Here is a 144,179-nt window from a genome sequence, read left to right as displayed (position 1 = left end):
ACAAAAATCCAACTTGGCTTCCTTCTGTTGAATATATACAAATCTCACCATAATTAACTGAATTGTAATTTATTATTCCAAATGGCCGGATCTTAATGGAGTGCAATAGGGGACTTCTTCCCATGAAAAAAAATCTAGCTTGGATGTGGATTGCAGTTCTACACATTTTAACCCAGACCTTCTGATCATGCTTTGAAAATAAAGTAGCAGAAGTTAAATCTAAATCAATATATTGCAAGTCAGTGTTGTTAATTTTATCCTGAATCTTAAAAGTACCAGAGAAGCCATAACTGTAGATAACTGTTTTCTTGAGTCTAGAGCTCACGGGTGTCAAACTCACCGTGTCACGTGACGTGTCGCAACGTATTGTGACTTTTTTCGCATAGCTGGAGCTGGGGTGGGCGCGACTTCTGCATGATGCAACCGGACAGCAGTTTGACACCCCTAGTCTAGCTTATTCAAATGTGTTATATCAGTGTTTGCTAATTGGGAGTGGCAAATAAATAGCATATAAACAGTTGCCATGCCGCTCCTATGATTTAAATTTTTGATTCAAGCAAACATTTATCAAGGAAGGTTTTCCTGGCACAGAAGAAGATTGATAGAAAAGTCTTCAAAGTGTTTCTATATACAAGATCACAATTGAGCCCAAAGTTTCCATTGCTAAGCAAGACAGTTGTTAAGTTTTGCCCCATTTTACAACCTTTCTTGCCACAATCATTAAGTAAATCACTGCAGTTGTTAAGCTATTAACACAATTATTAAGTGAATCTGGCTTTCCCATTGACTTTGCTTGTGAGAAGTTTACAAAAGGTGATCACATGATCCTGGGACACTGCAACCATCATAAATATGAACCAGTTGCCCAGCGCACAAATTTTGACCATGTAATTCTGGAGATGCTGCAATGGTAATAAGTGTGAAAAAACAGCCATAAGTTACTTTTTTCAGTGCTGCTATAACTTCAAATGGTCACTAAACAAATGGTTGTAAGTCAAGGGCTACCTGTATGTTAGGTTAAATTTATAGAAGGAAATTCAGAGAAGGAAATGTCAGGGGAAACTCTTGATCCAAATCCAAAATGTCAAAAGCTTTATTTTTATTTTTTGAGGGGAGGGACAGGAAGTAATTAAGAAGAATACCTTGGTAATAACAGGGTTTTTCAACCTTTTCACCCATTGTACCACTTTTAGGATATGGCAATATCCAAGTACCACCAGTCGCCTAGCAAGGTGTCAAAAACTTGATGACCAAAAAAAAAAAAAGGAAAAAAGTGATAAAGTACAGATAATCCTCAACTTACAACAGTTTGCTTAGTGATTGTTCGAAGTTACAATGGCACTGAAAAAAGTGCCCGCCAAGCCCGCCCGGCGGCGCTCTTCCTCCTGTCCAAAGTTTTCATTGTTGTGAGCATTTCTGTTGAGGATTGGCAGCAGGGGTAGGGTGGGGTGTGTTTGGTTTTTATTCCCCCCATCTGCTGGGTGGTTGCAGCAGGTTTTGGTCACTTCACATTTATTTATTTATTTATGAGACTTATATACCGCTTTAAGTGCAAGCACTCTCTAAGTGGTGTACACCAGTAAGCAATGTATATATATATTTACATTGCCCCCAACAATCTGGGTCCTCATTTTACCTACCCCGGAAGGATGGAAGGCTGAGTCAACCTTGAGCCGGTGAGATCTGAACCGCTGACCTGCTGAACACAGTCAGCTAAAGTGGCCTGCAGTACTGCACTCTAACTGCTGAGCCACCTCGGCTGTGTGATGGCCACTGTGACCATCATAAATATGAATCAGTTGACAAGCATCTGAATGTAAATCACAAGACCCTGGAGATGCTGCAACATTCCAGCTGATCGGTGCTTCTTCTGAGCCCTGACAGCCCTACAGCTCCAGCCATCTCTCACTCAGGTTTAGCTGCCACCGGTTCAGCTCATTCCTCTTCCCCGCTACCACTTTTCTAGGATGGTCACGTACCACCTGCCAGGTTTCAATGTACCACAGGTGGTACCCGTACCTCTGGTTGAAAAGCCCTGGGCAATAATATGTTAAGCCATAATGCCAGTTTGGTGTGTGTGTTAACCTTGATGCTTTGTAAATCATGGTTTCTGGCTAAGCCTATTTTGGGAATGTGGCAATTCTAGCTTAATCAACAAGCTGAGGTTAAAATAAGCTATGGAACTGTGTGATATGTTAATACAGTTGTAGTATCAGTCCATAGGAAAGCAGGTTTAACTAGGAATGTGCTCTCTCTCCTCCTCTACCCACCCCCATGAGTCCCAAGTGAAAGAACATCATAACCTTACCAAGGCTATTCCAGGTTACAACATCTCAGAGAAATTGGATCAGCAACCCTGTGTTGCCTTGAACTAATCGCTCTACAAACCTCAGCCTGCCAACAGGAGGGCTTAATAAGAAGCCAAAGCACACACTATCTACAAAGTAGTATTCTCAAAAATTGATGCGCTCAGGGGAGTCTCCCAACTGTTAGCATCCTTGCGCTGCTTTAAACAAAAAACTGCCCTTTGGATTATGCTTAGTACAAGAAACTCTTATGGAATAGGACTTGCGGTCCGTCTCTCTCTATCTCCAAAATAATAGAATCCACACAATCACGTGATAGGAGACTATCTAGAATTAACTCTTGAAAAGGGGCTTAACTAATGCAACTGGGGCAGGACCCACCACAAGTCTTCTCCATCCCAGAGCAGGCCTTATATTATTATCCAAACTTTGGAGAAAGGAGAAGATACCCATCTATTCTGAGCTGTCAATCTCTAGTATGAAAGCATCATTAGGATGACAAGAGGATCGGACCAATTCTTGGAATTGAGTTTTGCACAGCCAAAGAAAGTCTGAAGTCTGTGCAACAGGTAAAAGGGTCCAGATTGGCCAGATATTTCCCAAGGATAAAGGGAGCGATATCCAAAAGAGCAAGACGTGCAGAAAGGAAAGCATGGAAGGTTGGTAGGAAGGTATCAAAAATAGAGCTTGCTTTAACTCCAAAGTCCTCAAATTCTAGCAGAAATGAGCAGGCTTTGCCTTATATTTTCCTGGTAATAGAGGTTGCTTTAGAAGGCAACCAAAAAACGTTTGTTTACTTTGAAATAACCTGGAAAAGTAGAATGCTGTTTCCCTTTTTGCTTTCATCCATTTGTACTCATCTTTTCCCTGAATTGGAACCCAATATCCTATTATAAGGAGGAGAGGGACACAAGGAAAAAGACATGGGAAGCAACTAGATCTGGGACAATCTTTAATTGTATGAATATAATAATAATAATTTTTATTTTACAGTCACAGACCAAAATGCAAGTGCAACAAAAGAAAACACAAGAAAAATACAATCACAAACAGTTAACACCAGAAGCCTTGGCTAAAGGGAATTACAATGTTCTCCTCTAATCGTTACAGCTCTTAGAAATTTAGAAACCTAAGAAGTAATATAGGAGGAGTCATCCCCTAGACAATATAAGACCAAATTACTAACATTAGAACCAGAGGGATCAATTCCAGGTTGTATTAGTAGAATACAGACAGCCCTCCCTGGATCATTAGAAGGTGGAAGGGAGGTGTGTCAATAATAGGCAATAGCAAAGTAGCTTTTTAGGGAGGGCAGTATTCTCTCATACCAGGCATAAAAATATATTAGTTATCTTCCCTAGCAATTCTATTTTTTCAGAAAACAATATAACACCATTGTTTGTTCTTGTTGAGGTTTTACTCTTTCAGAAGGTGTCCATGAAGCATCTGGGGTTGTTGTATCAGATGAAGCTGTTTCTGAAATCAGGAAACTTGGGTGACTCCTTCATCATTTATCATCTTGATTATTGTTGACCTGCTTTATTTGGGCTGACCTTGAAGATTACTCAGCAGTTGCATCTGGTCCAGAAGGCAGCTGTGTAGTCGCTGATAGTCCCAGTTCAGAAGAATCATATCCATCTTGCAAGAACTTCATTGGTTGACAGTAGGTTTTCAGATACAATTCAAAAGTGCTTTTTATAGAGTTGAACAGTGTGTGAGAGAAAGAGACAGAGAGGGATGTGGATATAATTGGGAACTACTGCAAGTTTTCTGTCAGTACAAAAACAATTTAATCCAGACTGAGGAAATTTCTTGTAGTGTTTGTAGGAAAGTGCCCCCCCCCCATTTCAGTTGTGTTTTAACTGGAACTTTAAATCTCAACTACTATTACAAAATGTGGTTTCTCAATCTTCTTGCACCACCTGCTGATAAAATAATGTACTAACTCTAAAATAACACTAACTGCAGAGGTAAAAATAGGAGAAAGATTAATGTTATTTAATATAGTCTATCAAATCTAAGCTTCAAAATCAAGTTGAAAATTAGAAGGCAGCAAAGAAGTAAAAATATTTGAAAGCCAGCTGGATGACTTTGGGCCAGTCACTCTCTCTCAGCCCAATATATATAAAATGAGAAAACAATCTAATCATCATCGTCTTCTACTTAGTAATCTATTTAATTTTGCATATCTGTTAATTATCATGAAGAAAATCTTGATCCACTGAAGAGTAAAGAAGATGCTGGATGATTCCTGGCAATCTATTTGGTATGGTAGGACTGAAAAGACACCAGTATTAATTCTGGAACTTGTCCCAATAACATATGCTCTTCCCCCAAAATTATTGGCATAAAATTAGTGACTTCATTGCTAGTCACCATCCAGTCTCTGAACTTAATTGTGGTCATATCCCGAAATTTATTATTTTTACAAATAATTCAAGGCAGAGAACATGTCCAACATACCTTCCTCTTCCTATTTTTTTCCTATTTTGTTCCTAAAATAGGCATATCATTATTTAATAACAAAGCATCCCACTGCCCCACATTTGCCTCATTTCTGCTTTGCTCTTATATGATTTGGTCTCATATACTTTGCAGCTCTCATGCCCCCTGAGACGTCAATGTGATCCTTTGTCATTAATAGTAGACTTGCTTATTCTTGCTATAATGGACCTGGTAGAAGGATTCTGCATAAGTATTTTTTTTTTAAAAAAATGGAACTTTTAAGAAGTGTGAACTACAACACCCAGAATTCTCGAGCCAGCAACTTTCATTCTGGAAATTGAAGTCCCCACACTAAAAGGTGCCAAATTTGAGGAAAGAAATGATCTGGATGCTGCCAAACTACAATCTCCAGAATTTTCCAAACTTTCTAACAACTGGGAAGATATTGGAAATATTTCGGCAGCATTTGGAAGACCACAGACTCCTATAAATACCAGGAGTCACACAATACAGTAGGGAATGAAACATCCTGTTTTGCTTCAAGATTGGAATAAAATTCAAGAATTTTGGGTGATTTCTTCTAAGTTCAGAATCCTGGAAACAGCTGTTTTGAGCCTGGGACAGTTTTGTACCCTACCATCAGATCATAGAAGTTTTCCCAATGCAGACATCTCCTCCAGCTTTGGCAGGCAATGGAGACAATCAAGGAGGCCGGATATTGTAGATAATGCCTTTTTACCCATCAGGAGAGTAATTTGAATATGATTTGCTACTTCTTTCTGTCTGTATTGCAGCTGCAGAATACTTCTTCAGGATTGATTGGGATTTCTTCTGTTGAAGAATTTTGGGCAGCTTGCATATTTTTTTCTGGCCTTAAGCTGGCTTTTGTCCTGTTAAGTATCTGGGCATTTTGCTAATCAGCAACATAGTGAATTGTCCATTCTGTATTATTTCTTTAGTTCTTCACTTTTGTCTTGGGATCTATAAGACAAATGCATCCGGTAATATTATTGTGTGAGTTTTTCTTCTTCCTCCCAATTGACAGCAGAAACATTGTTAGCGCTTGGGGTAGGCCAGAGTAGGAAACAGACACCCAAGAAAAACTGGAGTTGTACTTTATTAGTCTATATAGACTCTATAATAACAGAATCCTGAAAGCTTCCTCTTATATCAGAGAGAGTCAAGACATGGCAATCTTCTTTTCCTCCCCCCCTTCTTGTTTTTCCAGGCTAAGCCCATCATTTACTAATAGTTGCCACATATTAAGGTCATCTTCATATTCTCTACACAGATACGATATAACACCATTTTTCATATTTTACATATTACAAGAGAGAGAGAGAGAAAATTAAAATAACTGCATATTTTTGGTAATGTCCATTTCAGCCCTAAAATGTTATTACTGTGTTGCATATATTTATACATTTGAATGTAAAATAAACATAATTACATGTAAAAGCTGATTAAAAACTAGTGGTACTGGGAAACAGTGATTTGTAGCATCTACGGTTTCTCTAGCAGAGTCATGGGGGTGAGAGGAAGCAAAAGCAAGCAAATGCTGAGATATCATGTAAACCAGGGGTGTCAAACTCAATTTCACTGAGGGCCGCATCAGCATTGCAGTTGCCCTTGGCGGGCCAGGTGGGTGTGGTCAGAGTAGGTGCAGCCTACTGGGTGAGTGTGGATGGAGTGGGTGTGGCCTACTGTGTGGGCATGGCCAGTTCTACATCATTCACATCAAGGGTGCCTGTGGGGGCCTGGGCAGGAGTGGGACAGATCTGAGGGTCTCTGGCAGAAGGGGGTGGGACCGGGACAAATGTCAAGGCATGGTCCACCGGGGCAAGTGCCAAGATGGCCACCACAAAATTGTACATTGGCTCCCGGCCGGCCTGGGCCAGGGCCAAGGCAGTGGGGGCCGTTCCCTCACTGTTTCCAGGATGGCTTTGAGGGCCATATGAAACCACTTCATGGGCCGCATCCGCCCCCGGCCCTTGTGTTTGATATGTCTGATGTAAACACATATTTTCATCAGACATCATGATGTAAATAGGCCATTGCAGCATCTCCATGATGATACCATTACAGACATGTGATTTTGGTTATATCATGGCTTCTAATAAATGTTGCTGAGCCCAGCTTCCCTTCCTTCTAGATCACAGTTTATATCTTAGAGATTTGGGCTGTGGCTCAGAAGCTGGAATCTTCAAGCCCAGTCTTTTTTTTTTTTTTAAAAAAAAAAAAAACCCAACCCTTGCTTATATACCAGCAGAATCAACTAGTAAAACATTTCCTGGATTATACCACTTTGGGCTGCAACTTATAAAGGAAGTGATACAGAAATGCGCACCGTTCCATGGATAATAATCAAGATTTACATACATTTAGGTCTGGCACATGCTACATTTTGAAACAGAAATGTGTGGGTACCAGGCTGATGTGACAGAGAGAGGCCTAAAGTGAAATGGAAAGGTGATCTCTCAGACCAATTGAAAAACCTGCTTCTACTTCATCCCAACTTATCTTCAAGTCATCCTCCTATTTTAAAGCATAGTTATAGAACTTATGTAGCAAACCACTATTACGGTCATTGTGATAGCTCTCTGTTGAAGCAACTGTAGCTGCTACATGTCTTTCTAAAGACGTGATTCCCAGGACAGAATACATTACTTCAAGGGTGACTTAACCAGTCCACTGTGCAATGGAATGAAAGACATTATGCAGGGTCATGTTGGATGTCATCTGCTATTCCTGGACCACTTGCATGCTGTGATCTTCAGTTGCAGTAAGCATGAATTGTTTTCCTTGTTCTGTGTAGGCTATCACTGTGGGGGAATATTTAACAGAACGGCAAGATAACAGATATGGAAGGGACTTTGGAGGCTTCCAGTTCCACTGTTCAAGGAGGAGAGCCTATATCATTGGCTGTCCAATCTCTTCTTTAAAACCTTCAGTTATGGAACACCCACAACTTCTGAAGGCAAGCCATTCCACTGAGTAATTGTTCTCATTGTCAGTAAATTTCTCCTAGCTTGGATCGCTTCTTGATAAGTTTCTAGCTGTTACTTCTTTCTCAGCCTTCAGGGCATTAGAAAATAGGTTGACCCCCTCTTCATTGTGACAGCTCTTCAAATATTGGAAAACTGCTATCATAGAACATAGAATATAGAATTACAGAGTAGGAAGGGATCTTGGAGGTCTTCTAGTCCAACCCCCTGCTCAAGCAGGAGGGTTATACTATCCCAGTCAAATGACTGTCCAATCTCTTCTTGAAAACCTCTAATGATGGAGCATCACAATTTCATGAGGCAAGCCATTCCACCGATTAATTGTTCTCACTGTCAGGAAATTTCTTCTTGGTTCTAGGTCACAGGTCGGCAACCTGCCGCTCCCGAGCCGCATGCAGCTCTTTGAGCCTTCCCCTGTGGCTCCCAGCTTCCTCTGCCTTTGCAGAGAGAGACAGAGACAGAGAAAGGCAATTACACTTTCCTGCTTCTCTCTCTCTCTCTCTCTCTCTCTCTCTGTGTGTGTGTGTGTGTGTGTTTGTGTTTTTGTGTGCGTGTGTGTGTAAAACAGAGTGCACTCACAGCGTTCTCCGAGGAGCTGAAAAGCTTACTGGGCGGAGCTCCTCCCTTTGCTGCGTCTCTGCAGGAAGCAGGAAGGGCAGGAGAGAGCTAGCTAGCCCAGCTAGGCTGACTCAGGAATTCTGGGAGTTGAAGTCCATGAGTCATAAAAGAGATGAGGTTGCTTACCCCTGAGCTTGTTGGACAACAGCTTGAAGCTTGCCAGGTGAGCAGCAGATAGGAGGAGGGGGAGAAAGAGAGAGAGAGAAAGAGAGAGGGGGGAGGGGGAGAGAGAGGGGGGGAAAGAGAGAGAGAAAGAAAGAGAGTGGGGGAAGAGGAGTGGCAGACCAAGGGCAGATAGAGAGGGAGAGAGACAGAGAGACAGAGACCCTTTTGACATCTAAAATGAAGATAACACTGCATATATCCTTTTTTTACCTATGTGTGTATGTAATTTTATTCTCTTAAAGCATTCTCTTGGTGATCATTGTTTTAATAGTATGGATATTCCCAAGAGTCATATTTTTACTTTTACACACACACACACACCTATAATAAAGGTAAAAAAGGATATATGCAGTGTTATCTTCATTTTAGATATCAAAAGGGTTTTGCGGCTCCTGGTGTTTTGTTTTTGGTGGGAAACGGGTCCAAGTGGCTCTTTGAGTGTTTTGGGTTGCCTACCCCTGTTCTAGGTGGTATCTCTCTTTAACAATCTTCAACCCATTACTTCGTGTCCTGCCTTCAGATGCTTTGGAGAATAGAATAGAACAGAATAACAGAATTGGAAGGGCCCTTGGAGGTCTTCTAATCCAACCCCCTGATTAAGCAGGAGACCCCATGCCATTACCAAATGTCTGTCCAGTCTCTTTTTAAAGGCCTCCAATGATGGAGCACCCACAACTTCTGAAGGCAAGCCCTTCCACTGATTTATTGTTCTCACCATCAGGAAATTTCTCCTTAGTTCTAGGTTGCTTCTCTTCTTGGTTAATTTCCAACCATTGCTTTTTGTCTTGCCTTCTGGTGCTTTGGAAAATAGGTTGACCCTTCTTCTTTGTGGCAGCCCCTCAAATATTGGAACACTGCTATCATGACACCCCTGATGCTTCTTTCATTAAACTAGACATACCCAGTCTCTGCAGCGGTTCATCATAGATTTTAGCTTAAAGCCCCCTAATTATCTTTGTTGCTCTTCTCTGTGCTCTTTCTAGAGACTCAACATCTTTTTTGTATCATGGTGACCAAAATTGGATACAATAATCCAGGTCTTACCAAGCAGTACCCATCTGGCTTCTGACAAGCAAAGTCAATGGGGAAAGCCGGATTCACTGAACGAATGTATGATTCACTTAACTGAGTGAACAACTGTGGCAAAAAGGTGGTAAAATCAGGCACAAGTCACTTAACAATCGCCTTGCTTAGTAATGGAAATTCTGATCCCAACTGTACTCTACTTCTGTTTATGAAAAAAATGTTCTTGTTTGTGTGCATGTCACATCTCCATGATATTAAGCCTCGGCTTATTTTTTTCCCCCAACAATAATCTCTGTACAGTAATGAGCAGGATGGTGACCTAGAGGTGGAGCTCTCACCTCACAGTCAGAAGATTACAAGTTAGATCTCTGGGCACAAAGAGAAAATATCTGCTACAAACTCCATGTAGGCTTCAGGAAGGGCATCCAGCCAGTAAATGTTCAGTTCCATTCAGTCACCCCAACTTCACCCCGATGCAAGGGATTAACATAGTCATTAAATGAAAAAAAATCTCAACTTATGACCACAATTGAGCCCAAAGTTTCTCTTGTTAAGCAAGACCATTATTAAGTGAGTTTTGCCCCATTTTATGACTTTTCTTGCCACAGTTGTTAAGTGGATCACTGCAGTTAATAATATAGTTATTAAGTGAATCTGGCTTCCCCATTGACATTGTCAGAAGGTCATAAATGATGATCACATGACCTTGGGACAGTGCAAGTAGCTTATGAACCAGTTGCCTAGAGTCCGAATGTTGATTATCTGACCATGGGGATGCTGCAACAGTTGTAAGTGCGAAAAATGGTTGTAAGTCACTTTTTTCAGTGCCATTGTAACTAAACAAATGATTTGTAGATTGAGGACTACTTATACACTATTTCGGTGCTGGAAAACAGGTATTGGCAGACATAAGAAATGGCATGTATGACTGTACTTTCCATTCTGTATGTAAACAATTCTGGTCCTGCTTTTGGAGCCACATCAGAGACTGAACGGGTTGTCATCTTGGGAACAGCAAATGCAAAGTAGCTCTACTGTTGCTATGAGTTTTCTTTCTTTAAAAATGTCCTCTTTCTTTCTATTACTATAATAAATTAAATCTTTATTACATTTAAAGACCAGCATAAGGAAGGTGAGTACAGTCAGTTAAAAAGCATAGAAAATACATCGGAGTCTAAGAACAAAAACTAAAAGATATAAAGCAGAAGACAAAAAGTCTAAAAGGAAGGGTAAGAGCATTAGATGGGTATAGAGGAGCATAGAAGTTAGTATGTGGCAAATTAAATCTATCACAGTAGAGAGGATCTAGTATGATAAACTGGATTGCTTTTTAAGACTAGTTTATGGCGCATGTCATCATCTGATGAATTGAAACACTGCTGCGCAGAACCTGGCAACATTATATGTTGAAGCTGGTTAGAATCTGAAAACAGCAAGGAGGTGTCCTGTGCACTCTGGATATTTATGTAATAATTGTGAGATGACGCTATACGTCTTGTAATACAGATGATGGAGGAGTATATGTTCCACTGTTTCTGTATAAAAATGTCCAGGGGCATTGTCTTTCTGGATAGAAAATCTCCCTGGATTATTCTTCAAGGACAGCTGAGGCCAGGGCATCACATTGTGCCAGAGTAAAGGCCCTCTAGTGTCTAGGTACTTTGAGATTAGTGAAGTATGGCATGGAGAGGCAGTCTGCCAGTTGGATCAAGGTTGGCAACTTGGCAATGTCCAATTGACGCTCTCTGTGTGCTAAGCACTATTTAATTACTTTTTTTGGCCTGATCACTATAACATTTTCCCTCTTCCAATGCCTGTTGTTGTGAGAGAGATATTAAGAAGAAAAACTATCTGATTCATTATGACAACTGTTGATGTTGCCTGGTGATGCAGCAGCCTTGGTGATGCAGCTTTTTAATGCTGCGTTTCTTATACATTCCCTACAAGGAAGGGAGCACAAAAACAAGCCAAGGATCAGAGGAGGAAGGTTACATGTTTGGTGGAGTGGAGGAAAGAGGCTGATGCCCAGGACTATTCACCCTAGACTCTTCCCACCCAATTTCTTCCCACTCTGTTCTTCCTCTCAGTGTGCCCTGTGTCAAATTACCCACATAAATGTTTTTTTGGGTTAAAGAGCTGCATGTTCAATCACTCAATTTGTACTGTTTCTTTCTAAACTAACACACATAGTAGGATCTCACCCACCTCTTCTGTCAGAGGCTGGGCAATAGGCTATGAAGTGGCTAGCTATGAGTAATACTTCCTGAAGCATCTTCCAAAAAAGAGAAGGTGGATACAGGCCTCTCATGTTCCTAAACACAACATGGAACCATCTGCTTCAGCTGGTTCTCTGCCTTGCCTCTCCACTTCCTGCTGAAACTCTGGGAAAGAAGAAAAGAAAAGAAGAGAAGAGAAAAGAAAAGAAAAGAAAAGAAAACGAATAAGAAACGGAAGACTAGCACCAATGTTATAGCATAGAAACTGTTTTCATTAAAAAAAACCTCATACAGTGTTATATACTGTAATGCAGGCCATCATTTCCAGAGCTGACTATCCAACTAAAGGGCCTATTACTAGCAAACATTCATAGATGCTTCATCCAGTAAAGCACTGTTAACTATGCCAGAGTGGCTTCCTGGCATGTCAACACAAAGACAACAGGCAGTGACTGACTTAGGAACTGAGTTCTGACAGCGTAAACAGGATCACACAGAAATATAATTGAACATGGAATTCATGTATGCGTGTTTGATTTGTACATTCATCTATTAAAGTTCAGCTGCTGCATTTCTCTTTCCATGTTTGAACTCCCATGCATTCATTTGCTCCTCCAATGACTTTCACAGTGATGCACACTCTTCATACATGCAATATATATATTCATGCCTAGTGACCAGAGGAGAGATATTGTGTATATCATTCATACAGGCTTGTTTTGGGAGAAGAAGAAAAACATTCTCCTGGTTGATGAAGCACTCAAACATCTACAGTGCCCTGTCTCTTTTATGGATCTGTGTTTGTGTTTCTGTGCATGTGTATACATCCTGTTTAGTTCCCTTATTTCTCCCTGAAGTGCAGTGCCTCCTGCAGGAGAAAGTCAGAAGAATTTTTCATCTGTTATCCACTTGGAACAAATTTGTATTAAAACTGATTGTCCCAATTTGGTGTATAGTATAAGGAAGATGATCTTGATAGAGTTATGCAGGAACTGTTATCTATGCAAAAAAAGGGCTGAAACATTTTTAAGTGAAGAACAACAAAATAAAATTCAGAAGTGACACAGGAAGTTGCCTCCCTAATTCACTAAGCTTTAAGAAAGAGAAGAGGTGAAGCACAATCAAGTTGCAAGATTATATTATAGCCAATCACAATAAAAGCAATTTTAGCTTTCCTGTGAAATTAATTTCCTAGTTTGGACTATCCAGTGGGACTGACATCTGATGACCTTCAAATGTTCTTCCTTCTCATCCAGTCAGCATAGTAGGACATCAGGTCGATGCCCAGATTGGGCAAGGCTGTGTGCTGTCTCGCTCCCTCATACACACACACACACACACACACACACACACACACACACACACACCAGTGGTTTAATGGGTTTATTAATATTTCCCAGAAATTCCCATCACCCAAAACCCAGAACTGTCCCAATTGTCCAGCCAAAAGCAGACCAATGCTAGTCCACAGAGCCATGGCCAATGAGTCCATAAGGCACTTGAAAGTTTCCCAATTATGATAAACCCACTAGGCAAACTTAAATCCACAATGCAAGAGGGTTTATGAGGCAAGAAAAGTCCAGAGTTTATAAGGCACGATCCAAGTTCAATCCAAAGCAAGGCAGGAATCACAACGACCAGGAAACACACAGCAAGGAAATAAACACATTGTTTCAGCATTGTCTCCATTGGTCTGTTGTGTTAAATATCCAGCTTCTGGTACAGCCCATCAAGAAGGACAAGGCTGCCACTTCATGAGTAATCCAGCTGACCTTCTCTGCTCCTGCCTTTTCTCTGTCCTATGTGTTCTTGGATCAGGTGCAGAAGGCAGTTCTTCTTCCTCATCACTGACCAGCTGCAGCTGCATGCTTTCCCTACCTGAAACCTCAGGGCTGTCCTGCTCCAGCTGTGCTTCAGCCAAATCTCTCTCAAATGGCTGCTCAGAGCCACCCACCAACTCCTCTCCAGACGTGCCTGGAATTGGTTCATCCTCCTTCGATCTGACATCAGGAGAGGTATCAGGGGAAGTGCCCAGGGTAGTCATCACAGGCTGTTCTAAGCTGCTTGACTACCATCATGAGCATAATGTAGCCCTGGTCTTGCCCTCAACAACACTCCATCCTTCAAAGTCTGAGCAGCAACACCAGAGGATGGTACTACTCATGAAGAGAGGAAGAAAGTCTCTTAGGTTTTGCTCTTGTTAAACTTTAGAATGCCAGATAAACTTTTGCATAAATTCATGGTCTGAGATCATTTGCACTGGCAGAACATATCTGCAAGGGTGTAACAACAAAAGAAAAAACAGCAACAACAACCGACAAACCCTGAAGTAGAGACAATTGACTCAGCCAGAGGTTGACTGAAACTATTTGGAACATATCTGCAATCTAACCTGCTTTCAGAAGTGGTCAGCCTGTGTTCAGTAGAGCTTGTAAAGGAAAATCCCCCCTCTAAGTCCCTGTTTGTTTCTTTGGGATCTTTATGGGTAACCTGAGTCAAAGAATCTGGTATGACACATGGCTAGACTTGAGGTTAAATCCAAATAAAACTACCCATAGAAAGCTAATTTTTTCCCATCATCACACAAAGTCTGTATTTTACACCATGGTTGGATGAACAATGGAATGGTTACTTAACTCATACGTCTATTGCTTTTTTAAAAAATGTGAAATGATTTTATTGTTTGTTCTCAGTGACTTTTGTAAATGAGTGTTGTGGGTAAGTTCTGTCTGGTATTTTTGTATACAAGAAGTGACTTCAAACATAAGAGTTCAGGTCTTTCACACTAAGTCCTCACTTCCTGAATCCTGTGTGGGGCTACAATTGCAGCCAACAAAGATTGGACACTATCATAACTGCCCAGTAGCTCAGCCATTCTCAGATGTTGCCGGGTCTTATTTTCAGGGAAATATAGTATATCAGTATGAACTATGATTTAAAATGTCAGGGTTAATAGAAATAATAGTTAGCCTTTTCATTCAGAACTGAATATAGCATTAAAGAGCAGCTGCAAATTTCAAATGCCTGGAGCACAGACCTACTGTAAGTTATAAAACATAATAAAACCACAACACATTGAAGGTTTTTAACAATCGGATCCTATTCTTGCAAATATTTGCCAGATGACACCCTGGCTGCTGCTGCTGCTGCTTCATACATTTGGTTTCAGACTCCTGTAATGAATGCAAAAGATGGAGCATAACTCTGAGAAGGAAGATCACAGTTAATTGAAATAAGGTTTGTTGAGTTCCAGCTTACAAATGAAGAAGGATAGAGAACAATAGAAAGGAAAAGGAAGCCATTGTATAAGAGTTCTAAATTCTAGACCTAAAGATCAGTGAACGTTACACAGCTGAGGTGGAGCATAGACAGGTGCAGAGAACAGTTTCCTAAGAACAATTTGGGCTGAGGACAATTAAGAAAATGGACTTGGAGATCCAACAAAAGCAAAACAAAAACAAAAAAACAAAAAAAACACCAAAGAAGAGAAAGAATGTTTTCGTTAGAACTATTTTGTTCATATTGTTTCCAATTGTGGCTTCTGCCTTTTTACATATCTGTGGGCTTCTTAGCTTTCAGAAATGGACAGCAACTACTTAAAACTGGCTTTTGAAGTGCAAGCTATTAGTTTCACTTCCTGTTGTCTTTCTAAATAAAATAAAATGAGAAGAAATAAGTCACTCTATTTCTACCATGTTACTCAATCCCCCAGGTTTGGCTGCATGGAAAGTCCAGTCTAGTTAATTGCTATTGTTAAATTTCAGAGCTCTTCTCAGCCTTAAATGTAATTGTCCAGGCTCTTAATACAATACCAAGATAATGCATTTTCTGATTAACAAAGCATTAAAGAAAACAAATAACAATCCAGTCCAACACCATTGCGGCATTCGAACACTCCTCTAGACAAAAATAAATAAGTAAAAATGTATTGAGAATCTCTGGAAAAATCACAAACAAGGTGACTTGCTCAATTTTTTTAGTCAATTTTATAAGGAATGCTATAATGAAGAAGGCCCTGCATCTCTAGGTTCAATGAAAGGATAGATGGTGATCTCAGAGTCATGGGGTCTATATATGAAGTGTTCTTTTAAGGCCATGAGATCCTTCATTATCCTCTCTCCCCCTTTCCCTTCCTTGAGTTCTTTCTGAAACTGACCCTGGAATGGGAGGTTGTAGTTGCAACCATGTGCCTTAAAGCAGGTCAGAGTTTGAATGTGTAGAAATATCTATGGTTTATTGGTTCCTGTTACCTCATCAGTCAATATCTCCAAGTTGTAACTGAGACACTTGTTATGTCCCGAGCCTTGCAAACGGGCTCGGGGCGTTTGCAGGCAGTCCCGGGCAGGTGCAAGCTGCCCGGGACCAGACAGGCTGTCGCCAGCACCTGTGCGCATGCGCGGGTGCTGGCGCAGGAAAAGTAACACAATTACCCGGGAACTGCCTATATAAGAGGCTAGGAGCTTTTGGGCGTTGCTGAAGCCTTCACTTGTAAGCTGAACACAGAATAAAAGGAAACCTGAGAACTACAACTGCTTCTCGCGTCTGCTTTTCGCCAAGGACTCAACAACACTGGCGACGAAGGTGGGATGCCTTACATCGCCTGGAAAGGAAGAGGTGTAAGCTTACCCAAGTGAGTCCTGAGCGGCGGAACGACAGAACGGCGTTGACTCGGCAGCTACCCGCCAATCCAGTGCGCATTCGGGGGTAGGCTGGCTGATAGACCCGTCTCCTGAAATGGCAAAGGTTGGAAGGCTTTCGGAGTTCGACGTCTCACATCCAGAGCGGTGGGAGTCCTACGTAGCCAGGGTGGAAAATTACCTCAAGGTGAACCAAGTGAGGGAAGATAGCTTGAAGGCTGCCACCCTGCTTTGTGTCTGCGGTCAAGACGCCTTCGAAATCGCAGAGAACCTTGCAGCACCTGTCCCGTTAGAGTCTGTCAGCTACGCAGATCTAAAGAAGCTATTGAAGGAGCACTTCCAGCCCAAGATGTCCGTCATCGCATGGCGCCACACCTTCAAGCAGAGGGATCAACGATCCGGAGAGTCGGCCAAAGAATACATCGCTGCATTGAGGAAGGCCGCCAAGCACTGCGAGTTCAAGGACCTCGAAGAATGACTGAGGGACCGATTTGTGTGCGGCTTAAGGCATCGAGATCTACAACAGAGGCTTTTCGCCAAAGAAGAATTGTCCTTCCAAGATGCCTTAAGAGAGGTCACCGCAGAAGAAGCAGCAGGCGGCGCCGTCAAAAACATGCGGCCGATCAGGAACAGTCCAGATGTTGCATCCGTGCACCAAGAGGACGTCCAAGGGAACTCCGAGGAGGATCCGGACGAGGAAGTCGACCGTCTCCACCCCACGAAGGAAGGGAATCAGAAAGGAAGCTCTGCAGTTCCCCTCAAGTGCATCGGCTGTGGAGGTCGCCACAGGAGAACCGACTGCAAGTTCCGCTCCGCTATCTGCCGGGCGTGCGGGAAACAAGGACATATTGCAGCTGTGTGTCTGGGCCGACGAAAGGTACAACCTCAGGAAGAACTGCGCCTGAAAGGTACCAGGGTCCCCAGCCAGAATAGGGTAGGTTTTTGCGCTTCGCGAAGAAGCATCTTCAGGACAGGCACACACAAGCCCATCAAGAAAAAGCTGTCACTCAAGGTGAAGCTACAAGGGGTTCCATTAACTATGGAACTAGACACGGGGTCTGCCCTTTCAATCATATCCTTACATACATTTAGGAAGATTTGTTCCGGCAGTGGAACTCAGGCTAAATTAAGGCCTTCTGACATTGTGTTAACAGACTTTCAAAATTCGAGAGTGTGTGTTAAGGGGGAGGCCACCCTTAACGTACAGTATAAGAATTTTGAAGGTCCACTAGACATATTAGTAGTAGGGGGTGAACGAACGAGTCTCATAGGACTCGATTGGTTTGAAGCCTTGGGGATACACGTCACGGGGCTCAACAGCTTACAAACACTCGACCTACAGGAAGTCTGCAAAGAATTTGCAGATGTCTTCAGCCCCCAGCTGGGCACATTCAAGGGACCTCCTGTGTCCTTAAAACTAGACCCCACTGTCACACCCATTAGAATTAAAGCAAGAAGGGTCCCTTTTGCTTTAAAGAGTAAAATTGACACTGAGTTAGACAAACTGATCCAACAGGGAATCCTAGAACCTGTTGATTCCAGCCCTTGGGAGACCCCCATTGTCACGCCTCTAAAGGCAAATGGGGACATTCGCATTTGTGCTGACTACAAATGCACTCTTAATAAGGCATTGCAGCAACATGCCTATCCTGTTCCTGTGGTCAGTCATATTCTGGCCTCCCTCAAGGGGGGGCGCATTTTTGCAAAGCTTGACCTAGCTCAAGCGTATCAACAGCTGCCTGTTGATGATGATGCTGCTATAGCTCAGACTATTGTGACCCACAGGGGAGCCTTTAAGGTAAAAAGGCTACAGTTTGGAGTGAATGTCGCTCCTGGGATTTTCCAAAGCGTAATGGAAAACACACTACGGGGCATACCGGGGGTTTGCCCCTACTTTGATGATGTCTTAATTGCAGGAGACTCCACACACATTCTAGCTGAAAGGCTAAGGGCTGTTCTGTTAAGGTTCAGGAAAACAGGCCTCAGGCTCAAAAGAGACAAATGCAAAATTGGGGTGCCTTCTACTGAATTTCTGGGATTCAAAATTGATGCTGCTGGGATTCACCCTGCTGAATCCAAACTAACTGCCATTTTAGAAGCACCTAGGCCAAAGTCTAAGGCCGAACTTCAGGCCTTTCTGGGCCTCCTGAATTTCTACAATTCCTTTCTTCCACATAAAGCTAGTGTAGCTGAGCCTCTTCACAGGCTATTAGACAAACAAGCAGTGTGGCAATGGTCACAAACACATGAGGCTAGTTTCAATGAGGTCAAGGCCTTACTCACTTCTAACAGTGTCCTTGCACACTTCAATGAGTCCCTTCCTGTGTGCATCGCTTGTGATGCTTCCCCTTACGGGGTAGGAGCCGTCCTGAGCCACCTCAGGTCTGATGGAACTCAGGTTCCTGTTGCATATTACTCCAGAACACTGTCTTCTGCTGAGCGCAACTACGCTCAGATAGACAGGGAGGCTCTGGCTGTTGTTGCTGGAATTAAAAAATTCCATGATTTCTTGTATGGCAGGCATTTCACGGTCTTCACTGACCATAAGCCTCTGCTGGGACTGTTTACCACACGTAAACAAACTCCCCAAATCATTTCCCCTAGAATGCTTAGGTGGTCTATTTTTCTGTCTGCATATGATTTTTCCTTACTCCACAAGCCTGGGAAAGAAATGGGCCATGCTGATGGCCTCAGTAGATTGCCCCTGCCAGTAGTAGAAGCTGACCCTGCGCCAGCTGTCAACATTCTATCCATCCAAGCCTTGCCCGAGTCCCCTCTGAATGCCAGGGATGTCGCCGCTGAAACAGGCACAGATCACACACTTTCACGTGTCCTTTCTTGGGTTTTGTCTGGATGGCCTGAGCACTGCCCTAGTCCTGAGTTTCAGAGTTTCTGGTCCAAAAGGAACGAGTTGTCCACTTCTCAGGGTTGTCTGCTTTGGGGAAACAGGGTTGTCATTCCCACCTCAATGAGAACTAGGATCTTAGAGTCCCTCCACGAGGGTCATCCTGGCATTGTTCACATGAAGGCCCTTGCGCGCAGCCACTTGTGGTGGCCTGGTTTAGATAAGGACATTGAGGCTAAGGTGCATGCATGCCACCTGTGCCAGCGCTCTCGCCCAGAGATGCCCCAAGCTCCTGTGCATAGATGGGAGGATACACAGTCCCCATGGTCTAGGGTGCACATTGACTACGCTGGGCCCTTTCAGGGCCAGTTCTTCTTGGTCCTCGTTGACAGTCATTCAAAATGGCTTGAGGTTGTACCTGTCTCATCCACCACCACTGCAAAGACTATTCAGGTACTGAGGGGGATTTTTGCTGCACACGGGCTCCCAGATGTCATTGTCTCTGACAACGGCCCTCAATTTACTTCCTCCGAATTCCAAGCTTTCTTACAGGCTAACATGATTCGTCATGCCACGTCTGCACCCTTCCACCCGTCCACCAACGGTATGACTGAACGCATGGTCCGCATCACAAAGGACGCCTTGAAAAGACTCACCTATGGGGACTGGCACCAAAGGTTGGCTGACTTTCTCCTTTCTTACTGCACCACACCGTCCACTTCTACAGGGAGAAGCCCAGCTGAACTTCGCTGGGGGCGCAAACTTACTACGAAGCTTGACCGGTTGCATCCGGACAGACTGCCTTCATCTACCTCACATCCTAGGGCACCTAGACAACTACTTGTGGGTGCCCCGGTTTGGACTCGCAATTACGGGCCTGGTCATACATGGGTCCCCGCTTCTATTTCCAGGGTCACAGGTCCTCTCTCCTACGAGGTAGCCCTGGACAACGGTCGTGTCCTGCGTCGGCACATCGACCAACTCCGCCCTAGGCGGGACCTTTCAGATGAGACTCCTGGGTCTTTTCCAGGGGGGGAGGGGGACCCTTTAGAGCAAAGGGAGGGGCACGAGCTGCTGCCCACCTCCAATCATGGAGCCACAAATGGCCCATTCCAAGATTCCGCGAGTGCCCCAAACAGGAATTCTAAGAGCCTATCCAACTACCAGGCATTCACGCCTACTCCAGCCAGGGAGTCACCCCGGGGGTACAATCACTATTCACCTGCACAGCACAGTACTCCAGTCAGGGAGGATACCCGGGAGCATCCCAATAAATCATACCCCGCAAGAGAGCTGGCACATAATCCCCAGAGTTGGCCTGACCTTACCCCAAGTCCTACAGGGGGTCAAACTTACAGGGAGGTGGTCGAGGAACCAAGTCCCGACCGCAACACCTCTAGCCCAAATCAGGGAGTAACTGAGTTTTGGGAAGGTACAGAGACCCACACGAGCCCGGACACAGAATGGGGCTTAGGGATTGGACAGCCTCCTGACAGGTCTTGGATGGACCTAGGAGGTTCTATAGAGACGCCCAGCAGTGGCTATCACTTCAAGGGGCCCGAGGGCCTACAGCTAGGCAGGTCAACCAGGTCACAAAGTGACCGAAGCCCTGGCCTGACGAGCCCGGTGGGCGAGCAAGCAGGCCAGGCATCGGGGCACAGTCCTTGGAAGGCACCAAGGCATGATAAGGAGGCTCACATCTCCCCTCAGTCAGGAAACACCTGTCAGAAACCCAGAGCTGAGAAGGTCACAGAGAGCAAGGAAATCTCCTAAATACTTAGAGGATTACATAACATTGCTGGCCAAACAAAAGCCAGTAAACAGTAGGAGCACTGGAGAGTAGAACACTGCATCAAGAAATAATTGTATGTTGGTAGTAGTCTTAGCCCGGGGGAAAGGGGTGTTATGTCCCGAGCCTTGCAAACGGGCTTGGGGCGTTTGCAGGCAGTCCCGGGCAGGTGCAAGCTGCCCGGGACCAGACAGGCTGTCGCCAGCGCCTGTGCGCATGCGCGGGTGCTGGCGCGGGAAAAGTAACACAATTACCCGGGAACTGCCTATATAAGAGGCTAGGAGCTTTTGGGTGTTGCTGAAGCCTTCACTTGTAAGCTGAACACAGAATAAAAGGAAACCTGAGAACTACAACTGCTTCTCGCGTCTGCTTTTCGCCAAGGACTCAACAACACTCTTTGTGTAATGTGGCTTATGTTCACACCATTTAATCCAGAGTGCAAAAGGGAAGGTCTGGGCAAGGCAGTTTGCCATCTGATAATGATCCAGTTACTTCAGATTTGCAGAGAACATTTCCTTTTTTGTTCCCAACCAGACTAACCAACTGTCTCAGGCTGCTGCTGGGGATGCTCATTTTTCCATGTGAAAGCCTGGAGACATGGAAAGAATTAGAAGATGCAAAAATCTTGCAGGAAATGGAAATTAAGTACAGGGAGGACAGAAACACCCACTGCTGTTTGAGGTGAAGGAACCCTTCCAGACAGAAACTGACAGACTTCTTTGCTATCCCTTCTTTTGCAAGATGGGTACAAGGGAGCAGATTGGGAAAGCAGAAGATCAATAAGCAAATCTCTCTTTCTTTGCAATTTAATTTTTACTGTTCAGATTAGCCTGCCTTTATTATTTTTATACCTCATTATAATAAAGGTGGCGAACATACCTAATACTCCTTCCTTCCATTTTCCCCACAACAGCAACCTTGTAAGGTGAGCTGGGCTGAGAGAGAGTGACTGGCCCAAGGTCACTCAGCCCACTTCCATGCCTAAGGCCAGACTAGAACTCACAGTCTCCTGCCTGGGACCTTAACCACTAGACCAAATTGGCTTGGTTTGATGCAAGATCACTATTCTACCTTTTTCCTCAGAAAAATATCAATAGTTTAACCAGATGGGTTTTTTTCTTCTTCTCTGTGGTTGTTCTATCCTGTGTGAAAGGGAGTCACAGATATAATGAAACTGACATAAACACTTAGGTCACAAGTACAGTGACACTTCCGTGTGTTGCTACTCTTTGGCAAAGTTAATATTTGCCATCTGAAATGATAGTGACTTGATACAGAAAGGGTCAAATTGTAGTTTCCTTGATGTATGTCGTGAGTACCTGTAGTGCTGCTGGACTTTATTCTGCATTGCCTGGGGCAGCCAGGAGCAACTATGCAACAGACTAAATATAGTGGAATTTTCAACCTACATGCAAAAAATGCTTAGCAATTCCTCCTTGAAACATTTAAGCATTTCCTAGGAACGTGGAATTCCAAAAAAAGAATTGATTTTTTTTTAGAATGGGTATGGGAAGGTTAGTCCAGCCTCAATATCTGAATGGATAAAGTAGTGCAAGAGAATTGGGAGAAACATAACTTAATATATTGGAGTCGCCTCAAAGAGAGATGGGCAACATACAAGTCAAATAAATAATAAAATTAAAATCAAATCAAATCAATAACTTTCCTTAATTACTCTGGAGTGGGACCACATAATAACATGATTTGACCAAGACTGGTATAATATGTGACACTGTTGTACAATGGTTTCTTAATATCTGGTTCATAATGGAATGGAATGGAATGGAATGGAATAGAATAGAATAGAATAGAATAGAATAGAATAGAAAGGGACTTTGGGGGTCTTCTAGTCCAGCCCCCTGCTCAAGCAGGAGAACTGTCCTATACCATCTCAGACAAGTTACTATCTAGTCTCTTCTTAAAAGTCTCCAGTGATGGAGTGCCCATGATTTCTGAAGGCAAGCTATTCCACTGGTTAATTGTCCTGTCTGTCAGGAAGTTTCTCCTTAATTCCAGGTTTCTTCTCTCTTTGATCAGTTTCCAACTATTGTTTCTTGTCCTGCCCTCTGGAGTTTTGGAGAATAATGTGACTCCCCCTCTTCTTTGTGGCAGCCCCCAAATATTGGAATACTGCTATCATGTCTCCCCTATTTCTTCTTTTCTTTAGACTAGCCAAGTCTAGACTAATCCTGTAGCCGTTCTTTGTATGTTTTAGTCTTCAGGCCTTTAATCATCTTAGTTACTCTTCTCTGAATTTTTTCCAAACCTTCAACATCTTTTTTGTAATATGGTAATATGGTGACCAAAATTGGTTGCAGTATTCCAGGTGTGGAAAGTTTTACAAGTACAGATAAAATAGATAAGGAATTCTTCTACCTAGGAATAATGGGACTCAGTTCACAGCAAAGTCAATGATAAAGAATAAATGGATACTGCCATCATTGCATGTGAACTGTTCTTTTCTTTAAAAAGCAAAATGATGTAGCTATTGAATTAAAAAATACATATTAATATTGTACCTTTATTAAGTTACTTCAAAATCACAAAAGAGTGCAAGATTTCAATTTCTTAAGACCTTGTAATCAGATTGTTTACAAAACTCTTCCTCACTAGCCAAAAAATGGTGAGAAAACCAGTGGTTCATTGGAAGTATTCCTTTATTACAAATACATATTAATACTCATTCCTTTATTGACAGTTGTGTAAAATAGATAATTATTTACATTGTAAAAGGGAAAAATCAAATCTTAGGGTCACATTCTATGAAAATCTCAGATCTGAGTTTCTAATCCCAGCTTCTAAAGATGAGTTATATTTTTCATCCAGGTTTCTGCTTATCAGTTTTCACTGGTTGCTCAGATCTTCACAGATGTTTGTCTTGCCTTCTCCCTATCCTCATTATTTGAATGAAACACCAGATCAGAGTAGCAAATGTCCTCCTGTAATAATTGATTATTAAAAGATGAAATGAAATAATAGTAATAATTCAGAGTCATAACAAGAAAACCACTATAGCCAAACTATACTCAGGTTGGCTTATTTCTAAGCACGCAGGTGTATTAACCATACTATTATATGTATATAAGACACCTGGAGGAGTACAAGCCATGAATTAGGGGTGCCATTTTATAAGAAGATTGCATTTTTCCTTCTCTCTCACAGCCAAAAATAAGGAATCCAGTCTGCAGATTTATTGACTTATTTATTAATTTATTATATAGTTCTTAAATATTCTTGACCCTCCCAAATAAGACATCCTTTTTTGAATATGCCACACATTAAAAGACAACAGTCATATGACTAGATCTATAGGGCTACCAGCATACTAAAAAGCAGAGACATCACCCTGCCAACAAAAGTGCGTATATAGTGGGAGACTTTAATGCAATTGTGGATGCAGTTTGAGACTACAAAAGCCATAAACAAGGGAAGAAAGGAAGTAATATTTTACCTAAATCTTGTTTAAAAATGAAAGATGAACTATGTTTGCAGGATATATGGCGAGAGATGAATCCAGGAAAGGCACAATATACCTTTTACTCTAACAGGCATAAATCTTGCTCAAGAATTGACATGATATGGGATCTCCTATGACTTGAAGACTATGATACAGGAAGTTGAAATAGAATCAAATATTTGGGCAGACCATAACCCAATTAAAATGACATGGAAAGGATCTAAGAAAATATTGAGATGGTCTCTGAATAAATCTATTTTGAAGGAAAAAGAATTTTTACAATTAGCAACAAAAGAAATGGAATTTTTTTTAAGATCAATAAAAAGGAAAATACTTCTATTCAAAATGTTTGGGATACGGCAAAAGCATATTTTAGAGGTTTAGCTATAACTTATGCTGCCAAAAGGAACAAAGAAAAGAGACTCACACAGTCCAAATTGAAAAAACAGCTTGGTATATTGGAGCTGGAGTTACAAACTGATCCACAAAAGAAAAATTTGAAGATACAAATGGACTTAATAAAACATAAATTAAATCTACTTGAGACTGATACTATGGCACAACAGGTTAAACGAGCCAAACAGAACTTTTTTGAAAATGCTAATAAATCGGGTAGATGGCTTGCATATAGATTGAAAAAAGAAAGAGAAAAAAGATCAATAAGTAAATTACTGGATGAAAAGGGTGAAATACACTGTCATAATGATGGTATTAAAAAAATCACTAAGTGGGGGGGTAGGGAGGGAGGGGATGGGTGGGATTAAGTAGGTTAGATTTATAGAAATATTAATGTATAAAATAGATAGAGTGCCGTTCGGGTATTTCCCCTGAACTGTATCCGAAAAGGGATGAGAGGGGAGGAGGAAGGGATGGAAGGAAGTTGGATGGGAGGAAGGGATGAGGGGAGAGAGGAGATGAGAGGAGAGAAGGAGTAGGGAAGTAGGAAGGAAGGTTGAGAGGATGGACGCAGTTGGGGGGAGATAGACGAGCGACACCTAAGGTCTTATTTTAAAGGTATTTTTCTTTTTTATTTTTATTATATAATGTTTTGAAAGTATTAAATATATTGAAAATTGAAATAAAAATTTTTACAAAAAAAATCGCTAAGGCCTTTTATGAGCTACTTTATAAGGCTGAGACAATTTCTGAAGAGGCAATTCAGGACTACTTAAAAAAAGCAATCTTCCAAAAATATCAGAAAACATGTGACAGAAGTTAAATGAGAAGATATCAATGATGTAGATCATAGAGGCAATTAAAAGACAAAAAAAAAAGATAAGACACTGGGGCCGGACGGACTACCTGCAGACAGACTAAGTTCCGAACTCATGGACTGAAGCTAACATTACCTTGATACCTAAAGAAGATACAGATCCTACACAAACTAAAAACTATAGGCCAATATCATTACTAAATGTGGATTATAAAATCTTTGCTGCAATTTTGGCAGAAAGAATGAAAAGTTTTTTAATAGAATTTATTCACCCAGACCAAAATGGCTTTCTTCCTAAAAGACAGATAAAGAACAACTTAAAGATTATTTTAAATATTTTGGAGTATTATGAAAATCATCCAGGGAACCAGATGGCGCTTATATTTCTTGAAGCGCAAAAAGCATTTGATAATTTAAATTGGCAATTTATGTTTCAACAACTACAGGAAATGGACTTTGGTGAAAACTTTATTAAAGCAATCCAAGCGATCTACAAGAAACAATCAGCAAGGATACTTATAAATGGAGATTATACAGAGAGCTTTGATATTAAAAAAGGTACGAGACAGGGATGTCCACTCTCCCCCCTGCTATTTATTTCTACTCTGGAGGTATTGACTAGAAACATCAGGCAAGACATAGAAATTAAAGGTCTTGAGATTAAAGACCAGAAATATAAATTACAGGCTTTCACGGATGATCTGGTCTTTATCTTAGAGGAGCCTTTGGAAACAGCCCCTAAACTCTTGCAGAAAATTGAAAAATTTGGAGAAGTGGCTGGACTGAAAATAAATAGGGAAAAAACTAAAGTGTTAAAAAATTTAACTGATAAACATGATGAAAGTTAGCCCAGAGAAGAAATATTAAAAAGGGCAGAAAAATATATTTTTCCTCAAAAGGACTTTTTTAAAACCAAACCTGGCCCCAAATCTATCTCTCTGCCCCAAGCAAGAGCTAGGCCCATACAAATGCAAATGTAAAACCATCAGAAAGTTGGAGCCAGAGCAATCAAGAAGACAAAAGAGAAGATCTGCATACCCCACCCAAACTCTAGGAATCAGCCCCATCACCTGGGAAGCAGGATATGATAATAGAATTAAACCACAGATATCAAGGCCTAGACAAACACTCAGAAACAGCCTCAAGGTTCATGCCACAGGAACAGGGAACTATTCCAAACAAGGCTAGAGGGGGTATAAAAGCCTACTGCCCCATGTGCTCAGTCTTTTTCTCTCTTCTGCTCTTTCCTGAAGAACCATCTTTCTGCAATAAACTGTAACCTTCTTCCCAAAGCAGTCACCATGTTTGCTTATTTATTCCCGGCTTGGATGAACCTGGATGAAGACTTTACTTCTAACAAACAGAAAACTCAACTCGCCAAAAAGACAAATCTTCAAATGGTTAAAAAAGTTAAATATTTAGGTATCTATCTTATGGCGAAATATACATTACTAGAAGAAGATAATTATGAGAGACTAATAAAACAAATAAAAACTGACTTAGGAAAATGGGAAAATCTCCAACTATCATTGCTAGGAAGAATAGCGACTGTTAAAATGAACATTTTACCAAAGCTAATTTTTTTATTTCAAACAGTTCCTGTAAAGCTGGGTAAGAAATTTTTTGACGATTTAAACGCAATGATATTAAGATTTATATGGCAAAGAAAGAAAGAAAGAATTAAAGGTAAACTTCTACAAGACTCGAAAGATAGAGGGGGTTTTGGACTTCTGGACTGGAGACTTTATTACCAAGCAGCTATTTTGCTTTGGCTTAAAGAATGGATTACTCTGAGAAATAAGCGAATTCTCTATTTAGAGGGATATGACCTTCAGCTAGGCTGGCATGCCTTTTTATGGTACGAGAAAGCTAAAATACATAAGTACTTTCAAAACCATGCTATAAGAAATATTTTACTTTCTGAAAGGGAGAAAGTTAGACACAAAATGTATATGAAAATTCCTGAGTGGCTTTCAACGATGGAAGCATTTGCTTACCCGAATTTGATTAATTATGATAAACTTATTAGTTATAAAAATATTTTGGACAAGGACGGAAAACTCAAAGACAGGCAAGCCCTTCAACAACAAGATATTGACTTAACATGGTGGCCCTACTTGCAAATTCAAACAAGATATGAAAAAGACATAAAAATAATGGGATTTTACGAAGAGCTGACCCCACTTGATAAAATACTTTTAAAAACAGATGAACATTTGATTAAGAAGCTTTATAAATATTTATTAAATTGGAAGATGGAAGAAGAACAAGTAAAAGAGACAACGATAGTATGGGCAAAGAACTTTGGATATTCAATAGAATTAGAAGACTGGCAAAAACTGTGGGATAAAAATATTAAACTTACTAAAGCAGTAACATACAAAGAAAACATATAAAATGTTTTATAGATGGCATATGACACCAGTTCACTTAGCGAAAATGTTTAAAAATTTATCGGATACATGTTGGAAATGTAAGCAAAAACCGGGTACTTACTATCATGCCTGGTGGATATGTTCTATTGCAAAAAAATATTGATTCATAGATGGTTAGACAAGATGATGAAAATCTAGATAGAATTTAAACCAGAATTGTTCCTGTTAAATATATTAAGACCTAACTATGGCAAAGAAAATGATTATTTAATATTACATGTATTAACAGCTGCAAGAATAGTATTTGCCCAATTTTGGAAAAATGAAAACCTACCATCAGACCAGATTATAATTTTGAAAATTCTAGATTGTGCAGAAATGGACAGATTAACGTTAGAGATAAAGGAGAAAGAAGATTCAATCTTCTATAAAACCTGGGGAAAATTTTATCAGTGGGTTGAAACACGTTAGAATAAGAAGAGATTTTAGAGTTTTACTATATTAAGTATTAAGGTTGATGATTGGAAATAGTTGTTATGCTATTAACTACGTTAATTATTTAAAGGAATATTAATCTTTTACCAAATGTCAGTTGTAATTATATCGATTTATTCTTATAAATGTCTAGTATTATATAAACAATAATACTTAATATGAAGACCCGATGACAGCTTGTTTGCTGAATTATGTATTTACTGTAGTTATTCACACCCTTTCATCCCGGTTTTCCTGTACCCGCACTGACCCTACCTTTTCCCTACCCATATAAAATCTAATAAAATATATATTTTTTAAAAAAGTGCGTAGAGTCAAGGCCATGGTTTTCCCAGTTGCATTGTATGGATGTGAAAGTTGGACCATAAGAAAGGCTGAGCAACAAAAAATTGAGGCCTTTGAACTATGGTGCTGGAGAAGACTCCTGCGAGTCCCCTGGACTGCAAGGCATTCAAACGGTCAGTCCTAGAAGAGATCAACCCCAACTGCTCTTTAGAAGGCCAGATCCTGAAGTTGAAACTCAAATACTTTGGCCACCTAATGAGAAGGAAGGACTCACTGGAGAAGGGCCTAATGCTGGGAAAGATTGAGGGCAATAGAAGAACGGGACGACAGAGAATGAGGTGGCTGGATAGAGTCACTGAAGCAGTAGGCGTGAACTTAAATGGACTCCAGAAGATGGTAGAGGACAGGAAGACCTGGAGGAATGTTGTCCATGGGGTTGCGATGGGTCAGACACGACTTCACAATTAACAACATAGGGCTACCAATAACCATTAGGAAAAGCAATAGCAAAACTTGAAATATTGTCCAAAAAGGGAAAAGTAACAAACAGACATACCTGTAATGTCTCTAAAGCTGGTGGCACTGAATCCTTGGGCTGGAAACCTTATAGGAAAAAAAGAAAACATTTTTTTTAAAAAAATGTAATTTTCTTTGCTTTTTTTCTCTTTTGTTTTAACATTTAACTGGACTTTTCTCTTGATGCCCTGGGCTCTTGAAGACTCTATCTTGTGCTTATGCCCAGAGATATTTGGTATATATAAATCAAATAAAATCAATAAACAGAATCATATTTAAGTCTTGAGATTGAACTGCAAGCAGAGCCACAGGAATGATACCATGAAAGAATTGGTATTGTCACCCTTGCTGCTGTTCATTCTCTGACTCTGTCTTTCTCTGTCTCTCTCTCTCTCTCTGTGTCTCTCTCTCTCAAAATATCTTGGTCTCTGCCCTTTTTAAAGATGTGTTTTTCTGAATCTCCTACGAAGATTATATATATCATTGGTCTTAATCAACCTACTCAGTTTTGTCAAAGAATTTCCAAGCTTCCAAGGCCACTTTTGTCTATGAAAGAGTATGGAAAAGCAATACTCCTTGCCAATGAACAGGCCATCAACCCTCAGAAGCTTTGTTGCCTGACCTTCCACCCTAAGAAGCTAGAAGATGGGCTGGGTGTTTTTTCTCCTCAACTGGAAGCTGAGGAGCATAAGCTGGATATCTTGCAAAAAAATGGCAGTCTTTGCTCAAGTCTTTTTATTTTAATTCTATTGTGATTTTATGACCTTTCTGAATTTGCTTTATTCGCACATCATTCTGAAGATCCCTGGAGGGCTGATCTTAATAATTCTTTCAATCAATCAAAAGATAATAGTGGGGAAATACCCAGAAAGGGAAATACCCAGTGATTGCAAAGGGCACATAAAAGGAGCAGGGCTTTGAACATATGGTGACAGCTGCCATCTTGACTTTTTGATCTCCATAGTTGAAGCTGGATCCCACCTTAGCTGTCATATTAAGCCTTAGCATGTGCATATTCCTATTTTCAAAGCCAGAATGTCACAATGAAATAGAATATATTTTCCTGACGTTACCTAATCTAGAAGGGCAGCATCGAATCCAAAGCCAGATCACAATTAGTAGCAGAAATGCCAGTATTCCTATGACAGACAAAGGTATTGCATAATGTTGATAGTCATTTGTATGGAAAGTTGTTTCTGTGGGAAGTGGGGAGAGAGAAAGGAGGTTGGTTTTAGTCACAATTGCTTAGTAAACTCAAATCAATTAATTCTATCTTGCTCCCCATTTTACAGATTTGGAGAAATGGAACAGAAAGAGGATCCTTCTCTGCTCATTAGCAGAGGTCTTTAGCATTGCTCACACAGATAAGTTGTTTTAAAAAACTCTGATTTATCTTGTGACTTTTATAATGGTCAAATTGGTGATCAAAGAATATTCCAGACAATATGTAGTGTCCATGGCATTAGAAAGCTGACTCACTGAAATACTACTTCAAACCTTGTGGGTGCAAAAGAACCAACGTTTTATCATAGACATAGAAAATAATTTACCTGCATACAGTGTGGTGCTCAGACTCATGGGCATGCCAGATGAATTGAATTTGACTTTGCAGATAAATTCCTCCCCACTGATGGAAGAATTTTCAGGGATGTAAAGGATGCTGACAAATGTTAAGGAACCACTGTGGTTTTTCATTAAAAGAGTCTGTCCATCTTGGAGAATGTGAGAGGCATTCCAGGATATCTGGACCCAGTTGGAAACTCCATGAACCACACAAGCCAGCTGACTGCCACTCTGTATTGCCTGGTCTTGTGCAGAAGGCTGTAAAATCATCACCCAACTGCTTGAGGTATAACTGTCTGAGGAGGAGGAGGAGATGACAACTCAATAAACAAATGACCCTTTGTAATTGTTAAAGTGAACAACTGCTTTCAGTGGATTTGCTAAACAGTATCTTAGCCCTATTAGGCTAATCTGTATTTCCATTTCAAATCCATTATTCACCTCTTACATATGGCTACTTATGTTACTTACGGTTATTTATGCTACTTATGGCATTTATGATTGCGAAACTTGGACTCTGAAAAAGACAGGTAGGAGAAGGGTGGATGCCTTTAAACTGTAGTGCTGAAAGTGACTATTATGCATCCCATGGACTGCAAAAATAACGACAAAGAAGTCCTAGACCGAACCTCACCAAAAATATCACTTGAAGTCAAGATCACCAAAGAGAGGCTGTCATAATTTGGTCATGTCAATGAGAGCTGACTCACTCAAAAAGTTGGTTATGCTGGGAGTGATCATCAATAAAAGGAGAAGAAGCCATCCTAATACCCACTGGCTGGACACTATAAAAGATGACATTGGGATGACTATGGGGGATCTGAAGGAGGCAGTGCGAGACAGAGAGGCATGGAGATGCTGGTGGAGAGTGGCCGAGGGTCAGACATGACTGAATGGTTGAAGATGACGACTTACCTCCCACAATCAAAGAAAATGCATCGACAAAGTTCAAGGAAAAGTAATTTGAGGTTTTGTCCGCATACAGATATAAGCCAGTGTCTTCTTCTTTTGTGTTAAAAATTTCTAGTGTCAGCTCCTGTGCTTCACTCTTGCAGTTAAATTTCCCATTGCTGCCATCAGGCCCACATTTATCTGTTAAAAGCCTTAGTTTATTCTCTTCTCTTTTATACCAAAGAAATTTGTCTACGTTGGTAATGTTTTCTGAAAAATTGCGCACGAGTGTTGCTTTTTCCCCAACATCCACAAATAGGAACTGATTATTCTGGACTTTGTATACTGTGAAAACAAAATAAGAATAATATATTGGGATTCTAATTTTAATTTTATGTCAGATCAGGGGCAGGGAAGTCAAAGATCACATTCACCTCAGCTACATACAGTTGATCTTGGGCCACAGGTTATGAGGATCTGTTTCCCACTGGAAGAAATATATGCTATAATGGGATAAAGTAAGTAACTTTAAAGGCAGCATTATTCCTTTGATAAAATACTGTATTTCTGTCAAGTCCAGTCTAAGAATGACATAGAACAATCCATCCAAGGATCAGTTCTCTATTTGCTTACATCCAATAGGCAGAATCTTGCCAGACTAAACCTTTGATACTCTCACTCCAACAGATATGTCCTGGGAAATTCTAAAAAATGGCTATCCTAATTCTCTTCTTCTGTTTTCTATCCACGTCTGGATGGTGTTGCCTCTTGTTTCACTCCCTCCTTAGAATGTGATTCTTCCTAGTAGTTTCCTAGGAAACTACTTCACTGTAATCCATCACAACACCTCCCCCTTTGTAGGTACCATCCCTTACATCTTGACTAGAATTAAAACAAAAAACAAAAACACCAGAATCAGAGTTGTGGAGAAAACTCTTTAAGAAATCAAGTTAGACAATTACAATGGCTTCTGTGGCATTTCAAAGACTATCAAATAAATTTTATTTGATTTCATGGAATGAAAACTGCTAAAATGTTATTAGCCTATAAGATACCACATTTTTTGCCTCCCTAACTGCCACGTGTAGAAAATCTCTTCTCAGAATCAGATCCAAAAGTGCTTGGCTAAGAGATTTCTGATAGAGCAGAATGGACTTACCGATGGAGAGCAGGATAAGGCATTTGATGAACTGCATTGCTCAAGTAAGCATCCAAAGAAGGGCTGCAATATATGTATACCAGGTGGGTGGTAACTGTTGATAGTAAGCCATCAAAAAAACATTGGTGGCATGTGATTCACCTCTTTGGTTGACACAGTGGTGCGGATTCCGCTGCCTGCATTTCACCACCTCCTGTTTGACTTGGTTCTTCACGTCTTTAGAACAGGACTGCAGGATATTTTCAGTTACTAGGTTAGTTGGGGGGGGGTGTCACAGTTCTTGATTTTTGGCCCCCTTGCTTTACAAGGTGATTTTACATACAATTATAGCATTATCTGAGCAGAATAATATTACTCAGTAATATGAACATTAGTGTGGGTGGAGAGGGGCTTGGATTTCCTCATTGCATAGCAACATGTCTTCCTAAAACCCTGCCTGCTCTCTTTTAAAAAAGGGGGAAAGTTAGCTATCAGACACAGATCTAAAGTTTTTCCAGTTGAGAATGTTTTCCTTGCCTCTCTTAATCTTCCTTCTCTTTCTCTAAGGAGTGACAGGCACTCTAAAGATGTTGCTGTGCATGGACTGAGTTTTAGATCAAACTGTTGAAAATTAACTGAAGAGGCTGGAAGCTGAAGAGAAGTCTAAGATGTTTGCCCATTGTGCTGGGATTCTTCTACTTGTCTTGCATGGTAAGTATTTTCAAAACTTAGTCTTATTCAGATTCAGAATTTACTACTTGATTTTCTTCCATAGGTTAATTATCATTAAGGAAAGGGTGCTTTCAGGTGAAGTTTTTCTCCATTAATCACTAATTTATTTCTCTCATCCATGTGCAATGCAGCCTTTTTTATTTATATTTAAATACACACACAACATAAGGAGGGAGAGGTTATTATCTTGGATCTATGACTGTCAGAATGTGACTTCAGACAGGTCATCTCAATGATCACTTAGAGCAGGGGTGTCAAACTCAATTTCATTGAGGTCTGCATCAGCATTGCGGTTGTCCTTGGGGGGCCGGGTAGGTGTGGCCAGGGTGGGCGCAGCCTACTGGGTGGGTGTGGCTGGAGTGGGTGTGGCCTGCTGAGTGGGCATGGCCAGCTCTACATCGTTTGTGTCAAGGGTGCCTGTGGGGGCCTGGACAGGAGTGGAACAGATCTGAGGGTCTCTGGCAGACGGGGGTGGGACTGGGGCAAACGCCAAGGCATGATCCACTGGAAGAGCCTCACTGTTCCTCTCAGGCCATGCGAGGGGGAGCTGGATGCTGCTGCAGGCTTTCTAGAGCCCTGGGCAGCAGAGGTCAAATGCCCAGCCCGGCCCTCAAGCACCTGCGGCACCAAGCCCAGCCCCACTACCCCAAGCTGCACTTACCTCCTCCTCAAGGCTGCTGCTGCTCTGCTTGCTTTCCTTAGCCAAGTTGCTCATAATGGGTATGAGGGCAAAGTCAGAGGGAGGCCCATTCCCTCTCCATGGGAGGAGACCTGGCTTTGTATCCAAAGCTTCCTTAGCAATAGGATGGGAGACCCCCAGGATAGGCCAGGAGGAGGGGGCAAGGGGATGGTGAAAGGGCATTAGGGCAGGACTAAGGCAGGACTTCCCTCAGGCCCTCCCTCTCCTTCCTTCCTTCCTTCCTTCCTTCCTTCCTTCCTTCCTTCCTTCCTTCCTTCCTTCCTTCCTTCCTTCCTTCCTTGAACATATTTGAGATGAGGGAGGGAGAAAAACAGGCAAGAAACACAGCTGGGGAGGTGTCACCCTTCGTGAGGAATGAAGAAATGCACCATCGCCTGGAAGTGTCCAGCACATGGCCCTCACCTACTTCACATATCTGACTTGGTGGGCTTTGGGGGAGGGGATGCCATGAGCAACGTGAGAGTTGACGTTACCTGCGCAATGCCATCCAGCCCCCAGCCTGCCTGGTTTCGTCAGGCAGCGGGGCACTCTCCTCACAGCGCCGAGAGGCTGAGTCGGCCGGTGCAAGCTCGCCAGCTTTGCACCTTGCTGCCTGCTGAAATCAGGCAGGCTGGGGGCTGAACGGCGGCGCACTTCTTTTTGAATTTGCACCACCCAGCTCAGCTCTTGGTGCTGTGAGGATAACGCCCCACTGCCTGCTGAAACCCTTCCCCCAGAGCCCATCAAGGTAGATATGTGAAGTAGGCAAGGGCCATTTGCTGGCCACTTCCAGACGATGGTGCATTTCTTCATTCCTCACAAAGGGTGACACCTCCCCAGTGCGTGCTTAGGGGGTTGGGGCCAGCGTGGCAGGGGTCGATCCCTTGCTGTTTCTAGACAGCCTTGTGGAGCTAAGACTGAATGCATTTCAGCATAGATGGCCACCACAAAATTGTACATTGGCTCCCGGGTGGCCTGGGCAGTGGGGGCCATTCCCTCACTGTTTCCAGGATGGCTTCGCAGGCCACATGCAACCATGTCGTGGGTCACATCCAGTCCCCGGGCCTTGTGTTTGACATGTCTGACTTAGAGCACATCTCTAGAAATAAGCAAAGCATTACTGTCAGCTTTCAATATTTCCTATCAGCAGAGCACAGCTTATAGCCAACAAATTATTGTTCTTATAATGACATTAGAAACAAAAAGCACTAATTTGCAAAACAAATTGAGGAATATTTTGCAGACAATATTTAAAGCTTTTTTCTGACACAAATGTTACAGAAATCCATTTTTTTTCTATGTCAAATAATTTAACACTTGAGTTGTATAGTTTCTGTGTTTTATTTCTATTCTGTTTATATGGCCTTGCATAATACCTTCATGAATAAAACAAATACAACTCAAGAACTTTCCAAATTATAACTTATTGATTGGATTGATTGATTGATTGATTGACAGTGTATTAGTTTGTTGTGTAGACTATATGCTAATTGCTCCATTCAGCAAGGTGATACTTTGGGGGTTTGTAGAGGGGGAAATCCATCTTAATGTAGACTGCAAGTTTGAATGAACTGAACCAATGAGTGAAGAATGCATATATGGAGAGAAGAGACACATTCCTATTTTCTCTCTGCTTTGTTTTGTAATAAAAGGTTTATTTGTTTTCTTACTGTAGCAGCTGATTCACAGGGTAATGAAGTAAAAACAATTGAGGTCCCTTTTGGAGGAACGGTAAATATCAGCTGTGAAATTTCAGATGAGGCTTTACCATGGGATGTGACCTGGTACAAGGAAGGACAAAACAAAAACCTTTGCAAGATTGATCAGGATGACAAGAACTTGAAAGGAGAGCAAAAGTATAATCTGATTATCAACAATGCACAAAGGAATGTCTCTGGTATTTATATCTGTGTTGTAAATCAGGAACCCAGCATACTACTCATGCACAGGACAAGAGTGATAATCACAGGTGAGAATTCGAACATATTAATAACTCCCTCAGTGACTTTGGGCCAGCTATGCTTTCTCAGTCCATCCTATTGTACAGAGTTCTTGTGAAGAAAAATGAGCAGAGTCTTATGTGTACCACCCATAGACTTGAAGGAGAAGCGGGATATATACTTTAATAAATAAATGATGTAATCAAGCTCATTTTGGGGAAGATCTGGAAAGATGATGGTTCACAGTGGAAGGTGGACATATGATGCATGCACATTTCAGTCAAAAAAAGAAATCCAGATATTTCCACCATCATAAATTGTAAAGTGTGGGCATGAAAATATGAAAATATTGAACATTTCTAATGCCCGGCCAATGTATGGGAATTCGTTGCCGTGAATAGCCCAATACATCTCATTTTGATTTTTTATTTTCATGTATTGTTCACAATTTGCTATAAAATGAATTGGTCTTTGGCTGCTATAATTTGCTTTATCACGGTCTCAGAATGTTTGCTTTGATCTGGTTGCTAGTTTTATGAATGTGGCAAGCTAACCTACTTATTAGGTTAATTGAACAATAGAGTTCAAAGGGAATTTAAAAGAATGTACCAAATTCTTTTTTTGATGGAAGGGAATATGTTTCGAATAATTCTATCCAAAAACAAACAAGTCCTTTCCTTGACAATACAAGACTTTATGAGTAGGATAAGACATAAGGTCTTTAAAAAAAAAATCTTCCTAGCATTTTCCTGCAAGCATAATTTAGAGAGCCAGTTTAGTCTAGTATTTAAGGCACCAGGCTAAAAAGCAGGAGACTGTGAGCTCAAGTCTCAACTTAGCTGTGAAAGCCATTTGGGTGACTTTGGGCCAGTCGCAAGCTCTTACAGGGTTGTTGTTGTGGGGAAAATAGGAGGAGGAAGGTGTGTTGGATCTGTTTATCATCTTGAATTTTTTGTAATAATAATAAAGTTGGGATACAAATTAAACATACAAAGAAAGAAAGAAATTCAAGGGATATATAGCTAATAATAACCATTATCGTTTTTCACCTCTTGTAGAAACTTTGAAGCCAAATCTTTCCATCCTTGTTCCATCCATCTTGCCGGATGGACCTCTGAAGCATGATATTCCTCTGCTCTGTACCCTTTTCAATGTTAACCCTAATTCAAATACTGTCATTTGGAATATTAATGAAAAAAATTATCAAGATAAAATGGATGTTGACATGATAGATGGGCAAGGAGCTTTCGGTATTTTGAGCTTGAAACTGATTCCCCCGGAGGACTGGCAGCCAGAAATGTCGTATAGTTGCTCAGACCCAGGAAACATGACCATGCTGCAATCTTCACAACAGGAAGTGTCCTCAAATAGGAAGCATCACAGGTACGGCATGGCAAAATAGTCAAATCAATTGATTTATCCAGAAATTCTAATATAATCATCTCCAACCAGCAGTCCTCCACTTGTATTGAGCCACATCTCCCATCATCTGCACTTAGAAGATGTAAGAATTTAGGTCTAAGTGGCTAAAACCACTTCCATATGGAGGGCAAAGAAAATTACATGGATGTATCCATAGAGCAGGGGCAGGCAACCCAAAACACTCAAAGAGCCACTTGGACCCGTTTCCCACCAAAAACAAAACACCGGGAGCCGCAAAATCCTTTTGATATCTAAAATTAAGATAACACTGCATATATCCTTTTTTACCTTTATTATAGGTGTGTGTGTGTGTTTGTTTGTGTGTGTATGTATGTATATATATATATGTATATATTTGTTTTCTGACCTACATATGTATGTATGTGTGTGTGTGTGTGTGTGTGTGTGTATATACACACACACACACGCACACACACACGCACACACACATACACATTAAAAATAAAAATAAAAATATGACTTTTGGGAATATCCATACTATTAAAACAATGATCACCAAGAGAATGCTTTAAGAGAATAAAATTACATAGGTAAAAAAAGGATATTTGCAGTGTTATCTTCATTTTAGATGTCAAAAGGGTCTCTGTGTGTGTGTGTGTCTCTCTCTCCCTCCCTCTCTATCTGCCCTTGGTCTGCCACTCCTCTTCCCCCACTCTCTTTCTTTCTCTCTCTCTTTCCTCTCTCTCTCTCTCTCCCTCCCTTTCTCTTTCTCCCCCCCTCCTATCTGCTGCTCACCTGGCAAGCTTCAAGCTGTTGTCCAACAACTCAGGGGTAGGCAACCTCGTCTCTTTTATGACTCATGGACTTCAACTCCCAGAATTCCTGAGTCAGCCTAACTGGGCTAGCTAGCTCTCTTCTGCCCTTCCTGCTTCCTGCAGAGACGCAGCAAAGGGAGGAGCTCCGCCCAGTAAGCTTTTCAGCTCCTCGGAGAACACTGTGAGTGCACTCTCTTTTACATATACACACACACACACACACACACACACACACACACAGTGAGTGAGAGAGAGAGAGAAAGAGAGAGAGAAAAGCAGGGAAGCGCAATTGCCTCTCTCTGTCTCTGTCTCTCTCTGCAAAGGCAGAGGAGGCTGGGAGCCACAGGGGAAGGCTCAAAGAGCCGCATGCCGCTCCGGAGCCGCAGGTTGCCGACCTGTGCCATAGAGTCACCAGGAGTTAAGCACAGCCCAAAGGAGTCTTTTCCTCTTTTATGTATGTGGAGTGTACCAGACTGTGGAAACCTGTAGCCTTATAGGTACATGAGTATAACCTGTTAGTTCATTCTTACAGGCTTCATGCTTTTGGTTCTTTGACAGCTCATCTAGTTTTTACCAGGGACATATCCTCACAACAAAGACTTCATAGTGTTGTCAGCATAGAGAGTAAGAAAGATGACCTTAATGGAAATATGCAAGAGCCATTACCTAGGTAAACATTTTTTTAAGCAAAATAATGTTTGAAAATGGCCTAGGAAGATTCACTGGAGTATAAGGAGGAGGAGGAAGTACATTGCTATCAGATATGCAAAATTCTGTTATTACAGCTAATCTCAATTAAAGTAGTTTTACCCTTTCTGCTGAGTTGATATCCTGATTTGGTCTACCTAGTGGAGATGACGCCAGGCCATTTCTAATACCATACTGAAGCTGGATCAAAGTAATCCTACATGAAATTAAATTTCCATTAGAAGATGGAAGACAGCTTCTTATTCAAGCATTCTGATTCTCACCCAGGAAAAATCTACATTGCGACTCTTTTCCATCCAGCCATTGAATTCTGTACCTCTGCAGCCATTTTTGTTTTAGCTGCTAGAGAAATCAGAACTTCATCTGGTGCACATTGCTGCCTCTGTCCCCATCATCCACAGCTAATCACCAGTTTTGGAACTATCTAAGCTATGCAGTATTACTAGAGCCAATGTTGGGACAGGTGGCAATACTTCTCAGCAAAGACTGGCAGAGAGAAATGGGCAGCAAAAGGGTGAGGAGCAGGGAAAGGAAAGACCCACATTTTACCTGGTGGAGGAAAGAGAAGAAGGCAGCTGAAAAAAAAAAGAACCATCTCCTGGCACTTTCCTCTTTCCTGCTGCTAAAGCTAATGCAATAGCTGACTGAGGCCTCCATTTAAAATCAGGGAATCTACTGGCCTTGTTCCTGATGTGTGTTAAGAGGACCTTTAAAGATGGGAGGAAAGCAGGCAGGTAGACAGTTCATTTAGTGACCATTCAAAGTTATAATACTGAAAAAAGTGACATGATCATTTTTCACACCATGCAGCATCTCCATGGTCATGTGATCAAAATTCAGATCTTGGCAACTGACTCATATTGATGACTGTTGCAGTGGCCCGGGATCATGTGATCACCTTTTGCGAACATCTGACAAGCAAAGTCAATGAGGAAGCCAGATTCACTTAACAATTGTATTGCTCACTTTACAACTGCATTGATTCACATAACAAATGTGGCAAGAAAGGTCGTAAAATGGGGTAAAATTCACTTAACAACTGTCTCGCTTAGCAACAGAAGTTTCAGGCTCAATTGTGGTCGGAGTTCAAGGACTCCCTGCATTTGTGGGTGGGTAAATACAGTATGAGGCCTCAGAGACATTGCTTGGTAAAAAGCCAGAGAACTATAGGTGAAAAAGTGGTTGAAGTGGGAAAGCAGATAAGGTTGAATACCAAGGCTGTGGATTTCTGAAACAAGAGGTTGTGGTGTAAGAAAAATTGATTATTTGAGGGGAGTGGCAGATTTCTGAGCATTTTGGCCCAGTGGCTGGTCTAACAGATTGTATTTATTGTTCCCTGCTCTCAGTTAATAATAATAATAGTAATAATAATAATAATAATAATAATAGTAAAGTTGAAAGGGACCTTGGAAGTCATCTATTCCAACCCCCTGCTCAGGCACAGTTCACACAGTCCTGCTTTCATGGGACTTTCTCTTTTGGGTTCTCCCACAATACCGTTCTCTTTCAAATTGCATTGTTGATTTATTGTTCAGAGGGTATTTTTTTCAAGTAATGCATTTGACAGTGGCTTTGCCTTGTACAAACTATTATTTGATTCCTCAGATCTTTATCATATTCCTGCTCTGCCCAGGAAATGAAGATAAGTCAGATCTTCAGGAATAAGATCCAAGAATTATTTGGCAACTTACATGATGGCATTTTGGAAAGTTCATATTGTTGAAGCATTCTGCGATCAAGATTATGTTAGAATTAATTTTTTAAAAAAGAAAGACTATATAGTGAGCGAGAATGGGAATTATATGCATTACATATGAGTTGGATATTAGGACATTTTTATGTGAATAGGTTTCCAAATTACTTCACCTTTAGAAACCTAGGATGATTGAAGATAGTTTCCAGTCCAGCAATGGCTGGGATAATGGATCAGAAAATGTGTTTCTGGAACTAATATCTTCTATTAATGTATTTTCATTTTAGCCATTTTTGTTCTCCTATTGGAGCCAAATTGTTGTATTTAAATTGTCATTTTAATTAAAATAGCCCAGGGTATAGACAATAAAAGCAGGGTTTTAAAATAGGATTAAAAATAATAACAGAGAGAGCTAAAAAAAATCTACTCAGGCAGTGTTCCAAACTTAACGATTCTAGAGTTTTAGCCCTAAATAGTTATTTAATGTTGCATCTGGGTAATGGAAGCCAGCAAAACAAAATTCAAAGTAGTTTTCTGATGCGAAGTTCAAATTGTAGGCAAATAAAAGAATGCATAATCACCGGTGAGACTGACTTTGATTTTTCTCTTTTCATCTTTAGATCAAAGAAGCAGAACTAAGTGGGAGAAGGTTAAATGTGGCTTAAAGGGTTTGAGAGTTTTGCATAATAAATAGAAAATGGAAAGACTCACAAAGAAGAAAGTGAATTTAAAGGCTCAACATGAAGAACAGAAGTGCTTATGTTAATATCCAACCTTTACTTCTAATATGTCCCTATGATTTATAGTCCACAAGTGTATATTAAAGACTCAACTGCATTTTCCATAATTCCATGAGAAGAAAAGGCACTGGCTTTACTGTAAAGTAGTTTGAGCTTTATCTTAGCAATTATCTACATGTTGGGGTGCCTGCCAGTTTTTATACTATTCAAATGTTCAAATATTTCTCCTTTATTATATCCAGCAATAGAGCGATGTGGTGGCCTAGAGGTGGAGTTCTCACCTCACAATCAGCAAGCTATGAGTTCAGTCCTAGGTAGCTATAGATATTTCTCTCTTTGGGCTCAATGAGTAATTGTCTGCTGGGAACTCCGCACAGGAAGGGCTCTGTTCAGTTGCCCCAACTCTACCCCAATGCAAGGGATTACAAGGTCATTAAAAGAAAAAAAAGTATCCAGCAATAATACTGTACTTAGGCACATTATAAAATTAGTAACATGGCTACTGTGAACACTTCCTCTATGCCACTCAAATTAGTTGTCATAAAGATCTTTATTTATTTATTTATTTATTTATTTACAAATATTTATATGCCGCCCAATCCCAAAGGACTCTTCATTTTATCTTAGCAAAATCCTTAGGAGTAGCTGTATCTAGCCTTTCTAGGTCTTTTGCTAGAAATACAAAAATTCAAAAGAAGTTCATTCCAGATCAGATCATGCAGCTTGTCAATTGTTATTTTCTCTCTCTCTCATATTTCTGGGTCTGTAGATGAATGTTCTGTTTTCTGCTTGCAAGTCTATCATTTCCCCAGCTATCCTAATACGGCACCTATTTTTTAAAAGTAAGTCCCTCACCTATATTTTGAAGTCATAAATCTTAATAGTTGTGAACCATGCCTGAAGATCCATCCTTTTGCCAAGATATTTTTTCTGTCAATGTTTGTATGGCTATTTGTGTATGCCCCCTGTGATTAAATTATACTGCAAATGTTCTGAATTTTGCGTTTTACTTTTATGCTTATCAAATCATGTTTCATCAAAATGTATATACATCACTTTCAGTATGGGATAAAAAATTTACACCGGGGGGGGGGGGAAGAGGGAAAGAAAGAGAGAGATTCATAAGAATTATTTGGTGAACTGAATGAGAACTAAGAGGCATCATCTTACAAGAGTCATTTGTTTACATAAACACACAGTTCTTATCTGAGAACTAGGAAAATAACCTTCTTGCTATTATATGCAAATATATGCCAGTTCTGTCAAGGTACTGACAGATAAAACTCAAAACAAGAGAAAAGTTTAGTTGAATTGATATATCCCAGATCAAATGTTCCATGTCAATTTAACATTGGGCATTGTCTTTAAATAGTTTATAATTTGATCCATGCCTAACCAAATTTGAGTTAGAAACATGTCAGATTTGCACATGAAAACTTATCTAGAGCACTTCTCAGTACCAAAACTTGAGGCTGGAATAAGAATCCGTCAAAGAACAGGTCAGACTGTTTTCCTTATTCTCTTTCCAGATACAGAGTGAAGATATAAGAGTCTTTTTGGATTAGATCATGGAAGTGGAACAGTTCCACAAACAAAGCTTCTTCTGCAAGGATAGAAATTAGTTGAATGGATATTTAGGAGAAAAAGTGGGAGACTTATCTCTCCCATAACAACTAAGAACATTACCATGTGTAGCTTAAACACTTATCCTCTGTGATAAAAGAGAAGAAGGGGACAGCCATATTCTTTAGGACAGCTGGATCACTTAACATGGTGCTTGTTTTTCCAAGTGTTGGGAGTCTGAGATGACTTGGAATGTGAGCATCTTGTATCCTCTTCCTGTTTTCTTCAGCCTTATGCTTTGTTTTCAGAAAGCATTTCCCAGAGGTAAGACACTGATAAATCCTAATGATCTATTTTGGTATGCAGCTGATACTGTAATACAAAAGCAAATTCTGTGACACGTTTTTCTCTTACTGTCAAAAGCGAGAAGCCAAAAATGTGAGAATGTATTCCCAGCTGGGCTTACATAGCAGCAGATCCCATCTTGGTTTGCAACAGTCTTCATGCTTTAGGCCAAAACACACATAAAAGGAATACTTCAGAACTAGAGTGTGACATAGTCAGTTTACCATCACAGTTTCCTTTCGATCCGGAGGACTTCTTTTGTGTCAAACCAAGTTTCCAGGAAATGACATAATCTATTTATTCATTATTTTATTTAATAAGCAAGTCTATATGGTTGCTGTATAATAGAACAGTTAAATGTGTAAAACAATAATTACCTAAAGCCATTATATATATATATAAATGAATATATATATATATATATATATATATATATATATATATATATATATATATATATATATATAAATGAAAAACGAACAGCAGGATAAAAATAAACAGGACTGTTTAATATAAACAAGCCTGTGAGTAAAAAAGTTACTTACTGAGCTTTCATCTCAGAAAGCTCAGTAAGTAACTTTTTTATTCAGAGGCTTGTTTATATTAAGCAGTCCTGTTTATTTTTATTCTGGTGTTCGTTTTTCTTATATTTTTATTGATATGCCCAGGATTCACATTTTAATGATATTAAGGATATATATATATATATATATATATATATATATATATATATATATATGACCTACATACAAACACCCGCGAAAACCTCAGATATATATATTCTGAGGTTTTCGCGGGTGTTTGTATGTAGGTCTTTGGTTATTCGGGTTTTCTCCTGCGTAAAATTGGAAGTGTCTTGGCAACGTTTCAACAAAGTCCCATTCGTCATCTTCAGGCTGGTGTTTTGGCTTTGTGCACGAAGCATGGAGCCAAAAACACCAGCCTGAAGATGACGAATGGGACTTCATCGAAACGTCGCCAAGACACTTCCAATTTTACATGGGAGAAAACCCGACTAACCAAAGACCTACATACAAACACCCGCGAAAACCTCAGAATATATATATATATATATATATATATATATATATATATATATATATATATATATATATAAAACAATGTTGAATACTTCACAAATTTAAGCATATAGAGAGAGATGCATGAACAGTGTGGATGGCATGTAGCATTTGTTATGAGATTATGTTTGTCTTTTATAAAATACATTATTGAATTTTTTTAAATAAAGAAATAAAAATATTTTTTAAAAAAATAAAGATAAAACTGGCACCTAAAAGACCTTACCTTCCATGGAATATCCATGATTTTGCTTTATGTGCTAGAACATTAGCTGTATCATTTCTAATTTTAATTTTTGTCAGTACATTGGAAACCATGCAATAGTCTGACTAAACATTAAAAAAGTATTGGAACAATAAGGCAAGTTCGTATGCACCTATTATATACATAAAAATATTTCAATTTTCAGTCTGTTCTATTTCAGTGGTAGTTTTCCAAGGCTAAATTGGCAATAAATTTGTAAAGTTCACTGCAACACATCAAGCTAGCATTCCAATTCATTCACCTTTGTCTTCTCCTGACAAAAACTGTAATGGAATTAACTAATCAATTACTCATGAGGAATGTCCATCAGGTAACCATCACTTGATAATACTGAGTCTTGACAATATATGAAAAATGCTTGGGAAAAATAAGTACAAAGTCTTCAGATAAGCTAGTAGGATTCACCTTGTATTAAGAAATGAGACAGAAGGAATGCAAAGAGCTATGGAATTGCAGCCTTAAAATAAGAGGTCAGTGGACAATGTTATGAGAATAGGCTTGTATAGGCTTATTTATATGATTACCTCTAATAAATGACCTCCAGATTACCAGCTTCAGAAGTTTAAACAAGAATAAAGTTCTTGAGTGTTCTATTTTAAAATTCTCAGTGTAAAGTGACTGATAAAGGAAGCTTTGAGAGAGAAGTCGGGTTTCAAATTAATGTAAATTATAGAAATGATGTATCACTCTGAATATTCATTATTCTTACCAACATAATGTAATACACTCAAAAGTCACTATCCCTCTTGAATTCAATGGATATAAGATTCTAAATTGCCATTTTAATGTAGATTACACAATATTAAATGAATAAAAGAAGGCGATTTAGACTATAAAAATTGTAATACAATTGTTGCAAATATTGGAATTTCATTAATGGAACAGAGGGAGAGTTGTTTCAAGCCCAAAGAACACTTTTTCATTTTAGAAAGAAGCATTTTGCCTTGATTTTTCAGAGATAGAAAATATAAAAATAAAACCATGTTTAGTTTTTTTCTGAAAGACTCCTGCCATTTTTCATGGCAGAAGAAGAAAAAAGATTATTCAGAATTCAGTTGCAGAAATTGAAGTATGATACAAAAGAAATGGCTAGAAGTATATGTTAAATATCTCTGTCCCTATTATAAGATCAAAAACCAGAGGGAAGAAAATAATTTCAATTTGTTAAGATGATCTACATTGCTAATTGTAAAACTTTGGTTAATACATGAAACTTAGTTTGCATTAATGTGACTCTATGCTCTATTTTTTTTAAAAAAAAATCTTCCTCTGGAGGCCTGAATGTGACCAAATGCAGTGAAAAAAGAGTATGGAAAACTTACATCAAACCCAGATGAGGAAACCAAGTCTTAAATATTAAAGGAAAATAATATAATATTATGTGGAAAGAAATATAACTTTCAGGTTGAGAAAAATATTTCTAAATTGTCTGAAAGTCCAGGGGAATTTAATTAATTTCCCTATTCAGAGAGAAAAAAAATACACAGTCAGGCAAGATGTTTAGTATAGCCAACTGATTTAATATAGGCTAGCTGTCAACCTTGAAGCAAATCCTTTGGGAAAATACTGGAAAAGAAGAGCTGGAGGTCTGGAGGAAGAGCTTCTGGTCAGAAGAGTTAAAAGAAATAAATTAATCTAGCCATAAATTAAAATATATTCAGATTTTTAGCCTTGGAAAACTACCACCAGCTTTTTGATTACCTAGTGTGCTAAAACAGGGGTCCCAAACCCCCAGTCCATGGACCAGTACCGGGCCATATCATGCCAGCAACTGGTCCGCACAAACAAGCAAAGCCCCATCCGTGGGATGCAGACAGTACACAAAACCACGCACCCTCCGATCCACAGAAAAACCTCTCTCCACAGAACCAGTCCCTGGTGCCCAAAAGGTTGGGGACCTGTGGGCTAAAAAACTTCTCAGAATCACTTTTTTAAAAAGTTAAAGGAAAGTTAGAATGGGAAGGAGAGTTCCTTTTACCCTTTAAATACTGCCCCCCCCCCAACTTTGGCAGGAAAACATTGGCAATTTATGACCTGATTTTAATACACAGATGAGAGAGAATGACTTTTGTTTCCAGGTTGAAATCCTAATTCCATTTAGGGATTGCTGAGAGTCAGCACCATGGAGAACTCTCCCAATTCAAGTTTACACTTCCAAAATAGGATTGTCTAAAAATTACCTTGTGTAAACTCATAAAATTATGTCTCTTGAAAAAACCTTGCATTCCTCTACAACATCTAATCTAATGCATCATTAGGTTATTTATATTCAAAGTGACATCATCTTTTTTCTGAGGCTGGCTTTTGGTAGTTAACTCTTAGATTTTACCTGAGTATTAAATGAATAATCTCAGGATTAAATGAAAAATAATATCTCCACAGCCATAATTTTGGTTTTTATAGGGAAGTCTTAATAAATGAAACAGGAAAATAATCCTGGAAATGAGCTATTTTGTTGAATTTACATATCTGTATAATCACTATCATTGCTGTATACCTCTATCAAAAATGGACAAGATTCTTAAAGCTGGCCAATTTTGGAGTTAAATGTGTTATATTAATAGCTTTAACTCCTACTGTACTCTATATAGTATAAAATCAAAACATCATAGGGGCTGTAACAAAAGGGATTTTATCCTATGTGGTAGATGTGTAATAAAGTAGTAGCCATCTGGCACAACATTTTTAGTGAAATTAGTATTATTACAACCAAAGATTTGAATGCTTTCAGAACCCAGTTTATTATATCCCTTTATGCAATCCAAAATAAAGAGCTGATTGTCTATTTGCTATTGGCAACAAAACCAATTATTGCTCAACGATTGGTTTGTAGATCAAAAAGCTTTCTCAAGTGATTTATTAGAAAAAAGTATACTCTATTAAAAAAGCTTATAGTGATGAATTTCCAAAGGCAAGAATCACACTTTTATCATATTTGGACAGATTATATTCATTACATCAATTGCAACAGTATAATTTTGATAACTTTTACAATATATGGTGATTAAGAACAACTTTGAGATTTTTTGGTAATTGCCTTCTATTCTTTATTCTATTTTACGTATTTGTCCTTATAATACTGTATATTCTTTGTTTAGTCATTTGTCTCTGTGTAAACTACTGTTCAATAAATAATAGTAGTAGTTTTCTTTGAAAAATACATGCTTGAGTAGTGTGGTGTATAACAGAAAAATAATCCATTCTTGAACTGAACTCTAGAAACTGGATCCTACCTGTATTATTTCTTGGGAACCTATTAGAGCAAGGTAGAGGAATTGTGGTCTTTCTTTGCAGCAGAGTGAAAGAAGTATTTAAATGAAAATAAACCTCAGAATTATCAGAAGTGATTCAATGGCACACACTGAAATCATCATTGACATATGAGACCAAACAGTTTATTGATCTTCCAGTTTTGGCCCAGCAAAATGTGGTCTGGCACTTCTTCAAAAACGCATGACACAGGAAGAAAAGGTGGGTGTTGATTTCTTTGTGGTGTTTATCAAGAATAATAACTTATTCATGATGTCAAACTGCCTAGTATATTTTTGACACTCTATTCCGGCAAGAAATATTTGTAGAACTGAAGAAATAGGAAATTTAGGTTTCTCTTTAGCACCAAAGATGCTTTTTGCTTTCATTTCTTTGTGCATCAAGGTTTCAGTCTTATGTTTACAGGTGAAATATTACTAAAGTTGGATACATTATGACTCAGAGTTTCACTGTTGGTACTGGGCAGAGAACACAACTGATGCAAGATAAGAGATTGCGTGCAGAAATTGAGAAAACCATCCCCCTTGAATGAAGAACAGCCTATATCATAAACACCAGAAAAGGTTTATTTGGTAAGCTGCAAAGAAAAAGGGGACACTTGGATTTCTGGGGGGTTAAAAGATTATTCAACTTCCTACTTCTGTGCTAAGGAAAATGAAAATCTTTCAGCAATACAGCACGACCCAATCACTGGAAGACTCAGTTTTGCTCTGTAAATACCAAATGGCAAAGACAGGTTTATTTTGCATAGATCAGAGACAACCCTCTAATACCAACCCCCTGGAAATTGAATCCCACATTTGGCAACTGCTGAACCTTCCCTGATTTAACATGGCAGCCTCTTGCAGGAATCAAGTCCTATACATGGGTCAGCATCAGGGTTTAAATTCTGGGACTTTTTCTCCTGATAATTCAGGTCAATGGAATTTTTGCCCATCTTTTTCCTTGCCTAGAGAGTCAGAGGCACCTACTCTGTGTTTCCATAGAAGCTGCATCTGACGTAATAATTGTCTTGCCGCTGTCAGCCCTTATTGGTTTATGCATTCAATTTATTCTTTTATTGCCTTTAAAATAGCGACCAAAAAGAAATGGAAGAGAACACAAAAATAAAAATATATGCATTGTCAAATAAAAGAAAAAATACATAAGTGCTTTTAATAGAGAGTAAAAGAAATAAAACAAAAAAGTATCATTTTAACAGTAAATACTTAGAATTCTACAAACAATTATTTAATGAATTATTCAAGGATATAGGTATTTCTAAAACATTTATGTAATGGTCATTTTTAAAAAAAACCTATTGTGTTCTTTCTGTGTGAACAAGTTCCATATTTCATTGTATGTATTCATACAAAATCTATGTCTACAGGCAATCCCTCATAGGAGGCAGGTGCATTCAGGTCTCCAATCCATTGTCTCCCCCTCCCCCAGAGTCACTATGTGAGGTGGGTGGCTATACAAATATGAGAAATAAATTAATATGAACTGCATGGAAGGTTGCCCACACAAGACATAGGTTAATGGAGTGAGATTTTCCACCTGTAGGGCAGCATCTCCTTCTCTGACGCCACCTGGGAGCTCTCTGAGAAGCTGCTCTCACAAAGTGATGGATTAAGGCTGGTAGGTAAGAAGAGGAACTGTGTAAAAGAAAACTATTGAAGTGGAACTGATATGACCTGAAAACATTTGGAAAGATCTTGATTGGAGGAAAGGGTCTTGGTGGAATGTGGAACCTGCTGGAACAACAAAAGATCTAATGCATTGTAATGTAACAGAATGCTCAGTAGGGAACAGTCTTCTTCAGGACCAGTTCAGCATGAATACAGCTAGTGAGTTGTCTGCTCTTCATATTCCTGTTCCATCTTTCTGCAAAGAGTCTCTAAGTGGCAATAGAAACCAATCTATTGATTCTCAACACATTGCAAAGATTTGGAATCAAGATGGTTCCCACAACCAAAGATGTGCTAATCTTCCCAATTAATGACCCCCGCCCATGAGTTCAGCTACTACTTTCCTAATTCACCTGTCATCAGTAAACTATGAGCAAAAGGCTTGTATCAGTTCATCTTGCCCACTAGTCCTTTGCAATGAAGGGTGAACATTATAGTCTTATTCTGAACATGAAAAGAGCCACAACGATGACCTTGTCAAAACTAGAGAAAGATGATGATTACACAAACAAAGCCCAAGCAACAAATGTATGTTACTATAAACTGTAACAACAGAGTATAGTTCCAGTTAATATTTGTGCAATCTTTTACCTGATCTGGCTTGCCTTTAACATAAAGTTTTTTACCACTTCCTAGGTTCAGGAGGAAATGGATATATTAGTGGCATCTTCCAGGGTGTATTTCTGAGGATTAAATTGCCATAACAGTAAATTTAATTGAGACCCTTCATGTACCATCTCTGAAAATTAAGCATATAGCCTTAATGGGATAGTCTACTTTGTAGGAATAATAAATATCTCAAGGGATGGTAATATATCAGCCCCAGTTCACATTTTCTGCTCATTAATGTCATAATTGTTTTTCCCCTTTTCAGAGTTGATTGGCAGCAAGCATTTGTCCGTTCTGCTAAAAGATGAAATATTTACAGACTTCTTCAACACATTCCTGAATCTTCCTGTAAGTTTTCCCTCTTGGGTCAAGAATCATTTTCTGTATATGAACCAGTTATCAAAAATCTGTCATGTTGGCCTATAGTGCTATGTAAATTTGGTAACCATAATCCAAACTTATTTCTTTTTTTTTTCTAGTACTTTCAGTGAAGTAGTGATGACACAAAATCAGGCAGATATACAGGATCACCAAGGAGAGTTTCCAAGGTTTTCTTTTCTATGTACTTGATCCCAGTGAAGACTTAATATATAGCTATCATATTTGGGATAAAACATATATATGGATGGCACTAGATGGCAGCAAAAGTCAGAGATTTCCAATTATACTTCATCTCCAGTTATCAAATATAGAAAACCCCAATTCTGCCTTCTCTGGATTCTGCCATAAGAGGGAGAGAAGGGGGAGAACAAAGGGGCTTTATGGCCCTCACTTCCTTCAGTATACTTCTAAGGAACTGAATGTGTGTATTGCAAAAGAACTAACCATAAGAATGGTGCCGTTTTCCTTTCATGTAGTTTCTTTGAAGTCTCCATCCAGCCGAGCAGTAATGAAAAGGGGGGTGGAAGTGTAATGCCTGAGACTGTCGCTGAAAGAGGGGGTTGATTGGGTGGGGCTACTGGGGAAACCCTTAAAACCTTGAATTGGAGAGATTGAACCCCAAGTCCTGTCTAGAACGCCTGCAACCACTTTTTCTTAATAAAGGATTCCTGTTGGAAGAATTATTCCAAGAGTTCTGTCTTCTTAAGATGCAAAGTGGGGTGGGTCCTTACATTAGACAGGACTTGCAAAATTAATCCACCTGGAAGGGAGACCCTTGCCAGGGGATTTTGCAAAAAATTACCATGTCAGACAATGGAGCAAGAAAGGGGGAAAACTCCCTGAAAAGAGAGCCGCTGACCCAATTGGAACCTTGCCAGATGTTGGGATCCGAGAGGTTAGATTCCTCCGGAGAAGAAGTGGTGGAGACACGGGACCACAAGCCTCGCTGGTCAATGGGCATTGGAAAGAAAAGTGAGTGGAGAAAGGAATCAAGAAAGGTGACCCTGAGACGGGGGACCAAGCAACCAGAATGGAAGCAGGAGATGGAGAAATCCCTGCACTCAAGTGAAGAGGGAGGAAGCTGGGCACCGTACTCAGACTGGATCCTAGAGAAAGCTATTGACCTGATGAAGAGAACTCTCAGCTCCCTAGGAGAGGAGAATCCTGAGCCCTACGGCCGCCCCAGCTCCTAGAGCCGCGAAGGGAGAGACACCGAGGGGGACGTGGAAGCTGCAACCCCGGGGACATCTGCTGATCCAGTAGTCCCCACCCCCTACCGGACCACAGATGGCAATCTGGATGGAAGACACTACCACCAACAACGGAGGCACCGATCCATTCCAAGACGTCCGCCGTTGGAGGTGAAATTCAAAGGGGAGCCAACACGCTTGGGGTTTTTCCTAACCCAAGTCCTCAGCTACATGGAGGAATACAGGCAGGACATCCCCAGCGACAAAGCCTGCATCCGGATCATGCAATCTGCCCTGGATGGACCGGCTGCAGATTGGGTGGTGAACTTGCATGACTCCAATGCCCCAGAACTCAGTAACTTCAACCGTTTCATGTCCTCTTTGAGAAGATGATTTGAAGACCCCCTGGTTGATCGCAAAGCCCGTGAAAGGATAAAAATGATGAGGCAAGGCAAACGCCCGGTGGCTGAATATACACAAGAATTCCGGGCCATTGCCAGCAAACTGAATTGGCCAGAAGACATCCTCCTTAGCCATTTCAAAGACGGACTAAATTATGATCTATATGACGCTTGCCTGCCCCAAGGGGACCCACACCAACTTGAGGAATGGTACATCTTGGCAGAGGAAGCAGAGATCGACATATTGAAGAGACACCGCCGAGGAAAACAATGGAGCCGCCCCCCGCCTGATCTGACACACGAACCGGTGAAATCATCGGCTACAGCCAAGAAGCAAATGGGGTGTTTCAAGTGCGGAAGAGAAGGGCATCGAGCTGTAGAATGCCGCTCAAAGGCCCTCCAGCACAACCCAGACAGATCCCCAATCAACAAATCCGGAAAGTCTTCAGCTAAGCCAAAAGAAACTGCCATGAGAATGATGGAAATTGCGGAACCCCCCACTTCTGCTCACCAAGGGGAAAGAACTCCAGTCTACACCACAGGGCCGGTGGATGCCTCAGATGACAGCTCGGAGGGTGAACCCCTGGTAAGTGGACACATGACACCCATCCTCAAGACAGTGACTATATTAATTCCCCCCATGCCCGAAGCTGTGCAGGTGAAAGCCTTAATAGACTTTGGCTGCACCCGCTGCCTCATTAGCCCAACACTAGTGGGGAATCTGGGCATCCCATGAGGAGACTGGAACAACCAATCTCATTTGGCCAGTTAGATGGATCCATAGCAGGGGGGGGTGCCAGCTACCCTAGCCACTCTACCAATACACCTCTCCCTGGGCAACCATGAAGAGGACATAACATTTGTGGTGACCCCAGGTATGGAATGCCCAATGATTCTAGGGATGGAATGGTTGAAAAAATGGAACCCCTGGGTAAATTGGAGGACGACAGAAATCAAATTCCCGAAGGGGGACCCTATGGACTTAAACCCCAAGGGAGGCCACCAGAATCAAGAATAGAAAAAGCATCCATAGGAGAGGAAAAAAGATTAACAGAAATACCAGAGGAATATAGAGACCTTGCTGAAATCTTCAGTGAGGAGAGGGCGAATGAGCTCCCCCCCACCGACCCACAGACTGTACCATTGAATTCAAGCCTGGGGCAAAACTCCCGAAGCCCAGATTATACTCCATGAGCCCCAAGGAGAAGGAGGAAATGGAAAGATTCATTAAAAAAAACCTAGAGAGAGGTTTCATTGAGCCAGCCAAGCCTAAAGTGGCTGCCCCGGTCCTTTTTAGAGAGAAGAAGGATGGCTCTTTACGTTTATGCGTGGATTATAGGGCCCTGAATACAATCAGTGAAAGCAACCTATACCCGCTGCCCCTCATGACAGACATGCTGTCACACCTATCGAAAGGGAAAATTTTTTCTAAACTAGACTTAAGGGAAGCTTACTATCGCGTGAGAATCAAGGAAGGGGACGAATGGAAGACTGCATTTAACTGCCCCATGGGGTGCTATCAATTCAAAGTCTTGCCATTTGGATTACAAGGGGGCCCTGCAGTCTTTATGCAATTAATCAATGACGTTCTAAGGGAGCACCTGTTTAAGGAGGTCCTTGTTTACTTGGATGACATTCTTATCTTCACTGAAACAAAAGAGGAACATGTCAACCTTGTCAGAGCGGTTTTAAAGAAGCTGCGATCCGCCCACCTATATGCCAAACTCTCAAAATGCGAATTCCACCAGGAAAGGATAGACTACCTAGGTTATCGCATATCCCCCCATGGCATTGAAATGGACCCAGAGAAGGTCAAAGCAGTATTAGATTGGGCACCACCCCGCACAAGAAAGCAACTACAAAGTTTCCTGGGCTTTGCAAACTTTTACCGCCAATTCATCCCCTCATTTGCCCAGATAGCCTTGCCCCTCACTAACTTACTAAAAACGAAGGGAGCATCCTCAGTAAACCCTAGCCAGCCACTAACATGGACAATGGAGTGCCAAGCAGCGTTTGAGAGACTAAAGAGATTTTTTTCTGCCGAACCAGTACTAAGACACCCAGACATGGACAAGCCCTTCGTAATACAGGCAGATGCAAGTGATGTGGCAGTGGGGGCTGTTCTATTACAAGAAAACAATGAAGGGGTATTGCAACCCTGTGCATATACATCCAAGAAACTTACGGAAACAGAACAGCGCTGGCCCGTATGGGAGAAGGAGGCTTATGGGATACGTTGGGCATTACTCACGTGGCGACAGTTCCTGGAAAGCAACAAAATCCCCTTCCAGGTGTGAACTGGTCACAAAAATTTGGAAGCCCTGAAAACGTCCAGGAAACTCAATCCCAAACAAGCCCGCTGGTCCCAGCATTTTCACCAGTTCCAATTTAAGCTCAAACATTTACCAGGAAGAAAGAACTTCCTGGCAGATGCACTATCTCGCATGCCTCAATATAACAGCGCACGCACCACAGACTCTAGGCCAATAATGGCAGAGTCACAACTGGCAGCACCAGTAACCACAAGAACCCAAGCCAAATTAAAACCACAACTGGACAGCCAAACTGGAATTGAATTCAGAAAAAGTTTGGAAACAGATGAATGGTTCCAGAAAAACAAAAATGTGTGCACAATGAGAGATGGGTTGCCTTGGGTAGGGGAAAAGTTATATATACCAACAACTCAAAGAGTCACTTACATGCACCTTTGCCATGACACAAAATCAGCAGGGCATTTTGGATTTGTAAAAACTTTACATTTAATTAAACGGCAATTTTGATGGCCATCCATGAAAAAGGACATAGAAAGTTATATTGCCAGCTGCCCAACATGTGCATCTGCAAAGAGGTTGCAAGGGAAATCGCCAGGGCTATTACAACCAGTGGCAAATCCCTCAGCCCCCTGGAGGGAAATAGCCATGGATTTTATAGTGGAATTGCCAGAAAGCAATGGGAATACTGTTATCTGGACAGTCACGGACCTATTTTCCAAACAGGTGCACTTTATCCCTTGCCAAAAAATTCCCACTGCAAAGGCCTTATCAAAACTTTTTATCCAGCACATTTACAGATTGCACGGGGCACCCCAACGCATCATCTCTGATAGGGGAGTGCAATTTACGTCTGCATTTTGGAAGGAATTTTTATCCTTCTTAGGGACCACTCAGGGACTGACATCTAGCCATCACCCTCAGACAGATGGACAAACGGAACGTTGTCATTCAGTACTTGAGCAATATTTGAGATGTTTTTTAAATTTTCAACAGAGTGATTGGATGGACTTACTCCCTTTTGCAGAAGTTGCCTACAATAATGAAGTCCACTCCAGCACAGGCTACACTCCTTTTCAAATAGCCAACGGTCAAATTTCAGCCCCATGCCAGAATTAACCCAAACGAACCAATGATCCCATCCCTGAAAGAATGGATGGAAAAACTACAAAACACCTGGCCAATAGTTAGAAAAGCACTAGATGAAGCTAGGCAGGCATACAAAGCACAAGCCGATAAAAAAAGGATTGAGCCTACACCATTCATTATAGGTGAAATGGTGTACCTATCTACAAAATACCTAAAGTCTTTACAACCCTGTAAAAAACTTGAACCAAAATATATAGGGCCTTTTCCAATTAAAAGAATCATAAACCCAGTAACAGTAGAATTAGAATTACCAAAAAATCTCAGGCAAATACACCCAATTTTTCATTGCAGCTTGCTGAAAAGAGAGCATCAGTCACCTCTACGGCCAAAAATCCCCCCCCCCACCTCCAATCATGGTGGAGGGCAAACAACACTTTGAAATAAAGGAAATCCCTGACTCTAGGAGATATCATGGAGCAACTCAGTACCTAGTTGCCTGGAAACACCTCCCTCCCTCACAAAACGAGTGGGTCCATAAACGTCATGTCAGAGCTCCGAAGCTATTGAAGAAGTTTCACACAGAGTATCCTAACAAGCCTGACTAACTTTTATACCTGTTTTGTTTTCTTTCAGGTGGATCTCTCTTATTTTTAAGGGGGGCCGGATGTCAGAATCCAATTATACTTCATCTCCAGTTATCAAATATAGAAAACCCCAATTCTGCCTTCTCTGGATTCTGCCATAAGAGGGAGAGAAGGGGGAGAACAAAGGGGCTTTATGGCCCTCACTTCTTTCAGTATACTTCTAAGGAACTGAATGTGTGTATTGCAAAAGAACTAACCATAAGAATGGGGCCGTTTTCCTTTCATGTAGTTTCTTTGAAGTCTCCATCCAGCCGAGCAGTAATGAAAAGGGGGGTAGAAGTGTAATGCCTGAGACTGTCGCTGAAAGAGGGGGTTGATTGGGTGGGGCTACTGGGGAAACCCTTAAAAACTTGAATTGGAGAGCTTGGACCCCAAGTCCTGTCTAGCACACCTGCAACCACTTTTTCTTAATAAAGGATTCCTGTTGGAAGAATTATTCCAAGAGTTCTGTCTTCTTAAGATGCAAAGTGGGGTGGGTCCTTACAGATTTTTCAGTTCAGATTTGTTAAGGTGAAGGCACCTTTACGATGGGCTCAACTCATGGTGATTTCATGGACACATCCACTCAGTTATCTTAAGGACAGGATGGAAGTAGCTTGTCATTTCCTTCTGGGATGTTTTCAGCTTCTCCATCTAGCTTACAGCTCTGGAATTTCCTGGAGGCCTCCCATCTGGATGTAAATTGTACCTTACTTTGCTTAACTTCTGAGCCCAGACAGAGTATGCCCAGTATTGCTTAGCTCTACTCTAATGGACTTCTTTAAAAAAACAAGGAACAATTGATATTCTCAGACATTGGAGTTAATGAACTGGAGACCATATTTAATCCTTCTCGGAATGATGCTCTTCTTTCTCCTGTATAACAGAATAGAAATCGTTCATTCATACAAAAAAAAAAAAAAACCCACATAATTCTGTGTCAAGTGCTGTATGGATACTTACTCACATGGAATACAATTGATGAGAATTTACAAGTGGACAATTCCAAGTTTGGAATAATGACAAATTCTTGCTCATTCTTCTACATTACTAAATTGACTACATATGTTGTATTTTTAAAGAATACATTCTATTTTGTTTTAAACCAACCACATCTGACTGTTACTATCTCACTGCAATCCTACATGTCATGTAGCATGACTATCATATCTAGGCTGCAAAAATCCTGATGCCCACTAAATGCCATCAGCCAGACAGTGAAAAAAGATTCTGTGTATGAAGAGACACTTATGAAGGTGAGACCTGACCCTAATCACATTTAGCTGGGTGCAGCAGCACAGTTATGTCTTACCTCTGAGAAAGGGCCCTGATATTGTTAACATTCTTATTCTCCTGGGCCCAACCCATTTTTCAAGCAATTAGCATGAATTGCTAATTGCATTTCTGGAAGTAAGGTGTGGAGAGTGGGAATTTAATTATTTGTCCACATTGTAATCCCAGTCCAAATGTTATCTTTTGCTTTTGATGTTGTATCAAGAGAGAATCCCCAATTCCTTTCCACCGCTCACAGAAGGTGGGGGGGATATGGTTGGGTCTTTGCAAGGCTTCTATTCATCTTGCTGGCTGAGGAATTCTGGAAGTTGAAGTCCACACAGCTTAAAGTTGCCGAAGCTGAGAAACATTGCTTTAAGAAATCAGTAAGTGCTAATTCTGTAAATTACACCTATCTATACATCTACATCTATATCTAGGCAGGACATGAAGATAATGTTTTGCTTTGATTCTTTCTACAATGTGTTCAAGATTTGCTCGAAGCAAGGTTCCTAACGTGATAGATAGGCAGTCCTCAACTTAATGACAGTTCGTTTAGGGACTGTTCAAAGTTACAATGGCACCGAAAAAAAATGACTATGATCATTTTTCACACTTAACAACCTGCAACATCCTCACAGTCATGTTATCAGAATTTGGACTTTTGGCAACTGGCAGGTATTTATGAAGGTTGCAGTGTCCTGGAATCATGGGATCCCCTTTTGCAACCTTCTGACAAGCAAAGTCAACGGGGAAGCCAGGTTCACTTAATAACCATGTTGCTAACTTATCAACTTCGGTGATTTGCTTCACAATCATGGCAAGAAAGGCCGTAAAGTGGGGCAAAACTCACTTAACATATGTCTCACTTAGCAAGAGAAATGTTAGGCTCAGTTATGGCTGCAAATGGAGGGCTACCTGTATATTCTTCTCCCATTTTCACATGTGTTCTTTTGTGCAATGGGTTTTGTTTCAAAAAGTCCATAAAAATATATTCCCATTAGGCAACTAAGGGGAAGAAGAAAATAAACATGTCTATACCCATGGGAACTAAAACCTCTTTTATGCTACTTTCTACTTGCCTAAGAACGATTGGCAATTATGGATTATTAATTACAGTCAACACAGTGTGACCAACTCCCAATGAGATTGCCTCAGTTTTAGCCAATATACCCAGTAATCATGATGAAGGGAGGTGTAGCCCACCAATATTTGAGCCTAAACAGCAGCTTTGCTAAGGAAGCCTTGTATACAGCTGGGTTCCTACACCATGCTAAGACGTAATATGATTGGTTAGGCATAGCAAGATGTGTGAGTCCGTTTGTCTCCCCTCCTCTTCTTCTCTCTCTGCAGGTGTTTGGTCAGACACCTCTTTTCATTTGCAGAACATGTCAGTGGTATCTGTGGCCAGAGTTACCATGCAACCAGGTATGATTATTCAATGTTGTGAAATTATGCACTGGAGGATGGACGTCACTGATTTATTCCATGTCTTGGAAATGTAGCATATTAAATGTAGCTTCAATACAATCCTGTAGTCTAATCATGACTAATAATTAGCATTACTAGTAATCCTTTTTCATAAGATTAAAGTACAAAAATGTTTGAAAAACCAAAGTATATTAAAAAATACCTCACCACAAATCAAGACACAATGAAGGGTGCTTGATCAGAAATATACCTATGTTTTATGGTCAATTCTTCAAAGTGTGTTATGTTTTACAGTGTGAATTGAGATCTGTAGGGACATGCGCCCATGTCTTATATCAACAGTACCCAGACTACATAGATCCTCAAGGTTTTCTCCTTCAATATAATCAAGGTTATACAAGGTTATATAAAGCCCTTAAGGTTGTTGTGACTCAGCTACAGCTTCACATTTATTTCTCCCTTTCCCTTAGCATAATTCATATGCTTTATTCCTCTTATATTCTTCTATACTTAGAGTACATTCAGGTCCAGTATTTCTGGCTTCTATATAATCAGCACTGGAAAGTCTCCAGTGCGGTGGCCAAATTTTGTGCCATTGCCATGGCAACCAGAAGATACTGAATCTGTCCATACCATGGGTATTCTTAATCTCAGGTACAAATAGATTTTAAGTCATGGTTAATCCTTTCTTCTGACAGAATCACTCACATGTGGTCACATGTCCTCTAGAAAACAAGCCAGAATATTCTCCAAAGTCCCTGTATTCCAGAACGACAATCTTTTTCTTGCGTTAATCTTTGGCTCATGCAGATTATTTTAAAAGGTCTCATTGTTGTTTTGGGGGTTCACACAGGTATCAAAGCACAAAGGCCTGTTGAATTGGATGGAGAAGCATCGGCTGCCTTTCTTCTGCAAAACAAATCTGTTTCTTCACTATGTACTCTGTGAGGAGCTTGTCAGTTTCATCCGCTCTCCAGAGGCAGGTGAGATTGAAGCTAAATGTGGAAAGTTAACATAGACAGGACATGGGGTTTTAGGGGGAGTGAGAATGGAATTTTTTGGAACTGAGCACCTTATTTTTGGACAGAGAGGGAAGATAGACAAAGTTTCTGAATTTGTCCAGGGGAAAGGGAAATTTTCCAACAACTGCTCAGGGGCAGAGGTATCTCAGGCAGTAATATTATTACTACTCCTACAAGGCACTACTACTCAACAATCCCAGTGGAAGTTGTAATGTACATCTGTAAAGCCAAGGAGCTGCAGGCTGCTGGAGAAATGGTAATGGATTGAAAGAAAGGGCCCAGTACTTCCTGAAGTTCACATATAAGCTGCTCAATTGCCTCCTTGTTAAAAGAGTACTAAACTCATGCTCAGAACAAGCCCTGCCATTAATTGTCTGGCAGACTTGTTTTGAATGTGGGTTTAATACTTTGGTGGATGGTGGGAACCCACATTCAGTCCCATGGAACAGGGCTTTTCAACCTTTTCACCCATTCTACCACTTTTAGGATATGGCAACATCCGAGTACCATCAGTCGCCTAGCAAGGTGTCAAAAACTTGATGACCCCCCTAAAAAGGAAAAAAGTGATAAAGTACAGGTAGTCCTCGACTTACAATAGTTCGCTTAGTGACTGGTCGAAGTTACAGTGGCACTGTAAAAAGTACCCCCCGAGCAAGACACCTGCCTGCCCGCCTGGCGGCGTTCTTCCTACTGTCCAAGGTTTTCATTGTTGTGAGCATTTCTGTTGAGGATTGGCAATGGGGGTGGGGTGGGTGTTTGGTTTTTATTCCCCCGGTCTGCTGGATGGTTGCAGCAGGTTTTGGTCACTTCACATGACCCTGGGACACTGTGACTGTCATAAATATGAATCAGTTGCCAAGCATCTGAATGTAAATCACAAGATCCTGGAGATGCTGCAACATTCCAGCTGATTGGCACTTCTTCTGGGCTCAATAGAAGCACCAGGATCTGTGCTGCTTTCCAGCTGATTGGTGCTTCTTCTGGGCTCAGCAGAAGCACCAGGATCAGCGCTGAGCTCCGGCTGGAGCCTGGCGCTGATCCTGATGCTTCCGCTGAGCCCTGACAGCCCTGCAACTCCAGCCATCTCTTGCTCAGGCTTATGCGGTGCTGCCACCAGGTCAGCTCATTCCCCTCCCCCACTACCACTTTTCTAGGATGGTCGCGTACCACCTGCCAGGTGCCAATGTACCACAGGTGTACCCATACCACTGGTTGAAAAGCCCTGCTATGGAACATATGATTCAAGGTGGAAAACTACCCAGTACAGTAGAAGAACATGTCTCACATTATGAAGCATTTTAATAATTAAGGGCTGAATAGGCTTCTTCTGAACACTGATTTATTAGTGTACTAAGCTTATAGTCAAAACAAATTTGTTGTCAAGAGCTGTTGAGTAAAGTGGGGGAATTTGCCTCATTGGGCAGATTTCCCACCCCTCGGATCAATTATCCTATGCACTGAGCAAGTATCAAGTTGTGACAGATAGCTACTCCAATTGCCCTAACCATCTGACAAAACATCCCTCCATCATAACGCTTTCATTGGCAGGTGGTTACATCAACTGCTAACAAAAAAAGGAGGGGCAACAAAGCTATGGCTCATCCAATGACTTCACTTAACATACCCTGTATATCCAGAATCAGGACTCTACCATCCAATGGCAAGCTAGGGCAGGAGCAAAAGAGTCAGGATAGGAATTGGTAGCAAACTTTGTGACCACAGATTTTTCTGCCAGCTAAAGACCATGTAGATGTCACTTTAATGAAAGGGCCACTGTTAAGAGCACTGCTTTGAATCTGACTCTAAAAATCTTCAGAATGTACAGAGGTATGAATATAACACCCGACTGCAAGTCCTTATTGCAGCCATACTTTTTTTTTCTGGAATTGCACCTTTGCTTTGTTGTCTCATGAGTCTAGAAAGAGACACGACTACTTTCCAGGTTTGCAGACAGCTACCCTTGCACTCCAGCATTGTCTTAAGCACTACAGAGCCCTACATTCTACTACTGTCCCAAACAAAGTGAATTAAACCCAATAGAAATTCTGCAAAAACTTTCCATTGCTAAGTATTGATCATGCTGATGTTTTGTTGTTATAAATTCTGTTCGGTAAGTAGCTATTTTCCATTTTACTAGACCAGCCTGACCAACAATCAGAAAGAAACCAGTGATTTACCCCAGCAGTAATTGTGGGTTACACTAAGAACCTTATTTTCCAAATGTTGTGAATATGACAAGTCAGAGAAGGCACATTTTATTAAGCAATAAGGCTTGCCCATCTGGTTCAAGTTCTCCAACACTTTGCATGTTGTCCCCAAGAAACTGCCACTAAATCAATTCCAACATACCCAGTATTGTGTAGTGGTTAAGGCACCGGCCTAGAAACTGGGGAACCATGAATTCTATTTCTGCCTTAGACACAAAGCCAGCTGGGTGACTTTGGGCCAGTCACTTTCTCTCTACTCTAGAAAGAAAATCATAGCAAATCACTTTTGAAAAATCTTGCCAAGAAAACTGCAGGGACTTGTCCAGTATTCACCAGAAATCAACACTGACCTGAAGACAAAAACAAAAATTCAGTTCCAAGCTTATACATTTAGTATTAGTTACATTCTGCCAGATTATATCTTTACACTTTATGCAAAAGTGTACTTAAGCTAATCTCTCACTAAAATTAAAGTTGTTCAAGGCAGATTTTGCTATATTAACAAATCACCGTTCACCAGACCTTTCCAATGAAAGTGGTTCAGGTTAAAAACAGACAGATGGATCTTGTTACAGAACGCTCCATCATTGTGCAAGCTTTTGATTTTATAAATCTGAAGTGCAAACTGGCTGGTGAGTAATGGAGTTGAAAATTGCACCTGGATTAATGATATTTACATAGAAAGAAGCAAATGATGGGTTTTCAGTGGACAGCCAGGCACAATTAAATAAATGCATTGGATCAGCTGATATGGAAGCTAATTCCAGGCCTTTTCAGTAGAAAGAGAAAGCGAAAAGTCCAGCTGATGAACTGCTTGGGTTTCCCTCCCCCCCCCCTATTTTGTCACTTCTGGTACAAAAATAAGTAGTTTCTAAATGGGAGAGGACCCCATTTCACCCCTGAAAAAACATTTCTCTGGTGACATTGTCTTTGTTTTTCTTTTGCAGCGGAGATGTTGCGATGGAAAAAGGCTGATCAGTGGCTGCTTGAGAAATGCATTGCTGGCAGCAGAGGCATGTGGCGTTTTCGGTCCTTCATGCAAGGAATGGCAGGTAGACAAGGCAGCACCAAAAATCACACTCAAAGAGAAACAGAGCTAAAGAGAGTTGAACAATTCCTCTCCCAGATCAATGGAACCATAGCTCAAAGATATAAGAACAGGAAGGGGCCCCTGGTTCCAATCCTTGAATGTTTGAAATTTAATAGGTTGGCAAAAAAATTCTTCCTGAAAACCTACAGAGCTAGGATTAATATACCATCCTTGACCTGAACAGTATTTCCTGCCTTGTCCCTTTTTAGAAAACATGCAAAATCTGGTATGGGTGATATGACCAGCAAAAGAGATTAGCTGTGATCACACCAGCCTTCAATCCTGCTGTCCTAAATTCTGTGCCTTGGAAACACAAATGCAAAAAAAGAAAAGAAAAAAAAAGAGTTAAATACTGTTCTAATCAGTGATTACTAGAAAAAAAATCTTACACCTTGCTACTGATGAGAAAGAGGAAGGGTTTGCAGGGTGGGATAGATGTAAAAGGCAGAGAGGAAGCATAATTCCTACCTAGTCTAGGGTTACCATATCTGGGTTGCAAACATATTGATTACCACAAGATGTCAGCAAAGAGTCAGAATTTGCTTTGTCTTTTGCTGGCCTCTAGGGGTCATCCTAGCCCAGCCACCATATCCAAAGGGAGACAAACACTGGGGATAATTATGAAATTAGGCAAACTACAGGCCTGATTAAATTAGGCCAGCCTCTTATTTTATAACAATCTCCTTTATGGTTTCTGCCTTCAGTTAAGGAGCTGGTAAGAATATGCCCATTCATATCCAGATTTGCTAACTAAAGAAAGATGCTTAAATATCTAGTTCTGATTTATTTGTCAGTCTTGCACATTCTCCCATGGGGCAAATGGAAATACTCATTGCATCACCATTCTTTTATGAAATGAAATCAAAGAAATTATATTTTGGGGAGAGGGGAGTCACCCAAAGGTGCATTTACAGAGTTAGACTGCACCCCATGAGAATGCTTTCATATCAGTTCCACTATTCTAAGGCCAGCATTAGGACTTTCTTTACCCCCACTTCAAATTCTGTTATGTTTCTTTCCAGACAGGGGAAGTGACCTTAATAGGAGCATTTTTACAGACCTCCTCTTGATGCAGACAGTAGGCAATTACTTAGTTATCTATCCACAAGTGGCATCCTACGTGTGCTTTGGAGTCACTCCTGGCAATGTTTTCAGATGTGACTTGCCATTACCTTCTAGGACTGAGACAGAGTGACTGATCCAAAGTCACCCAAGACTTTTGGTTTCTAGCCTGGTTCTTTTAACCACTATCCCATACCTTACGAATCTCTTTCCTTATTTAAGTTTCAGACTAGACAATAGAACTACCATCTATGTCATTCATTCATTCATTGAATTTCTATCCCACCCATGTTATTGATACAGCAACTCTGGTCATGTTCTCATACCAGAGGTCCATGATACCACAACCCCAGAGGTTGGCTTTATTGCAGGAATATTTCCTTAAGATCAGTGGGGGATTAAAGAATTTCCACAGACAAACCTACTTTTTTTTTTTTTACAAAAAAGCAAAGGAAGAACCACTGAGTGGAATATCTAAATGTTGAGCTATTTTGCTAGTATCTGGTATTGTTGGGGACTAAAGAGGTGGCAAAATCAAATAGTTCTATCCTAATGTGTATAGGAGAAGATCTCACCAAGTTCTGGCTTGCTGCAGAGAGGATACTTGGGATTGATGAAAGAGATGAATCCCAGCAAGATCTCTATGTGTCACTAATCCAGATCCTGATGGCCACCCACTTGCAAGAAGGGTCTACAGTTGTCACCCTCTGTAGCACAACTGTTGGTAAGTGACATATATCTTAGGGGTCAGAATTGTCCTTTTCTAGCTACATATTATGAAAAAACTGTAGGAATCAAATATTCAGATTCATTAAACCACTTACCAATCCAACATCTCCAGGAACCTAAAGGACCGCCTATTGATTCACTGCAGGAAGAAAAAGTTTGATTCATTCCATGATTCAGTCAATCAGAATAGAGCTAGAAAGAACCTTGGAGGTCTTCTAGTCCAAACCCCTGCTCAAGCAAGAGACTCTGTACCATTTCATACATGTGGCTGTCCAGTCTTTTCTTAAAAACCTCCAGTGATGAAGCACCTACAGCTTCTGAAGGCAAGCTGTTCCACTGGTTAATTGTCCCCACTATTAGGAAGTTTCTCCTTAATTCCAGATTGCTTCTCTCCTCAATTAGTTTCCATCCATTGCTTGTCTTGCCTTCTGGTGCTTTGGAAAATAAGTCGACTCCCTCTTCTTTGACAGCCCCTCAAATACTTGAATACTGCTATCATGTCACCCCTCGTCCTTCTTTCTCTAAACTGGCCATACCCAATTCCTGCAACTGTTCTTCATATGTTTTTGTTTACAGGCCCTTAATCATCTTAGTTGCTCTTCTTTGCACTTTTTCCAAAGTCTCAACATCTTTTTGTAATGTGGTGACCAAAATTGTATGCGGTATTCTAGATGTGGTCTTACCAAGGATTTATAAATTCCTCTAGATGAATATCTCTCCTAGAGACTGTGCTGGCTATGCTTTCTTCAAAGAAGGTTATATGAAAAGCCTTCTAGAGCAAAACCTATCTAGGCCAATAACTTCCTTCCCAACAAAGATAATAATAATAATAATAATAATAGTAATAATAATAATAATAATAATAATAATAATAATAATAATAGTAGTAGTAATAAGTTGGAAGGGACCTTGGAAGAGTCCAACCCCCTGCTCAGGCAGGAAACCCTACACCATTTCGGACAAATGGCTGTCCAGTCTCTTCTTAAAAACCTCCAGTGTTGGAGCATTCACTGCTTCTGGAGGCAGGTGGTTCCATTGGTTAATTGTTCTAACTGTCAGGAAGTTTCTCCTTAGTTCTAGGTTGCTTCTCTCCTTGATTAGTTTCCATCCGTTGCTTCTTGTCCTGCCTTCAGTCACTTTGGAGAATAGCTTGACTCTCTCTTCTTTGTGGCAGCCCCTGAGATATTGGAACACTGCTATCGTGTCCCCCCTCCTCCTTCTCTTCGTTAAACTAGACATGAAGCCCATGCTTCCAAAGAGCCTTACATCTCCATTTGCTTTCCCTTTTCTTTGCATGGAAAACCTTTGCATGGAAAACACACACACACACACACACACATGCACACAAAACTGCCTCAACACTGAGGTTCTATTCAACATAATGGATTTACCTCACAACGACCCTCAGGAAGCCTGGACAGAATAGCACTCAGTGGATGTACTTGCATAATACACTTAAACTGATGTACTGAATTGCTTCACGTTCTGAATTCACATAGTATATTAAACCACAAACCAATGAAACAGACAAAAGTTGCAAAAGCCTTAAAACCACAAAAGAACCAACCAAGGTTAATAATGACCATATTAACACATGATAATGCAGCCCTTAGGCCAGACATGTCACACACAAGGCCCAGGGGCTGGATGCGGCCTGCAAAGTGGTTTCATGTGGCCCATGAAGCCATCCTGGAAACAGTGAGGAAATGGCCCCTGCTGCCTTGGCCCTGGCCCAGGCCAGCCGGGAGTCAATGTACAATTTTGTGGTGGCCATCTATGCTGAAACGCATTCAATCGTAACTCCACAAGACAGTCTGGAAAGAGTGAAGAACCAGCCCCTGCCGCATCAGCCCCGCCCCCTGGGTGCATGCTGTCACCTTTGTGGGGAATGAAGAAATGCACCATCACCTGGAAGTGGCCAGCAAATGGCCCTCGCCTACTTCACATATTCGGCTTGATGGGCTCTGGGGGAGGGGTTTCAGCAGGCAGCAGGGTGCTCTCACAGCGCTGAGAGGCTGAGCCATACAACGCAAATCCAAAAAGAAACACGACGACGCCCAGCCCCCAGCCTGCCCAGTTTCAGCAGGCAGCAGGAAGCTCTCCTCAGAGCGCCAAGAACTGAGCCGGGTGGCACGAAACTGATAAGAAGTGCAATGCTGCCTAGCCCCCAGTCTGTCCAGTTTCAGCAGGCAGCAAGGTGCAAAGCTGGTGAGCTTCGCACTGCCTGGTTCAACCTCTTGGCACTGTGAGGAGAGCATCCCGCTGCCTGCCAAAACCAGGCAGGCTGGGGGCTGGGCGGCATCGCATTTCTTTTCAATTTGTGCTGCCTGGCTCAGCCTCTCGGCGCTGTGAGGAGAGTGCCTCGCTGCCTGCTGAAACCGGGCAGGCTGGGGGCTGGGCGGCATTGCCTGGGTAACATTGACTCTCACGCTGTTCATGGCATCCTCTCCCACGGAGCCCACCAAGCCAGATATGTGAAGTAGATGAGGGTCATGTGCTGGCCACTTCCAGGCAATGGTGCATTTCTTCATTCCTCATGAAGGATGACACCTCCCCAGCTGCGTTTCTTGCCTGTTTTTCTCCCTCTCTCATCTCAAATATTTTCCCACCACTTTGTACTTAGGAAGGAAGAAAGGAAAGAAGTAGAGGGAGGGTCTGAGGGAAGTCCTGCCTTAGTCCTACCCTGATGCGCTTTTACCATCCCCTTGCCCCCTCCTCCTGGCCTATCCTGGGGGTCTCCCATCCTATTGCTAAGGAAGCTTTGGATACAAAGCCAGGTCTCCTCCCATGGAGAGGGAATGGGCCTCCCTCTGATTTTGCCCTTGTATCCATCATGAGCAACCTGGCTAAGGAGAGCAAGCACAGCAGCAGCAGCCTTGAGGAGGAGGTAAGTGCAGCTGGGCGCCCACTTGGGGAAATGGGGCTGGGCTTGGTGCCATGGGTACTCGAAGGCCAGGCTGGGCATTTGACCTCTGCTGCCCAGGGCTCCGGGCAGCCCGCACCACTATCCAGCCCCCCCGCATGGCCTGAGAGGAATGGTGAGGCTCCTCCAGTGGACCCTGCCTTGGCACTTGCCCTGATCCCACCCCCTTCTGCCAGAGACCCTCAGATCTGCCCCACTCCTGCCCAGGCCTTCACAGGCACCCTTGATGTGAACGACATAGAGCTGGCCATGCCCGCCCAATAGGCCACACCTACTCCACCCATGCTCACCCAGTAGGCCGCCCTGGCCACACCCACCTGGTCCCCCGAGGGCAACTGCAATGCTGATGCGGCCCTCAATGAAATTGAGTTTGACACCCCTGCCTTAGGCCTTTAACTATTAAATGTTTCATATGAACACATAGCCATTTAGACTCTAGAAAGGGGTACTTGAGTATATTTTTTACAAATAGCCATTTTACAAATCTGTGCATGTGTGGGCTTGAAATGTTCCTTAACATTTAAAATCACAAAGAGTCGGCTATGAGAAGCATAGAAAATACTTGAAACAGATTATCTGAGCTTCCTCAAACTGGCATCCCTGCAAATATGCTCAAATTAAACTTGCAAAATTCCCAGCCAGAAAATTCCCAGAAAGATTTGCCTAGGCAGTAACAGCTCAGTAATGGCCTCCATAGGTCTGATCCAAACATCAGAAATAGACAAGTCAGCATGGGATTAAAGAATTCAGGTATGCCCTCTTCCTCCTTCCATAAACAAGGAAATCCCTGAGTCCTCATTTTCTGATTTGTTCTCCTCTTCCCAGAATCACTTCTGAAAAAGACTCCCTTCCACCGGCAACACATCCACACTCGGAGGGAAATCCTACGTGAGATGCAGAAAGTGGTCCTGTTCAAGATTGAAAGCTATTGGCTCCCCAACTTCTTCATTCATTGCAAATTAAGCATGGAGGATGAGCCCAAGTGTCTCCATCTGCTCAAGCAGTATCATGACCGTTCACTTCAGTCAGGCCTGCAGAGGCAGAAGTCATCGGCTCTGTCTTCCATGAGCATCCGAGAAAGCAGTTTGGACACAAAATCCTACTACAGTTTGAAAAACAAGAGGGAAATCTGGGATCAGATCAGAGGTAGGAGCCTTTCTCACAAAGGGAAAAAAAAAGATGGCTGCAGCCAGAAGCTCAAATCGCATAAAGGCAGTCCGATTCCCAAGAAGATGACATTCTCCAGAAAAAACTTCTCAAGTTCCAGCCCTCGACACACGGAACTCATCTGGGACTCTGAGGATGTGATGCCTTTTGACGAATCACCAAGCTTCAAAAGCAGCCCAAGCGAGTTCTTCACCTCCCCTGTATCTGATGCGTTCCCTGACAAGTGCACCTTCAACAAATTGCGCTCCTCCACTCCTGTGGTGCAGTTCCCTTCCATGCTTGCTCTGAAAACCCTCGTCAAATCTGCCCCATGCCTAGACTTCCTTCCTTGGGTGCTCACGGCTGACAAATGTGCAGGACGCCCCTTCAGGGAGTTTTTGTTGCGACGGAACTATGCAGTAGAAGTCCATCTGCTTGATCTGTGGCATGACCTGGAGGACTTTTTGCGCATGATGTTGTGCTCCCTTGGTGAAGGGAACATCCTTCTGCGTCATGTGATGGGGGAAAGGATTTGTGAGCTGTACCTGACGCAGAGCAACAATTGGCATCTGCCTCTGAAACTAACGACACTCCAGAGTTTGCAGAATCTCCTGCCTTCTGGTCATGTGATTCCCTGGGTCCTGAAGGCACAGAAGGAAATCTGTAAGGTGGGAAGACCATCATCTCCATCTTTTTTCCAGGAAAAGCAACCTAATCTTTCAGCAGCTTTTCTAGGTCCTGGGGCTATATCTATGGTTTGCCTTACAGATAGAAAGGGTGCTTCATTGCTTGTAACTAACATGGTTTAAATGTGCTCTGATAACAATTTATTTTTGCAGGGTTCCTAAAGCATTGCTAACATTGTCTCCAGCCCATGAGTGACACTGGCTTAAATCATCATTGGCTGAACTCATCTTAAGATACTAGTCCCCCCTTATTCCAAAACTGTCCAAAGGCAGACCCAAGGTAAATAAAATCCATTAGGCTTTGTCACCCATTGCTTGAAAGAAAGTTAGGAGGAACAGACATAATAGAGGCAAAATAAGGATTGGCAATGGAGGTATCAAATGTTCTGATAGCATAATTTTCTGCCAACTCAAAAAATGGGAGGAGAAAATAGTATTCAACAGTAAGGAAAGGACCAATATCTAGTCACTGCTAAATAATCAATTTGTGTGAAACTGAAAAAAATCATTTACTTAGGTGGTGTTCTTATGTTCATTTTAGATACTCAGCTTCCTCTATGAGGAGTTCCTTCAGAATGATGACAAAATGTTCCTGTATTATGTGGTAAGAGGGAGCTACAGAGATCTTTAGTTCAGGTGGGAGAGACAAGTAAGGGATCCAAATAAAATACAAGGGAAACAAAACCTATACATTGTAAGTTACAATGGAGGCCCAAATTTCTGTTGTTAAGTGAGACATTTGTTAAGTGAATTTTGCCCCATTTTACGACCTTTCTTGCTAGGTTTGTGAAGTGAATCACTGCAATTGTTAAGTTAGTAACACGGTTGTTAAGTGAATTTGGTTTCTCCATTGACTTTGCATGTCCGAAGGTCGCAAAAGGTGATCACTTGACCCTGAGAAATTGCAACCATCATAAATATGAGTCAATTGCCAAGTACCTGAATTTTGATCACATGACCATGGGGTTGCTGCAATGGTCATAAATGTTAAAAATGGTCATAAGTCATTTTTTTCAGTGCTGTTGTAAATGAACTGTTGTAAGTTGAGAACTACTTGTATAGTCTTGGAGCAGAAAAGTTATCAAAAATTTCAGAAGGAATAGATGTTAGATACAAGATTAGAGAATTTGCTTTGGTAACATGTGATATGAGGGTCTGTTGCCTGTTAAAACAAGCTTTTAAAAAATAGTTTCAATGAAAGGCCATCAGAGTAGCTCAAGAATGGTGTTTTCAATTGGATTAGACCAGAGATGTACTCAAAAGTAGTCCTTCAAGGCTTTGTTTGCAAAAAGCAGTGAGTTTTAACAGACAGATATTTCCATTTCTCCAAGCACTCCTGATTATTGAGCTACTGACTTTGATGACCAAAAACCAGTGAATTAAAAAAAAACCTGACAAGGTTCTAGAAAGCAAGTACAAGATTAGAAAGCGGGGGATTCAGAATGAACATACTGCCCCCCAGGTCTCTCAGAATAGGCCTTCAAGATTTGGGCTAAAAAAAAGTCTCAGTGATTACTTCAAGGCAGCAAAGTTTTAACAGTTGTGTTCTTGTGGAAAACAGAAGGACTCTTACGAATTCCAGAGGTTTTAGCAGAGAGATTTATTGCGCAGGTTCAGAAGCAATAACAACAGCAATTCTGAACCCCGAGGGCAGGTTCAGACTTCAGTTTTATACTTTCCTTTTCTCAGGAACAAAAGAACACACATTGAAATACACATTGTAATACATTAAGTTCATTTCTCACGGGTATATAATAGAGAGTTTGCTACATCCACTGTATCCAAGTGCGATGCACATTAGGTTAGTCCCATACTACTAACACAGCACTATTCCAGTAATTATGCAGACACATCAATATTCTAGTGATTGTTCACATTATTCCACATTAGTGTCAGCCTCCATCTCATGGGGATTTTTTCAGCCTAGATCTGGCAGTCCAATCTCAGAGTCTGAGAAAAAAAGTTCTATATAGATCTGCATTGTGTAGTATTCCAAAATTCACTGCTTTGAATAACCAGCTGTACTTTGCACATTAATATTTTCTTCTGCAGAGTGGCAAGGAAAAGAAACCAAATGCAGAAGAACGGTATGACAGAACTGAGAACCTGCAGCTGATCAAAAGGATTGTTGAATCCTTGCATCTGAGCCAGGCCTTAGCTGGCATGAGAGACATTGACCTGCTGACACGAGAGCACTGGCGACTGTTGGGCATTCAGGACCTGGCCATGGGAGGCTCTATTTTCATGGAATTGGAGCCTGTTGTGCCACAGAGAGGTAAATTGACAGAGTTGGCTCAGCAAAAGCAGTGTTTAACTGGAGAGCAAGATCTAAGTCCTTGCAGGGTTAGCAATTTAGAATATATTTGGGGTACATGGATCCACATTTATCTGTTGATATACAACATGCTTGTTTAAGCTACAATGGTATGGGGTAATTTTTGACTGAAGGATTGTGGGAAGTCAGCCACTGTCTTAGCATGTTATGAGAAACAGGCCTTTGCTGCTACAGGTCTCTTACTGCTATTGGATTGACCTGGGTTTAGCATGTCAAGTGGCCTCTGTCCACTTGGTACTTAGCATGGTTTTAAATCTCTATCCTAAAAGGACCCTGAGAATTGCTCAGTGGCCAACATCCAACAGAGATGGGTTGTATTTGAGGTCAATATGGGGACATGGGGAGGGGGTGGATCAGTTTCTCATTAAGGAAAAAGCAGTTTGAATCATTTTAATATAAGAATACAAATAAAATATTTTCTGTCACTCAGATACATACTCAACTGTAGCATCCTAGATGTGGGCCGTCAAGCCCACAGTTTCAAATTATGGAATAATATATATGGGAATCCACATTATATATATATATATATATATATATATATATATATATATATATATATATATATACACACAAACACATACACACAAAAATATTGTCAATAATATTTATTATTATTATTATTATTATTATTATTATTATTTATTAATTTTAACTCAGCAACTCTGGGAGACACAGCCAGGACTTGTATTGCATGCAGCCCTGCTTCATTCACAAAATTCAAGATTAAAATCAACATTTCCATTTGTAGGCCAGCTTTGTTTGTTTGTTTGTTTAATATAAAATAGCTGCTCATCTCAACAAATTATTCTGAGCAACAAACAAGGTTAAAAATAAAAATCAAGGAATTATAATTCACAGAACACACTGAGAGAAATTCAGCAGTTATGAATCATTAACCCACCTGGGGTCCCGGAAACAAGCACAAAACCAAATCTTTAGGCTCTCACAAAAAATAACAAGGTCAGATCCATCCTAATCTCTAGAGAGAGAATATTTCAGAAGGTAGGCTGAAAAGACTCATATTGTGAGCTGTGCTGATGATGTCACCTAATTGGGTAATGAAATGTCTGCAAGCAAGCAACTGCTAGAAGTAAAGTCTTCATCCTGGTTCATCCAAGCCGGGAATAAATAAGCAAACATGGTGACTGCTTTGGGAAGAAGGTTACAGTTTATTGCAGAAAGATGGTTCTTCAGGAAAGTGCAGAGGAGAGAGAAGGGCAGAGAGCACAGAGAGCGAAGGGGGAGATTGAGCACATGGGCAGTAGGTTTTATACCCCCCCTAGCCTTTTGTTTGGAATAGTTTCCTGTTCCTGTGGCATGAACCTTGAGGCTGTTTCTGAGTGTTTGTCTAGGCCTTGATATCTGTGGTTTAATTCTATTATCATATCCTGCTTCCCAGGTGATGGGGCTGACTCCTAGAGTTTGGGTGGGGTATGCAGATCTTCTCTTTTGTCTTCTTGATTGCTCTAGCTCCAACTTTCTGATGGTTTTACATTTGCATTTGTATAGGGCTAAAGTCTTGCTTGGGGCAGAGAGATAGATTTGGGGCCAGGTTTGGTTTTAAAAAGTCCTTTTGAGAAAAATATATTTTTCTGCCCTTTTTAATATTTCCTTCTGGGCTAACTTTCATCAATCCCCCGCTTTGTGCCTTAAGTGTGTATTTATGACACACTTATTGGCACAACATTAAAATTGATCTGGTCAGGGAGACTTGGTAGGCAAGCTTTTAAACTGTTAAGCAAAATAATAATAATAATAATAAGACATTAATGGAGGCAGCAGAAAAAGATCCCTTTAGTGGCTCCCAAAAGGGGAGCTTGCACCCATAAAGTTCTAAAAGTCAGGGCAAAATTTTGTTAGGTGGAAAAGAAATTTATAGTGTCCAATATTCTGTGCCAATCATTTTCAAATGTTGGATATCACCTTTAGCTTCCAGTCAGGTTTGCATACCTCCCAAAATTCTTCACAGCCATGGTTTTCCTTAGTACATGACCACTGGCTGCCCAATTTCAAGGGTTGTTTCCTGCCTTAGCTCTTAATTCAGTGCATCCAGGTTTGTAATGTCCAATATGCCAGGCTATTAAATTTTTCTTTAAATTGCACATACTGAGCTCTAGGAATCCCAATCTGGGCTCACCAGTGCAAGATATTAAGGGCTGAAGTTTCGGGTTTTTCCTGTTGCTTCCTTAGTCAGGGCATATGAATTGCAAATCACCTGAGGGGGCCTAGTTCCCTCCCCCCTGGAATCTGTTGGAAGTTGGTCCCACAAAGCTTTGGTGCAATAGAGCAAAAATCAGCCTGAGGAACTTTACTAAAGGTAGGTGGAGGGGATAGACTCTGAATGGTGTGAATGGTGTATGTGTGCATATGCAGCTATTTCTACAAAACAGGCAATACAAACATTCTGGAAAAGTTTTCCCTCCCACCAGATAGAAGTCCAAGGTGTTCAGTACTTGTTCTACCACTTATTCCTAAATGCCATCTCTCCACTAATACATTCAACTGGCTTGTTACAATACAAATGGGGCAAGAAAGAAAAGTTTACAATGAGTTTCCACCCTCCCCCCACAGTCTAATTTTCTCTTCTGAGGCTTCACATGGCACCACCTTCCTTCTGCAGCTCTCACAGGCATCTGGGTAAATGGTAGGACTTGGGAAGATGTTCCCCACTCAGATTGCATGGTGGCTTTTTAGTGGATGGCTGGATTCAAAACTCAATTCCATGGCTCAAATGGATGGAGGCAGCATCTGGGTCTGTGTGTTCTGCTTCCAAAGACTTGGGAGAGGGTTTCAGGCTGAAAGATACAAGAACAAGGTCTCCCCCCCCCTTTCTGGGTGGACTCTCCCAGGAGAGGCAGACAAAAGGTATGGAGAACAAAGGGCAGGAAAAAAAATTGGAAGGGGGGTAGCTTGCAGACAGTTTGAGAATGCTGAAAACTCCAAATTTTAAAAGCCTAATATTTTAATATGTGCAACTTGCCAAGGGCAGGAGAATCTGCCTTTAACATTTATTCTAAAATAGATAACATTATTTTAGAGATTGGAAAATGCTTATGTTTCAGAAAGCTTCATAGTAGTTTCACCAGTAAGTGATAGGATAAGAAAAGTAACTTTAAAAAATTATTTCCCCACATAAGCAGACTTGAGTTTCAAAATGCTCTTGTAGATAGACACACATTTTTCAGGAAAAGGATAGATAAAACACATACAGTAAATGCAAGTGAAACTTTTCCAACAGATAAACTTAAAGCCATCCCTCCTGGTAACTTAAGGCTGTTCTTGAGTGTACACAGAGAGAAAGGAAAACAAACAAACACAATTCTTTTTTCTTCACTCTGTTTGTTGGCCAGACAAACAGAGTGAGGTTTTTCCTTTTTGTGGCTTATTTTAAGCAGAATTTCTAGCAGAATTTAAAATTCTTTTTCCTTTGGATTTGAAACAGTTAACAGTCACATTTACCTCTCACGCACAGACTTCGACAAACATATATACACAAAGACAAGAGAACAGAAGTCTTAGTTTTACACATCCTAGTCATTCCCACCATAAATTTCAGATAATTCAAGTTAGGGAAGGCACATATTTTAAACATACCACGTGGTTGCATAGAGAAAGAGAGAGAGAGAGAGAATCACTATTTCTTATTTTCCCTTTTAAGTACCTTTATTTAGCCAAATTGGTTTCCCAGCAAAGCCCTAAGCAAAGTCTATTTTTCTTCCATACACTACACAAACGAAGTCTCCTTGTGAGACTTCTTTCCTAATACAGTCGAAGTCTCCTTGTTTCTTTCCTAACACAGTTGAAGTCTCCTTGTGAGACTTCTTTCCTAACACAGCCGAAGTCTTCTTATGAGACTTCTTTCCAAACTTTGCTTTGCTTACAGGGCCTTACCAGCTAGTTGCCCAAATCCAATTCTTTCATTCACTCATTCCATTTCATTTTCACACAGCCTCTCCCTTTTCCCTAACAAAAGGTTCTGTGCTCTGGCCAACCCATGCTTTCCAGGTTCTGCCAATTAAACAGATGCTTTCTGCGGCTAGGAAAGACCAGAAGCAGCAAAATCCAACTGTGATTGGAAAAAAAAGTCTTCTGACTCACACAAACAGAAATACACACATTTTCTTTGTTCCCCTGGGCTTTAAACTTAAAATTTAGAGGTACTCACTTTCATCTTCTTTCCAAAGCAGCCCTTGAGCTCAAACTCTCAAAACTCCCTTTACTACCCTAGTTCCACATGGGCAAGGCCTGGGAAACCCATCCACAGACACAAGGGGGTCTGCTGCCTGCAAGATGGGGCTTACCAGTCTCAGTCCATTGGAGAGGTTAGCTTGGTGTCCCATCTCGGGGTGCCAAATTGCTAGAAGTAAAGTCTTCATCCTGGTTCATCCAAGCCGGGAATAAATAAGCAAACATGGTGACTGCTTTGGGAAGAAGGTTACAGTTTATTGCAGAAAGATGGTTCTTCAGGAAAGTGCAGAGGAGAGAGAAGGAGAGCGAAGGGGAGGAGATTGAGCACATGGGCAGTAGGTTTTATACCCCCCCTAGCCTTTTGTTTGGAATAGTTTCCTGTTCCTGTGGCATGAACCTTGAGACTGTTTCTGAGTGTTTGTCTAGGCCTTGATATCTGTGGTTTAATTCTGTTATCATATCCTGCTTCCCAGGTGATGGGGCTGACTCCTAGAGTTTGGGTGGGGTATGCAGATCTTCTCTTTTGTCTTCTTGATTGCTCTAGCTCCAACTTTCTGATGGTTTTACATTTGCATTTGTATAGGGCTAAAGTCTTGCTTGGGGCAGAGAGATAGATTTGGAGCCAGGTTTGGTTTTAAAAAGTCCTTTTGAAGAAAAATATATTTTTCTGCCCTTTTTAATATTTCCTTCTAGGCTAACTTTCATCACAACCGAGTTCTGAGAACACCAAGGACTTCAAATGATCATATTTTTCTATTGCCTTTGCACTCTTTTTTTTCTGGTTACCGAATAAATAATATAACATAGGTCCTTTTTACGGAGGTAAAAATGGAGCCGGTGTATATTGCTTTGATTGAGAGTGGCAGGAGTCTCCATATTGAATTACCTAAGGGCCATATTCTGAGTGCTAGATAGCCAATTGGCGAGTGCCTTCAAAAAGCTGTCCGGAGGCAGATTTCCACCCAGCTCTCAGAAGTGTAAGGAAATCGTGTTTGCAGAGATTTATCTCTGGAACCGCAAGAGTTGGTTCTTTGGAACTGGGGCAGCATTAGGTGGCTCAGAGAACAAAGGTAGCTGGATTGAATTAGAGTCTGCTTCCTGGTTGGGCAAAATTGCTTGTAGTGCTTTAAGAATGGAGCCATAGGGTCTAAAATGCATGGCTGAATCTCTCATGACGCCAGATACAAAATCACCTGCAATTTCATGGTGTACTGAGTTACATCCGAGCTGTAAATTTCTTCCCCCATAACTTGAACAAATCCTAAGTAGTCAACTCAATCAGGTAGCTCAGAACTGCTAATGACTCCCATGCTTGTTCTTCCCGCTTCTCCCCCTGCCCATAACAACAGATTATGGCGGCATGACGTTTGAGGAGCTGGCTCGGCTGAATCCCAAGATGGCTGTGGAACTTCTTAGCAAGAACTTCAGGGAGTTCTGCAAGAGATGTCCATCAGGCAGTAAGTTCTTGGAGTGCTGGATTCAAGAGGAATTCACCTGGCTCACAAACAATATGGAGGAAAATAGAAGAGAGCTTCCAATAGAAATGATTATGGTGTATTGGTTCCTTTCTGTTACCTTAAAAATCTGGAGGCGTCTAAAAATAAAGGACAGATACTCCTTGTTTAGCAACCACAATTGGGACTAGCAGCTTGATCATTAAGCAAAGCAGTCACAAAGTGAAACCATGATTGTGTTTATTATCCTACTTCAGCTTTCCTTACCTCTTACAGATCTGTGAAGGTTGTAAATGATGATTGGTTGTAAAGTTACTTTTTCATCACTTTCAGAACTGCAAACAGTTGTTAAACCAAGCAGTCGCTAAATGAGGACTAACTGTATTTCCTGCAGCAGTCTTGAGATTCTGCAAGGATATCATATTTTCAGAGTACCAGTGCTTCAGACTCTTGTTGCCCAAATTTTATGATTTCACCACTGAAGTGAAGTAAGATATTCTGATGATACAAGATACTGCAGGAACAGGAAAAAATCTAGTTGTTTGTAAGCAGATGAGGCTGGTGGAGAACTGACAGCCACTTATAACCTGCCAGTTATTAGCTGATAAGGGAACCCGAATGCCTGAACCAATCGCTGCTTGGGTATTGTTAGCTATCTTCACTTCACATTTAAAAATATTCCCCTTCCCCCTCAAATAAAATAAAATAATGAAAAATAATATGCAGATATTCAGTCTGTCCATCTTGGCAGCTTGTCTCTTGTGCCATTTTGTGCCTTCCTCCTATCCTGCCGACTTGCTGGTATGTCTAGCATGCGATGGGAAGCACTCTCTTCAAGGGCCACCTCAACCATCCAGTAATGTTTCAGCAAAGGGAAATGCAGCCTCTTCTGCAGGGCACTTGGTGCTGGAAAGTGGCAATGCTCAGTTAGTATAAAATAGCAATAGCCCTTAGACTTACAGTATGTATATTGTCACACAGTGCTTTACAGCACTCTCTGGGTGGTTTGCAATGTCAACATTATTTGCATATTGCCCCCAACAATCTAAAATGGGTCCTAATTTTACTGACTTCAGAAGGATGGAAGGCTGAGTCAAGCTTGAGCTTGGCAGGATCGAACTTCAGGTCTATGGGCAGAGTTAGCCTGCAATACTGCATTCTAACCACTGTGCCACCAGGGTTCCTGATACTGCAATTGCAGCAGGGGAGAGCTAGAAGCATCTAAAATGGCCAAAGATGATGTCGATCAATCAGTGTGAAGGGGTTTAATTTGTTCTGTGAGCAGATCCTAACCTACGTCTGCTAATGCTCAGGTGAATTGAAGATTTAATATAAGCTTCAAATCTTTTACGCTCATCTTCAGAAGGTGCTTCTTGCCCTGCTCCCAAATCAGATAAGACAGAGATTGTACTTATCTGGAAATGTCCTATTATTTCTTTACAGAAGTGTTTGTTCGGCCAGTGGTTCCCAAAAGGAGTCTCCAATGGGCCAGATCAAGTTTCTCCTTCCTGAGGAAGGCTGTGATTAGGAAACCAATTTCAAAGCCCAGGTATTTATCTCATCCACCAAAAAGGGATACATTCTGCTATTTCATTCCAATTTTTAGCCAAACAGGCTTTGCTCATTAAATAGCAGGTAGAGAAAAAAAAAACACTAAGAAATATGGATCAGGGAATTACAGATGGAGTGAGGGAGTATATTTCCAATATTTTCTTCATTTCTTTGACAAACTCCAAATAAAGATATTTTCTCTAAAGCTCTTATTTTCATTTAAACAGAAGCCCTTCCTTGCTACCAGTGGAATTTTGTGTAATTCATAAAGTTGTCAGGTCTACTCTAGTCCTTGCAGGTTGCTCATTCTATGCTATCAACACATGTTTTGGTGAGTTCATCAAATTTTTCAAAGATCCAAGGAGGTATTGGCACCTTTAAAATTATTAGGCCACCATCTCTTGACGTCTTTTGTTTTTTAAGCATTTATTGCTACACTCCTATGTGTGCTTTTTCAGAACTAAAGCCTGTTGAATTTAACCAAGTGAACATAGGTAAGATTGCACTGTAAATCTGGTATTGCTTTGAAGATCTGCAATCCCATTTGAAGTCAGGCATGCAAGAAATGACTGTGCATACCCATGCTGCTTGTATGAAATTGTATGCTTTCCCTGCTTCTGCATCAAAGGAAGCAAAGCAGAGTTCGGGGCTCTGATCAAGGCAGGCAAATATTAATATTATAATGTAGCCTATTAGGAGATTTTTCCTAAATTGCTAAATGTGCAACCTCCCATGGTCTCCATAGCCCAGAGGAAGGAATAGTATTGGAGACGAGAAGCAATGTAAGACATAGATGATATGAAGAAACAAGTTTGTGAATGAGAGATATCAGAAACAGCCTTAGGAAAAAAACTGGAAGGAAGGTGTGATGGGTATATAGATCCCTGAAGCTCTGCTCCCTAAAAGCAAAGGGGAGGGGTTGTTTTGCTTTGTTTTCTTTCAGTATTATTTGGATATTCTGAAACATGATTTAATCTGACACATTTCTTTCCCTCCTTATCTCCAAAGATCTCATGGCAATTTACTTTTTTTGCATTGAAAATTTAGCTAGGCACAAAGAAGCACCAGCTTCTACAATAAGTTTTATAACTGAATAGAGACCCAGCTGGGTTACCTTGGGCCAGCCACTCACTCTCAGTCCTAGAAAAGAGGCAAATGGCACACTACATCTGAAATCTTGCCAAAAAACCAGCAGGGATATATGTCCAGGTAGTCACTGGAAGTCAGCACTGATTTTAAAAAAGACCCTAAAAGGGAGGGGGCTGTTTAAACCACATGTGTCTAATATGAATCCCCACACTCTTATTATCAGGCCTAGAAAATTGATTTTAGAGAAAAGATGATGTTTTTAAACAGAAGAGGATGTACTGTTCTAAATGGGGAAGAAAGTAAATCCTTTTCTGTGAATTCAGTATTAATTAAATAGTGACTTTCATTACCGTATGATTTGTCAATAATTGTATACTATACTATGTTCCTGCACCATGTGTCTTTTACTGATATTACTGTTGTTTGTTTTTAAATGGACTGCATCACCATCTTTAGCGATTGAACATCTGTGTAGCTTAATGGGAAAGTAGCCCCTTGAAGCTTCCTCATCTCTCTTTCCTTCTTAGAACTCTTTCTGAAGTGATGCAGAACTCGCTCCATTTTGAGTACTTCAAGAACTTCCTTCGGCTGCACAATGCAGAAGCCCCTCTCCTTTTCTGCCTGGCTGTAGAAGATATAAAAAATGAGCTAGATCCCAGGATTCAGCATATGCAGATCAACGAGTGTGTCCGAACTTACTTCTTAAATGCTATCCCACCTGGTATGCAGCAAGCAAGTCTCTCATTCTACCTCACAAGGCTAGAGACAGGCCCAGGGATGATTCACTGTTGAAGCTTACCTCCTTGCTGACAGCCACAAAATCTTCTGCCCCTCTTGTGCTTTTGCCTTACTAGTCTGGATGGTCCTTCTGCCTGGTGCCCTGTGAACCTGTGAGACAGAGGGGAGAAAAGGCAGTATTGTCTTTCTCAGCAGAAAGTTCCCAGTCTCCTCCTGATTTTAGCTCCTTGTAATGCTTCCAAGTCTGGTTTGCTCAAGCCGATTTGAGAAGAACTCAACCTGAGAGCTTTGAATGCTTCAAAAAAGATTGGGAAGAAGTGCTTTGGATCTTGCACAAGAGCACCTCTTTGCTGTTCCTTCAAACTCTTCAGGCTTCTTTACAAGGCTAAAAAAAAATAGTGTGGCTCTTTCAGAGTTGCATGAAAAATACAATGCTATAATGAAGTGACCACTAAGAGACACTCAGGGACAAAACAATCAGTACAATGGTATATACTTTCTCTTATCCAGAAAAACTGCTGCATTGCGATGAATATGTCATCCATGAGATTCCAAAGTTACCATCAGTCCCTGTTCCCATATTGGTCACTGCTCAAATATTAGTCCTGAGGAACTTGGAAGAAAAGTGGTGAGTAAAGGGCAATGGCCAAATAGTGTCATGGGGGTTGTTCATTTTGGGCCATTCTATAGTCAGAATACTATATGTAGTGATATGGAAAGCCACAGAGGCATTATCATAATAATACAGATAACAATGAGTTGGTATTCCTCAAAGGAAACCTGTTGTATTTTTGTTCTGGGTTGGAGTAAAGTTGGAGTTTAGCCTCTTTTGATCTAGGATTTGCTTTTTGTCCACACTGCTCATATGTGAATTACCATATGAGCAATTGGTAATCTGGGATATAAATTATTCCGCAGCCCCTGAAATGGGGGAGAATGTAGGATGATTTAAGTGCCAACTCAATCTTGATGCAGAATCCTTTGCTTGTTACACTCAAGTTTGTCCTATAAACATCTTCAAGTGAAATGAATTGCAATAGATAACAAGGAGTAATAATTTACCAAAATGATTTTCCTTTTTTACTGGCAGGTTTAATATGTACCAAGGCCTATATCCTGATAGTGATGTTGCCCTTGTTTCAGCTGGTTGGAAGACAAAGAAGGATTCTCAATTGACAAGCAAGCAGGTGACTGATGGTTGAAGGAGTAGTGGTGGGGAGGGATTGGATTCATAGCTTCCATAGAGACTGATGATTGCAAAGCAGGGCTTTGTGTTTACATCCTTCTATTCGGACCCAATCTGAAATTACAAATTCATAAATAGCTGACTCAGTTGCCTTGGATCTGGTTTAAAAAGCTATTCTACCCTTTGAAGGGTCAGAGGAAGCCAGAATGCAGGGCATTACATTCAATAAACAAAGCTTGTCTGCAATAATGAACTTCTAACTTGTCTTGAAGAATCAGCTGAATCAAAGAGATGACCTTATTCTGTCATGACATTCTCCTAATCAATTGATATGCTATGTTCAGAGTCTGAAATAATGTGGGGGCTTTAAATAACAAGATTTTTTTTCTCAACCTTTTCTGCTGGAAGTGTCAAACCTCAAATCTTACATTCCATGTACAATAACCATAAAGCAAACAGTAAGAGAAAAACCCTCTGGAATAATCTTCCTCCAGAGATTTGTGTGGTTCCCATCTTTAGATCATTCAAAAATTTACTGAAGAACAGGTGGTTCTCGCAGACCCAAAGGACATAGTGATTGTGGCCCCCCTGTTTTATTTCATTTTGATTTGGTATTATTGTTATTGTTGTTGTTATTATTATTATTAACCCAACACAGTTGCTAGTTCTTTAGCTGGTGTTGGCCTTCATAATACTGAGTTCTTCCCAAGAACCTAGGAAGTTGTAATTAATATGTATAGTATATGTATGGATCCAAACAATGGGTCCATTTCTATTGACAGTGGAACTTTTTGTCAATGGGAAGATTTTCTAAGAGCTGCCCAATATTTTTAGATATGATATTTGTGTGCTGATAGCCACAGGGACCAGCATGGCTGGTTTATGCCATAATCGTTCAATTTCGATTTTCAGATCTTTATACTTTGTGATCTTCTCCAATTCTTTGTCTTCTATTCTAATTTTTCTCATTTGTGAGAATTAACAAGGTGAGCGATCAGGCTGCCCTGTACTGAGCATTGCAAACAATGGTCTCTTTTCCAGAAAAGATGCTGGTGTATTCTTACCGCCTTCATCAGGAGGATCTGCAAGTTCCGAAAGGCAATGAGTTATGTGGGACAGCGCAAACGCTTTGAGAACTTTCTCCTCAAGGAGGTGAAGAACGACAAGGAAAGTGAGTCCTAAATCTTTCACTTTCCACACAGTGGTGGATTTTTTCAGGAGAAGGAGTCTTCTTTGTTGTTGATTTTATGTTATGGTTTATTTCAAAATCAGGAAATGGAGAAAAGACATCAGTTGGTTCAGGCTGAAAGGAGTTCAGCATCCACTAACTTGGTTACTGAAAATGAAATGAAGTTTGAGAGCTTTTGAGATTTTTTTTTTTTAACATGCACAGACTATTTCCTTGCTTCTTCATTCCTCTAACCTAAACCTCTTCAACAACCAAACCCTCCACATAGTTTGGAATGATTCCACTCAAGTGACACTTTGGTTGAATATGCCCCTTACAGTGAGACCAACTATTGAGTATGCCCCTTACAGGGAGACCAATTGCAACTGGAAGCTAGGAAAAACATTCTAATAGTAAGAGCAAAGCAATAGTGAAGCCAGCTACGGAGGCTTCTCTCTGAGTGATTTCCCATTTGCTTTTTATGTAATACTAGTTTTCCTTTAATGGAGATGATGACACAGGACAAGAAGTGATGCAGTAAGGTAGCAATATTATTAAGCAGCTAATGCTCTCTTTGTAATTCATAATAAACAGCAAGTAGGTACTGGTAATTTCTCTCTGTGTGCAAATGTCCCTGCTTAAAAACATGGAAGAGATTATATAGAAATAAGAGTTTATTGTTAAAAAATACTTTTGAATACAAAAACTAATATTTCATGTAAATAAAAAATATTATTTCATACCATACATAGTCTAAGTAGAAACTATGGTGGATATAAAATGTAAAACTAAAATCTCTTAGGGGAGAAAAACAACAATAAAAAATGAGCTCTTGTTTACTGGATGTATTCCTACAGAAGCCAGATAGCTATAAGCTTTAATTTGGATTTTTGGACTAATTAGACCGGTGTTTCTGAACCTCAGCACTTTTAAAATGTATGGACCTGAACTCCCAGAATAAAGCATACATTGTCCATCAAATAAAGAGATAGCAATCAAAGTAAAAAGCGATGAACACCTATGCATTCACTCAGCTCAGTCCAAAGTCATATATCCTTCACATATAGAATCCAATCCAAATAACCACACTATCTATATTGGACTCATACAATATTGTCCAGCTTTATTTTCAAAAAATAATCAAATTGTCATGGAGGGCATTTATAGCTGTAAAGTAGTGTTGAAAGAAAAGTCTTTGTCAGGGTCCAGTCCAAGCTGGGAATAAACAAAATGAAGACTGCTTTAGAAAGAAGGTTGTAGTTTATTGAAGAGCAAAACCAGACAGAAGCGTGGCTCTGGGAAAGTTGACTACATGTTGCTGGGAGTGGTGGGTTTTATACCTTCCTGGACTTTTGTGTTTGGAGTTGTTTCCGTTTGAGGCTTTGTATTTCCTGTGTCATGTACTTTGACCTGAGTCTGAGCGTGCCTTTCTGGTATTCTGATGGTGGTGGGTTAATCCTATTATGTCCTAAAGGTCATATCCTGCTTCCCTGGGGCTGTGGCTGATGGCTATGTCCTGTGTTGGATTTTTTTGGGTGAGAGGTTGTTGATTCTAGGGATCTTTGTCTTTTTAATCCCATCAGCTCCAGCTTCCTGGCACCAACCTTCCTAAATGGTTTATGATATCTGCATTTCTACAGAGCTGGTTTTTGCTTGGCGGAGGGAGATTTGGGGCTATTAAGAAAAATTGGACATGCTTTTCTGCCTTTTTAAGATCCTTTGAGGAAATATAATATTCTGCCTTTTTAATATTTCCTTCTCTGGGGGGGGGCTGACTTCCCACAGTAGTAAACTGTAAAGTTTGTGCAACATCATGATGCATATATAATAATAATAATAATAATAATAATAATAATAATAATAATAATAATAATAATAATAATAATAGTAGTAGTAGTAGTAGTAGTAGTAGTAGTAGTAGTAAAGTTGGAAGGGACCTTGGAGGTCATCTAGTCCAACCCCCTGCTCAGGCAGGAAACCTTACACCATTTCGGATAAATGGCTGTCCAGTCTCTTCTTAAAAACTTCCAGTGTTGGAGCATTTACTGCTTCTGGAGGCAGGTTGTTCCACTGATTAATTGCTCTCACTGTCAGGAAGTTTCTCCGTAGTTGTAGGTTGCTTCTCTCCTTGATTAGTTTCCACCCATTGCTTCTTGTCCTGCCTTCAGGTGCTTTGGAAAATAGCTTGATTCCCTCTTCTTTATGGCAGCCCCTGAAATATTGGAATACTGCTATCATGTCCCCCCTTGTCCTTCTCTTCGTTAAACTAGACATACCCAATTCTAGCAACCGTTCCTTATATGTTTAGCCTCCAGTCCCCTAATCATCTTTGTTGCTCTTCTCTGTACTCTTTCTAGAGTTTCAACATCTTTTTTACAATGTGGTGACCAAAACTGGATGCAATATTCCATGTGTGGCCTACCAAGGCATTGTAGAGTGGCATTAATACTTCACGTGATCTTGATTTTATCCTTCTGTTAATGCAGCCTAGCATTGTGTTGGCCTTTTTGGCAGCTGCAGCACACTGCTGGCTCATATTTAGGTGATTGTCTACTAGGACTCCGAGGTCCCTCTCACAGTTACTACTATTGAGCATGGTGCCACCTATGCTGTACTTGTGCATTTGGTTTTTCTTGCCTAAATGTAGAACCTTGCTTTTTTCACCATTGAATTTCATTTTGTTAGTTAGTGCCCAGTGTTCAAGTCTGTCCAGATCCTTCTGTATCTTAAGCCTGTCTTCTGGAGTGTTGGCTATTCCTGCCAGCTTGGTGTCATTTGCAAATTTGATGAGTTCCCCATCTATCCCTTCATCCAAATCGTTGATGAAGATGTTGAAGAGCACTGGGCCCAGAACAGAGCCCTGGGGCACCCCACTACACCCTTCCCTCCATATAGATGCAGTTCCATTGAGGACCACACGCTGAGTACGGCCGGTCAGCCAGCTACGGATTCTTCTGGTGGTGATTTTGTCTACCCCACATTTTTCTATCTTATCAAGTAGTAGGTTGTGATCTACTTTATCAAACGCCTTACTGAAGTCCAAGTAAATTATGTCTACAGCATTCCTCTGATCCACTAATTTTGTCACTTGGTCAAAGAATGCAATAAGATTTGTCTGGCATAATCTATTTTTGACATGTTGGCTTTTAGTAATGACTTTGTTTGCCTCTAGGTGTTCGTTGATTCATTGTTTGATTATCTTTTCCAGGATCTTCCCAGGTATTGAGGTCAGGCTGATAGGTCTGTAATTTCCTGGATCCATTTTTTTTCCTTTTTTGAGGATGGGAACTACATCAGCTCTTTTCCAGTCCTCTGGTAGTTCCCCTGTGTTCCAGGATCTTTGAAAAATATAGTTCAGTGGTTCCGATATCACATCTGCCAGTTCCTTGAGAACCTTGGGGTGTAATCCATCTGGTCCTGGCGATCTGAACTCATCTAGGCTGGACAGGTGCTCACTTACCATTTTTTTGCCTATCTTAACTTGTCTTTCTATTTTGTTTTTTATGGCACTATTTTTGATAGGTTGGTCTGTTTTTTCCCTTTATGCAAAGACAGATGCAAAAACCAAATTAAATAGTTCTGCTTTCTCCCTGTTGCTTGTCACCTTCTTGCTACTTCCACCCACTAATGGACCAATCATTTCCTTCACTTTTCTCTTGTTTTTTACATGTTGAAAGAAGCTTTTTTTGTTATTTAAAGTGGAAGATTTTGTATTCCATTGGTATGACATTGCTATCATAATTTGCTCCCTGGACCATATCCATAATGTCCATTGAATAAAGAAATCACTGACAGCATCTAGGCAAGGTCCAATCTTCAAATGATTCTCTAAATATAAGATTAATCTGGTTTCGTAGAGTAACTTTCCCTAGCAGGCAGAGTACTTGGATCTAGCTGGAACTTCTAAAAACTCATTCCAGTGTTTTAGGTCCACTAAATCAGGAAAGCCAATCTTCTAAAGTTAGAGGTTCATCCTGATAGCCTTATATTAGTTGTGGCCAGTATGGTTTCCCACATTCTTCATTCTGATGGAAATAAATCACTGGAAGTTTCCAACTCAACAATATCTGCTCCTGCAACAATTCTCCAGCCAAAGAAATTTTACCAGGGAATTCTTAACCTTCAAGGCATGGACTAATAGGGAATGGGTTATTAAAGGGACTGATCAGTTGAAGTGCATTGTGGCCCAATTGTTCCAAGTCATTTTTGTGCAACTTCTGGTCTCCTGCATTGTGGAATGAAATTGCCAATATTGAAGATTATTGAACAGAATTATTTTTGTACCTCTCATCATGGATGATTTTTGTGGAAGATGCTCCCTCTCTTTCTCTCCAGATATGCAGAGTCCAACTCAAACAAAGCCTGCAAGTCAGGGTGGAGTTAGTGGGCGTTATGGCCCAGCTTCTGGACTATCAGAAGACCCTGAATCACAACAGGTGAAGCGCAAACTACCTGGTGGTCGCATCATCTCAGTCAACTTCTTGGTGAATGATCTCTACTTTTATCTAGAAATGGAGAGGTAGGTCACCCCATGCTATATCATTTGCCATATCATCCATGCTTCTTATATTCTGTGATCAATAATATTTACCCTCATCCATTGTGTCTAATGCAATTCTTCAATCACACTCATCAAGCACACGTTGTAAGGCCATAAATGAATATCTGATACATCTTCTTTGGATTGGATAATTCGCCAGTATGTTCTCCAACATGGGAGGCATTCCCTTCCTAATTCACCTTGGCAATCTGTGGCAGCCACAGAGACTTATGTCAGACTGGTGCTGAATTAAGACGACACCTTTTAGCATGGGAATAGGCCACAGGAAGAAATATCCATTGACCCCAAATATGGCCTGTTATTGCCATATTGGCATTGCCAATCCAGGCCTGGATAATATCAACTGTGATGCAATCGTGTCTCTCTTTTCTGCTACATCAAGGGGGGCTTTTGTATTCCCCATCCTCAATGTCTCTCCTTTTTCTGTTAATTACTACCACAGGTTTCTTCACCTGTCTGACACTGTGGTCATGCTGGCTTCTCTTGGGTTCTATACAGAGAGGGATATTGTCTTCTTGAAGAACAAAGTGACCACAATCTCCAAACTATTTCTGAACTCAGATATCCCACCTAAACTCAGGGTAAGAGATCTGAAAACAACTTTTCCAAGGTAATGGGATTAGTTGTGCTTGCAGGAACATAAAGAAAAGATGCTGCATTTTCAACTTAATGGCAGAGAATAGGCACTGAAGTGAACAGATAGACAGGTAAGCTATACAGATTTCATAGCAAAGCTTAACTTATTATCATGATAATAATGGCATGTTTCGTAAAAGTCAGAAAGCAGTTGTGTTGCATCCCACACTAGCACAACATTTGTATCTTTAAGGACCTATGTTTAAAGGAACCATTTAATTCCTTTGCTCAGAAAGGAGGTTTCTACTTTGGTTTGTGGTGATAAACTTCCTACAAATATAGAGACAGAGTTGCTTTGGAGACTCAAACTGGTGGCATATAAATTTAATAAATAGATCAACAAAATAAGCATTTTTTTAAAAAACCCAGTACATTAATTATTTTTTACTATTCATTTTTGAGTATTGTAAATTGTATTGTCAATTCTTGCATTCTTTGTGCTGCCCCTTCTCCCCTAGAAATTTGACACAGCACTCTTGATTGGTCTGTATTTTCGGGTCTGATAACATTATCAGACCTGGCCATTTTAGAGAGTGTTTTCCCAGAGAGGAAGGAAAGCCTTGCAATGGCCAACATGAGCTGTTCTTTCTCTTTGTTTTCTCCCCTGGGACTTTAATGTATGACTGGCTGGGGAATCCTGAGAGTTGAAGTTCAAGTCTTAAAATTGCCAAGATTGGACACCCCTGACTTAAAATTTATTTCTGGGGCTAAGAATTCAAGGCAATTACTGATCATCAACTTCTTAAAAAGGTAAAGGTTTCCCCTGTCCAGTTGTGTCCAACTTTAGGGGCCATGCTCATCTCCATTTCCCAGTTCAGGATGCCAGCATTGTCCAAAGGGGCCTCTGGGGTCATATAGCATGACTATATGCTGAGGTACACAGAATGCTGTTACCGTACCTTCCCAACTAAGTGGTACCTATTTATCCAGTTGCATTTGCATGCTTTTAAACTGGTAGGTTGGCAAGAGCTGGGCAAAACAGGATCTCACCACATCACACAGTACTTGAGTCTCAAACTTTTTGGTTGTCAAGCTCATCATCTTAACCACTAGTCTACCATGCCCCTTCATCAACTACTCGCATAGATTAAAAAAAATGAAGGACAATAATCCTAAGATTACCAGATGGCATTTAACCATGCAACCATCGAAGTTTTCAATTCATCACAAAGCTGGAAAGCAAAACTTACTTGCTGATTACCTAAGTGTCAAGCCCCCAAAGGCTTGCCATGCAATCGGGGACAGGGGAAAGCAAACGACAGCCCACCAACCCCGGAAGCTGCCGAGCCACACACCGCTACAACTCACGGCCGAACCGGGCAGGCCTATACCTGTGACACGCCTCTACGAGCCAACGCGCAAACGCCGACGAGCACCGGCCCGTTAATAGGTCCGGAAGCACCCGGGGTCCGTTTATTGCCGGCAAGCCCGGGATTCCCCGAGCATCAGCTGTTGCCGGTAGGCCCGGGATTCCCCGAGCATCAGCTGTTGCCGGCGAGTCGGATGACGGCGGCTGTGTCATCACAAAACAAGAACACGATGCCTCTGCAGGCGAACCCAGCGTGGGCAAGGGATGGGGGAGGTTCACCCAACAAGCAGGACATTAGGCAGGGAGAGTTTGGCGGCGGGCAGCTGACGCGCGGACTGGACACACGGACAGAGGGACGTGGGGGCGGGGTTCCGTCGGGGAAAGGGAGAGCACAGGGAAAGGGTGGGGCATATATTCAATTTGAACGGATGTTGGTTTGGGAGTGGGGGCGGGAGCACAGGGTGGGGCATATGGATATAATGCACTGGGAGAAAACCACTCCCAGTGCTGACTTTGTCTCAGCTACACAATAAAGCAATCGATGAGTCTCAGTGTGTACCGGCGTTCCTTTTGATCTTACCTACGGACGACAGCGGATGCACTGAAAGAAAGTCAGCACTCAAAACTTTTCTTCCTTCAGCTGTCTGCGTGCTGTGGAGGAGTAAGGTATGGCAGAAGGCACGCAGGGTGCTTCACTGGTTGAGGGGGAGGTGGAGGCTGACGGGGCTGCGGAGACCATTCCGGTGCCGGAGCCAGCAGCTGAGCAGCCTGTGGTGCGGCCAAAGCTGCTATTGCCTGCAAACCCGGGACTCGGCGTGGGGGAGGCAGGGGCTGCCAAGCCACAGGAGGAGTGGTGGCAAAGCCCGGCGTTGACCGGAATGCAGACTGAACAGCTTCCGACGCCCAAGCCGAAGCTCACCCATTCGGGATGGAGGGAGAGACGTGTCACTACAGAGGATGACGAGGACTGGAGCTATTCCACGGCTCCAGGCCAGGAGACAATGGAGATATTGCGCCACCGGTTTGGCGAAGCGAGCTATAGGGGTGCTTCCAATATGTGGCAATCGGAAGAGGACTCCGCGGGGCGCACCCCGTCGTCCAGGTTTTGCCTAAGCAGTCCGCGGCTGCAGTTGCCGCGTCCAGCAGGTGGGCCAGCCGTCACGGGTCTCCCTTTGAGTAGCCTGCCGGGTCAGCCGCATCCAACCCAGCCGGCTGGTCCCAGGAATGCGGCGAGAGGTCCTGTAATGACAGGGGGTGTGGGGCAGCAGGGCCTTGCGGCCGGATATGCTAACATCATGCCAGGCCAACCCCTGGGGCTATGGGGTCCAGGGTGTCCATGGGGGGCCCCTCCTATTCCTGTCACGTTTGACGGTAACCCTGATCAATTGGCGATGTTCCTGGGCCAGGCCATAAGCCACTTGGATCAGTTTGCACAATTATATGTCTCCCAATGGGCTATGGTCGGCGCAATTACCGCTGCCCTGCGCGGAGAGGCGGCCGCATGGGCGCCCGACCTGTATAGCGACCATGCCCATGAGCTGGGGAGTGCAGGGCTGTTTTTGGACGCTTTGCATGGGAGATTCGAAGATCCTACCTGAGCACAGAGAGCCGAGGCAGACCTTCTAGCGCTACAACAAGGGAAGCGCCCGGCCATTGAATATGTGTGGGACTTCCGGAGGTTAGCCGGCCGTTTGCATTCTTCATGGCCGGAGCGGTTGCTGGTACATCATTTTCGAGCCGGCCTAGACCATGACCGATGGCAAGCTTGCGTATACCGGGGAGTGCCCAACAGACTTCGAGACTGGTTCAAGGTGGTGGTCGAACTCGAGGCAGGCCTTAAGGAGGTGCATCAAGGAGTAGGGGACATCCTGCGGCCATGGCGTCCCGGGCATAGGCCTCGCGAGGGAAGTCAAGACCAGCCACGAGCAACACCTAAGTCGTCTGGTGCATCTGGAGAAACCGTTTTCCGGTGTTTCCGCTGCAACCAGCCGGGCCATCGAGCAGCCGAATGCCCAGCGCCTAGCCCCCGTAAGGCCGCAACAATTGATAGGGCTACACCCATGAAGAAGGCCACGGAGAGTTCGAGGGCGGCCACCCAGCAAACAACCCCGGAGCGAGAAGAGGGTCCCCGGCCACCCCAGAGCCTACGGCAGTGGCACACTATCAGATGGGGGACGAGGAGGACAGCCCTGACGACGGATCTGCCGACCCAATGGTGAGTGACCCTATTAGGCCATTTGTTCTCCCCATAGTCCTAACGAGTCCGGTAACAGGCATGCAGAGGGCGTGTCAGGCTTTACTAAACACCGGATGCACACGATGTCTGATCAGTAGAAAAGTAACGGTGGCTAGTGGGTCCGGATATATAAACTAACACAATCTATCCGGTTTGAGCAGGTGTATGGGTCGCTGTTGGAGGGGGGTGCCCACGACTCATGTTACTGGACGAGTACGCATGGACCTGGGAGACCATTGGGAGGTACTACGTTTCATCGTGGTGCCCATTATGACGGAGACTGTCATACTAGGTTTGGCTTGGTTGGACAAATGGACCCCCACTATATGGTGGGAAGGGGGGTACCGCAAAGTGTGTCTTGGGATAGGCCCAATGCCGGTGAATGGCGGTAATGGAGATCAGGTCCCTGATGTCCCAGGGGTAACGGCGCAACTCCAGGATAGGGAGGGGGAACTTCCATACCCTGAGGAATACAGGGATTTAGCGACTGTCTTCAGCGAGGAGGATTGCAATCAACTGCCCCCTCACCGGTCGACAGATTGCGCTATTGAACTACTGCCGGGGGTTAAACTCCCAAAGCCCCGGATGTACGCTATGACATCAACGGAAGTGCAAGAACTCGGTAGATATATTGATCAAAATTTAGCACGAGGATTCATCCAACCAGCTCGTTCCCGGATAGCGGCTCCCGTACTCTTCAAGGAAAAGAAGGATGGATCATTGCGCTTGTGTATCGATTTCCGGGGGTTAAACGCAGTGTGCGTCGAGCATTTATACCCCCTTCCCCTTATGAAGGATTTATTGGCACATTTAGGAACGGGTCGCATATTCACCAAGTTAGACCTACGAGAAGCTTACTATAGGGTACGAATTAAGACTGGCGACGAGTGGAAAACGGCATTTAATTGCCCATTAGGTAGTTTCCAGTTTCACGTCATGCCATTCGGGTTGCAAGGGGCCCCTGCGGTGTTCATTCAGTTAATCAATCAGGTGTTGCATGAACACCTATATCGCGGGGTCCTTGTGTACCTAGATGATATTTTAATATATACCACAACGAGGGAGGAACATATCAGTCTTGTGAGGCAAGTGCTACAGAAGCTTCTCAATGCCCAGCTTTATGTGAAATTATCTAAGTGCGAGTTTCACCGAGAGCGACTAGATTACCTGGGGTATCGTATTTCGGGGAACGGGGTGGAAATGGATCCGAGCAAGGTGCAAGCGGTACTGGACTGGCAAGCCCCTAAGACCAGGTGCCAGCTGCAAAGTTTCCTCGGATTCGCGAATTTTTACCGCCAATTCATTCCATCGTTTGCCACCGTGGTTCATCCCCTCACAGAGCTCTTACGGACGAAACATCTTACGGGGAAACCCCGCCCAAGCCAACGGTTAGAATGGACCATGAACTGCCAAAAGGCATTTGAGTCGTTGAAAATGTTATTCACTAAAGAGCCCGTGCTGCGCCACCTAGACCCGAGTGTCCCTTTTGTGGTACAGGTGGACGCTAGCGATGTGGCAGTGGGGGCAGTACTCTTGCAGAAGAACAATAGTGGGGCATTACAGCCATGCGCCTATACTTCGCGAAAATTCACAACGGCCGAACGCAGCTGGGCCGTCTGGGAGAAGGAGGCCTTCGCGATCCGATGGGCCTTGACGACATGGCGACATTTTTTAGAAGGGACCGAGCTGCCTTTTGAGGTGTGGACGGACCACAAGAACTTGGAGGCACTACAATCCCCGAGGCGCTTAGCCCCCAAACATGTCCGATGGGCCCAATACTTCAGTCGGTTTAAGTTCGTGCTGAGGTATGTGCCAGGAGGGAAGAACTTTCTGGCCGACGCATTGTCGCGGATGCCGCAGTATCATAGTAAACGGGAGGAGGTCATACAGGCACTAATGCCCCTTCCCCGGCAAGAGATGACCAATAGTGTAAGTCACAGGTTTCAAGTGAATGAGTTAGATGCCATTAGGACTGCCCTGCTGACGGATAAATGGGCGAATGAGCATCCAGGGTGGTTGACCAATCGGGACGGCGTGGCGTGGAAAGGCGATAAGATGTATGTGCCCGAAAGCCTACGTACATCCGTTCTTCGGAGGTGCCACGATGCTAAGCAGGCGGGCCATTTTGGGTTTTTAAAGACCTTACATTTATTACGGCGGCAATTTTGGTGGCCCAGACTGAAAGTAGATGTAGAACAATACGTAAAAGAGTGCCATGTGTGTGCCAGTGCAAAGCCCCGGATAGGAAAGCCCATGGGATTGTTATAGACAGTGGCCAATCCATCCCGGCCCTGGGAAGAGATCGCCATGGATTTCATAGTAGAACTACCCGACAACCGGGGCTACAACGTGATCTGGACAGTGATAGATCTGTTCTCCAAACAGGCACATTTTACTCCATGTAGAGGCCTGCCATCGGCATGGCGCTTGTCACGGCTGTTCATTCAACACATCTATCGGCTCCATGGCACACCCAGGAGAATTATTTCAGACAGAGGGGTGCAATTTACCGCACGGTTTTGGAGGGAGTTCGTTCGTCTACTAGGATCATCCCAGGCGCTAAGCTCAGTGTATCATCCTAGCACCAACGGGGCGGCAGAAAGAGCAAATGCCATGGTGGAAAGATACCTTCGGAGTTATGTGTCATTTCAGGAAACGGACTGGGTGGACCTCCTACCGTTTGCTGAAGTGGCCTATAATAACACCATCCACAACAGTACTGGGTATACCCCGTTCAAAATAGTATATGGTGTGGAGTTTAACCCCATTCCCGAATGGTCACCAGAGGTGGACAGCGGACAGACCCCTCAGACATGGTACTCCCAGGTCACAGGGTTGTGGGAACGGGTGAAGGTAGCACGGAGGAAGGCCAAGGCAGCTACCAAAGTCCAAGCGGACAAGAAAAGGGCCGAACATAAACCGTTCAAGGTGGGAGACTGGATGTATTTAGCCACCAAATATCTTCGGTTACAGGTGCCGTGCAAAAAACTGGGTCTGAAGTATGTAGGTCCCTTCCAGATAACCAAAGTGATCAACCCAGTCACAGTCCAATTACGGTTACCCGCCTCCTTAGGAAGGGTCCATCCCGTGTTCCACAGTAGCCTCCTCAAACCGGCACATAGAAGTCCCTACACCGACGGGGCACCAGGGCCAGTCTCGGGGTCCCATTATGAGGTACAGGAGGTCCTGGACTCTCGAAGGCGGTATGGTAAACTCCAATACCTCCTACGGTGGAAGGGATATCCACTCTCGGACGCAACCTGGGTAGAGGAGGGGGATATAAATGCACCTAAACTAATCCGAGCATTCCACCGTAAGTGTCCGGGGAAGCCAGGGCGAAACGGGTGTAATGCTGTGTATTCAAACCCTTTCCTCTCCTTTCCAGGAGGGAACATGGTAGAAGGGGCCACATGTCAAGCCCCCAAAGGCTTGCCATGCAATCGGGGACAGGGAGAGCAAACGACAGCCCACCAACCCCGGAAGCTGCTGAGCCGCACACCGCTACAACTCACGGCCGAACCGGGCAGGCCTATACCTGTGACACGCCTCTACGAGCCAACGCGCAAACGCCGACAAGCACCGGCCCGTTAATGGGTCCGGAAGCACCCGGGGTCCAATTATTGCCGGCAAGCCCGGGATTCCCCGAGCATCAGCTGTTGCCGGTAGGCCCGGGATTCCCCGAGCATCAGCTGTTGCCGGCGAGTCGGATGACGGCGGCTGTGTCATCACAGAACAAGAACACGATGCCTCTGCAGGCGAACCCAGCGTGGGCAAGGGATGGGGGAGGTTCACCCAACAAGCAGGACATTAGGCAGGGAGAGTTTGGCGGCGGGCAGCTGACGCGAGGACCGGATGCACGGACAGAGGGACACGGGGGCGGGGTTCCGTCGGGGAAAGGGAGAGCACAGGGAAAGGGTGGGGCATATATTCAATTTGAACGGATGTTGGTTTGGGAGTGGGGGCGGGAGCACAGGGTGGGGCATATGGATATAATGCACTGGGAGAAAACCACTCCCAGTGCTGACTTTGTCTTAGCTACACAATAAAGCAATCGATGAGTCTCAGTGTGTACCGGCGTTCCTTTTGATCTTACCTACGGATGACAGCGGATGCACTGAAACTAAGTATGGAAGAGGGTTTCATGACAAAGGATTGAGTGACAAATGGGGAAGGACTGCTTTGATTCCGGACAATATTCATTTTGAGGCATAATGTACCCTTCAAACAATGGCAAAAAGATGCAGCCAGATTTATATGGGAAATCCAGAATTAAAAATAAGTCTCTCCTAGGTGCAAAGGAAAGAGGTGTACTGGGGTTGCTTGATCTTAAATCGTATTTTGCTGCCTGTAGTTTGGTTGATGAAAGAATTGATGCTGCTAAGAAATAAGAAACCCTTAGAATTAGAAAGTCATGGTCTGAGGTTTTGATGGCATGGCTTTTTATGGTAGGGTAAAGTTAAACTGTAAATTTATATAAAAAAAACATGTTATCAGGCTTGCCATATTACAAATGGCAAATCTGAACAAATTACAGAGATGTAGACTCAGGCAATGTTCATAAATACTTTTGTTGACTTCCACTCAAGAAGCATTTTATAGAAAAGAAACAATGGTTTATAGCAAACAAGAAATACAGGCTTGCTAGTACAGGAAAACAGGGGGTGTGGAAGTTCAGTGGTTAAAGATGCTGAGCCTGCCAGCTGGAAAGTTGACAGCCCAGGCTCAAGACCCAAGTGCCACATGATGGGCTGAGCTCCCGTTACTTACCCCCAGCTCCTGCCGACCTAGCAGTTTGAAAGCATGCAAATAGGTACAACTTTGATGGGAAGGTAAAAGCATTTTGTATGCCTTGGCATACAGCCATGTTGGCCACATGACCACAGAAATGTCTTCAGACATTTCAGACAATGGTGGCTCCCTCAGTTAAGAAATGGAAATGAGCACCATCCCCTACAATTGGACACAGCTGGACAGGGGGAACTTTGCTTTTACCTAATTTGGGAAAATAGAGAACTCAAATTGAAATCCAGAGAACAACTGACTACAGAAGGATTTACTTTCCATATTTTTTATATGTGCAGTTAAGGGTGAGGGTCAATATGGACAGAAAGCTAGCAAGTATAGAACAATATGTAACAGAATTTGAAAATGATTATGGACAGATGATGAACATGATTGGTTGGATCTTAGGACTTGAGCAGCTAGATTATAGTCTCTGATCTAGAACTTTTTCTAGAAGCCTTCCACTGAAGGCTACGCTGGTCTTAGTAAAGAGGGGTTAAAAATCTGTAGGGCAAGAATGTGCTTAAGCGGTGATATTCATGTACACCTGCAAGGCATTTTGTGAAGGAGGTTCACATTCTAGGCAAAATGTCAAATGTAAGCACTTCTCCATAGTTAGCCTTTGCCTTCCAATATTTGGTTTGAAGGCATTATCTCAGAGATTTCTGTTTCTGTTCCAATGATGGGTTGACATGATTATCCATTTTTATGACATTTTATTTGAAAATAGATTTTATTTATTTATGATATCTTCCATGATCAGGTCAATCTCACAGATGCACAGTGTATTCAGATTCGGACTTTAATTTCTGAAGGGGTGCTGAACAGGACTCTTTATCATGGTGCTATAATTTCCATCTTCCCACATTTATTATACTTCTGGAAGAGGTAAGTATTTTTATCACTTGGATTATTAGATTTTTTGTATATATACATTTCAGATGTGAGTTGAGACACTCTTATAGGGCCTTTTCCAATTGCAGAATTGACGTGTTCTCCACTCATCAAAATATATACAGGGTTAGCATTTGCTGCACTTACTACCAATTCATGTTGACAATATTATTTATTGATTTGTATCCTGTCTTTATTATTTTTACAAATAATTCAAAGCAGAAAACATATCCAATACATGTTCCTCCTCCTATTTTCCCCACAACAACAACCCTGTGTGGTGAGTTGGGCTGAGAAAGAGTGACTGACCTAAAGTCATCCAGCTGACTTTCATGGTTAAGGTGGGACTTGAACTAACCATCTCCTGCTTTCTAGTCCAGGGGTGTCAAACTGCCATACTGCAGGCCAGATATGTCACATGGAATCATGCCTACCCCAGCTCCAGCAAGGGGGAAAAAAGTCACGATACATGGTAACACATCATGTAATGTGGCAAGTTTGACACCCCTGTTCTATCCTGTTGCTATTATGATTTGATGTGTCTGACTAATCAATCAGCTAAACTAAACTATCAATCCCTATCCTGCATCTAAAACCTATGTTCTGGTTTGCCACCAGATAACATTATTCTGATTTAAAGTATTCAGGGCATGTTATTAAAGCTTTAATAAGTAAACTGAAATTCCCTGGTGCCGTTGTCCTCTGTTTTCTAGTCTCACTAATAAGTAGAAACTCTCCACTAATCATTGTACAGCTATACAGTGTAGACTCCATCATCTGTCAAGATCTGCTATCAAATGTCAGCCCAGCCAGGTAGACCAGACTAAACAAAAAATTAATGCCATAAAAGTCAGGACTACTTTTATTGTAACAGCTATAGTAACAACATCTTGCAGGTCTAAATCTGCCTCCCTCTCGCACACACAAATAGTTATTTATGTGAACTAAGGGAAGGGCTTGTCTGAGATGTTTTCTCAAAACCTTTGTATCTGACCATTGACTTAGTAGCAGCTCATCCTTCTGTCTATCAAGGCCATTCCCTCTGCCTTCTATGGCCCTTGATCCATGGCATTGGTAGAGTCTGACCAGCAAAGCAGAAGATGCTTTTCTGCCACTGAACAATCCTCACCTAACCAGCAGACTGGGAACTGAGCTGCCACTGATCCATGGGGTGCTAGAGTCTATCAACAGAGGTGCTCTTCTTGCTTTATCAGGTATCCCATTTTTCTTGCCACTCCTCCCCATTTTGGCAGCTGAAGCCCAGGTTACCAGGGCAGGGAGGGATGGTAGAAGAACTGACTCTATTCACCAGTTACAGTCAACGTCTCTCAAACAGCTGTGAGGATTGCAAAATAAAGTAAAAGAATCCCACTTCGCCATACCTTCCCCCTCTTCCCAATACGGACAGCTTTTTTTTTTTTTTTTAGCTGTTGTGAAACATTTAGTACATTTCTGAAAGAACAGTAAATCTGTGCTCAATAGCAGCTCAAATGAAAGCTGACAGGCATGCTGGGAAGTGTAAGTGACACAGATGGCTTGCTCTGGCCTGCTTCACCTCACAACCTACATCACCACTACTGATGGTGCTATTTGGGCTGAAACAGATCTCCAAGCTAGGGATCAATTCAGATACCTGGTAAACATGAGGGAAAAAAAACCTCTCTGCTGCTCTCATTGTTCCCAAAATAGGGCTGTCACAGGGAAGAAGTTGTCAATTTATTCACCATAACACCTGAGGGCTGGATAAGAAACAATGGGTGGAAGTTCATCAGAGGAAGAGCCAACTGGGAAGTAAGGAAGACTTTCCTGAGAGCAGTGGATCAGCTTGCCTCCCTCAAAATTGTGGGTGCTCCATTGCTGGAAGCTTTCAAGAAAAGATTGGACAACCATTTACCCGGGATGTTATAAGAACTCCTGGCTTGGGCTGAGGGTTGGACTAGAAGACCTCCAAAGTCCCTTTCAGCCCATGATTCTATGAAAATAAGGATCTAGAGGGCAGGGGTAGGCAGGGGCAGGGGCAGGGGCAGGGGCAGGGGTAGGCAACCTTGGCTCTTTCACTACTCGTAGACTTCAATTCCCAGAATTCCTAAGCCAGCTATGCTGGCTCGGTAATTCTGGGAGTTGAAGTCCATGAGTCATAAAAGAGCCAAGGTTGCCTAACCCTGATCTAGGGATTGAAGGGAGGGAACATAAATGCACCAGCCCAAAGTAGCTAATAGGTGGCAAGATGATCCCAACCACTAAGAGTCACTTGTAACACTGCTAGGTTGAACATACAGAATCAGTTTGACCCCCACAATAAAAAGACCTGAGGTCATTGAATGCTTAAGGAGAAAAAATGCTATTTTCAGACCAAAACAGCTAAGAATAATGTTAAGCATGTGTGGGCTGAGGATGAGATGAAGATAATGTAACGATGACATGACAGAATAAAAAGGTCACTGGGCACACTTTTGATCTGGGAAATACCTATTATAGTGGACATAATCAGAGAATAAAGGTCACAACAGGGTTATTAAGCTAGTCCCAAATTTGATTTTGCAATCTAAGTGATACATACTTCAAAATTGAATGAAGGTAGGAGCCTCCATGGTGTATTCTTATTGATTGTGCTGCTTTTATGTGATAATTTGATTTTGGGTGGCTTAGTAGTACAAAAAGAAAGGTTCAGCTCAAAGAAGAATTGCATGTCCCTAAATTGTCACTCTGTCCACTTGTCTACTGTTTTGGGGGGTTCCTTCATTCTAGACTTGTCCTACAAAAGTTGTAGCCCACCCAATAACACACAGTCTGTTATCCATGTATGACAGGCCATCAGGGGCTCAGGAAGCCTCTAAGCTCGTTTGTCTGCTTTGTTTTTTTGTACCTTTCTTAGCGAGCAACTCTTTGCTTTGCCAAATGTGCATTATGTCAATAAAAGCTGCCAGGAGTATCAACATTTTTCCTGGCAGATACTGTTATTGGAAAGTGATGAAATATTTCAGAAAACGTAAAGGAGAAAAAGCAGATGAGTCTCCTCCTCCACCACCATCATCACTTACAAAGGCAGCTAGGAAGAGCAGTGGTTTCAGTGGAGGTAAGCAAAACCTGCAGCTTCCATGATTTATTTTGTATATGTTGTATGTTATAAAATATGCACTTGATTAGCATGTTTGAACTGTATCTCACGGCTCTAAAAAGCAACTCTTGACCTATTCTGGGGTGCTAAACCAGTGTTTTTCAACCTCATAACTTTAATTACACTATTGTTAGAATGTACATATTAAGACAATTTTTTATCAGTGATGTTTTATTTGGGGAATCAGGAGATAATGCCTGTGTTATAATTTGCCTTCACTTTTTAATAAATTTATATAGAAGATCATCCAATCATCAGGTTTACTCTGCTCAGGGGAATACAGCTACTGCTGCCTCAACTAAGGGAGGCAACAGACGAATCACCGGGAGAAAAATGTAAGTCATTTTGTATAATTTTATTAAGAATTTTAATTATAACAGTATAATCTAACACAAAGTAAATTTAAAGAAAGGGAAAAGAGAAAGATTCAAAGTGCAAGGAAATAGAAAAAAAGAAGTAGAACAGAAATAAACAGTTAGTCTTCGACTTACAACCACAATTGAGCCCAAAATTTTTGTTGTTAAGTGAAACATTTGTTAAGTGAGTTTTGCCCCATTTTACAACCCTTCTTGCCACCGTTGTTAAGTGAATCACTGCAATTGATAAATTAGTAACACGGTTGCTAAGTGAATTTGGCTTCCCCATTGACTTTGCTCGTCAAAAGGTTGCAAAAGGTGATCACATGACCTTGTGACACAATGATGGTCAGTATGGCCTACTTGCCAAGCATCTGAGTTTTCATTACATGATCATGGGGATGCTGCCAAGGTGGTAACTATGAAAAAGGGTCATAAGTCATATTTTTCAATGCCGTTGTAACTTTGAACAGTCACTAAATGAAATGTAAGTCGAGGACTGTCTGTATAAAGAAGTGATTTCCAGTCTTCATCACTACAAGTATAAATAAGCATAGTGATTCTAGATTTTCTAGTGGAAAGTCCACCTTTTCTGGATAGTGAAAAAGTTGCTAAATTCTCAGCTGCTGATCAAATGCCGGCTGGTCATAAACTGGTAACAAGCAAAGAAGATCAGCAGCAAAATCCAAACAACAAATTAAATTCTTACCTAGGTAATCGTAATGTTTTGCATTTCCTGCTCTCTGACCCTCTCCTTATTATCAGTCAGTATAATGGTTGAACGAAAGATTGAAGTAGGAACAATCTAACCCTAAAGAATTTGGCAGTTGTCCAGAACTTAGAAATCACTTTCCTTAGTTATGAATGAGGAAAAAAAGAGATGATTTTAAATCATTAATTTTTTTCCCCAGATAGGTTGAGGCTTGTGAAAGGAAAAAATATATCAATAATTCCTTTATGAGTGGTTTTATATTTGGTTTAATCAATTGATTTAGACCTAACAACTCCTTTACCTTGACAGCATCGACAGGAAGTGTAGTCCGTAGGAAATCGTCATCTGGTGCCTCTGTGCAAAAAAGGTAAATGTTTTTGAAATATGTTGCCTCTGAGACTTAAAAGTTTTTCAGAAATGTAGAACTATATAAAAGCATCCTCCTGAAATTCTCCACCAAATTTATTGAACGATAAATTAGAGAAAGTCAAAATTATTGATTTTTTTTCAGTGAAAATTCTCCATCAGTTTATTGGGCAGAAGCTCCCCAATAAACAGGTAAGATATTACATGGGTTTCCTATGGAATGTGTATACACATGTGTTTCACTTGTGCAACCAGTAGTAGAAGCAACCATGCTTACAATTTGGCCAACATTTTGCATCCTGTCTCCATGCAGAGGATGATAATGCTATTGTTGCCACATAGGTGCCTGTAGAAACACACATGTGGTAGAGACTATTCAGAGGAGGTTCTACAAAGCAGCCAGGGGTAGGAAGTAAGCATTAGATAAAGGCATTCTCAGATATTTCACAGAAAAAAATATCTGAATTCTGTGAGATTTTGGCATATCAAGGCATAATCATGGTTAACAGCTACTCCCCTTACACTTTGTCCTGTCACTGAATTGTCCTTACTTTTTCTTAAGTTTATGAGTGGGATGGTGGTACGTTTTCACTAGATGTTCCAGTTCTGTATTCGAGTCGCCTTTTCCTCCATATTCCAATATGATCCAATGGCAGCCTCAAGTTATGTAAAATCAATAGGTGGTAGAATTAAATGACAAGTATTGATTCTGATCAGAAAGATGCTCTTGGGTGTTTAGGGCAACTGATTTAGGGTCTGTCTTCTCAGCCACTATTCTTTTTGCAATTATTCTGCTCCTAAAGAGGTGGACAGAATGGCTAATGGAAAGTTAAGGAAACAGCTTGGTGTGTGATCACCATTAGCAACCATCTCAACCAACGTCTGCCAAGCATAGTCAATAGGGGAAGCCAGATTCTCTTAACAACTGCATTGTTGCAACTGCAGTAATTCGTTTAACAACCTTGGCCAAAAAAAAAAAAAAATCATAAAACTGGTCACAACCCACTTAACATCTGCCTTGCTTAGCAACAGAAATTCTGGTCCCAAACATGGTCATAAGGACTACCTGTACGGTTGGGCATGTTTGTCACACAGAAGCCACAGCCTAATAATGCCAAAAGATCAACTAATTCCTAATCCAGTCGTGAATTGTTTATAACATTACGTATCTCGGCTTTAAATTGTTAAATTTGTTTTTGCTTGCATCCTGACACAGGACATCAATTTTTGAAGATGGAAAAAAAGTGTTTTAACAGTTTAGTATCTTCCCTTCCGGAAGCACGATGTCACCACTTTGTCAATGGTGATAAATTTCTGCTGCAACATGTGGAAACTGAGTTGTCTATCACCACAGCAAGCCCATTACTTGACAAGCCTGGAAAGATCTTTGGGAGCTAAGTGATAAAAGTATATTTTCCCGCCTGGGATGTATTTTTCTAATCCTTTCTATTAACTCTCAGAAAGCAGAAGCAACCAAGAAAAAAGGATAGAGAGAAAAGAAAGAATTGAGGATATGTCTTTCTGTGCATACAGGCATAAGAATCCCTGCAAAATTTAGAGAACCTCTCTAAGTATAATTAAAATAGGTGTGTCCACCCCTTTGGTATAATTTTAAGATTGAGTGGGTGGATTTCTATTTTATTATAATGACAAGTTATCGTTTCAGATTTTATTTGTAAAAAAAATCATTGTTTCAGTTCAGGAGATGAAACAGGTACTTGTAAGAGATAATAGCATTTCTGGAATAAGCAGTTATCTTAATCATGAAATACTGATCTCTTATTAAACCTCCCCTGTCAGATCTTTCTATATTGACAAGCTTAGTACAAAAATCTATCTTTATTTCTTTCTTCAATCATCCCATCAGATGTCACAGAATCAGCAGCCACTTTATCACTTTTGGTTTTTTCCAGGTTTTTTAAAAAAATCTACCCTGAATCTAAAGATTTGGCAGCATCTTCAGCAGTAGGTCAATAGTCCTTTAAAGAATCCAAATTTCATCTGTCAACAGATACTGTGGAAACATTAGGCAGCAGCATCCACAGCAAACCACTATGACATTAAATTAATGGCATGCGTGTATTGATGCTATCTTACATACGCTGTCCTTATCTGTTTGCATCCTAATGTCTGTCTCAAGCACACAAGTCCCAGCATTAGCAGGATGATGCAGCCATATACGTTTTGTCATTTGTTTTGTTGATGATTTCTTAACCTATGACTCCAGGAAAGGGGAAGGGGAGAGGGACAATGACCTAGTTTTATTTTTTTTTTTAAATCCTTTGGCGTAAGAGAGAATCACTTTGAAAAACCACAGATACATATGTTGTTACCATTTGCATACCAAAAGAGGCCCATCATATGTTCACGATATTATTGCAGCTACCCACTAAAAATCAGAATTACAATACAGGATCACAGAATCCTCCAAAATCATTGGTATTCTCTTTTGCAATCATTACTCCCAAGTACCCCATTCACCCCACAAAAATGCATTCATTCCCTTAAGAGCTGTTACAGTGACTTAAAAATCTGGGATTGTTTTGAATTGTATCCTGTGTCACAAGCCATACTTCCAGTAGTTGCTAATCCATTATTTTTCGACACTGGCAACTTGAAAATATGTGGACTTTCAACTCCTAGAATTCCCCAGCAAGCATCCGCACACCTTCAGGTTACCAAAGTGAAAAAATATTATCTCTCCATGTTTCCTGATCCCAAACACTGGAACTCCACCTGGCTGTTTTTCTGTATTCTAGAAGGAAGCTGGACTCAGCTATATTAGAAAGAAGCTATGTTTCTTTTGTTAGGATGGACATATGTCCTGGAGGTATATATTGCATTGTCGCACATTTATAAACAATTCCAGATCCTATACACACGAAAGAAATTTGAAACAGCAAATTTGAAATATTTTTTTCCTGCAAGTTTCTCTTTCATTTATGAAGGGATTTTATGTCAAGCAGAGCATAATGAAATGTGCTTGTTTTTTTCCCCTGCAGCTGCAGCCTGCATTGCATTTACAAAACGTTGCTTGCTGTCCGTTTGTAGGTCAAAGATCTTCACATCAAGCAAGGAGGGCCTGCAAGCCACACTTCCTCTTAACATAAATTCTTTTTGTATTTCTCTTTACATCGAGTCTGTTTTATATTTAGATAAAATTGAATAACATTTCAGCACATTGCTACAGTGAATCAAAAGTAGAAATTTTACCTGCAAGAATTGACTGCCACTTATATTTACTGAACTGACAAAAAGGGGTTCTGAACATGTACACATCTATCTTTTTTATATATATAAATGCCAATAAATTGTTACGTTTGGAAACAGAGCGAGATTTATTTATTAGATCTTTATCTCATCTTTCTTATTTTATAAGTGACTCAAGGTGGCAAAGATACTTAATACTCCTTCCTTATCCTATTTTCCCCACAACCATAATCCTGTGAGGTGGGTTGGGCAGCTTTCATGACAGAAAGCTGTCCTATTACGTCCTTCACTATATATTATAATGATTGTAAGTTGCAGGTGAACATTACTCAGCACTGATACAATTCAAGTTGCATATGACACAGGGTAATATATACAGTAACTCTACAAACTTTATATCTACAATACAAATATCAACTTGCTAAAGTATCTCTTAATGCTTTTGCTCACCTTTCTTAATCGGAAACCAGTACTTTCTGCTCATTTGATTTGTTTCTAATGAAGAGCAAATTGAAATTTGCAGAAGATTGAAAGATTAAAACATCATTTATTATCTGTTCATTCAATCTTGACCTCATTAAAATAACAACTGGGTTTATTCCAGCTGTTAAGCTGTGGCTATAGAGGCCTAGTCACGAAGCCTGTCCTCATCTACAAAGGTTCCTGTAGCTCCTTCTGATGATTTGAGAGAAAACTGGCTAATATAGATAGCATTCAGCTTCAGCTCCACCTTTCTTCACCCAACTATATAAAAGAACTGAGGGGAAAGTGTATTTATCAAAGCAACTTTGACATAATTTAAATAAAAGATGAATTTATCCATGCAACTCTAGAGAGCTGGAGAGAGCAGTTAAGAAGTATGAAATATAGATAAAAATAAATAAACTTATTCATCAAGATAACAAGAGGCATGATTCCAACCTTGAAATTGTCCACTTGCAGTTGAACTCTACATCTGAAATGGTGTTGAAACCCCTGTTTTTACTGATGACTTCTCTGATGTTTCAGTCCAGTTCTGAAAAGACCTCTCCACAATGTGGCACTACTGGCCAAGCCACCACTGGCACAGCAGATTCTACTAATTCTGCACCAGTCTACTTCATTAGTAAAACACAGAGACCTTCAACTGACAAGAGTACTGTGAGATTAGCAGATTTCATTGAGTTCCTGGGATATATCTAGATGGTGACAAAAAAGGAAAGGTCTCTCCTGTCCAATTGGGAAATCTGATATCTTCCTAAAGAGCTTGATAGTTTTGTTTCCTATGAAATGACAGCAACCCCAAGCCTTAAGAGACAATGCTAGGGGGAAATACATAATATAGTGGATAAATTGTGCATAGAACCCCCTGCTCTTTGTATTTGCTCTCTGCTGGCTATGGCTCTCTTTATAAAAGCAGGTAAATATAATTGAGTCTCACTAGTTATCAGTGATTTGGGAGCAAGAGCAGTGGTGGGATTCAGCCAGTTCGCCAGAACCGGTAGCTAATTTTTTGTTGCCCAGGCCCAGAATGGACTTCCAGAAGTGGCATCCACACAGAGAATTGGTTGTTCACATATTTGAATCCCACCACTGGACAAGATGGAAGATTATATTTTGGATTTAACTTTGTGGCAGTGAGATGCAGGATTTTTAATGCCTGGGATGAAATAATATTTATCTGTTTTAACAGGTCTCTTCTGGGCATTTCTTTCCTCTAATTCTTTCTCTGGCCTTCTAAGATGCAGATATCAGCCATGAGGAAGAGAGGTGATCCCAAATTACTTCTAAATTTAACCAGTGTATTCTAAACGGACCCATCAATGGGGTTCACAAAGAGGAACTTGTAAGAAACGTGCGGGGCTCCACTGCTATTGATTTTGCCCTGGTCTATTGCACATTACTTTTTCATTACTACCACACTGATAGAGACCTCTTTGCTCTATTAGATTAGTTTGAAAGATTGACCTGAGGTTATTAGCAAGATGCAAGTCAGGTTAAAGCCCAAGGAAAAAAAAGTCTTGAGAGTGTGGTATGCTACGGAGGTAGATGGTATGGGCCACCTCAGCCATCATTTCCAGCTCATGTGTCAGATGTTCAATAACTTTCCAAAGTTAATTAATAACATCCAAGAAATTCTTTGGGTTCAGATCTCACTTAAAACTCAGGAAACCAAATGCCGTGGCTTGATTTTGAATATGATGAAACTAGGGCCTAGTGAGCTGAAGGTTTTAGAAAGTAGAGTCTTCAATTCATATCAAGGCTGAAAAGAAAAACAGCTGGACACATTGCAAAAGGTTATTAACAATGGAAAACAGTTCCACAGTTTTGGGTTGATGCTTTTTCTCTTTCTTTACAAAGGTTTCCGTTAATTCTCATTGCCTCATTTCTCTTCAGATGTTGGCCAAATGCTCAGTGAGATCCTGGTTTTATTGAATCACTGCCTCAATGGCATAGCAAATTGGCCTGCACTGTCTTTTTTGAGAGCTACTGAACTTATAGCTCAAAAATGGCAAAGGGGCCAGAGATGACTGAATCCTAACCGAAATGCTAAATGCAAACTATGCACCGGTAGTCCTTCTATCCTTATATTGCCACTCTTGAAAAATTAATGGCATTGGTCAAATTAAGATTTTAAAATATTAAAATATTTTTTAAAATATTCAGGTCTATTCTGACTTCAGCAACTTGGAATCAACAGCAACGGGATGTTATTGCTAGGACTCAGAAGTGCTCAATGCCTTAGTGGCCAGCTGTGATGAAAATATTCAAAGTCATTAGTTCACATTGTACAGTGGAGAGATTTGTAACTTAAACGGATTCATAAATCAACTTTCAAGAAAACAATGAGATTATCTAGGGAAAAAATTCACACACATATTGCAGTTTTTGCAATGAGGCCTTATATGTTATTGAGGTGTAAATCTTTTAATCTGTGTGAAAAGGACAAGGTTTTAGGCTGCCCTATTTTGATTTTGTTGGGTTTTTAGGCTGTCCTAGATAATTTTAAAGAATTGTCCTAGACTGTTGACTTTCTGCAGTGCGGTGCTTCCTGCAGATGATACTTATGGCAATTTTGGGTGAGTTGCAGAAATAAATTTTAAAAAAAAAATTCTTTTCAACATGCAATCATTTCTCTTGATAAACATTGGATGGATGTTTTCAACTGCTCAAGTAACTGATGAAGTAAAAATACAGTTTTGAGGCACTTTACATACCAGGTTTATTGCAGCATAGACTTTCATGAATTTCAGTTTATCATTCCACTTATATGGCATGACATCACCAATTAGGAATAAATGCAGACCCATAGAGATGTAGGCATTTTATGTAAAGCAATACAATCAAAGTGAAATTTAATGTGCTAGGTGTAGAGAGTAATCATTATTACCGTGGCCATTTATAATATAGCTTCACAGTTCCCAAACTCTTTTCTGCTGTATCCCAGGGTACTGCAGTGAACTCACAGGGACACCACAGGATACCACAGTGATACTTGACAACTGTCAGACACCACACAAACTACAAGCCTAGGATCACTGTGAAAAAAATTATTGAGATGAAGGCACTGAAGAGCAAGAACAATTGGGAATCTCTGCTGTCAGCATTGAATGTAATATGGACCTTCTTGCATGGTCAGTATTAGTTGCTCATAGTAGCCCAGCCAGGGAGCACAACCAAGGATATTAGCTCTATCTTTATTGCAAACGTATCTTAACTTTGCCATAAACTTACTTATTCTGCAATTTCTCCCCTCCTTTCTTTTTACACACCAGAATACTAGGGAAACATTTTCCATGCCCTCCATCCTTCTGTGGGCTGAGATCTCTTTTACATGCCAGCTGTCCAGTCTACGACTTTTCCTCCTGTCTCCCAAGTCATTTCCACATACCATTACAGTGAGTGATTAGATTCACTCATCGTGCAGCTCTTAGGTAGGCAACCCATGGTCACTTGCCTCATGTTCATTTATTTTGCAGCCTGCAGAGCGCACACAGAACTTCAGTGGCAAAAATATTAATTTCCAAGTGCCTTTTTATAATCTTTAAGCCTGTGCGCACTTAAAACCTGACTGAAGAAGTAGCTTAGCCTAGTAAAATGGTTTCAGTTTGCTAAAAAAAACACTGATATGTTTGCAGAGAAGCAGAATATAGGAATAGCTTATGCAACTCAACAAAGCAGAAGTGAAACCTCAAGGATAGTTGTGAGAATTCTGGCTGCTGTTGCTGCATTTGCTGCTATTGGATAAGACAGAGGGGACTCTGGGTTTCAAGAAAGGGATGTTGTGGCTACAGGATATTATTAACCGACCAAATGTGTGGCATTACTATGTAAGTTGCTACTTCAACCTTGTCAAGCGGGCAGAACCATGTATTCTGTCCCCGTGGCATTACAATAAACTTGCTTAAAAGCAGAGATTCTCCACTCACTAAAAAGGGACTTTTTTTTGGATAGAAACTGACTTTGACAAATAAACTCCTATATCTGAAGTATCATTAACAAATACAACATGTTAGGTTGGAGAGGGAGCAGTTATGAAACTCCACCATGCTTTGCCCAATGCTTTGGGAACTTAGGGTGGTGTTGTCAGACTAGACATGATTGTAAATTTGACAACTATATTCTGCATTATTTGGTTTCTCTGGGGGCACATTAACTTGCTGTTGTCTGTGAGCAAGGGAAGGTCTAAAGAAGAGGAGCTCATTTTCCAAGCTGACATACAGTATTAACTGCTGATAAAACTATTGATTGGTTTTAGTTAGAAAATATGCAGGTCACATTCAATTATGTCATTAAACAATCAGTGCCCGTTGACCCATGTTATGGGTGTGAAGAATTCTTAGCATTTGGAAAATACTTCTTAAAATCTGAGTTACAGCAACGCTGATAGATATAAACGGTTAAATCCGGAAAGAGGTTCAGAAAATAGTCTGCAGGATCCTGAATTATTTTTTTCACCCTGAAATGAAGGAAAATACAGTTTTTAATATAAACAATATGCAAGCAGTAGTTTGTCCTGGGTTAAAGAAGGTGAAGCGTAGCTGCTAAAACATGAATGCCAACTTGCTAAGTTGTAAAGCAATTGTTAGCCAGGAAAACACTTACATGGTTGTTGTTTTTTTGGAATCTGTGAACTATGCATGCTGTAAAAGACTGCATAGTTATTAAAATCCAAGCATTTCCTAGGAGCTGGCTTGATAATCTCATTTTCTTTTTTTTTTTTAGATCGTAAGAGGCCCCATTGACAATTCACTCAGCAATCGACTCAAACCACTACTTTATTAGTCTAATTTGCTTTAAATACCCTGCTCTCAAGTTTACTGTAGCAATAGCATACAACTCCCTTTGATTCTTGAAACCTGGAACATTTTTTCATAGAGATATTCTTCTAACATCCACCTTTTTCTCAAGTTTCTGCTTTTGCAACGTGTTTGTTTTCCAGTCTTCAATCTACATTTGCTTGGACTTTCTTCCCACAACCTCACAGGAATGCTTTCCTCCCATCCCTGCTTCAAAAACTACACCCCCTCCTCCCTATTCTCTTCCCAGCCTGTCAAACAGGCCAGAAAACTTTGCTGCATTGCTGTGGGAGAAAATTGGAGATAAGGTCATTGCAGAGAAAAGAAAAGATCCTCATCTGTTTGTATGTAAGAGGAGGAAGAGGAGCCACAGAAAGACACCGCCTGCAGGTGGATGGGAGGGGCAGCCATGGAATGATCCAATTGGAGCATGGCAGGTTAATGATCTCTCTCAAACTCCCCCCTCCCAATAAATCAGAAGGCCCATCTACCAGGTTGCATTGATTTTTTTCAATAGAAAAGAAAATGTTTTTGTTGGATGTGCTTCAAATTTCAGCCTGTCCCTGCGGCTTGCTGGCCAAATGATGGAGTTTTTGCCAGGAAGGCATATCCCACACAAAAGTGTCCTGTGCCGGATTGTCTCATCCTATTTTTGTATTTTTTTTTCTTTTCCACCTTTTAGAATTTCCCCCTTTGCACAAGGGAGAGATTGCTTAAACAAACTATCTCTTCCTAAATTCTTTTCTTCCCAGCTCAGCACTGCCAACCTTACAGATGATTAAACTCAGCTCTATGACCTTGATTAGTTAATTAGCATCTTCTGCAAGCTTCCTGTCTGAAATTGGCAAAACCTTGGCCAGTTTCACCCTAAACGCTTTCTTTTGCCTCCTAAGGGCAAAGGATACAACTCTAAGCAAACAACCCAAACTCATTCTCTTCAATGTGTATTCCCCATTATGTGTTTTCTTATTTATTTGTAAACTCTTCCTCTCAATTGGATATAAATATTAATTTCCCCTTGATAATCATCTCAGAACCAAGATAATGATTCCAAAGTGTAGGGAATTGGCAGAAAGGGGTTCTAAGAATTATTCCTTTTTCCCAGCTTCCTTGTAAATTGAGTACTGGAAACCTTCCCCGCCATTTGAGCTCATCCACCTGTTTGGGGTCATATTCTTCTGATGCTATATGTAACGAGGCAATTTCTTAATAAAGCTTTTCAAGATCTATTGCCACTCTGGCGTCACCTTATTTTCTAGTTCTTTGACATCTGTCTTGCAGATTCTAAATTAAGCCTCAGCACACAGATTGATGGCACCAAAAGTGTAAGCAGGCACCAGGGCAAGGAGGATAAAGCCTTAGTGTCCCTGTGTCCTCTGAGCTGAAGTTGACATCAGACTAGTTCTTAAGCTTGTACAAACATACATATGGAATCAAAATGATCTTTTGCCCACACAGCATATTTACTACAACTGTTCTACACATAATGGGCAACCTTTTTTTTAGAAATACAGGTAATCCTCAACTTACAACCATTCATTTAGTGACTGTTCAAAGTTACACTGGCATTGACTTATGACCGTTTTTCATACTTATAACCACTGTAGCGGTTACGATTACGGTCACGTAATCAAATGTTGCTAGGCAACTGTTTCATATTTATGATGGCTGTAGTGTCCCGGGGTCATGTGATCTCCTTTTGTGACCTTCTGACAAGCAAAGTCAATGAGGAAGCCAGATTTGCTTAACAACCGTGTTCCTAACTTAACAACTGCAGTGATTCAGTTAATAATTGTAGCAAGAAAGGTCTTAAAATGGGACAAAACTCACTTAGCAACAGAAATTTTGGGCTCAATTGTGGTCGTAAGTCAAGAATTACCTATACCATATTTCAAAACAGTCTATTACCATGGTGGCGAACCAATGGCACGCGTGCCACAGGTGGCACGCAGAGCCCTCTCTGTGGGCACGTGCACCGTCGCCCCAGTCCTAGGTCTTCAGCTGGGTTTTATAAAACCTTTTCACTTTCGGCCTCCACCGCTGTGTGCAAAAAAAAAAAAAGTTCAATCAATTTCAACTTCTCGCGGGAAAAAAAAGATCTTGCAAAGTTGGGATTGATTGAACTTTTTAGTCCCACCCTGTGTGTCGTTACCACCGCAGCCACTCCTACCCAATTGGCCACACCCATCCAATGGGGCCACACCCACCCAATGGGCCATGCCCACCCAGCACCTGATGATATATAAGTGGGTTTTGGGTTGCAGTTTGGGCACTTGGTCTCTAAAAGGTTTGCCATCACTGGTCTATTACTTCATGTCAGTTATATATTCAGCACCAGATATTTCCTTGGATTTGCTCCCATAAATCTTTCATTTCACTGAGAAGGGAAAGAGATTACAGGAGATGCAATATTGATTATTAGAATTTTTCCTTTCTTTTTGCTCCTCACCTCACTCCTAAAAAGATCCCTTTCTATTCTAAACCAATCAATAAATGTCCCATTTTATTTTAGGCTCAGTTGCCTGTCTTCTAAATTATGTTAGAATTTACATAATGAACATTTGTTAGTGTCAGAGAGGCATGAATACCATAGGCAACATTGGTATCTAAAACTCTTGGGAAAACGGCTTCCAATAGCACTCTAGAATCTGTCACTACTACCTCCTCTCTGAACTTACTAATAGTTGTATTGGCTCCAAGAGTCCAGGATATAGGAAGAATTGTCATTCTTCTGAATTTTTTTTTCTTTTTCCTGCAAAGTGACAGATTTCTCTGCAGTTGGACGTGATCTATGAAGATAAGTTTGTGACTTATCTTTCCTCCAGGTTTTTATTCTGGTTACCATAATAGAAAAAGAAGAACCAAAAGTTGCCAGCCAACAAATCCAATGTAGAGATACATTCAGAGATACATAATTTCGAAAAAGATTTACTTACTCATCGTCCTTTTCATCGTAGTGTTCACCCATATTCCTAATCAACTTTAATAAATCTATCACACCCTGCTGATAATGTCTTTTGCCCTTCTTGTTTCCTTTCTCTTTGGATGGAAACTCCATAGATTCCAGTACTTTTTCATCAATCTGAAAAAGATGTAAAATTCTGGTCAGTTATTGGTCCATAAACTCACTCTTTGCAACTCAGTGGATATAACAATGTTGGCTTCTGGGTGAGGATTTATGGCAGACTATAGACATCCTTGAAGGACACTGCAGCAGAGATCGAAAGCCAGACAGGCACAGACTTTCTGGATAAAGGAGCGATTGTGAGAACTTCATTTCAAATGACACTTTATGGTGTGGCTGCAGAAACATAGTTGTTTTGCAGTTGACTCGTGAGTTATGCAGCTGAGACTCGAGGGATTTCAACCTAGCTCACATATCACATAATGCAGCCTATATGCACACAAACTTTGCACAAGCCTCATTTTCATAAACACTTTCTGGTATAATTTACAGCTAAAGAGAGATTTTCTCAGCAGCACACCATTTGATGTGTCAACATTTATTATAGATTAAAAAAGGGGAAAGTGAGGTATAAAGATTTAAAACTGCCGAAAAACTTAACAAGGAGGAAATATATAAAAAAGTTTAAAACAGATAAAGGGGATGGACGTGCATGTGTATGTGTGTGAAAGTGTTTTTCAAAAACTTGGAATTAAAATAGACAAATGAACTGGATGGGAATATGTTTTTTTTTTACTATTAAAGGGTACAGACAAATGATGAATTTTGCAAAACAAAAAATAAAGGTAATAATAGCCTGATTGTGATACTGACTGAAACCATAAAGTGTCATTTGAGATAAACATTTTAAGGGTATCAATAGGGGAAAAGGTCTTTCACTCTTTTCCTTGCAATTGAGACACTTTCACATTTGGATTACAGTATTACAATGGCAACTGCTAGAAAGTAGCAAAAAACAGCAGAGAGGGGAGATCATTAGAGCAACCTGCAGTGAGAGGAATTATAGTAGATTTACTTCAGAAAATCTTTGAGGAATTGAACAATATGTTATCTGAATTATTTGATACTAAATTGACAGCTTTTGAAAGAATAATGGATCAAAGACTTGTAAAGATGAAAAGGATGAAAGAAGTTCAGAAGACAGAAATCTGTATAACACAAGTGTGTCTAGATATAAAACAAATTAATGACAAAGTAGAAATTCTGGATAGTAAAACAGAAATTATAGGAAGAAAGCTGGAAGGAAAACTAAATAATTTGGCACTACTGCAACTGAGAGAGAAGGACTTTTGTTTGACTTTAAGAAGAAATTATAGTCCAGTACCATTATTGAATAATGATTGCAAGTTGTTTACAATTCTAGCTGACAGACTAAAAATAATTTTTCAAGAATTTATTCACGAGGATCAATGAGAATTTTTAGCCTAAAAGACAGTTAAAGGGTAATACTAAAAATACGTTGGACATTCTGAAATATTTGGAGCAACATAATGAAAAGCAAGCTGCATTGATTTTCTTAAAAGCAGAGGAGGCTTTTGACAATTTGAAGAGAACTTCTTTCTTCAAAGTTTTGGAAGATATGAACTTTGGGGAGACTTTATGAAATAGGTGAGATGTATTTATATTTCACAGAAACTACAAATAATTGTTAATGAAGTTCTAGCAAGCCTTTGTGAGATACCAAAAAGAACAAGGCAGGATGTCCACTGTCTCCTTTCTTGTTTATTTTAATTCTTGAAATACTGAATAGCAATACAAAACAGGATGAGAGGATTGTGGGAGTAAAGATTTAAAAAGAAACTTATCAATGTAGGGTTTTTGCAGATGACTTGGTGTTGGTTTTAGAAGATCTTTTGAAGGGAATTGAGACAATAATGGGAAAACTAAAAGATTTAGTGTAGGGGTCCCCAACCCCCAACCCACTACTGGGCTGTGGCCTGTTCAGAACCGGGCAGGGCGAGCAGTGGGCTGGTGTGCGTGCATGCATGCAGCTCCACTTGTGTGGATGGTAGGCTGGTATGCATGCGTGCATGCAATTCCATTCATATGACTGGAGTGCCAGCACGCATGCATACAACTCCACTGATGCGAGTAGTGGGCTGGCGCACAAGCGCATGCGCACCAACCTGCCTCACGCAGCCCAGTTCCCCTCTCCCTCCAGCCAGGCTGCCAAGCCGGAAAGGTTGGGGACTGCTGTTTTAGTGCATTAGCAGGTTTTGTGTTCAACAAATAGAAATCAAAGATTTTAACAACTAACATGAAAATAAAAGATCAAATAAAACTGATGAATAAAATGGGCTTTAAAATTGAGAAGAAAGTAAAATATCTGGGTATCACTATGACAAATACAAATTATATGTTATTTCAAAATAACCATATTAAGACATGGAATGAATTTAAAAAATATATGTTAAGATGAGAGAAACTGCCATTTTTATTGATGGGAAGAATTTCTATGATAAAAATAAATGTTTTGCCTAGAATTATGTTTTTGTCTTAGACAGTATCTGTTCTGATGCACAATTTAAACAGTAATAAAAGATATATCTAAATTTGTCTGGCAGTGGAAAACTATGAATTAAATATAAGATACTGTAAGATGCAAAGGAAAGAGGAGGAGTGGGTCTACCTGATTCGAAATTGTATTTTGTAGCTTGCTATTAGTGTGGATGAAAGAGTCAGTGCGGCTAAGAAATAGAAGGCTCTTGGTGTCTGAAGTACTTGACCTGAGATTTGAGTGGCATGAATATTCGTGGAATGACAAAGTCAAGATTAAGATGGATTTTAAAAATTGTTTTGTTAGACGTGCCATATTAAGCATATGAAATAGATACAAATCCAGTTTGTGCCCTCCAAAAACCCCTTTGTGAGTCTCAGCACAAGAAGCATTTTATAAATGAAAAATAATAGACAAACAAAATGGCTTAGTGTGAGATACTATAATTTTGTCAAGGGGAATATAACTTCTGGCAGAGGGATTATTTGCCAATGGTTTTCTTATCTATAGTTATTAGAAAGATTTAAAGTATACAAAAGAACTACACCTGAAATAGAATTGTGTATGAACGTGTAATTGCTAAACTGTGTATACTTTTACTGAAATTTGAAACAGAAGAACAAGTAAAAAAATGTATGATAAAGTGGACTGAAATTTTGGTTATAATATGCAGATGAAACACTGGGAAATATGTGGTTGGAAAAATTAAAATTTAGAAATTGATCTAGAATGTAAAAAGGCATTTCAAATGTATATTGGAAATGTAAACAAGAAGGTGTTAGAAGGTCTTCATCCTGGTTCATCCAAGCCGGGAATAAATAAGCAAACATGGTGACTGCTTTGGGAAGGTTAGTTTATTGCAGAAAGATGGTTCTTCAGGAAAGTGCAGAGGAGAGAAGAAGGGCGAGATTGAGCACATGGGCAGTAGGTTTTATACCCCCCCTAGCCTTTTGTTTGGAAGTTTGGAAGCGAACAGAAGTCTTAGTTTTACACATCCTGGTCATTCCCACCATAAATTTCAGATAACTCAAGTTAGGGAAGGCACACATTTTAAACATACCATGTGGTTGCATAGAGAAGAGAGAGAGAGAGAGAGAGAGAGAATCACTATTTTTTATCTTTCCTAACACAGTCGAAGTCTCCTTGTGAGACTTCTTTCCTAACTTTGCTTTGCTTACAGGGCCTTACCAGCTAGTTGCCCAAATCCAATTCTTTCATTCACTCATTCCATTTCATTTTCACACAGTCTCTCCCTTTTCCCTAACAAAAGGTTCTGTGCTCTGGCCAACCCCCATGCTGTCCAGGTTCTGCCAATTAAACAGATCCTTTCTGCGGCTAGGAAAGACCAGAAGGAGCAAAATCCAATTGTGATTGGGAAAAAAAGTCTTCTCACTCACACAAACAGAAATACACACATTTTCTTTGTTCCCCTGGGCTTTAAACTTAAAATTTAGAGGTACTCACCTTCATCTTCTTTCCAAAGCAGCCCTTGAGCTCAAACTCTCAAAACTCCCTTTACTACCCTAGCTCCACATGGGCAAGGCCTGGGAGACCCATCCACAGACACAAGGGGGTCTGCTGCCGGCAAGATGGGGCTTACCAGTCTCAGTCCATTGGAGAGGTTAGCTTGGAGTCCCATCTCGGGGTGCCAAATTGATAGAAGTAAAGTCTTCATCCTGGTTCATCCAAGCCGGGAATAAATAAGCAAACATGGTGACTGCTTTGGGAAGAAGGTTACAGTTTATTGCAGAAAGATGGTTCTTCAGGAAAGTGCAGAGGAGAGAAGAAGAGAGAGATTGAGCACATGGGCAGTAGGTTTTATACCCCCCCTAGCCTTTTGTTTGGAAGTTTCCTGTTCCTGTGGCATGAACCTTGAGGCTGTTTCTGAGTGTTTGTCTAGGCCTTGATATCTGTGGTTTAATTCTATTATCATATCCTGCTTCCCAGGTGATGGGGCTGATTCCTAGAGTTTGGGTGGGGTATGCAGATCTTCTCTTTTGTCTTCTTGATTGCTCTGGCTTCAACTTTCTGATGGTTTTACATTTGCATTTGTATGGGCCTAGCTCTTGCTTGAGGCAGAGAGATAGATTTGGGGCCAGGTTTGGTTTTAAAAAGTCCTTTTGAGGAAAAAAATATTTTTCTGCCCTTTTTAATATTTCTTCTCTGGGCTAACTTTCATCAATCCCCGCTTTGTGCCTTAAGTGTGAATTTATGACACACTTATTGGCACAACATTAAAATTGATCTGGTCAGGGAGACTTGGTAGGCAAGCTTTTAAACTGTTAAGCAAAATAATAATAATAATAAGACATTAATGGAGGCAGCAGAAAAAGATCCCTTTAATGGCTCCCAAAAGGGGAGCTTGCACCCATAAAGTTCTAAAAGTCAGGCAAAATTTTGTTAGGTGGAAAAGAAATTTATAGTGTCCAATATTCTGTGCCAATGATTTTCAAATGTTGGATGTCACCTTTAGCTTCCAGTCAGGTTTGCATGCCCCCCAAAATTCTTCACAGCCATGGTTCTCCTTAGTACATGACCACTGGCTGCCCAATTTCAAGGGTTGTTTCCTGCCTTAGCTCTTAATTCATCCAGGTTTGTAATGTCCAATATGCCAGGCTATTAAATTTTCTTTAAATTGCACATAATGAGTTCTAGGAATCCCAATCTGAGCTCAACAGTGCAAAATATTCAGGGCATAAGTTTGGGATTTTTCCTGTTGCTTCCTTAGTCAGGGCATACGAATTGCAAATCACCTGAGGGGGTCTAGTTCCCTCCCCTTTGGAATCTGTTGGAAGTTGGTCCCAGAAAGCTTTGGTGCAATAGAGCAAAAATCAGCCTGGGGAACTTTACTAAAGGTAGGTGGAGGGGATAGACTCAAGTATGATTCTGAATGGTGTGTGTGTGTGCACTTTTACAAAATAGTCAATACAAACATTCTGGATAAATTTTCCCTCCCACAAAATAGAAGTCCAAGGTGTTCAGTACTTGTTCTGCCACCTATTCCTAAATGCCATCTCTCCATTAATACATTCAACTGGCTTGTTACAATACAAATGGGGCAAGAAAGAAAAGTTTACAATGAGTTTCCACCTTCCCCACACAGTCTAATTTTCTCTTCTGAGGCTTCACATGGCACCACCTTCCTTCTGCAGCTCTCACAGGCATCTGGGTAAATGGTAGGACTTGGGAAGATGTTCCCCACTTAGATTGCATGGTGGCTTTTTAGTGGATGGCTGGATTCAAAACTCAATTGCATGGCTCAAATGGATGGAGGCAGCATCTGGGTCTGTGTGTTCTGCTTCCAAAGGCTTGGGAGAGGGTTTCAGGGCTGAAAGATATAAGAACAAGGTCTCCCCCCGCTTTCTGGGTGGACTCTACCAGGAGAGGCAGATAAAAGGTATGGAGAACAAAGGGCAGGAAAAGAATTGGAAGTGGGGTAGCTTGCAGGCAGTTTGAAAATGCTGAAAACTCCAAATAATTTTAAAAGCCTAATATTTTAAGGTGTGCAACTTTCCAGAGGTCGGAGAACATTTATTCTAAAATAGACCACATCATTTTAGAGATTGAGAAATGCTTATGTTTCAGAAAGCTTCATAGTAGTTTCACCAGTAAGTGATAGGATAAGAAAAGTAACTTTAAAAAATTATTTCCCCACAAAAGCAGACTTGAGTTTCAAAATGCTCTTGTAGATAGACACACATTTTTCAGGAAAAGGATAGATAAAACACATACAGTAAATGCAAGTGAAACTTTTCCAACAGATAAACTTAAAACAATCCCTCATGGTAACTTAAGGCTGTTCTTGAGCGTACACAGAGAGAAAGAGGAAAACAAACAAACAAACAAACACAATTTTTTTTTCTCCACTCTGTTTGTTGGCCAGACAAACAGTGAGGCATTTCCTTTTTGTGGCTTATTTTAAGCAGAATTTCTAGCAGAATTTAAAATTCTTTTTTCTTTGGATTTGAAACAGTTAACAGTCACATTTACCTCTCACGCACAGACTTTGACAAACATATATACACAAAGACAAGCGAACAGAAGTCTTAGTTTTACACATCCTGGTCATTCCCACCATAAATTTCAGATAACTCAAGTTAGGGAAGGCACACATTTTAAACATACCATGTGGTTGCATAGAGAAGAGAGAGAGAGAGAGAGAGAGAGAGAATCACTATTTTTTATTTTCCCTTTTAAGTATCTTTATTTAGCCAAATTGGTTTCCCAGCAAAGCCTAAGCAAAGTTTATTTTTCTTTCATACACTACACAGTCGAAGTCTCCTTGTGAGACTTCTTTCCTAATACAGTCGAAGTCTCCTTGTGAGACTTCTTTCCTAACAGTCGAAGTCTCCTTGTGAGACTTCTTTCCAAATACAGTCGAAGTCTCCTTGTGAGACTTCTTTCCTAACACAGTCGAAGTCTCCTTGTGAGACTTCTTTCCAAACACAGTCGAAGTCTCCTTGTGAGACTTCTTTCCTAACACAGTCGAAGTCTCCTTGCGAGACTTCTTTCCTAACAGTCGAAGTCTCCTTGTGAGACTTCTTTCCAAATACAGTCGAAGTCTCCTTGTGAGACTTCTTTCCTAACACAGTCGAAGTCTCCTTGTGAGACTTCTTTCCAAACACAGTCGAAGTCTCCTTGTGAGACTTCTTTCCTAACACAGTCGAAGTCTCCTTGCGAGACTTCTTTCCTAACTTTGCTTTGCTTACAGGGCCTTACCAGCTAGTTGCCCAAATCCAATTCTTTCATTCACTCATTCCATTTCATTTTCACACAGTCTCTCCCTTTTCCCTAACAAAAGGTTCTGTGCTCTGGCCAACCCCCATGCTGTCCAGGTTCTGCCAATCAAACAGATCCTTTCTACGGCTAGGAAAGACCAGAAGGAGCAAAATCCAATTGTGATTGGGAAAAAAAGTCTTCTCACTCACACAAACAGAAATACACACATTTTCTTTGTTCCCCTGGGCTTTAAACTTAAAATTTAGAGGTACTCACCTTCATCTTCTTTCCAAAGCAGCCCTTGAGTTCAAACTCTCAAAACTCCCTTTACTACCCTAGCTCCACATGGGCAAGGCCTGGGAGACCCATCCACAGACACAACGGGGTCTGCTGCCGGCAAGATGGGGCTTACCAGTCTCAGTCCATTGGAGAGGTTAGCTTGGAGTCCCATCTCGGGGTGCCAAATTGATAGAAGTAAAGTCTTCATCCTGGTTCATCCAAGCCGGGAATAAATAAGCAAACATGGTGACTGCTTTGGGAAGAAGGTTACAGTTTATTGCAGAAAGATGGTTCTTCAGGAAAGTGCAGAGGAGAGAAGAAGGGCGAGATTGAGCACATGGGCAGTAGGTTTTATACCCCCCCTAGCCTTTTGTTTGGAAGTTTCCTGTTCCTGTGGCATGAACCTTGAGGCTGTTTCTGAGTGTTTGTCTAGGCCTTGATATTTGTGGTTTAATTCTATTATCATATCCTGCTTCCCAGGTGATGGGGCTGATTCCTAGAGTTTGGGTGGGGTATGCAGATCTTCTCTTTTGTCTTCTTGATTGCTCTGGCTTCAACTTTCTGATGGTTTTACATTTGCATTTGTATGGGCCTAGCTCTTGCTTGGGGCAGAGAGATAGATTTGGGGCCAGGTTTGGTTTTAAAAAGTCCTTTTGAGAAAAAAAATATTTTTCTGCCCTTTTTAATATTTCTTCTCTGGGCTAACTTTCATCAAAGGGTTATCTTATTATGCTGGGTGGACATATGAAAAAGCTAGAAAACTTTGGATTCGAATTCACACACTGATTCACAGGATTTTCAACATTAATATACAAGTGGAGTTGAATCCAGGTCTCCCTGATTCTCATCCAAATTTTACATACCACTACATACATTGTTTCTCAATAATGGATGCTGACTAAGCATGCCTATGATAAACTGCTCATGTGAGGCCTTAGCTGTTTGTCACTAGCAGAAATTGCCATCAAACCTGTTAGCTAGCACAGCCGGCTTCAAAAAAAGGCAAAAATTGGATCAATATAATTGAAACTTAAAATTGGAAGATGCAAAATGATTCCTCCCCCCCCCTCTTTTTTTTTGCTGTTCAATAGATTACCTTTGTTTTCCAGTCCATGAAAGGATCAGGCTCACATTCCAAAGCATTCAGGCTGTCATTTTTCTTGCTTGCATGAGCCACACGTATCTCATTCCCGATATCTCTTAAGACCCTGTACTTTCTGTAGAACAAAAGGCAATTGTAAAAAAATGCAGTATATTACTACTGGATGAAAAGTGTTGTAGATGATCTGTGAGACCAAGGTGTTTGTACAATAAAATATACTTTACATATTAACTTCAAAGTTAGGAAGTGACTGCCAGCAGTTTGGATGGCGTATTGTGGGTTCTCTCATAAAAGAGCTGATAAGAACACCTGCACTGTTACAAAAACAACTATCTTGGTTGGACATGGCAACCACCGAACACTCATTTATTAGAAACCACCAGTGAGATTTCCCCTTCTATCCCTCTAAACTGACATGATATTCTTTAAACCCTCAATAGATTTGTGTCAGCTTTCTGGGCAAGCATATACTTCCAAACTGATCACTGGACTATGCCCATACTCTACTTTAATTTTTTAAGAGTTTTAATGGGACTACCCATTGCCCAAAAATGTATCTAAAAATAAAGATAACGCTAGAACACAAGGTAGTATGATTAATTAATTATACCAAGCAGGTGCTAATGATCATCAATACACACACACACACACACACACAGAGAGAGAGAGAGAGAGAGAGAGAGAGAGAGAGAGAGAGAGAGAGAGAGAGAGAGAGAGAGACATCAAGACTTAAAGGAGTTACACATTGGCATTTGAGCATCTGTTTATCCAGTACATTGGAACAGCCTTCTGGTCATGCCATCCCAACTCTCCCTTGGGATGTGTGCCAGCTCTCTGTAATATTATCTTCACCTTGTCCCCAGTGAGTGAGACAGCCATAAGTCATCCTTAGCTCTACTACTATTTCCCCCCCTAAAACCAATGTAATCAGTGTTAGCCACAAGTTGTGTAAGGTCTGCTGGCTTTGTCTTTCTTAGGCACAAAGGCAATCAAAACAGCTAATTTCTTACAAGTGTGATTTTCTGCTTGACCTGAGGATGAGTAGACAGCACTATAACACCGCAATGGGAAAGGCCCTTAGACTCTAGGAGATATATGGAAACAAACACTGTCTTCATAAAGCCTATGGTCTATTTTGTAATGGGTTTCCCAATAGGAATACATGTACTACCTTCCAAATAACTGCCTGTGATTGGAAAGGGAGGCTGTCTAATATTTTAGAATATCAGAATAACTAAGTTGCAAGAGACCTTGGAGTTCTTCTAGCAAAACCCACTGTTCAAGCAGGAGACCCTATACCATTTTAGACAAGTGGAAGTCCAATGTCTTCTTAAAAATCTCCAGTGATGGAGCACCCAAAACCTTTGAAATTAAGTAATTCCACAGATGAATTGTTCTGTCAGGAAATTTATCCTTAGTTCTGGATTGGTTTGCTCCTTGATTTGTTTCCATCCATTGCTCTTGACCTGCATTCAGGTACTTCGGAGAATATGTTGTATCCCACCTTCTTTATAGCAGCCCCTCAAATATTGGAACACTGCTATCATGTCACCCCATCACTTCTTCTTGTCATTAAACTACACATATCCAATTCCTGCAACTGTTCTTCATATCTTTTAGCCTCCAGTCCCCCAATAGTCTTTGCTGCTCTTCTCTGCATGCTTTCTAGAGCAGGGGTGTCAAAACTGCCAGCCTGCAGGCTGGATGCGTCACATGGAAACCACGCCCATCCCAATGCTGGCAATGTCAAAACTGTCCTGATACGTTGTGCAATGTCATGTGATGTTATGAGTTTGACATGTCTGTTCTAGAGTCTCAGCATATTGTTATATTGTGGCAATCAAAACTGGATGTCTAGTATCGATGAAAGAGAGGGAGACTTTGAGAAATAGGAAGTTATTGGAATTGCAAGTACCTGATTTGGGATTTGCACTCAAAGCACCTTTTAGTATTAGTACATCTTTGCTTTCTTTTAGCATAGTCATTCTACTGTACTTATTCTTACTATTAAATTTATATGCTACCCAACCTCCAGTGACTCTTTATTGTGAGGTTGGGGGGACTGGAATTCTAGAATTAGTTTCAGCTAGAGTTGGCAACTCCACATTGACAAGATAATGAATCTGGGCAGTATCGCCTACTCTGTACTTATACCTTTGATTTTTCCTGCCTAAATGTAAAACTGCTTTTCTGCACATTAAAATTCATTTTGTTGGATAGGGCCCATTGTTCAAGTTTGTCAATATCTTTTTGGATCCTGAGCTTGTCTTTGGGGGTGTTAGCTATTCTTGCCAGTTTAATGTCATCTGCAAATTTGATGAATTCCTCTTCTATTCCCTCATCTAAGTCATTTATGAAGATATTGAAGAGTACTGGGCCTAAGACAGAGCCTTGTGGTACCCCATTGCTTACTTCTCTCCATGTGGATGTAGTGCCATTGAGGACTATTTGTTGAGTATGGTTTGTCAGCCAGCTACAATTCCATCTGGTGGTGATTTTGTCTAGAAATGGGGTGGTTGCCTTAAATTCAGAGTTATCTTTCAGAGACTTATCACATTCAGCACCCTGTGTTAGTATTTTCAGAACTTTTGCTTTGATATCTCTAGTGATATCGTAATAGCTTATATGAAACATTTTACCGAATGATTACTAATATTCTTGTGAGCCATCTCATCCTTGCAGAGAAAATACAATGAGGGAATTCTGACAGCAACTTTTTCTCCGTATTAATTGCATTGTTCTCAACAATATCAGGCCATTGAGATGATAAAATAAATTATAAGTCATGTAATCAAATCCCGGAATTCAATGCTGAGGACAATTTTTTTTTAATTTAAAAGATCTGTAATGAATAGATTGCATAATTTCAGGTCTGTCATTCTAGCTCTTCTTGTAAAACTCCTTCCCCTATGGCTATTATGCTAATAATCAGACAATCAAGTCAAATTAGCCAGTTACAAAATTTCTGGTATTAACTTACGTCTCCTTGGACCAGAAATATGGATGACAGATCAGCATTTCCAGTAGACTATCAGCTGGGGTACTTTGGTCAGAGAGTTTCAGTTTTCTTTGGAGGTCTAGAATTTCCTTATGTTCCTTTACATTTTCTGGGCATTCTGTAGGCAAATCTTCAAAGTCCTTCTGGCCTCTCATCACAACATACAGCATAAGTTTTTGGAGATCCTGTGTGCACAAACAAATGTCCATATCACACCATAACAATTAGAGCAGATTCCCTTCTTTAGCCTCTATGCTGGGTTCTCACAGGGCAGTAAGTTCTGTGTCCAGATTGTAGTTCATCTTAGTTAACGCAGCAAGTCCCAAGCATGCCCATCACCATACAGTAAAATTACAACTTGTAAGTTATGATTTGCTTTACTCCATAGACTAAATGGACTTAAATGGAGTGAAGTAATGTTGTAGCTTTCCCAAAATGGTAACTCTGCTGAGATTCAAATTAGCACAAGGATGTCTAGCAGAACTGTAGATTTGTAAAAAGTAAATTTATTTTTAAAATGGAGCACCATGTCTAATTTTTATTTTAGAACTAGGTCTAATTATTAAGTATAACAGGGTATGTGGGTTTTTCAGAAATAAAAATACCATAACACATATTAGGTTTTTATGGAAAAAAGCTTCTGTAAAGACCAGAAGCAATTTTACATTTTTTTTTGTTCTTTGGAGATTATAATTATTTTTAATATTCTGCAGAATATAGAAGATTGGAGACAGATAAAGATAATTATTTACCTGTAGGTCTTTCGAGATTACAGAATATTTTGTATCATCAGTTATTTCTCTGCTCTTATCAAAGTCTGCTAGAAAAATCTTGCCAGTGACATCTAACAAAGTAAAAAAGAAATTGATAGAAATAAAGTATAAATTCTTTGAAAACTGAATTGAAGTAACAGCAGTAATTTTGCCACTATCTTTTGAGAAAAGACCCATCAGCAAAATATATTTATTTTGCATAAGGCGAGTGATCTGTTTTTTGAAATATTGTCTTACTTCATGTCAACCTAATGCACAAGGGACTTGGTTTACTTAAAATATTAAATTATTATTGCAGTATTATGAGAATGTATTATGCTTGGGCTTTGTCCATTGCCTATGAGTCAAGAGAAGCTTGTTACTTTTTATATCTGCTTTTGATTAAATGTAGATTTATTTATTTTTAGTTATTTATTTGTAAAATTTATTAGCCGCCCATCCTGTCACACAGTGACTCTGGGCACCTTATAATATTAACCTAGACAATTTAATATAAACAGTTTTTAGTAAACAAGCTACCTTCAAACCATACATTTATCCAGGGATCAGTTCTGCTCACACAATACAATTTTAACTTGCCTTTCTCCACAGGCCCTTCAATCTTGTTCTGAGGGTCCAGATTTTGATGGCCACAGAAGGGAGGAGATAAATATTTGTGCACTGAAGGGAACATTCCCACCAGCAGTGCACCAATTCAATTTCACACAGAGTTAATGAAGCTGTTTTGTTTTCACTAACTACGATGAAAAATAACACCCATTTAGGCTTTTGGAAGAGTGAGCCTCTTTCATTTGTATTTTTTATTGGATTTATTGCAATTTCTCTGATTGTTGTGAGCTGCCCAGATTATTGGGCAGCATCAGCTAATGTGAGGGAAAGGAGTTTATTCTTCTTTTCCATTCCAATGAGCTGAGAATGGGTGAACCTCCTCAGCTAACATAGATATGAAAGACTTTTCCTGTTCATGTATAAAGCACGAACAGATGTCTGAATTGAATCTGAGCTGAAGGATTGTACAGAAAAATAAATCACTGTTAACTTCCCCTCACCATGCAGTCACTACAGACAGTTTTTTCTTAAATTCAGCTCATTGCCAATACTGATTTCAGAATGGAGGGAAAGTCCCTGAAGGAAAGACAGCATGATGAGGAGGAGCCATCGCCTCTTCTCAACCTTCAACTATAAAAATGAGTCCTCCCCTTCATTTCACAAGACTGTCGGAGGAGAAGGAAATCATCAACTTTCATGGGGTACTGAAATTTTTTTTTATGGGACAGATGACCAGACAAAATTACCTTGGGATGACCTTTGAGACCTTTTGAAATGATAAGCAGTTTTGCCACTTATGATGATGAAATTGTTAATGGTTTGCTAAAGTGCCAAACTGGGGCTTTATAATATGATATAGGGAAAGCTGAAAACAACAAAACACTCTCTGCAAAAAAATTGTGAATTGTGCTGTTCCATATATAGCCCGTAAAGTTAAGTGGATTACACTGGAATAAGTGGGCAGACTGCCAAAGAAAACACCAACCTATCAAAATGTTACTTGGGTGCAGTTCCTGATGGCCAAATCCAAAGGCATGAAGTTCCTTTACAGCCTGAAATATTTTTTTAAGAATCTTTTTGCTTTCCATAGTTGTGCTATTTTCTTCCTTGAAGTACTCTTGAAGATTCTTTTCACACAAGGAGAGGCACAGGTAGAGACAGGTCTTTCTGACTTCCTGACCACAAAACTTTACCAGGTATTTGCTGGTTTGGCATTTCTCAAGGCACACTTTTTCTTGCTTGGCATTTTCTGACCCCTTGCAGAATACCTTCACAGCCACCTCTACTCCATCATAGAATCCCAGGTAGACCCCTCCTTTGGTGGTGTTCTGGATCCATAAATCTTGATATTGAAAGATCTTGAGCTTGCCAATCATAGGACGATGCATTCGATTGAGTTTCTGGAGTTTTGATCTCCAGCGTATGCTTGAGAATTCCTTACATATTTCTGGCTGCTTTGGATTATCTGGTGATTCATATTTCTGAAGAAGTTCTATCATATTGCTTTGGTAGGTTCTACAGGCAATATCCAGGACATCATCATCTACTCGTACTCCTTTTTCACATAGAAGCGTTGCTATTACTTTGTTTTGCTTCTTCACAGCTACATGCAATGCTGTTTCGTTCTTTTCATCAGCATCGTCAAGATCAACTTCATCTAATTCTAATATGGCCTTCACAAGGTCCAGGCTTTCTCTTTCAACAGCCAATATGAGCACAGTTTTCCCATTTACATCCCTCTTATTGGCATCAATGTTGTTTTTCAAAAGGAAAAGGGCCGAGTCTTCTCTGCCTTTTTTCCAGTCTTTGTCCTCAAATAGAGCATGAATCAATGCATTTGCATCTTGATTGTCACAGATATTTACATCAGCACCCATTTCCTCAACCAAGATTTTGACCAGAGCAAAATGGCCATGGCTGGCAGCATCCATCAGAGCTGTCGCACCTCCTTTTTTCACAGCCTTTTTATTCTCATCAACTTCACGATGCTGATTTACATCGGCTCCATTCTTATATAAAAATCTTAGGGCTTCCTCTTGCCCATAACAAGCAGCCTCCATGAATGCGGTGAAGCCATTGATATCACACTCATTAATATACGAGCCTTTATCAAGAAAAAGTTTCAAAAGGTTCACATTACCTGTCACTCCTGCTAAAATAAAAGGTGTAGCACCATTATCCTTCCTAGCTAATGGATCAGCCCCCTTTTCCAGTAGAAAGTTAACGATCTTTTCAGAATTTCTTTGTACAGCACTATGGAGAGGTGTCCAGCCGTGTTCCACCTTTGCGTTAATATTTGCTCCTTCTTCCAACAGCTGCCGAGCAAGCTGAAGGTCACCTTTTTTCACAGCAACATTTAATTTTGCTGCCATGGGTTTTCTGCAGGCTTCTTTCAGTTCTCAAGAAAGAGGTTTATATTAGATTTCCAGGTATTCTTATTACTGTATATTTAACATAAACATGTATACAGTTATGGAGACATCAACAGTTTGAATGAATGAAAGAACTATTCCTACCCAGAGTAGAAATTTCTAGAAACATCTGACTGACCATTATTAAAATAGAATACTGAATGAATCACATAATCAGATGTGTATTTTAGGCTTTATTCAGAAACTGGACTATGTTCAATAGGTCTTATTGCCAAAAACTTTATGACTCCAGTCTAAATTAGATTCTGGAAGATGAATCCCAGACTAATATTATGCCTTGCTATGCTAAGAACAATCACCTTAACCAATGTTACTCAGCTGAGGAGTGGGGGTGGGGAAACACACCATAAAAATATAAATGCAGTACTGTGCATTTATACTGTGCAGTACTGTGTTAGGCAGTTGTTCAAAAATCCTGAAAATTAAGAATGTTTTCAGAAATAGGAGTGTTGACTTCCGGTTTGCCATTGGCGCCTGCGGACGCATGGAGGTGAAACTCTGTCTTCAGCGTCTGATTTCATCCCACTGGGGGACCCTGGGAAGGGTCGAAAGTCGCCATGTAGGGGCGACAAGCGAGGAGGGGATCCCCGCTTGATCACGGGAGGGTGGTAGCCCTTCCGCTTGATCCGGGGCAACTTTCCAACCGGTGGGGGAAAGACCGGCCATAGCAATATGGCTCATCATTAAGCTGCTGACAGCTGAAGTCAAAATTATTACCAATCACCTTTAAAGCAACGCGGATGAAACTGGGTGAGATCTGATCTTCTCTTTAAGACTCTAAATATCTTTCCTGCAAAAGTATTTTTCCCCCTGTGAGGAGAGAGGGAAGGGAATTCCTGTCCCACCCTCTAAGAACAGTGGCGACTGACTACCCAGAGGAAACAAAGCAATTATAAAAACAATTTTAATCTAATTGGATGCATATACTTTTGAAATTTCAGGACTAAAAAGTTTTCCTAAAAGTTTTCTTATTCCTATTTCTACTGGATACGCTGATTTTTATCTAAAAAGAAAAGAAATAAACTTTGAAAAACTATTATATAAAAACGGGGGACTTAAAAAGTTTTAAATGGCATCAGTTACATCTTCTGGCAAGGTATGGTATTACAATTTGTTATTGACTAAATGAGACTTGGCTTAAAGCCTAGAATTTAGAAAAAACTCTTTGACCTTGTCAGATACCACCTGTGAAAAACTCATCTATGAAGAAGGAACTGCAGGGTGGCATATCTGGCCTGTTTGAACTATGAAGATAAATTTTTACTGATTTTCAGAGCTATATGTGGGAAATTGTTTTCTATTTCTTTACATGAGAAGTATTATACAAGATGATGGAATACTTTGGACTATAAATTCTTACTTGGCAAACAATTTCCACTATAAAGACTACCTACAACATGTCCCATACCTAGCTATTTTTAACATTTGATTTTAAAATTTTCAACTTAATACGTTACCAAGAGAATATGAATGAAAATCAGGAAAAAAATCCTTTTTATGTTGAAATCAATACACAAAACCATTCTTTCAGTGTATAACAAAATAAGAGGCAACATAAAGGAACAAGATGCCAGCTTAGATATACAAACCCAGATCTTGACTACAACCAAAGAACTAACAATGCAGCAAGTAATAGGAGAAGTGGAACAACTAAATACTAAGACAGAAGACCCAACTGACCAACAGATCCAGCCAACGGGAAAATTAGAAAAGAGAGTGACAACATTGAGAATGGAAAAGACTTTTTACATAAATCAGAAGAAATTTGAGGAAAAGGAAGAAGAACAGATTGAATGGAAGATAAATTTATCAGGACAATTATGGGAAACTGGAGTAATAGGGAGGAGAGTAAATGAAATAATTGGGCTAGCCCTTCCCAAAAAAACTGTAATTAAATGGTCCTTCTTATTTCAAATAATACATATAATAATAGAGGGAGAACTGTTTGAGGATTCAAAAGTACTGACATGGAAGGTTAGTTGGCAAAGGAAAAAAGCCAGAGTAAGGCTGAAAGAAACTAGGGTTTTGATCTAATAGAGCGGATTTTATACTATTGATTAGTAGGTTGAATATGGTGGAAAATAGATAATTTTTAGAAAATAAAGTAACATTATAATTGAATAGATAAGATGTGTAATAAAATTAATAGACTTTGGGTTTAATATGGTGAAAAATAGATAACTTTTAGAAAATAGAATAGGATTATATGCAAATAGACAAAATGTGTATTTAGAATTTTAGATTATAAAAAGGGAAAAATGTAGAAGTTGAGATAAGGGAAACTCTGGTCGCCTAAAGCTTAGAAATTATAATATACCAAATGTTAACCTGAATATTGAGGGGGAATTAAAGTCTGGGAAAAAAGCAATAACAAGACATTGATTATAAGGATTGAATGCAAACACAAGATATGTATAAGATAAAAACTATTGATAAATGTAACAAAGATGATTTTACTTAGTTGATAACAATAAGAACTATAATAGCTCAATATGAGATAGTAGATATTAAGGGGAAAAGAGAGGAAATATTTGATGTTGTAACTTGAGATTTGTGCTAAAGATTTATGTATGTTATTGAATTATTGATTACCCAGCCACCACGTTGCTTTTTAAATGTTTAATTGTAAAATTAGAAAACTAATATTATATAAAAAAAGAAATAGGAGTGTTAATAGTTTATTTTTATCAAGTAACAAAATGGAAAGTAAATGAACAGAAGAGAAATCCAAATCAAATCAGTATTTAGTATGACCACCCTTTGTCTTCAAAACAGCATTAATTCTTACACTTGCACAAAGTCAGGGATTTTGTAGGATTAGAGCACGGGTGTCAAACTCGCCATGTCGTGTGAAGTGTCGCAATGTATCATGACTTTTTTTGCATTGCCGGAGCTGGGTGGGCGCAGCCTCCATATGATGCAACTGGTCCACGGGCCGGCAGTTTGACACCTTGGATGATTAATTAATTATACCAAGCAGGTGCTAATGATCATCAATTTCATATACAGGCTGAAATACAGTCATTAACTGAAACAGAAACAGCTGTGTAGGAGGCTTAAAAGTGAGTTAGGAATAGCCAAACTTTGCTACTAAGGTTATAGAAGACAGTTTCATGATGCAGTGGAAATTTAATGCAGCAGATGAAAGACACATCATGCTTACTTCCTTTGGACATTGGAAAATGTTCAACAGTGCCATCAGCACAGAAATGGCAGAAACCAGTGGAATCCTGCTATACCCATCTACTGTCCGGAGAAGTCTGGCCAGAAGTGGTCTTCATGAAAGAATTGTGGCCAAAAACCCATATTTCCAACATGGAAACAAGGTTAAGCGACTCATCTATGCATGAAAACGTAAGAACTGGGATGTAGAAAAATGGCAGCAGGTGCCCTAGACCAGACATGTCAAACACAAGGCCCGCTGGGCTGTCCCAGAAATGACAAGGGACGGGTCCCGCTGCCCAGCCCTGGCCCACCGCAACCCAGCTGGGCACCTTGGAGTACATGCAGGAAACAGTGAGCAGTAGCTCATTTGCTTTAGCCCTCCCGTCCCAGCTTAACCCCCGTCAGGCCCGGTCAGGAGTGGAAGAGGAGGACGAAGCCGATGTGTTACAAAAAAGGAAAGCTTCCCCGTTCTTCCACCCCTTCTCTTTTTTTTTAACTTCCTCCCACTCTGTTCAGGTGCAGCTGAGGAAAAGGACGAGGAGGAGAAAACAGGAAGAGAGAGAGAGAGAGAGAGAGAGGGAGGGAGAGAGAGAGTGTGTGTGTGTGTGTGTAAGAGAGACAGAGAGAGAGAGCCAGGAGGGGAAGAGGAAGCCGATGTGTTACAAAAAAGGAAAGCTTCCCCGTTCTTCCACCCCTTCTCTTTTTTTTTAACTTCCTCCCACTCCGCTGAGGAAGCCGATGTGTTACTACTAAGGGTTGGAGAAACAGGTTTATTTGCGCAAAGGTTCAGAGCATTAGCATGACAAATTCTGAACCCCGGGCTACTCCCAGGGCATACGTTTTATCCCTTTAGCAACCCCAGCCCTGCCTGATGCGTTACCCTTATCAGCTATAGCAGGAGGGGGGGGGGAAGGAGAAGTTTATATAATTGGCTATCATACTACTGTATATTTCTCTATAAGGATATTATCTTACACCATTTGTGACTTTCAGTATAGCACACAGGTCACACAGTTCATTGTTACATGAAGGAAAGTTCCCTTTTCCTAAAACTTACAACATCAAAGCAAGGAAGCTTCTACTAATATGTTCTATTACTATGAGTAAGTATTTTCCATTCTGCCTCAGTAGTAGTAATATACTTAGTGCTGTTTGACCATAACATGTGTTGTTGTTTTACATATGCCTGGCTGAACAGTGTGTTTGGAGTTGCCTCTAAACGGGTGAGGGTTGCACTGTTCATTTTTTCCTTGGGAGAAAGTTCTATAATGGGGGTGCTGTCTCTGAGAAGACTCTGCTTATGGTCACTGTTCTATAAACCAAATCAGGGGGACCATCTGGTCTAAACGGATGGTAAACATAGATGATTAGGGGGCTGGAGGCTAAAACATATGACAAATGTTTGTGGGAATTGGATATGTCTAGCTTAGTGAAAAGGACTAGGGGTGGTGACATGATAGCAGTGTTCCAATATTTGCTGGGCTGCCACAGAGAAGAAGGGGTCAACCTATTTTCCAAAGCATCAGAAGGCAAATAATAGATGGAAACTAATCAAGAAGAAAACCAGCCTAGAACTAAGGATTTGTGAAAACAATTAAGCAGTGAAAAGGCTTGCCTTCAGAAGTTGTGGATGCTCCATCACTGGAGGCTTTTAGTAGAGATTGGATATTCCATTGTCTGGAATAGTATACGTCCCCTGCTTGAACAGGAGCTTGGACTAAAGACCTCAAAAGTCTCTTCCAACTCTTATTCTTTGAGAGAAGTGCTGCCAACCTCCCCCCTCCCCTGTCCCTTCCTGGGCACAGAGAGAAGGAGAGGAGGGAAATAGGAAAAAGGAAGGGAAGGAAGGAGATGGGAATGAAAAGGAGGGAGGCAGGGAAGAACGGGAGGGAGGAAGGAAGGAAAGAAGGAAAGAAAAGGAAGGAAGGAAAGGAAGGAAGAAAGAGAAAGAAAGAAAGGAAGGAAGGAAGGAAGGAAGGAAGGAAGGAAGGAAGGAAGGAAGGAAGGAAGGAAGGAAGGAAGGAAGGAAGGAAGGAAGGAGAGAAGGGAGGGAGGGAGAGAGGGAGGGAGGGAGGGAGGGAGGGAGGGAGGGAGGAAGGAAGGAAGGAAGGAAGGAAGTCCTGCTTTAGTACTTGACCACCAGCAGCTCTGTTGCCCTTTTGCCATTCCCTGGTGGTCTCCTATCCTATTGTTGAGGATGCTTTGCTTACAAAGCCAGGTTTCCTCACATGGAGAGGAGTGGGCCTCCCTCTGACCCACGCACTTTGTCCTCCTGCACCCACCATGAGCAAACTGGCCAAGGAGAGTGAGCACAGCAGCAGCAGCATTGAGGAGGAGGTAAGTGCAGCTGAGCACCCCCTCGGGGAAGTGCAGCTAGGCTAGGTAAGGCTGTGGGGTCCTGATGCCGTGGGAGCTCAAGGGCCGTGCTGGGCACTTGACCTCTGCTGCTCTGGGCAGTCCATGCCCCTGTCCAGGGGCCCCGTGCACAGCCTGAGGCTCAGTGAGGCTCCTCCAGTGGACCATGCCCTGGTGCTCGCCCTCTGTCCCACCCACCCTTCCCTATCCTCGGATGCACCTCATTGCTGTCCAGGCCCCCACAGGTGCCCCTGACATGAGTGACATGGAGTTGAAGATTCAGTCAGGATAATGATGTCTTCAGTCCTGAGAAATGTAGGCAAATACTTATCCATCATGCTATACCAGGGGTCAGCAACCTGCAACAGTGAAAGAGCCACTTGGATCCATTTCCCTCACAAAAAAAAAATCCTGGGAGCCGCAAAATGTGCGCGCGCACACGCGCGCGCACGCGCATGCGCACAGAACACAGGGCTTGATTGAAGAGAGGAGCTTAAGGCAAAACGTGCGCCTGCCCTGCCCCCCATCCAGCTCTGGTATGAACGGGCTCTGCAGTCCTGGCTTCTCTTCCCTTCGGAAAAGACTGCTCTCCCCTCACCCCGCGCTCTCCCTCTCTGGGACTTTCTTCTTGCTGCCTTTTGGCGCGAAGGTTCCCAGGGAGCGGAGGAGGAAGCCGACGGAGAGAAAGAGCTGCTGCAGTGAATGTTCTGAGGCAGCAGAAGACGGTCGCTCGGGCTCGCCTATCTCAGCCTGCTGCAGGAGGCTGGAGTTGAGGCTTCTGGTTTGCTCTGGGAGGGGTGCTTGGAAAAGGGAGGATGGGAAGCGGAAAGTGGGAGAAAGGACGCCTTCCAGCTCTCGGGGGTTCTTTCGCTGGGAGGTGAGGAAGCAGCAGTTCTGCTCCGTGGGAGGTGGGAGCAGGCAGCCTCTCCTTCAAACTTTGCCAAGTGACTCCAGGAGCGAAGCGAGCTACGAGTCCTAGGAATGTCAACTTTGCGAAAGAGGGAGGCGATGGTGGGATTAAAATAAAACGGGGGGGGGGGAGGTTGAGGAAACCCAGCAGATGCTTACATCAGAGGGCCAGCAAGAAAGGCAGGGAGAGGAAGAAAGCTTTCGGGGCTTGTGCACAGACATAGCGGACTCTTTCTCGTCTCCTGCCCTTGCTGCATCTCCTGTGGAGATCATTTGCAGCTCTCTGTGTCTCTGCAGCTTGCTTCTTGAAGCGATTTCAATCAGCCCCATTCATTGCCAAGAATCCCCATGGAAGTCAATGGAGGTCTGCGGCGAATCAAAAAGCCAGCTGCAGTACCTCCACGTCCGTTGATTTGACCGGCTCAGCGGCCCGGGGACGAGCAGGAACCGATGCCCCCACTGCCCGCCGGGCTTGCTGCCTGGCCTGGGGAAACACAAGGCAGGCTCAGCGCCCCGGGGACGGCCAAAACCCAATGCCCCTGTCGGCCGCACTGCCGCCCAGCCCGGGGAGATGCGAGGCAGGCTCAGCGCCCCGGGGACGGCCAAAATCCAATGCCCCTGCCGGCCGCCACTGCCGCCCAGCCCGGGGAGACACGAGGCAGGCTCAGCGCCCCGGGGACGGCTACAAACAAATGTCCCCGCCACTTGCTGCCTGGCCCAGGAAAAAACAAGGCTGGCTCAGCGGCCCGGGGACAGCTACAAACCAATGCCCCTGCCGCCTGCCGCACGGCCCGGGAAGATGCAAGGCTGGCTCAGTGGCCCGGGGACGGCCAAAACCCAATGCCCCTGCCGGCCGCCACTGCCGCCCAGCCCGGGGAGACGCGAGGCAGGCTCAGCGCCCCGGGGACGGCCAAAATCCAATGCCCCTGCCGGCCGCCACTGCCGCCCAGCCCGGGGAGACGCGAGGCAGGCTCAGCGCCCCGGGGACGGCTACAAACAAATGTCCCCGCCACTTGCTGCCTGGCCCGGGAAAAAACAAGGCTGGCTCAGCGGCCCGGGGACGGCTACAAACCAATGCCCCCGCTGCCTGCCGCACGGCCCGGGAAGATGCAAGGCTGGCTCAGTGGCCCGGGGACGGCCAAAACCCAATGCCCCTGCCGGCCGCCACTGCCGCCCAGCCCGGGAAGATGCGAGGCTTGCTCAGCGGCCTGGGGATGGCTACAAACCAATGCCCCCGCCGCCTGCCGCACGGCCGGGGAAGATGCGAGGCTGGCTCAGCGCCCTGGGGACGGCCAAAAACCAATGCCCCTGCCGGCTGCCACTACCGCCCAGCCCGGGGAGGCGCGAGGCAGGCTCAGCGCCCCGGGGACAGCCAGAAGCCAATATCCCCGCCATCTGCCGCCCGGGGAGACACGAGGCCGGCTCAGCGGCCCGGGGACGGCTACAAACCAATGCCCCCGCCGCCTGCCGCACGGCCGGGGAAGATGCGAGGCTGGCTCAGCGCCCTGGGGACGGCCAAAAACCAATGCCCCTGCCGGCTACCACTGCCGCCCAGCCCGGGGAGGCGCGAGGCAGGCTCAGCGCCCCGGGGACGGCCAGAAACCAATATCCCCGCCATCTGCCGCCCGGGGAGACACGAGGCCGGCTCAGCGGCCCGGGGACGGCTACAAACCAATGCCCCTGCCGCCCAGCTCGGGAAGATGCGAAGTCAGCTCAGCGGCCCGGGGACGGCCAAAAACCAAGGCCTCTGCCGGCCGCCACTGCCGCCCAGCCCGGGAAGACGCGAGGCTGGCTCAGCGGCCCGGGGAGGGGCAGGAACCGATGCCCCCGCCGGCTGCTGCCCCCGCTGGGCCTACCGCCTGGCCCGGGGAAGGGCAGGAACCAATGCCCCTGCCGGCCGCTGGCCCCGCCAGGCCTGCTGCCCAGCCCAGGGAGACACGAGGCCGGCTCGGCTGCCCCTCCGCCTGGTGCAGGTAAGCCCCCTCCCTCCTCCCCACTCACCCTCCATCTCCGGGTCTGCTCCTGCTTGGCCCACTAGGGCCGCAGCTTGCGGGAGGGCTGGCCCTTTCAACGGAGGCTCTGCTGGGCCGCTCCCAGCATCGATCCTGGGGCTTCCCCGCGCGGCTCTCTGGCCACATGCACCTCGGACTGGGCCAGCCCCGGAAAGGCCCTTCCTGGCCACCAGGGGGCAGGGCATCTGGCTGCAGGGCCAATCGGGAGCAAGGGGCAAATCTGCAGGTGTGTGAGAGAGAGAGAGATAGAGAGAAGGGAAGCACAAGTGCCTCTCTGTCTCTGTCTGTCTCTCTCTCTATGAAAATGGCGGAGAAGGCTCCGGAGCCGCAGGAGGTGGCTCAAAGAGCCGCATGCGGCTCCGGAGCCGCGGGTTGCCGACCCGTGTGCTATACCATCAGGGAGAGGTATAATTGGCCCCAAAGTTATTCTGCAGCAGGACAACGACCCCAAAGCTGCACCCAGTCATTAAGAACTATCTTCAGTGTAAAGAACAAGAAATCCTGGAAGTGATGGTTTGGCCCCCACAGATCCCCGATATCAACATCTGTCAGAACCCATATTCTAAGGGGGCTCTTTCTAACTTTAATTCTAACTCTAATCTTTCTACTCTTCTGGGTTCTGCCATGCTCCTGGAGAGGAGAGGGGAAACACTGCGGGCTATTTCTTTGTTTTTCTCTATCGCTACACTCAAAGGGGGGGGGGAGAAAGGAATGCACCTCTGGCAACTGGTTTATCTCTGCTTTCGGAAAGGAAGGTGCGAAGACCCAACAAAACATTGCTGCAACCTCCGCGCTTAAAGAGACCGGGTAAGTTACTTTTAAAAGCGGACAGAGTTGGATAAAGGATTTTTTTTATTGGATTTTATTTGGACTTTAGTTTGAAAGGTTGATTTTTATTTCCCTTCTTTTTTCTCTTTTTTTTCCTTTTGTGAGAGTGAAAGTAAAATGGCGATCGGAAAGTTTTTTTTTTTAAAAAAAAAAGCGAGTGAAATGGAATGTAATGGATTAGATTGTTCTTTTTTTAAAAAAATTTTCTTAAGGTGGATTTGTGTTTTGGGAAGATTCTTTTTTGTTACGTTCTCTTTTGTTATCTTTTTTTTTCTTTTAAGGGATTTTTTTTTTGTATTTCTTTATTTCTTTTTTGAAAGAAGGAAGAAGGAAGAAACAAAACTTTTTCTTTTTGAAAATGGTTCTTAACTTTTTTCCTTTCATTATAATGATCTCCTTTTGAAGGAGTTTTTGATTTTTTGGGAGTTAATCTCCCTTTTTTTGCTTAACTTTTCTTTCCCTCCCTTTTTTTGGGGGGGGGGGTAATTTTTAAGAAGTAGTAAAGATTTTCTAAGATGGCTCCAAAGCGTCCAGTAATTCCTACAGCTTCTAAGGTGGTTTCTTCTTCGGTGATATCATCAGTGCAACAATCTAAATCAACAGCTTCACCCTCTCCTTTGGCACAGTTATTAACGATAAAGGATTTGCAAGACATAATGGGAAATGCTATATCTCAAATCAGGGGAGAAGTGAAAGAGATTTTAGCGGAAAATAATAGGATTCTGAGGCAAGATATAGTTTTGGCTTTAAAAGGAGTTGCCTCTGTTCTTGAAAAGTTGAACTTTCGTGTAGATGAGGTAGAAGAAAAAGTGGAGCTGTTGGAGGGAAAATTTGAAGGCATGGAAAAAGAGATGGAAAATTCTCAAGATGAGATTCTTATGCTTCAATATAGAGAAATGGAATATGCTTTAAGAATTAGAGGCTTGAGAGAGTCTTTGCAAGGAGATATGAGAGAGATGGTTGCAAATGATTTTGCTGTGATTCTGGATAGAGAAAAAGAGGAAATATTCAGCGCAATTGAAAAAGCATTTAGAGTTAACTCTGTGGTGGCAAAGCAAAGAAATCTGCCAAGAGATGTGGTGATTTATTTTGAGAAAAGATCCCTGCGCAATGAAATTATACAAGCTTTTTACAATAAGAGGTTTCAGATTGCTTCACAAGATGTTATAATTTTAAAGGAGATCCCATCTAAAATTTTAAGAAGAAGAAAGGAGTTTGCTTTTTTAGTAGATGAGCTTAAAAAGAGGCAAATGTTGTTCAGATGGGATGTCCCGACTGGAATGGTGGTGAACTATCTGGGGACACGTTATAGACTTAATACTGTTCTCAAAGCAAAAGAGTTTTACACTTTGGTCCTGGGGGTATGTTCATCGCCACCTATCGCTTCGGAAGAGAAGAAGGTAGAATTGCAGTCTGAAGAGCCTATATTGATGAAAATTGGGAAACCTCAGACTGAGGGGCCTCAACAAGTTGAGATGAAGGAGCAGAGGATAACTCGTGTATCACATAAACGCAAAGAAAAGGAGCAACAGAAGAAGGAGGTTAAGGAAGCCTCACAAGTATTTGTTTCTGAGTCTGCAGGAGAAGCAAGATCTATAAACTTTTTGAAGCAACCTTTAAGGGCAGATTTCCAAGCACTTCTCTCGAGGTTTTTGGATAAGAAAGATTGACAAAGAATGTATAGATTGTTTTCAGGTCATTGATAGATTATAGTTCACTGTGGATGGAATTGAGAGAAAGATTATGGAGATCGAATGAAAACTTTAGATAAGAAGTTTAAGCTTAGTAATTTAAGGAGTATTCAAAAGAGTATCTTGTTTTAATGGTATAACTAACGTGTATATGTTTATTTTTGATGATAAAGAAAGAGGGAGAGATTAGATTTTATATAATATAAGTATGATATTATGGAGATTGAATGAAAATTTTAGATAGGTAGCGTATGTTTAGATATCTAAGGAGCATTTAAAGGAATATTTTGTTTTAAATATGTATAAGGGAATTTCAATGTTATAAGTAATGTTTATATGTGTGTTTTTGAGGGTGTTTATAAAAAATGATATCTCATACAATATAAGTTGGATAAAAAAATATTACTTAGTTTTTGAATAATTTATATTTAAAATTTAAGATATTTTATAGACATTTTTTAATTTTCTTTTTATTTTTCTTCTTTTTATTTGATTTTTTTTCTGTTTCTTTTTTCCTTCCTTCTTGTATTTTTTTATATATATATTGTTGTTAACTATTTTATAATTTGTTTAATTAATGTATTTAGATTTGCTTATGGTTTATATGTGTCTTAAGATTTTTTTAAAAAAATTTTTAATTAAGCCTTTATTCAGCTCTGGGAAGGTCGGGGGAGGGTAGGGGAGGGTTGGGAGGGTTTGGGGAAGGGAATTGTTTTCTAAAGCTTAAAAATTTTCAATAAAAAAAAAAACATCGCTACAACCCTGAGACATCCTGGCGTTATCAGCAGTTTTCCCACAACGGACCTAACACCTGGGGATTGGCCCAAGAGAACTGACTGGATGAACTTAGGGGTTGGAGTTTGCTTGGGACACTTTTAACCTATTGATCTGAATGGGAAATCCTCAGATCCTGTCTATTATGCCTGCTATCAGCTTCTCCTAATAAAAGTTCCTTTTGGAAGAAACTGCTTCCACGAGTTCTGCTTTCTTAGGATGAAATTTTGAAGTGGGCCCTGACAACATCTTTGAGTCTGTTTGAGATTACGTGAAAAGACAGAAGGATTTGAGGTAGCCTACATTGACAGAAGATCTGTAGTTAGTTCTCCAAGATGTTTGGAAGAACCTTGAAGGAACCTTGCTAAGTTCCTTCAAAAACGGTGTGCAAATATACTTAGAAAAATTTGTGCTGTTTTGAAGGTAAAGGATAGTCAGGCCAATATTGATTTGATTTGTATTTTTCTTCTGTTCATTTACTTTCCATTTGGTTAGGTGATAAAAATAAACTATTGACACTTCTATTTCTGAAAGCATTATTAATTTATAGCATTTTTGTACAACTGCCTAATGCTTTTGCACAGTACTGTATAAATAAAGTATAAAAACAGAATCCATTCAACATCTCATGTCTCTTAGGGTTGTGAAGCAACAGTTTTTAGATTTCCTGCCAGCATGAGACTTCTTTGCTACAGGAAGTCTTCATTTAATGACTACCCCCTTTTAGCGACCATTCACTGTTTACTATTATGATGAAAAGGTAATTTTATGACTAGTCCTTGCATTTACAACCTTTGCAAGTCTGTAAAAGAAAAGAAAATTGAAGTAGGATCATAAGCAGTCACAATTTCACTTAGTGACTGCTTCACATAATGACTGAGTTGCCAATCTAAATTGTAATTGCCAAACGCAACTGTATTTGTGTTTGTATTGTACCCGTCTTTGCAACTTTATGGAATATGCTCTTTAAAGTTAACCTGATTATTTATATTTTGTTTCATAGACCAGCTCTGCTATGCACAGAACAATTTCCACATCCGGAGTCAAATACTACATTTTTAGATAAGCCAGCCCTGTGCAGTACTTCCTCCTGGTCCAGCATTACTCAGCGTTCAGAGGAACTATAACTCAGTGGCAGAGTTTATTATTTTCCTGCAGGTTTCAGTTTTTTAAATCCTGCCCAATGATTTCTATCTTGGCATTTTTGTCCAACCATTGAGTCCTTCCCAAGAGCCTGGGATATTATTATTATGGTCAGTCACTTCATTATTTCTTCCCCAGCTTTCAGCCCAAATTGAAAACCCACAAAGAATTATGGCCTGAATCCATTTATCTCAAGGAAGAACTCAATGAACTGAGTGGAGCTTATTTCTGAATAAATAGGTGTAAGATTGTTCCCCTGCACCGCACACAGAGGTTTGTATGACATGTAAAACGAACCAATTCGATTTTTGGTCACTACGTTCAGCCACAGAAAATAGCACCAGAATACATCTTTCTTTCTACCACTTCTAACACACACCGATCTGCTCTCCGATTTCAACCTGCCTCTAGTTCCCTGCGGGTGCAGAAGTTGTTTTCCTGCCTAACAAACAAAGGATACCGTAATGAGCGGCGCTATGAAAGGCATTAACTTCCCCTGTTGAATTTGCCTAATGCGCTCTTCTTAAAAGCATCTTCTCTCTCTCTCTCTCTCTCTCTCTCTCGGGAGGCGGGCGGGAAGACGACCCAAAGCTCGCCAGTCGCTCCTCTTCCATCGAATCCCGTTTATCCAAGACTTTTCGTTCCTCTGACCCTGACGCTCTTCCTCAAAACAGACCAGCGTTCACCGTAAGCTACTTCCTTTTTCTTCCTCCTCCACAGATCAAGAACGCCTTCCGCTCTCACGGAGCAGCAGCTTGAGGCGCATTGGGTGAACGCGAAGGCAGGGTCGAAGGCGAGGGGACTTCCTTTCCTGACAAGCGGCTTCCTCGTTTTTCCATTGCCTTCGTTCTGACTTCTGTAGGCGGCGGTGGCGGTCTGAGCTCTGCGGGAAGGAGGCGGCTGGTAGAGGAGAGGCGGATGTAGGAGGAGAAAAGAGGAAGGACATTCTGCGAAACTGAAAGTTTCAGAGGATGAACTGGGGGAGAGTCAGGAGTCGTCCATTCACTGCCTAGCTCTGGCCCAGTCTGCAGCTTTGAAAATAGAAACAAAGACTAGAAACGGTGGGACTTGCAGGTTAGAGGGACATGAGAAAAATATTTGAGATGCGGATCCCTTTATATTTATTCAATATTGGGGAAAATTCTAGATAATTATATCATCCCAATTCATAGCAATAGCATTAGACTTATACACCGCTTCACACTGCTTCACAACATTCTCTAAGTGGTTTACAGAGTCAGCATATTGCCCGCATCGAATAAATAAATGGTTAGAACTATGTTATTCTGTTGTTCAGAAGTGGGGTGTTTTTCTATCTTGCACCCTATAAATAAGTGTCTTTGATTTGAACTCCTATAACCTCTAGTTATCCTGGCCATTAGGGAAGTTTAACATAGGACTGGGGATGGCTGTAATAAAAGTCAAAATCCAAACAATGTGGTCTTCCTCAAGAGGATGCCTCCAGATATACTGGATTCAATCAGTATAGAGCAGTGGTTCTTAACATTTTTGAATGAGCCAATGAGGAAGTTGTCATTGCCCCCCCTCCCCCAACATAACCTCTCAATCACAACATAGGAAATAATTCTTCAATTTATGCAATTTTTTTTGTTTTCTTTAAAATTGTCATCAGGACATATGATGCAAATAATTTATTTCCAGTCTTTTTCCCATATCTCAACTGTGCAAAAATGTTTGGTGCCACCCGTCACTTTATTTCCAAACTTAGTGATACATGTATTTCATTATTATTTATTCAAGACACTTAAATGTAATGACTACTGAAAAGAAACTTCAATTGCAAGAAAGTGAAATGCCC

At 41.4% G+C, this 144,179-nt stretch overlaps 4 protein-coding genes across 5 annotated transcripts; 2 read left to right on the top strand and 2 right to left on the bottom strand.

The window, feature by feature from the left end:
- Positions 1 to 23,737: 23,737 nt before the first annotated feature.
- On the bottom strand, positions 23,738 to 33,043 carry LOC120305332. The gene is made up of 6 exons (XM_039337016.1): positions 33,007 to 33,043; positions 31,872 to 32,192; positions 30,944 to 31,252; positions 30,467 to 30,589; positions 29,434 to 29,480; positions 23,738 to 23,991 (listed from the first exon to the last, which is right to left on the bottom strand). The coding sequence occupies exons 1-6, from the start codon at positions 33,041 to 33,043 to the stop codon at positions 23,908 to 23,910; spliced, it is 921 nt and encodes a 306-aa protein (XP_039192950.1). The 3' UTR covers positions 23,738 to 23,907.
- Positions 32,186 to 42,597, top strand: LOC120305372. Its single transcript, XM_039337119.1, has 4 exons — positions 32,186 to 33,696; positions 36,072 to 36,365; positions 37,395 to 37,719; positions 41,556 to 42,597. The coding sequence occupies exons 1-4, from the start codon at positions 33,654 to 33,656 to the stop codon at positions 41,572 to 41,574; spliced, it is 681 nt and encodes a 226-aa protein (XP_039193053.1). The 5' UTR covers positions 32,186 to 33,653; the 3' UTR covers positions 41,575 to 42,597.
- Positions 42,598 to 49,998: 7,401 nt separating this feature from the next.
- RGSL1 (regulator of G protein signaling like 1) lies at positions 49,999 to 105,862 on the top strand. The gene is made up of 22 exons (XM_039337118.1): positions 49,999 to 50,026; positions 50,742 to 50,824; positions 59,056 to 59,130; positions 59,987 to 60,116; positions 63,310 to 63,414; positions 65,077 to 65,238; positions 68,992 to 69,980; positions 70,540 to 70,602; positions 72,051 to 72,273; positions 77,874 to 77,981; positions 79,422 to 79,527; positions 81,146 to 81,339; positions 81,867 to 81,984; positions 82,447 to 82,543; positions 83,584 to 83,713; positions 88,046 to 88,229; positions 88,714 to 88,852; positions 97,998 to 98,122; positions 101,080 to 101,204; positions 101,486 to 101,581; positions 102,624 to 102,681; positions 103,897 to 105,862. The coding sequence occupies exons 1-22, from the start codon at positions 50,014 to 50,016 to the stop codon at positions 103,931 to 103,933; spliced, it is 3,360 nt and encodes a 1,119-aa protein (XP_039193052.1). The 5' UTR covers positions 49,999 to 50,013; the 3' UTR covers positions 103,934 to 105,862.
- A 3,205-nt stretch (positions 105,863 to 109,067) lies between these two features.
- RNASEL (ribonuclease L) lies at positions 109,068 to 143,288 on the bottom strand. 2 transcript variants are annotated; one of them, XM_039337116.1, is made up of 7 exons: positions 142,821 to 143,288; positions 128,037 to 129,492; positions 126,482 to 126,573; positions 125,712 to 125,914; positions 122,726 to 122,846; positions 114,106 to 114,251; positions 109,068 to 110,829 (listed from the first exon to the last, which is right to left on the bottom strand). In XM_039337116.1, exons 2-7 carry the CDS (start codon positions 129,421 to 129,423, stop codon positions 110,691 to 110,693), a joined length of 2,088 nt encoding a protein of 695 aa, XP_039193050.1. In that variant the 5' UTR covers positions 129,424 to 129,492; positions 142,821 to 143,288; the 3' UTR covers positions 109,068 to 110,690. The 2 variants fall into 2 exon arrangements, with proteins under 2 accessions (XP_039193050.1, XP_039193051.1); XM_039337117.1 differs by lacking the exon at positions 142,821 to 143,288 and having other exon boundaries at positions 128,037 to 131,075.
- Between the last annotated feature and the right edge of the window lie 891 nt (positions 143,289 to 144,179).

The sequence above is a fragment of the Crotalus tigris genome, unplaced genomic scaffold (genome assembly GCF_016545835.1).
Source record: "Crotalus tigris isolate CLP2741 ecotype Arizona unplaced genomic scaffold, ASM1654583v1 scf7180000017668.6805642782:7212621, whole genome shotgun sequence".
NCBI classification, from domain to species: Eukaryota; Metazoa; Chordata; class Lepidosauria; order Squamata; family Viperidae; genus Crotalus; species Crotalus tigris.
The sequence above is the reverse complement of the archived record's forward strand: the minus strand, read 5'-3'. Positions and strand labels throughout refer to the sequence as shown.

Bases quoted from the DNA above. Each gene is read 5' to 3' on its own strand.
- LOC120305332 (XM_039337016.1), bottom strand. From the start codon at position 33,043: ATGCAGTTCATCAAATGCCTTATCCTGCTCTCCATCG. The intron at 31,253-31,871 runs GTAAGTCGTCAT...CCTCCTCCTCAG, and splicing joins ATTTTCTTTGATTGTGGGAG to ACAGTTATACCTCAAGCAGT. The intron at 30,590-30,943 runs GTAAATTATTTT...CACTTCCCACAG, and splicing joins GAGCACCACACTGTATGCAG to AAACAACTTTCCATACAAAT.
- LOC120305372 (XM_039337119.1), top strand. From the start codon at position 33,654: ATGTTTGCCCATTGTGCTGGGATTCTTCTACTTGTCTTGCATG. The intron at 33,697-36,071 runs GTAAGTATTTTC...TTCTTACTGTAG, and splicing joins TCTTCTACTTGTCTTGCATG to CAGCTGATTCACAGGGTAAT. The intron at 36,366-37,394 runs GTGAGAATTCGA...CACCTCTTGTAG, and splicing joins GACAAGAGTGATAATCACAG to AAACTTTGAAGCCAAATCTT.
- RGSL1 (XM_039337118.1), top strand. The intron at 70,603-72,050 runs GTAAGAGGGAGC...TTTCTTCTGCAG, and splicing joins AAATGTTCCTGTATTATGTG to AGTGGCAAGGAAAAGAAACC. The intron at 101,205-101,485 runs GTAAGCAAAACC...AAATTTATATAG, and splicing joins GAGCAGTGGTTTCAGTGGAG to AAGATCATCCAATCATCAGG.
- RNASEL (XM_039337116.1), bottom strand. From the start codon at position 129,423: ATGGCAGCAAAATTAAATGTTGCTGTGAAAAAAGGTGACCTTCAGCTT. The intron at 125,915-126,481 runs GTAAATAATTAT...TTGTGCACACAG, and splicing joins TAATCTCGAAAGACCTACAG to GATCTCCAAAAACTTATGCT. The intron at 122,847-125,711 runs GTAAGTTAATAC...TTTGTTCTACAG, and splicing joins TATTTCTGGTCCAAGGAGAC to AAAGTACAGGGTCTTAAGAG.